At 39.7% G+C, this 114,778-nt stretch overlaps 3 protein-coding genes across 8 annotated transcripts; 1 reads left to right on the top strand and 2 right to left on the bottom strand.

Moving 5' to 3' along the window:
- The first annotated feature begins 4,900 nt into the window (after positions 1-4,900).
- LOC110152043 (survival motor neuron protein) lies at positions 4,901-32,904 on the top strand. 3 transcript variants are annotated; one of them, XM_020915560.2, is made up of 9 exons: positions 4,901-5,040; positions 16,936-17,007; positions 18,422-18,541; positions 19,392-19,589; positions 19,741-19,896; positions 21,261-21,365; positions 22,373-22,483; positions 27,602-27,652; positions 32,560-32,904. In XM_020915560.2, the coding sequence occupies exons 1-8, from the start codon at positions 4,948-4,950 to the stop codon at positions 27,647-27,649; spliced, it is 903 nt and encodes a 300-aa protein (XP_020771219.2). In that variant the 5' UTR covers positions 4,901-4,947; the 3' UTR covers positions 27,650-27,652; positions 32,560-32,904. The 3 variants fall into 3 exon arrangements, with proteins under 3 accessions (XP_020771219.2, XP_020771209.2, XP_070332896.1); XM_020915550.2 differs by having other exon boundaries at positions 32,544-32,904; XM_070476795.1 differs by lacking the exon at positions 27,602-27,652.
- Positions 32,905-36,248: 3,344 nt separating this feature from the next.
- Positions 36,249-74,337, bottom strand: NAIP (NLR family apoptosis inhibitory protein). The gene is made up of 14 exons (XM_070476792.1): positions 73,767-74,337; positions 71,597-71,696; positions 67,454-67,535; positions 64,923-64,974; positions 62,152-62,271; positions 59,853-59,952; positions 54,508-54,589; positions 53,036-53,093; positions 50,671-52,779; positions 44,178-44,339; positions 42,938-43,090; positions 42,266-42,352; positions 40,212-40,376; positions 36,249-38,234 (listed from the first exon to the last, which is right to left on the bottom strand). Exons 1-14 carry the CDS (start codon positions 74,335-74,337, stop codon positions 37,861-37,863), a joined length of 4,215 nt encoding a protein of 1,404 aa, XP_070332893.1. The 3' UTR covers positions 36,249-37,860.
- LOC110152022 (general transcription factor IIH subunit 2) lies at positions 74,241-114,501 on the bottom strand. Of its 4 annotated transcripts, none has more exons than XM_070476794.1 (17): positions 114,350-114,500; positions 111,478-111,540; positions 110,768-110,845; positions 110,389-110,425; positions 110,085-110,171; positions 109,371-109,421; positions 108,996-109,050; positions 102,520-102,625; positions 100,945-101,035; positions 100,669-100,756; positions 100,057-100,164; positions 99,431-99,494; positions 97,448-97,551; positions 96,786-96,888; positions 94,415-94,454; positions 92,831-92,942; positions 74,241-74,340 (listed from the first exon to the last, which is right to left on the bottom strand). In XM_070476794.1, the coding sequence occupies exons 2-17, from the start codon at positions 111,531-111,533 to the stop codon at positions 74,312-74,314; spliced, it is 1,209 nt and encodes a 402-aa protein (XP_070332895.1). In that variant the 5' UTR covers positions 111,534-111,540; positions 114,350-114,500; the 3' UTR covers positions 74,241-74,311. The 4 variants fall into 4 exon arrangements, with proteins under 4 accessions (XP_070332895.1, XP_020771165.1, XP_020771173.2 ...); XM_020915506.2 differs by lacking the exon at positions 74,241-74,340 and adding an exon at positions 77,014-83,186 and having other exon boundaries at positions 114,350-114,501; XM_020915514.2 differs by lacking the exon at positions 74,241-74,340 and adding an exon at positions 83,164-83,249 and having other exon boundaries at positions 114,350-114,501.
- Positions 114,502-114,778: the final 277 nt, after the last annotated feature.

The following is a 114,778-nucleotide window of genomic DNA, read 5'->3' as shown; positions in this document are numbered from 1 at the left end:
GTCCTGACATGTTAAAAATTTTTACTGTGAACTTGAATGCCTTTGTTTAGGATGGGAAGTAGGTGGAGTGAGTGGGGGTGCAGAGATAGAGGGATAGTCTTGAGTTAACTGATTACAGTACCCAGCATCTGTTATTGCTTACTTCTCTTTAACTCATCTCCTTTACCTGCCTGACCCCCAAAATGTATTTGAGTTTTCAGTCCTTGCATAGTTTCTTATTTCTGTCTTAAAATCTCCCCTATCCCAAAGGTTACTTTATAAAAAGTCACCTAGAATGTATTTTGGTATATGATGTGAGGGAAATCAATCCAAACTTTACATATTGGATGAGTGATTATATCTGTCCTTTATGAATTATGCTACTATCTGTCCTTAATATCATTCAAATATTCTTCCAAAACATCCTTTGCAATTTTCAACTTTCTGCTGCTTTAATAGTAAGCATTCTTGTACACAAATCACTGACACATCTCTGATATCCTGATCTATCCTTCAGATAGACTCTGAAGATAAGGTAAAGGTGAGGAACTAATTGGTTTTGGTCTTTTGTTTATTGGCTGTTCCACATGACAATACCGATATATATTACCCTAAGTCCAATATCACTGCAGATGGTGATTGCAGCCATGAAATTAAAAGACGCTTACTCCTTGGAAGGAAAGTTATGGCCAACCTAGACAGCATATTAAAAAGCAGAGACATTACTTTGTCAACAAAGGTCCATCTAGTCAAGGCTATGGTTTTTCCAATGGTCATGTATGGATGTGAGAGTTGGACTATAAAGAAAGCTGAGTGCCAAAGAATTGATGCTTTTGAACTGTGGTGTTGGAGAAGACTCTTGAGAGTCCCTTGGGCTGCAAGGAGATCCAACCAGTCCATCCTAAAGGAGATCAGTCCTGGTTGTTCATTGGAAGGACTGATGCTGAAGCTGAAACTCCAATACTTTGGCCACCTGATTCGAAGAGTTGACTCATTGGAAAAGACCCTGATGCTGGGGAAAATTGAGGGCAGGAGGAGAAGGGGATGACAGAGGATGAGAAGGCTGGATGGCATCACCGACTCAATGGACATGGGTTTGAGTGGACTCCGGGAGTTGGTGATGGACAGGGAGGCCTGGTGTGCTGTGGTTCATGGGGTCACAAAGAGTCAGACATGACTGAGCAACTGAACTGAACTGAAGTGGAAACTTGTTCACTAATCATTTGAGTCACTTACTTGATCATGGCAAGTTCCAAGATTCATTGAATGTAGGTTTTTGGTGTGAAAATTCCATATGCACAAAGACTGGTTCCATTTCATGAAGCTAAATTTTTTTCTTATAAGATTTATTTTCTAAACATGTATGAAAAGTTCTACATTATTGTTGGTCAGATTACAGAACAATCTGCCTTGAAGCCAGTATACAGTTTTCAAGATCATCAGAGACACTGTTCTTTTAGTTCTTCAAAGAAAATGGTTTGACTTGTTTTACTTCTTGTTATGTAAGATTTAAAAGTATATACATATACATCAACTTATTTGTGCAGCAATTAATCAATCTATGAAGCCATGATTTACTGTTAATGTTAACCCACACCGTCTGTTGGCATTTCACGATAACTTGAAAACAGCTCCAGTGACAAAGGGAAGGCAACTGTAGGCAAAAGAGCTGTTGCTGGGAAAGAGTTGTTTCTTTCAACAGCTGCCTTTGGACTGCTGTCACTTTCCTCACCAACTAGATCAGATGCTAAGAAATGGCCCAGCAGTCCCTCTTCAGTTCCTTTTCGCTTTCTGCCATAAGGGTGGTGTCATCTGCATATCTGAGGTTATTGATACTCCTCTTGGCAATCTTGATTCCAGCTTGTGCTTCATCCAGCCTGTCATTTCACATGATATAAGTTAAATAAGTTAAATAAGCAGGGTGACAATATACAGCCTTGATGTACTCCTTTTCCCAATTTGCAACCAGTCCATTGTTCCATGTTTGTTTCTAAGTGTTCCTTCTTGATGCGCATACAGATTTCTCAGGAGGCAGGTAAGGTGGTCTGGTATTCCCATCTCTTTAAGAATTTTCCACAGTTTGTGTTGATGAACAGAGTCAAAGGCTTTGGCATAGTCAATAAAGCGGATGTTTTTCTGGAACTCTCTTGCTTTTTCGATGATCCAATGGGTGTTGACAATTTGATCTCTGGTTCCTCTGCCTTTTCTAAATCCAGCTTGAACATCTGGAGGTCTACTTAATGAAATTCTTTCTCATGCAAGCGCAATTTATACATCTATGAATAACCTTCCTCTAGTAGACTAGCCTACTGACAGAAGTGCCAGAGCTGGTTTGGGTTCCCACAATTCATTGATTTACCAAACACTTTTTAGGCATCACTTATTCTGAACTGGCCTCATGAGGAGAACAAAAATAAAATATGAAGACACTTGCTCACAGGGGCTGCTAGCAGGAAAAACAGTTATGAAAATAAAGTTCTGTGTGTACAGGGCAGCACCACCAGGACTAGCTGGTAAGAGGGTCCTGTGGCCTCAGAGGACGAAGCTGTTCCTGCAGTAGGGGCTACACATCCAGCCATGTGTGTGGGGCCCTGCCAGGTGTCAGGCGTGGCACTCAGACTGGGGACCCTCCGTGACTGTGATGTTAAATTTAGTGTTTCCATCAGTTCAGTTCAGTTCAGTCGCTCAGTCGTGTCCGACTCTTTGCGACCCCATGAATCGCAGCACGCCAGGCCTCCCTGTCCATCGCCAGTGTTTCCGTTAAGGGCCTTCAAGTCTGATGAAATGGTTTCCTTTGGAAATCCACTACCCCATGTTTTGAGTGCTTTGTCTACTATGTGGAATAACTTTGTAAAATCCACATAGTGATTCAAATCTGGATGTCACCATGAAGGAAAAAGAACGTGTTTTCTCTGATAAAAATTGTGGTGGGTTCATTTTTATTGAGGAGCCAAGTAAGGAGAAATTTACTTCTTTACTTTCTGGTAAGTAGAAATACTTTTTCAACAAAGAAACTTGCCATTAAATACTAATTAAGCTAATTCCTCCTTGAAAACATGCTAAGTGAAGAAAGGCACAAAAGATCACATATGATCCCAGAGCAAGGAAATCTAGATAGTAGGTTAGTGGTTATGAGGGACTGGAAAAAGGAGAGAATGTGGAGTGACTTTACTGGATACAAGGTTTCTTTTGCGGTGGTGATTAAAACATTTTGCACTTTAGTGGTGGAGATGCACAGTCTTGTGACTACACTAAAACCCGCTGAATTGTAGCCTTAAATAATGAACAGGCTCCATTGCCACAATTAGAGAAAGACCATGCAGCAAGGAAGACCCAGCACAGCCAAAAACCAACAAAGTTTTTAAATGATGATTATTATAGAATGTAAAATCTATCTTTAAAAACTTAAATAAAAAGAAACCTGGTTACAAACTGTTTAAACTTCTGCATCATATTGCCATTGTGAGAAGTATGACTGAAGAAGTCTAAGTGAGCAGTTACATCTACAGAAGCCAAAGGGAGCCCTCAAATTTCCTTTTTTTTTAAAAATTTAATTACAATAGAAACGTGGAAGCCATTTAGCAAGTCTAAATGCTCAATAAGGAATACTGGAAAAGTATAGGGTAAGCTTCTACAGAGAACTAAAAACCTGCTTGACCCATGTAAACACAAAAATTTAAAAAAAAAAAAGTACAATTCATATTTTTAAGTTCAAAAAGTCACGAGAAGATTTGGGAGAAGAAATATTAAACGCTATGGCTGCGCCGTGTTAAAGGACTGCTGGATTACAGACAGCTGTGTAAATGCTCTGTGCCTCAGTTTCCTCATATTTAAATGGGAACGCCTTGCCATTCGAAGTCGCTTCAGCCATGTCTGACTCTGTGCGACCCCATGGACTGTAGCCTGCCAGGCTCCTCGGTCTATAGGATTCTCCAGGCAAGAATATGGGAGTGGGCTGCCATTTCCTTCTCCATTAAATGGTAATGCTGCTGCTGCTAAGTCACATCAGTCATGTCCGACTCTGTGCGACCCCACAGACGGCAGCCCACCAGGTTCCCGTCCCTGGGATTCTCCAGGCAAGAACACTGGAGTGGGTGCCATTTCCTTCTCCAGTGCATGAAAGTGAAAAGTGAAAGTGAAGTGGCTCAGCCGTGTCCGACTCTTTGTGACCCCATGGACTGTAGCCTACCGGGCTCCTCTGTCCACGGGATTTCACAGGCAAGTTGCCACTGGAGTGGGTTGCATTGCCTTCACCAATTAAATGGTAATAACAGCCCCTAATTCAAAAGATTGTTGTGAACATAAGTACATAAAGGGGCTTCGACGTGGCGCTAGTGGTAAAGAACCTGCCTGCTAATGGAGGAAACCAAGAGATGTGGGTTCCATCCCTGGCTTGTGAAGATCCCTTGGAGGAGGGCGTGGCAACCCACTCCAGTATTCCTGCCTGGAGAATCCCCATTGACAGAGGAGTCTGGTGGACTACAGTCCATAGGGTCACACAGAGTCGGACACGACTGAAGCAACTTAGCACAAGTACATGAAGCTCTTAAAAGCACTTTAAAAAAACATGGCAGCTATATTATTATCGGTTAACAATGGACTGATTTTTACTTCTTGCTTACCCATATTTTATAAGTGACCTGCAACGAACATTGTTTTTCTAAGAGGATTTATTGTGGGTCGAAACATTCTACAAGCAGACGCAAAAGTGAAATCAATGAACTTAAAGGATACAGAAATTAGCCTCCAACTAATAAAAATAAATGGGGAAAAAAAAAAAGATACAGAGACGGCACACCGACGCGCCCGACGGTAGGGGGCGCCCGCGAGCGAAGAGCACACGGCGCCTCCTCGCGCGGCCGGCAGCCCCCAGGCCGCCATGCTCTTCCGGTCCCAGAGGCCGGGCGGCGGAAGTCGTCACTCGCCGAGGGACGGAGCCCACGCTGCGCACCCGGCAGCAGGCTAGCCATGGCGATGGGCGGCGGAGGAGGCGGCGGCGGCAGTGGCAGCGGCTTCCCAGAGCCGGAGGACTCGGTACTGTTCCGGCGCGGCACTGGCGAGGTGAGGTTGAGGCCCCGCTGTCGCCGACCAGCCCCCGCGCTCCTTTCCCGGCCAGTCCGCTCACTGCGTCCGCATATTTCTACTTCTTTCCCCACTTGGGAGCCTCAGCCTCAAGCTCCTTCTTCGCCCAGTTTGGGCTCCTTCATGACTTTGAGCGCTGCCGCTACTTGATTGTACCCTGGCTGTCCACCCTCTAGCTTTGAGAAGGGGTGGGATGTACGTAGGGACAGGCCAGGGGGAAGCATGAAAACTAGAAGTTTATTGAAGTGATCCAGTTGTTAGCCGTGAATAGCAAAATCACTTGCATTCTGGATATATTTTGAAATCGGAGGCAACAGGTTGTGCACGTGGATACAATAATAGAGGCTTGAGAGAGAAAAGTGAAGGATAACTCCAAGACTGTTCTGAAGAACTGAAAAGATTAAGTTGCCTTTTACTAAGATGGGGAAGACTACAGGTAGAGCAGGTTTATAAGGGGGTAAGATTAGAACTCATTCTTTTAAAAAATTTTTTTTTAACTTTTGTATTGGGGTATAGCCGATTAACAATGTTGTCGTAGTTTAGAACTTCTTGAATGACATGTGATTGGAGTGAGTTCAAGAGTCAGAGAGGAAATTCAAGGCAATACATAAGCAAATATTTCAAGTTTTATTGTGGGTACTGGAAGATAGAGAAATCAGATGGAGAGGGAGTGAGATAAAGAGGATTCTTAATTGGTTTTTTATTTTGAAGATGGGAACAATGTTTCAGCATGTTTGTGGGCTGATAGGAAAGATCCAATAAGGACGATATAATTGATGTTGCAGAAGAAAGAAGAGGATTGTGGCAGCAATATTCTAGAGTAGGTAGGAGGGAATGGATTTGGCCTTTGTTAGAAATATTGACAGTTCAGTTATATGGGTACAGATCTGTGTGGATGGGCAGATATAGTGGCAGGAGATTATGAAAATTCTGTTTTGATTGTTGCTATTCTCTCAGTAAAAGAAGCAAGTCATCAGTAGTGAGGAGGGAGCAGGGGTCAGGTGTTGGAGGTTTGGGAAGAGAGAAGGTGGGAAGTGAGCCTCTAAGAGAGTGGGTGAGTGTTGGATTAAGTGTAGTGGAATTGTTGCTAGGCAATATTCAAGGCCTGCTTCAGATTTGTGGTTATGAGTTTAAAGGAGACTAGATAGCATGATTGTGTCTTTCATTAGCTAAATTCAAATCCAGGTATGCGAGGGCAGACAAAGTCAATGAATAGTAGAAATTAATAGGGTTATAGTTTTAACCTAGTATGAAGTGAGGAGGCCAGTGCAGAGAGTTACCTTCTTGACTGATGGTGACTTTAAGTTGGCTAAGAAAGAAAGTGAGGACATTAGGATGGTGAGAGACCATTTAAAAAGTAGTAAGATGACAGTTTTACCAGGCCCAGTGAGGTGAGATGATTGTCATCATCACCCTACTAGGAGTAAGTTGTAGAGCCTGGCAGGTGGTAGCTGGAGAGTAGGACTCTTAGTTGAGTTTATGGAGAGGTTGTAGTTAATGATTATATTAAAGACCATAGAAGTGGGTAGCTGAGACTGGGCACTCTAAAAGGTCATTGGTAGCGAGGCATTTAAAGAACTAACAAGGATAGGATATTGGAAGGATCATGTACATGGGTTTTTAAGTAACCAAAACTTATGACAGGAGTAGTGTTGGAGAGAGTACTGGGATATAAACCTCAGGGAATGAAGCAGGGTGACCCAGGAGGCTGTAGGTGATTGCTGTGAGCAGGGATAGTGGACAGTAAGTAGAGTTTGGTGACAGTTTTCAAACCTGGGAGTTTTAGGGAGGAAGAATCATCTGGAAGTGGAGGTGAGGAACAAGGAAGATTCCTTGCCCATCTCTGGCACACTGATTTGAGAGATATGGAGAAGACATTTCATTTTGAAATGCCTGTAGGGACAGAGATGGGCTACTGTTGATGACTGAGGAACAAGTATAAAGGCAGTCCTGAGGGTCTGTTCTCTGTGCTATTGCTGGGTAACAAGTCACCCAAAACTTAGTGGCTTGGAGCAATAGTCATTATTTCTCATAATTTCTGTGGGGCAGGAGCCTGTGAAGGTCTTAGTGGGCGGTTCTCCTTCAGACCTTTCATGTGTTTGCATGCACATAGGTGTCGGAGCTACAGTAGCTGGTGACTGAGCCGCTAGGGACCGACAAGCCATCTCTTTTCTTCATGTTGTCCCAGCCTCTCCATGTATTACCAGTGTGTGGAAGGATTTGAATTTCTTATACCCCTTTGTAATTCTTCCCTTTCATCCCTCCTCATGTCCCGTCCGCAGACAACTGCTAATCCACTTTTTGTCACCCTTGTTTAGTCTGCATTTTCCAGAATTTTACATGGAATTTTTTTTTAATATGGCATCTTTTATTCAGCATAATTTGCATTTCATCCATTTATGTATCAGTTATTCATTCCTTTTCATTGCTGTAGGATCCTGTTGCATAAATGTGCTACAGTTTATTCATTCGCTTGTTCATGAATATTTGGGTTGCTTTCAGTTTGCGACTTAAAAATAGAAACACCATAAATATTAGTGTAAAAGACTTTGTATGAGCATATGTTTTTATTTCTCTTTGGTGAATGCCTGGGTCATAGAGTATATATATTTTAATTCTTTTTTTTTTTTTTTCTTTTGGCTCAGCTCCGAGGCTTTTGGGATCTTAGTTCACCGACCAGGGAATGAACCCAGGCCCTTAGCAGTAACAGCAGGAGTCCTAACTACTGTTTATTAAATTGTTTAGCTTTTATTCTTCAGGAACCCCATTTACTCATATGCTAAATATTTTTTGCCAGTTACCACTTTATTTTCCTTTCTTTCTTCTTTCCTTTCTTTTCATCTGTTCCTTGGTACCCGTTAGATTTTTCAGTCAAGTATCTTCTTCTTTGGGTTCCTTGTAGTCAATATTAGTTTTTCTTCTTTTTCTTTCTTGATTTTGTTTAACTTCTGATTTGACTCCTTATTGCCTTCGTTTCTCATCTGAGTTTTAAGAAATTTTGATTGTGTTTTTTTTCCATATTGCAAATGCTTGTTTGACAATTTGATTTCATATGGATATTGCATTTTCTGTTTGTGATTGTTAGTTGAGAATTTTTATCACCTAAAATATTTCTTATAATTGCTTTGTATTGGTTATCCTGGTGGTTCATTTTGAAATTTCTTGTAACAGTTGAAATGTGATGAATTTGGGCTGCTGTGTATTTGTGTCTTTTAAGCGCCCACTTCTAATGATGGAGTGGAGTATGACTTTCTTTTATTTAGTAGTACCTTTTGTATTGGCAGAATTGACATATCATCTGCTTCAAGGAACATCTCCCATTCCAAGGGCAGCATAACCTAAGACAAGTCAATTACTTGTTTGTGGTTACTCTCCTTATCTGCAGAATGATTTAATGATATTTAAAAAAAAGTATATTTATTTATATTTGGCTGTGCTGGGTCTTCCATGCTGCTCTGGCTTTAGTTGCAGAGAGCGGGGGCTACTCATTGCAGTGGCTTGTTGCGGAATACAGGCTCCAAGGCATGAGGGCTTTAGTAGTTGCAGCTCGCAAACTCTAGAACATGGGCTCAATAGTTGCGACACACAGGCTTAGTTGCTCTTGAGGCATGTGGGATCTTCCCCAATCAGCGATCGAACCCATGTCTCCTGCATTGGCAGGCAGATTCTTTACCACTGAGGCCACTGGAAAAGCCCGACTTAATGATTTTTTTTCCTTTATTTTTTAAAAATTTTTTTCCATTTATTTTTATTAGTTGGAGGCTAATTACTTTACAATATTGTAGTGGTTTTTGCCATGCATTGACATGAATCAGCCATGGATTTACATGTATTCCCCGTCCCGAGCTCCCCTCCCGCCTCCCCCGACTTAATGATTTTTAAGTACTTTTTATCATAGAGCAAGATTAATAGTTTTATACCAGAACCTATTCCTCTGTGTATAGTGGATATTAACAAGAAAATGAGACATTCATTTTACAACCGAATGAGTTTTATGTCCACCCTCTTTGGAGCTCACCAGTTGACTAATATTGTACAATATCCAACACGCTAATTGATGGTGTTCTGTAACCTGTCTCCCCTTCACCAACACTGTGTATTCAAACTTACCTCCAACTCCTCTATAGCATGGAAATTATTCTAGTTGGACTTGTTGCCTCACTGACCTGTCAGAGTGTTTATTTTTATTTTTGAAAGTGAAGTGAAAGTAAAAGTCACTCAGTCATGTCCTACTCTTTGCAACCCCTTGGAATTCTCCAGGTCAGAATGCTGAAGTCGGTAGCCTTTCCCTTCTCCAGGGGATCTTCCCAACCCAGGAATCAAACCGAGGCCTCCCACATTGCAGGCAGATTCTTTACCAGCTGAGCCACGAGAGTTTTTAATTGTGGTTTATTTATTTATTTTAATTGTGGTTTTAAAAAAAAGACTATTGTCATCTTAATTACTTTTAAGCATACACTTCAGTGTGTTTGTGTGTGCTCACTCAGTTGTGTCCGACTCTTTGCGACCCCATGGACTTTTCCAGGCAGGAATACTGCAGAGGGTTGCCATTTCCTACTCCAGGGGATCTTCCCAGCCTGGGGATGGAACATGTGTCTCTTGCGTCTCCCACATTGGCAGGGATATTCATTACCTCTGCGCCACCTGAGAAGCCTGTACATTTACAGTAGTGTCAAATATATTCATGTTGTAGTGCAATAGATCTCCAAAACTTTTTAATCTTGCAGAACTGAAACTCTACCCATTAAACACTCATTTATTACCTCCTCCTCTTTTAAACCCTGAGGTAACTGCCATTCAGCTTTCTGTTTCTATGACTTTGACTTCTTAGGTCCTTCATATGAGTGGAATCATACAGTCAGTGTGTTTATTTTTGCTTCCATGCTTTTTTTGACTCGTGGTTGTCCTTAGAGTGCTTGGTAGTTTCTTTTCTATCTATCTAAATCCTTTTAGTTTTTATTTCCTAGCCTTTTCCCCCCATGATCATCCACCATATGTTACTTTCCTCTTTTTAACTGAGGTGTAATTGACATACAACATTATATGAATTTTAGTTGTACTGTGTAATTATTTCAAATGTATACATATTTCAGAATGACCACAATAAGTCTAGTTAATATCTGTTACCATCAGTTCAGTTCAGTTGCTCAGTTGTGTCCGATTCTTTGTGACACCATGGACTGCAGCACGCCAGGCCTTCCTGTCCATCACCAACTCCCAGAGCTTACTCAAACTCATGTTCATCGAGTCGGTGATGCCATCCAACCATCTCATCCTCTGTTGTCCCCTCCTCCTCCCACCACCTTCAGTCTTTCCCAGCTTCAGGATCTTTTCCAATGAGTCAGTTCTTCACATCAGGTGGCCAAAATATTGGAGTTTTAGCTTTAGCATCAGACCTTCCAGTGAATATTCAGGACTGATATCCTTTAGGATTGACTGGTTGGATCTCCTTGCAGTCCAAGGGACTCTCAAGAGTCTTCTCCAACACCACAGTTCAAAAGTATCAATTCTTCAGCGCTCAGCTTTCTTTATAGTCCAACTCTCACATCCATACATGACCACTGGAAAAACCATAGCTTTGACTAGATGGACCTTTGTTGGCAAAGTAATGTCTCTGCTTTTTAATATGCTATTTAGGTTGGTCATAGCTCTTCTTCCAAGGAGCAAATCTCTCTTAATTTTATGGCTGCATTCACCATCTGCAGTGATTTTGGAGCACAGAAAAATAAAGTCTTTCACTGTTTCCACTGTTTCCCCATCTATTTGCCATGAAGTGATGGGACTGGATGTCATGATCTTAGTTTTCTGAATGTTGAGTTTTAAGCTAACTTTTTCACTCTCCTCTTTCACTTTCATCAAGAGGCTTTTTAGTTCTTCGCTTTCTGCCATAAGTGTGGTGTCATCTGTGTATCTGAGGTTACTGATATTTCTCCCAGCAATCTTGAGTCCAGCTTGTGCTTCATCCAGCCTGGCATTTCACATGATGTACTCTGCATATAGGTTAAATAAGCAGGGTGATAATATACAGCTTTGATGTACTCATTTGCTTATTTGGAACCAGGCTGTTGTTTCATGTCCTGTTCTAACTGTTGCTTCTTGATCTGCATACAGGTTTCTCAGGAGGCAGGTCAGGTGGTCTGGTATTCCCATCTCTTGAAGAATTTTCCAGTTTGTTGTGATCCACACAGTCAAAAGGCTTTGACATAGTCAATAAAGCAGAAGTAGATGTTTTTCTGAAACTCTCTTGCTTCTTTGATGATCCAACAGATGTTGACAATTTGATCTCTGGTTTCCCTGTCTTTTCCAAATCCAGCGTGAACATCTGGAAGTTCACGGTTCATGTACTGTGGAAACCTGGCTTGGAGAATTTTGAGCATTACTTTGCTAGCGTGTGAGATGAGTGCAATTGTGTGGTAGTTTGAGGATTCTTTGGCATTGCCTTTCTTTGGGATTGGAATGAAAACTGACCTTTTCCAGTCCTGTGGCCGCTGCTGAGTTTTCCAAATTTGCTGGCATATTGAGTGCAGCATTTTCACAGCATCATCTTTAGGATTTGAAATAGCTCAACTGGAATTCCATCACCTCCACTAGCTTTGTTCATAGGGATGCTTCCTAAGGCCCACTTGACTTCGTATTCCAGGATGTCTGGCTCTAGGTGAGTGATCACACCATCATGATTATCTGGGTCATGAAGATCTTTTTTTGAACAGTTCTGTGTATTCTTGCCACCTCTTCTTAATATCTTCTGCTTCTGTTAGGTCCATACCATTTCTGTACTTTATTGAGCCCATCTTTGCATGAAATGTTCCTTTGGTATCTGTAATTTTCTTGAAGAGATCTCTAGTCTTTCCCATTCAATTGTTCTGGGGAAGGCTTTCTTACCTCCTTACTGTTCTTTGGAACTCTGCATTCAAATGGGTATATCTTTCCTTACATCTGTCACCATGCATGGTTACAATTGTTTTTTTCCTGGTGTTGAGATTTTTAATCTTTGTATTTTGAAATATGTGGTACAGTGTTATTAACTGTAGTCACCATGCTGCATGTTACACCCCCATGACTGACTGACTTTATAACTGGAGGTTGGTACATTTTGACTCCCTGTGCCCATTTCAACCCCTCACCCAACTCCTCCACCCTTGTCCCTGGAAACTGCCGGTCTGTTCCTTGATTCTGTGAGGTTGGGCTTTTTGTTGTTTGGTTGTTTTGTTTTTGTTTCTAAATTCCACATAACAGTAAGATCACATGGTATACATCTGTCTTACTCATTTCACTTAGTGTAATGCCCTCAAGGATCATTCATGTAGTCTCCAAATGACAAGATTTCATTCTTTCTTATGGCTAAATAATATTCTATTGTATATGAACAGGTATCCCCTGCTTTTTTAAGTTGACTTTCTGCCACTTTGCTTTCATAAAAGACCTACATTAATACCTGTTTTCATCAACTGAAGGAAATCCACAGAGGATTTTCACTTTTATGAAAAAAAAAGTGAAACACTCAGTGTTTTGTTTTGCAGCAAGGCGTGCTAGAGGCCGCCTGCAGCCCAGGCCGTGAGCGTGGCGCCACCAGGCCCCTTCCCCAGGAGCCACACTCAGCATCAAGGCAGCGCAGCTTTGAACTGTGCCTGTGAGCATCTGTGCTTTATCCTCATTGTTTTCTTTTAATCCATTAGCAAGTTATATTCTAACATAATTGATTCTTTGCATTATTCTATCTCCATTTATAAAAGATTTCATAGGAACACTCTCAGGTTTTTCAGATAGTGGGGAAAACCTATATACATTTTCTTTTTTCATTCTCCCATTGTTGGACACTTAGGTTATTTCCATTTCTTGTCTTTTGTAAATAATAATGCAGTGAATGTGGGGAGTACATATATCTTTTCAAGTTAGTGTTTTTGTTTTCTGTGGATAAATTCCTTTAGTGGAATTTGCTGGATCATATGGTAGTTCTGTTTTTTGAGGAACCTTCATACTATTTTCTGAAGTGGCTGTGCCAGTTTACATTCCCACCAGCAGTGTACTGCTGTCCTTTATGTCTCCATCCTCATCAACACTTGTTACCTTTTTTTTAATGTGAATATATTTTATTTTATTTTCTCAAATTTATTTTTAATCGGAGGATAATTGCTTTACAATGTTGTGTTGGTTTCTGCTGTACAACAAAGTGAATCAGCCACAAGCACACGTATGTCCCTCCCTTTAGGCCTCCTTCCCGCCCCTTACTGCCTTTTTGGTAATAGCCATTCTAGCAGGTGTCAGGTGATGTGTCACTGTGGTTTTGATTTGCACCTGTCTATCACCAACTCCCGGAGTTTACTCAGACCCATGTCTATCGAGTCGGTGATGCGATCCAGCCATCTCATCCTCTGCCGTCCCCTTCTCTTCCTGCCCCCAATCCCTCCCAGCATCAGGGTCTTTTCCAATGAGTCAGCTGTTCCATGAGGTGGCCAAAGTATTGGAGTTGCAGCTTCAGCATCAGTCCTTCCAATGAACACCCAGGACTGATCTCCTTTAGGATGGACTGGTTGGATCTCCGTGCAGTCCAAGGGACTCTCAAGAGTCTTCTCCAACACCACAGTTCAAAAGCATCAGTTCTTTGGCACTCAGCTTTCTTCACAGTCCAACTCTCACATCCATACATGACCACTGGAAAAACCATAGCCTTGACTAGATGGACCTTTGTTGGCAAAGTAATGTCTCTGCTTTTTAATATGCTGTCTAGGTTGGTCATAGCTTTTCTTCCAAGGAGCAAGCGTCTTTTAATTTCATGGCTGCAGTCATCATCCGCAGTGATTTTGGAGCCCCAAAAATAAAGTCTTTCACTGTTTCCACTGTTTTCCCATCTATTTCCCATGAAGTGATGGGACTAGATGCCATGATCTTAGTTTTCTGAATGTTGAGCTTTAAGCCAGCGTTTTCACTCTCCTCTTTCACTTTCATCAAGAGGCTTTTTAGTTCTTCCTCACTTTCTGCCAGAAGGGTGGTGTCATCTGCATATCTGAGGTTAGATATTTCTCCCGGCAACCTTGATTCCAGCTTGTGCTTCTTCCAGCCCAGCGTTTCTCATGATGTACTCTGCATATAAGTTAAATAAGCAGGCCTGGTGTGCTGTGATTCATGGGGTCGCAAAGAGTCGGACATGACTGAGCAACTGAACTGAACTGAACTGAATGATTGGTGATGTTGAGCATCTTTCCATGTACCTATTGGCCTTCTGTATGTCTTTGGATGTACCCATTCCTGCATACGTTATTATAAGTGATACCTAAAATAATGTAAACACTGAAGTGAGTCCCCTGTAGGTAGCATATAGATGTTTGGGTTTTTTTTAATCCGTTCAACTAGTCTGTCTTTTGATTGGAGAATTTAGTTCATTTACATTTTAAGTAATTGTTGTTGCATAGGTTACTTACTGCTGTTGTGTGAAACTTCTTCTGGAGGTCTCATAGTTCTTCTGTTTCCTTCTTTCCTCTCCCTTTGTGGTTCGATCATTTTATCTGATGGTATGTTTAGATGTTTTTCTCTTTATCTTTTGAATATTTCCTATAAATTTTTGATTTTTGCTTTGTGGTTACCACGAGTCTTACATATAATAACTTATATTTACAATCATTTATTTTAAGTTGATACTGAGTTGAGTTTGAACTCATTCTGGAGCTCTGCATTTTTATTCCCCTCCACATTGTGCCTTCGATGTCACCTTTTACATTAAGCTTCATTCTGAGAGTACAGTCAGCTTGAGCCAGACAGAGAGGGGGCTGAAAATGTTGCATCCGGCAGCCTCTGAGCATCTCCATAGATCCCTGATATGCACCAAACTAGAAGCCTTCTCCTCAAGCCTAATTTTCTGGACAAGCAAATAGGCCTGTTTCACAGAAAGACTGAGGTGTGTTCAGTCTGGTATGGGTGCCATCCCTGGGGGCGGTAGCCCGCCAAGGACCATTTCTTTGACTGTTGGTCCTGTGGGACCCAAGAACACGAGCCCACCCGGGGCTGCAACCGTAGAAAGCAGTGCCACAGACGTCGATGATGAGGACGTCAGACGTGCGTCCGTCGCCCGTGGGAGACAGCTGGTGCTGTGGAGAGCAGCAGAGGGCAAGGATGGCCCATAGCATAAAGACGGCACTGCTCGCCTCTGGTCTCACTGTCCTAGCTGGTCGCCAGATGGATGATGAATTAAGTGCCTGGGCTTGCCAGGCGGGGCTCTCAGTAAAGAACCGGCCTGCCAGTGCAGGAGAAGTACGTCTTGGGTTCCGTCTCTGGGTCAGGAAGATCCCCTGAGGAGGGCATGGCAATCCACTCCAGTGTTCTTGCCTGGAGAATCCCCTGGTCAGAGGAGCCAGGCGGGCCACGTCCATAGGGTTACTCAGAGTGGGACAGGACTGAAGCAGCTTTGCCGGCGTGTGTATCCTGCAGGCCGTCACCTTAGATAAGCAAGTGAACCTCTTACAGGAAGGCTGGGCGCCTCTCGGTCAGCTGCTTCCGCACTGGTATTATGGGGGAGGAGGGGTTCCAAGCATGGGAACCCTTTCAGAGCCATTCCTCAGTTCTGTTCCTTTGTGTGACTTGTAGACAAACATCCCCTTGTTTTATTGTTGTTGTTTTTTAATAGTAACCCATTGTATTTTTAATTAATTACTCTTTAATAAATTAAACTTTATTTGGGTCTCATTGCTGCACCAGGGCTTTCTCTAGTATGCACTCCGGTTGTGGAGCAGGCCTTCGGGTGCACAGGTTTCTGTAGCTGTGGTTCCTGGGCTCTGGCGCGCAAGCTCAGTACTTGTGGCACACGGGCTTAGTTGCCCCGAGGCCTGTCGGGTCTTCCCGGAGCAGGGATTGAACCCATGTCCCCTGCATTGGCAGGTGGGTTCTTGCCCACCATACCACCAGGGACGTCCCCCTTTGTTTTTTAAGTTAGACGTTTTGGTGACTCATCTGTCAGTTACTGGTCTTAAAACTTGGGGTACCTAATTTGGGGTTTAGACCTTTTCCTCCTCAGGAAGAAGATGCAAGTTTTGCATTTCCTCCTGATTGTGGGTCGCCACGCCAGGAATGGATTTTCTGGCAAAATTCTTTCTCAGCCTCTCCTTCCCACTTTTTGATTAAAATGCTTATTGTTTGACTTCACATTTTAATATTTTACTATATTTGTTTTATATCATTCTTTTGTTTTGTGTGACAATATGTCTTACATCCCTGATTAAACCATCTCTCAGAACATGATTTCATGTACCTCTCAGTGAAAAGTGCTTAGTATATGGTGGGTACTCAAAATATTTCTTTTTGGATTGGAGTAAATTTAAATAAAAAGAAATAGCTTAATTATTTTAGGTATTTTGTCGATTACTTAATATCACTGCCTTTTAAAATTAATTGATAAATCACTATTAATGGGTTATATATTTAAACATTTTGAGAATTCTTTTTTTGGACAATCTAGACACATTGTAAGGTCAAGAGGAAACATACTCTTTGGGACACAGAGCCAGCGGCCGGAACAGCCTCCCCATGGCCTGGGTGCAGCTGGGCTGATGGCCAGGTGTTTTCCCATTCTGCCAAACTGACCCCGCACCTGCTCTTTGAGAAGACTAAACACGGGTTACCCCTGAACAGATCCACTTACGGTTGGTGGATAGGAATTACACTGTATTTACTTCATGGCACTCCTAGAACATGTACTTGTGTCTGGCTTTGGGGGTAATGTCACATAATCTCTAAGCATATAGGCTTCTTGTGATTTATTTAGGTTATAAAATACCTCTTTTTAGTATAACATTATGTCTGGATTAAGATAACTCTTGTTCCTCAGATACATTTTTGGTGAAACACAACCAAACGTGAATTATTTTTATTCTTTACCTTTCCCAGAGTGATGATTCTGACATTTGGGATGATACAGCATTGATAAAAGCATATGATAAAGCTGTGGCTTCATTTAAGGTATGAAATGTTTGTTTATTCTTTTCCTTATTTCCTCATGTATACTCATTTGGGAAGAAATTGATAACATACACTAAAATGTTACAGTGCATATTATTCAGTTCTAATTTTGAAGATTAAAAGATAATATAAATTAATTACCTTCCTTCAGAAGTTGGTAACCTGACTGTATGTCATCTCTTTAACAGAGGCAATTTAAGTAGTTTTCAAACATTATTTTGAATATGTTTATGCTATATCAAACTATTGAGGTCTTCTATTTCAGATTAGTGGAAGGACAGTCTGAATTATACTTTTAAAATATTTAACAAGCCCTTATTGAAATAATATTGATGATAAATAGCCATAGTGCAGTAATGAATACTTGCAGGGTATTTATAGTGTTCCTGGCACTGTTCCACGTGGTTTACATACATTAAATTAATTTACTCCTCCCCAAATCCTATGAGGTATCAATAGAATCCTATTACGTATCACCTAATGGTGATAAATGTCAAGGAATACACAGTTCATTTGCAGGGTAAAGCCTGTTTTTTGCAACCCAAACAAGACTTCTACACGGTTGTCCAATCTGATCGTTTTCTGTGCTGTCTGAGGTGCTGAGTCTCATTGAGCACCATGCCTGGCCCATCAGTAGTCTGGGCACAGAGCATACAGTCCTACAGAGCACCAGGGGTAGAGTCTGCCTCCTTTCCTAGTCAGTCCTGCAGCGTGAGGGAAAGAGGAGATCCGCATGTCATCCTTGATGCTGAACTCTAATAAATGTATCAGTGTCATGCTTTTCAACATACATTTAGACTAGAAATATACCAATCAGAGTTACCAAGAGAGTGCTGTGAAATGCAGAACAAAATAGGGCTGAATGTGAGGTGGGTTGGTGATATTAAAGGGGGCAGTAGACTGAGAAAAAGAACTGATGTGGGCAAAGAACTGATGTGGCGTAAGTCAGAAATACTGAACTAAGGAGAAAAGCCAGAACTAGATAATAGTTTTGGACGTTTGTTTGCATAGTAAGTAAAATTGAAGCAATAGGAATAGATGATCCTAAGCAGGTCAAGATGGCAGTTCTTATTGGGAATGCCCAAGTTTAGAACTTGACGAGAGAAGGAATAAAAGTCATTAGGGCTCTGCATTGCTATGTCATCAAAACTGCCGTGACTATCAAGAAGAAAAATGATTGGCAGAGGATAGTATTATGGAAAGGCTGTGAGTGAGGAGACTTGCTTGAAAGGGTCCTTAGAGCTGGTGAGCAGTATATGATATCTTCAAGAGCATTTTCTGTAGCCTGTGGGATGGTGACAGCCTCTCTGAGGTGGTAGGGCCCGGAGACCAGTTTATAGTGGCTGAGTTACATCATGACTTTTTGATAATATATCACTCTGTAACACATACATTTCTATTCACATTTTCATAGCACGCTCTGAAGAATGGTGACATTTCTGAAGCCTCAGAAAAACCCAGAGGCACACCTAAAAGAAAATCTGCTAAGAAGAATAAAAGCCAAAGAAAGAACACCACAACTCCTTCACAGCAGGTTATTTTAAAACCATAAGATTTAACTTCTAAGCATTTCTTGTTACTGTCCTTATTAAATAGTGTAAAATATCTTTAATTAAATGATTAGTACAGTGTTTTCCATTGACATGTAACCATAACATTTCTGAAGCACCTCAACTTTTTGTTTAGGAACATGCATGTTAGTAAAAGCATAAGGAATTAGGAGGAAAGGACACATGCTAAATTCAGGACAGTGTCCACTATATGTTGGGGTGGTGGGGAGGAAGGTGGTGCTGCCTGGGAGGGGTACCTGAGGGCTCACCCTCAATGGATGGTGTTTGACTTTCCTAGAACTGAGAGGGGTGTCCTCCTCTTCCTTCAGACTCCTAAAGCTGTTAATACCCAGGGACTAAATATTCTGGGCAGAGTCACTTCTGTTTAAAACAGTCAGCCTAGAAGGTAATTATTTTGGTGTCTCACTAGTTGCTTCAGTGTCCTCTTTCCCAAGGGGGAAAGAGCTGACGTGTGAGGAGAACTTGCCACGTGCTGGGCCAGGATACTGGGCACGTGACATGCTTCCCGTCCTCCCTGTTCTTCACAGCACATGTGTGAGGCAGATCATAGTACAGCCGCGTAACAGAGGAAAACACGGCTCAGTGATTAAGAAACTTGTCCGTGATTATATAAATGGCGGAATTATGTGGTATTTCTATTAGAATTCAAATTTCTGTGTTTTGGGCCCCAAATCTTTTTCTCTGTAACATTCTGCCTCCCAGAACAGTTAACTGGAGACTCCCATTCCCCTCCCCCAACTCCACCCCACTCAAACAAGATTACAGTTTACTTTTTTGTAAGAAATGTGTTTGTGTCTTTCATTTCTCTTACAGTGGAAAGTTGGTGACAAATGTTGTGCCATTTGGTCAGAAGACGGATGCATTTACCCAGCTACTATCGCTTCAATTGATTTTATGAGAGAAACCTGTGTTGTGGTTTACACTGGATACGGAAATAGAGAGGAGCAAAATCTGTCTGCTCTACTTCCCCCGACCTCTGAAGTAGCTAATACACAGCAAAATGCTCAGGAGGTAAGGATAAAAAAAATTAGAGCTCGTAGAAGTAGAGGCTAGAGGAAAAACTAAATAGTATAACTGATTGTCAGTTTGATCCACTGAAGCTTTAAATTTTTCTCAGTGATGCCTTTATAACAAAAATATGTATATTTCTTTCTCTTAAAAGAATGAAAATGAAAGTCAAATTTCAACAGATGAAAGTGAGAACTCCTCCAGGTCTCCTCCAAATAAACCAAATAATATTAGGTCGAGAGCTGCTCCATGGAACTCTTTTCTGCCTCCACCACCCCATATGCCAGGATCAGGCCTGGGACCAGGAAAGGTAAACTTCTATCCAGAAGAGGTTTCCCAGGACATGGACCTTCAGCCCCTGCATTAAGTGAATTGTAGCTTTTCTCATTAAACTGTTGGGGTGTTTTGTGGGTTTTTTTTTGGCTGTGGTATGCAGCTCACAGGATCTTAATTCCCTGACCAGGGGTTGGACCTGGGCCACCTGGACCACCAGCGCATTCCCTCTTGAAACTTTTGTAGCTTTCTACAGATGTTGTAAATAGATACTGGAATTCTCTGAAAAGGAAATAAGATAGAAATGCCTTTCCCAGCAATTTTTATTGAGTATTAGGTGTTGGAGTAATAATTTAGCAAACTTAAGTTTGAAAATATCTTATCATCAGCTGGATGTTGTGCTGTAGTTCCCTGTGACAGTTGTATAAGGTGTATAAAAATTGGAAGAGAACCCAATATTTACATCTGGTACAGGTGAAATCCAAAGAAGCTCCCAGATTGTTTTGTAGAGTAAAATGTAAAGACTGTTTTTATTTATGGTTTTTTTGGTTATCAGTAACATGAAAAAGGTTTTTACCTTTGGTTATGTCATGGAATCCATATCCCTTTCCAGTTGTCATGTTAAAACATTGATTTCTTCAAGCAATGGTAATAACTAAATATTTTTTTTAAATCAAGCATGACATTAAAACTTTTAGAGTTTCCTGTTGAGAGCTCCTTATTGAAATTTGTGTTATATTACATTTTTCAGAATGATCAGATCTTAATTTATATATATAAAATGTTTTGTTGGTCTCAGGGGCTGATTTCCTTGTTAAGGAAGAGGCTTATAGTTTATAATATGTATTTTTATAATACATACTCTTAAGTTAGCATATGTAACTAAACGGACATCTAATAGATTATACAGTTTATTATGCAGTTTATGAAATCTTATATGATTGAAATGCCTTGCTGAATATTTGATCTCTTGTTTACTAGGTAATGAAAAATTTTCCTTACTTTGCTTTTTTTTCCTGACTGTCTATATAGAAAGGAAATGAGAAAAAGCTAAATTTGTGAGTGTAGGGACGTCCGTGTCAGTCCAGCAGTTAAGAGTCTGTGTTTCCAACGCAGAGAGTGAGCGTTAGATCTCTTGTCAGGGAACTGAGATTGTACGCGCCGAACAGCGTGCCCCCCCCCCCCTTCTCCCCGCCGCAAAAAAGTCTCTATGATGTCAGCATTTGGTATGTGGGATTCCGTCTAACCTTTTTGATATGAATAATATAGATGTTATTTTGGGTAGCTATTTTGAATCTTTGGACGTTGGGGTTTGTTTTTTTGTTTTTTTGGTTTTTTTTTTTTTTGCTTTTTACATTTTAAAACTGGTAAATAAATCTTGCTTTGAAATACTCTTTATAGTCAGGTCTAAAATTCAGTGGCCCGCCGCCACCACCACCACCGCCGCCGCCACCACCACCGCATTTCCTGTCACACTGGCTGCCTCCATTTCCTTCTGGACCACCAGTAAGTGCAGAAGAGTTCGGATTAAACTTTACTTTCATACAGAGTTTGGGATTTAGCCAGAACACAGGTAGTTTGGAAATGTCATTGTATACCATCCCTGTGGCCAGGTTCTGATGGGTAAAAGTTCAGGCTAAACCTTCGGGTTTTTCTTTTTAATGACCTTCTGCTTCGCAGACTCAGTCCTCTTAGGCCCCAGCTCTGAGTCCTGTTGTGCGTGCTTCCTTCCTGGCAGAAGTGTCTCATTCTAAGGGAGGTAGCTCCTATCTAGAAGGATTTAATGACACCATGCTTAGGGATCAGTGTTTTACCTTTCAAGGCATGTAGACTGTGGATATCTAATGGTAGACTTTTAAATATCAATAATAGGTAAAATACAAAGACAGTTGTTTTGGCAGACTGTATTGGTGTGGGGGCAGTGTAGATGTTCTCGCCAGAACCTTTACTTGAAATGCTATGTGGATGTTTTTTGAGGAAAGTCATAGAAGTATCTATCCTTGATTTTTTACCTATCGATTCATAATGGAATAGATAAATAGGTCTAATGAATGCAAAATGTTTAAATATTTTATGGGACCTGTTGTCTTTTGGTTCTTGTTCAGTTTAATTTTATTGGTCTTTTGTTGTTATTCATTACTGGTTAGCTTTCTCCAAATCCCACATTTTTTTTTAACTCCTAAAAACCTCTCACCACCTTAGATAAGATCAGCCTAACAAATCTGAAAAATTAACTGTGAAAAGTGAAAGTGATGTCACTCAGTCGTGTCCGTCTCTTTGCGATCCCACGGACTGTAGCCCACCAGGCTCCTCCGTCCGTGGGATTCCCAGGCGCATGTACTGAAGTGGGGTCTCATTTCCTTCTCCACCAGATTTTTTTAAAAAATGTAACCAAGAGATGACGTGGGGTGTCAGGAAAGATACAGCTAATGTTCAGCATTCTGTACATAAAATAGATTTCCGTACTTTGTGTTTTTGTCTACTGACTTTAAAGTGTATCTTTGTGTTTCCAGCTGATTCCGCCACCACCTCCCATATGTCCAGATTCTCTGGATGATGCTGATGCTTTGGGAAGTATGTTAATCTCTTGGTACATGAGTGGTTATCATACTGGTTATTACATGGTAAGTGATCACTCAGTACCTTCCCTGACAGTCACTTTGTGGTTTTGTGACTTTGCTTGCTTGTGACTAAAAAGTGGTTTGTTATGTTAGGTAGATTCTTAGAGCTAAAAACTATAGGCATACCTCCGTGAAGCAAGACATATGACTCTTCTGGTTTCCTAGTACATATAAAAATTACATTTACATTGTAATATTTACATTGTACTGTATTCTAGAATGTATGTAATAGCACGATGTCTTAAAAACAGTGTACAGACTTTAATTTTAAAGTACATTATTGCTAAAAAATGCTAACTGCTATCTGACAACACAGTTGCCACAAAACCTTCAGTTTGTTTGAACAGTATAGCTATTTAAAGCTGCAGGGAGCAAAGGTTTGATCCCTGGTTGGTGAACTAAGATTCTGCATGCAACAAGGTGCAGCCACACACAGAAAAATAGCGAAATTTGCTTTTCTTATTCATCAGTCCTTTGGGGACCAGTTTCACTAAACTTAGTGACCTTTTACTTCAACTGTATTCTAACTTCCCTAGTTAGTTATCACATCATTTCCTTCTGCCCTTTAAAGACAGACTTCTTTAAAAAGTTACCTCTAGTTGTCCTCTTTACTTCCTCACCTCCCAGTGTCTCTTCAGGCCTATCGGGGAGACGTCTGTCTTCCCCACTGTATGCAGATTTTCACCTCCGTGGTCAGTTCTCTGCTTTATCTCTCTTTCCTGTCAGCAACATTTTAATATATTTGACTGCACTTTTTTCTGCAGCCTTCAGTAACATGATGTGGTCTACTAGTCCTAAGTCTTCCTTCTTGGCAGCTCCTTCCAGACTCCTTAGACAGCCCCATGTGAGATTCCTCATGCCCAAATTATAGCCCCCTTCTCTAACTATAAACTCACTAGGTGACCTCATCTACTCCAGGACTTAAAATGCCATGTTTGTACTGTTAAATTCTCAGATGTCTAGTTCTGAACTATCCAGCTGGCTGTTTCCCCCACCACCTGGCTGGCTGTTAGGGGCACCGCAGACACATCTCACCAGAACCAGACGACTAGAGTCATCTCCAAACCTCTGTTCCCATGGCCCCTGACACCTCAGGAAGCAGTGACGTTGGTGCATTAGCAGCATTGCTCTCTCAAGCCACGGGCGTGGAATTAGCATTATTGATTCCTCACTTTCCTTCACTTTCTTCAACCAATTTGTAAGAAAATTCTATTGATCATTTCCATACAGATCTTGAATCAATGCACTTTGCTTTCACTGCCCTGCTGTTACACCCATTCAGGATACTATCATCTCCTTTAACTGAGACATAAAAAATCACTATTTTATTTATTATTTAAAATGTTTATGTACTGCTTTGGCTGCACAGGGTCTTAGTTGTGGCACTCAGGATCTCCGATCTTTGTTGTGGCGTGTGCGATCTAGTTCCCTGACCAGGGATTGAACCCAGACACCCTGCACTGGGAGTGCCGAGTCAGCCACTAGACCACCAGGGAAGTCCCATAATTCACTCTTTTAAAGGGTACAATTAATTGGTTTTTAAATTGTATTCAAAAGGTACAACCACTGTCATTACCCAATTCCAGGGTATTTTTATCTCGCATTTTAAACAAGCCATACCTGGTAATAGTCACTGATAATATCCTCTGCACCCACCTCCTGGCACCTGCTAATCTGCTCTCTCAGGATTTGCTTATTCTGAACATTTCATATAAATGAAATCCTACAATATATGGCTTTTTGTCCCTGCCTTCTTTCACTTAACCTCTGTTTCTTAATGTTCCTCTGTGTTTTAGCGTGTAGTAATACTTCGTTTAACTGCTGAATGATATTCCACTGTATAGATGTTACCACATGTTACCACCCATTCATCAGTTGATGGGCATTTTGGGTTGTCTCCTCTTTGGCTACAGTGAATAATTCTGTTCTCTACATTTGTGTACAAATTTTGTATGGACACAGTGGTTTCCCGTTTTGGGTGGTATATATGTAGAAATAGAATTGCTGGCTCAAAAGGTCGCTCTAGTGGAACCATTGTACTGTTTTCTAAGTGACTGCATCATCCTGTGTAACTTCAAGCAGTGTGTGAGGGGTCCTGTTTCTCCACATCCTCACCAATATGTATTGTTGTCTTCTTGTTGGATCATAGCCATTCTGGTGGGTGTGAAGTGATACTTTATTATGGTTTTTATTTCCCTATTGACTAATGACATTGAGCATCTTTTCATGTGCTTATTGGTCATTTATATATATCTTTTTGGAGAACTGCCCACATCCTTTACCTGTCTTTTTTGTTGATAAGTTGTAATAGCTCTTTATATATTCTGGATAAGACAACATCTCTCACCTAACTGCACCAGATCCCAAGTATTCTTTTTGCTTATGAAATCTCAGGTCCCATTCTGCCAAATCCATTCTGCATACAGCAGCTGGAGTGCTATTTTAAAATGTAAAGTATATCATTTCTTTCTCTTTAAGACCCTCTGATAGCTTACAGTCACAGGTTAAAATCCAAAACCCTTGTTGCGGTTTGCAAAGTTTGATGCACTGTATCTTGTCAGGTTCTTTACCCACAGTTTATTCCATGCTCTTCTTACTCACCATAGTCCTGCAGCCCTGGCCTCTTTTCTTGCTCATGTCCAGGTTTATACCTTCTTCTGGACCTTTGCACTCATTATTCTTTAGTTTGGAAAGCTGTTACCCTATATTTTACTTGTCTGACTTGTTATTCAGATCTCAACTGAAATTCCATCTTGCCTAGAAATATTTAAGCTAGAAGAGATCCACCCTTACTGTCTATTGTATCACCCCACTTAGAGTCTCTGTGTGGCAGTAAGCGCTTCTGGTATGATTTTCATTACCTGTTTAACTGTCTCCCTCCAGTAGAATGTAAGCTTCATGGGAGCAGGGACCTTGTCTGTCTTGTAACCCTTGGATCTCTAGAATCTGGAATAGTGTCTGGTTCAGAGTAAGTTCATCGTTTGCTAAATATTAAACATTAGTAAGTTTTTTCTCTGGTAATTAGATAACTTTTTATATATAAAGTTTCTGGCAGATTAGTTCCATATGATATCTGGAAGTACCATTATTGGGTAAAAAGTATAAACTTCATTTAAAAAAGTTTTAATAACTTTTGATACTGTTGACTGACTTTTCACAATTCTTTTCATGTGTGTTGCCACCAGTACAACTTGAAAATGTCTGTTTTATCACAGTCTTAAAATAGTTATACACTGTATTGCTTGCATCTTTTATAACTGTTAAGAGCAATTAAAAATATGAATGTTCTGGGACTTCTGTGTTCTGGGACTTCCACACCCCCAATTCAGGGGCCCAGGTTTGATCCCTGGTCAGGGAACTAAATCCCACACACAACAATTAAAAGTTCACATGTCACAACTGAGATCCCTCATGCCACAAAGAAGACCCAGTACAGCCAAATAAATAAGCATATTTTTTTAAAAATAGCAATGTTCTAACGTGTTAGAATATATTTGATTTGAAGGATGACACAGATGAAAATTAGAGTTGATGAAATGCATACAGTGAGTTAACTGTGCTCAAATATTCATATTTCACGTACTTGATTGAACTGTTGTTAAAACCTAGCAGATTTTCAGTAGACTTTGTTGTTGCTTGTTTATAAATACTTTAAAAAGTCTGTATTTATTTGGCTCTGTTGGGTCTTAGTTGCAGCATGCAAGGTCTTTGGTTGCGGTGCCCGGACTCTCCAGGTTGTGGTGTGTAGGCCCAGTAACTGCAGCCCGCCCCTCCACAGCCTGTAGGCTTCAGTAGCTGCAGCTCGCAGGCTTCGTTGCTCCTCACCATGGGAGATCTTAGTTTCCAGACCAGGGATTGAACCTGCATCCCTGTATTGCAAGGTGAATTCTTAACAACTAGACCACCAGGGAAGTCCCCAGCAGACTGAACACTGGTCCTGATCCACAAACTGCAGCTGTTTCTGTTTCTTTCACAGTTAAGCGACAGTGTCTGGGAAGGTAACCTTGTCTGATATATTTGCCACAAATTCAGTAGTAAGCTAGAATTAGCTTGTTGCAGAGAAAATGATCTTTACTTTTAGAGGCATTACTTGTATATCTGTATAAATTAAAATATAAATATAGGTTCATATTCAGAAACAAAGAAATTCACATTTCCTGGGTCTTACATTTTTTTCTCTTGGAAATTCTTACCATTAAAAAGAAGCTACTTTTCATTGTCATGTTTTCCAGTGGCTTACATGTGTTTTAGAGACTGTTGCCTTCAGCTTGCAATTCTTAACTGTTGCTCCACAGAAGCATACATGTTTGACAGCTTTTCCATTGCTGACCTGTTCCCATAAGAGCAACAGAGGGTTTGGGTCTAGCTCTTAACCTATACCTTTTTCTTTTTCTAGAAATCCTAACAGAATGCAAATAAATAAGGGTAATACTATTAAAATAACATAGGCTCTAACTTTGGTGCTTATTACTAACAAATCACTTTAAAATACATCTTATGGCCTCAAAGATAGAGATTAGTAGTGAAATAGAAAGTGTATATGTGTAGGGGAAGGTAGAAGTTCACTGAAGCCAGAAGACAGGAGTAGGACTCTGCTAGGTGAGACCAGGAAAAATAGTAAATATTTCAGTCTTAACTTGTAAAATGTTTCTGTCTAGTGCCAAAATATTTTAATGGTTTTAATAAATGAGTATGACACATTGTATGTATATTTTAGACTTCGTGACATCTTGAGACATCTTTAGACTTAGTGAAAGGAGATTGTTTACTTTAAAGCACATTTGAGAGACTTCCCCAGAGGTCCTATGGTTAAGACTTCTCCTTCCAATGCAGGGGGTGCAGGTTTGATCCTTGGTGGGGGAGCTAAGTTTCCATATGCCTAGGGGCCAAAAAAACAAAACAAAAACAGAAGCAATATTGTAACAATTTCAATAAAGTCTTTAAAAATGGTCCACATCAAAAAAAAAAAAACCTTTAAAAAACACATTTGAAGGCTATAAGCTTATTTTCTGATGATATTTTATTAAAGAGAATTAGTGAAATATCTTATGTGAAACAGAATGTTTACTTCTATATAAAATGTATATTCTGTTCTTCTAAATTCCTTTATTTTCCTTACAGGGTTTCAAACAAAGTAAAAAAGAAGGAAGGCACTCACATTTCAATTAAGGAGTAAGTCTGCCATCATTTTAAAAGAGAATCTTACTTTTATATGAATTTTATAGTTTGTGAAAAATATATGTTTGAAAATTAAAATGTTGAAAAGTAAAAAAGTTAATGTAAAACAAGAGTAAAGACATTTTGATGCAGAACTGTTTGATAAAAGGTAGCTCTGTACCCCCTCTAGAACCCTCATGATGTCCCAGCATCTTCTCAGCAGACCTTGTCGGTTGGCGGTGTGGAAAGGGAAACACGCCTATACAATAAAGAGATTCTTAAGGGGCTTGCCTGGCGGCCCAGCGGCTCGGAGTCCGCCTCCCAGTGCAGGGGTGTGGGTTCAGCCCCTGGGCAGCTGACTGATCTCGCACGCCACAGGGCAGCTCAGCCCTGAGACACAGTGTGGCCAAAAATAAGTAAAGACATTTTTTTAAAAATTCTTTTTTAAAGAGAGGTCCTTAGAATCAGAGACGAAACTTTGTATTACTGTAGACAATCAGACTTGCTTTTTGATTTGTGATACAGTATAGGATCAGTTTAGTTCAGTTGCTCAGTAGTGTCTGACCCTTTGTGACCCATGTACTGCAGCACACCAGGTTTCCCTGTCCATCACCAACTCCCGGAGCCTACTCAAACTCATGTTGGATGGCGGTGACACCATCCAACCATCTCATCCTCTGTCGCCCCCTTCTCCTCCTGCCTTCAATCTTTCCCAGCATCAGAGTCTTTTCCAGTGAGTCAGTTCTTGGCATCATGTGGCCAGAGTATTAGTGCTTCAGCATCAGTCCTTCTAGTGAATATTCAGGATTGATTTCCTTCAGGATTGACTGGTTTGATCTCCTTGCAGTCTTGAGAGTCCAGGACTCTCAAGAGTCTTCTCCAACACCATAGTTCAAAAGCATCAGTTCTTCAGCACTCGCCTTCTGCTTCTGTTAGGTCCATACTGTTTCTGTCTTTTATTGTACCCATCTTTGCATGAAATGTTCCCTTGGTATCTCTGATTTTCTTGAAGAGATCTCTAGTTTTTCCCATTCTGTTGTTTTCCTGTTTCTTTGCATTGATCACTTAAGAAGGCTTTCTTATCTCTCCTTGCTATTCTTTGGAACTCTGCATTCAGATGGGTATATCTTTTCTTTTCTCCTTTGCCTTTCACTTCTCTTTTCTCATCTGTTTATAGGGTGTCGTGAGACAACCGTTTTGCCTTTATTTTACACTTTTGGTCCATATTCATCTATATTTTGATGTTTGTCATCTGTATTTTGTGAGAGTGTGTGTGTGTATCCCCACTTAACATCACATTTTTAATGTTTTGATACATTCTTTCTGTTAGATTGTTTGTATGTTACGTCACTGTTCCTTTAGTTCCGTAACCTTTGGTGTCTTGATAACGTTAGTAAATATGTTCTTTTACATAGTGCTTGGTTCTCCTCTGTCTTAACCTTAAGGTAGCTTTCTGTGCTGTGACTCTTAGTAAAGATTATGGGCATTATGCTTCTTGGTGGATATTTCTGTGTTACCTTGAAAAGCAAATTTCAAAAACCATCTTTTCCAAATCGATGCATTCCAGGGTGGGTATTTTTAAAATAATATAAATCCTCACACTTAACTGTATAGTTGCCTGTATTTCATTCTTCAATTAAAGTTGTTTTTATTCAATTAAAGTTCTTTAGCTAAGTGCTAAGTCTAAAAAGGTGAACAGAAAGATTAGGCAAGGAGTGAATTGGGTTGAAGTGTTCCAGTCAGAGAACATATAAACTGGAGCATTAGGATAGCGTGTTTCAAGGCCTAAGTTAGCCCAGGTGATGCCACTGTCTCAAATGCTACTCAGCTTTCTTACACGTTCTCCATCTGTGTTAGTTCCCCTCTTCTGTTTTCTGCTTATTTCTGTTACATAGCTTTTCACTGTATAGTATCTTGATTCAATGTATTTGTTTTTCCTCCATCATTAGAGATAAGGCACTAGACCCCATTCTCCATCATGTCTTCAGTATCTAGCAGTGTTTTGAAGTCTAGGATGGGCTTAGAGCATAGACTGGATGGAATGTCAAAGAAGAGAGAAAGTAGTAAATGGAAGTGAGATTTTGGAGTTTTTTCAGGTCAGATCTTTTACCCATCATGAAAGGTTAGGCATCAGTTGTGTTTCTTTCATTTTTTTTCTTGGCTGTGCTGGGTTTATTGCTGCATGCAGGCTTTCTAGCTGCGGCAAGCAGGGCCACTCTTCACTGCCATGTGCAGACTTCTCGTTGCGGCGACTTACCTTGTTGGGATGTATGGGCCCTAGAGCATACAGGCTCAGTACTTGTGGCCCACGGGCTTAGTTGATCTGCAGCACATGGAGTCTTTCCAGACCAGGGATCAAACCCGTATTCCCCGAATTGGAAGGCGGACTCTTCTGTGACTTTGTCTGGGCTGCATCGGGCCTTAGCGGTGTGTGGGCTCGGTTGTGGCGCCGTGTGGGCTTAGAACGTGGGGTCTGAGTTCCCTGACCAGGGATGGAACTCACGTCCCCTGTGTTGGAAGGCTGATTCTTAACCACTGGACCACCAGGGAAATCCTCATTTTAATAATTTTGAACTTATTCTCTCTGTTGATTTTGTTCTCTTTGCTTTTATGGACAGAAAAATGAAAAGGTCTGAATTTTCAACTGTGATCAAAAAAAGCTTACGGAAAGAAAAAGATTACAGGGATGGTGTCTCTAGACTTCCGTTAACACTTCTTGAAACATAATCTGATATTTTGGACAACAGAATAAAAATACTGAAGGATGGTGTAATAGTGATGTTTATTTCACTGCTAATGATTTATGTCATCATCCTTTTCAGTGATTCCATCCTTTCATGCTCTTATTTTTAGTCTTTTTTTTTTTTTTCATTTATTTTTATTAGTTGGAGGCTAATTACTTCACAACATTTCAGTGGGTTTTGTCATACATTGACATGAATCAGCCATGGAGTTACATGTATTCCCCATCCCGATCCCCCCTCCCACCTCCCTCTCCACCCGATTCCTCTGGGTCTTCCCAGTGCACCAGGCCCGAGCACTTGTCTCATGCATCCCACCTGGGCTGGTGATCTGTTTCACTATAGATAATATACATGCTGTTCTTTGAAAACATCCCACCCTCGCCTTCTCCCACAGAGTCCAAAAGTCTGTTCTGTACATCTGTGTCTCTTTTTCTGTTTTGCATATAGAGTTATCATTACCATCTTTCTAAAGTCCATATATATGTGTTAGTATACTGTAATGTTCTTTATCTTTCTGGCTTACTTCACTCTGTATAATGGGCTCCAGTTTCATCCATCTTATTAGAACTGATTCAAATGAATTCTTTTTAACGGCTGAGTAATATTCCATGGTATATATGTACCACAGCTTCCTTATCCATTCGTCTTTTTTTTTTTTTAAGCACAGCTCAAGGTCATTGGTTAATGTGTTATCTGTTGCTCCATAACAAATGATCCTAAAACTTAGCACCTTGAAACAGCAGATATTTATCTCTAGTTTCTATGGGTCAGAAATGCAAGAGGCAACTGAGGTGGGTGGTTCTCCTAAGACTGCAAGTCATCAGGCTCAAGGCAATAATCATCTCAGGGTTCTACTGGCGCTGGAGTGTCTGCTTCAAGCCCACCTGCATGGTTGTTGTCAGGAGGCTCTCTTGCTCTTTGGGGCTCTCCGTAGGCAGCCTGAGGGTCCTCACAAGCAGATAGTAGTCAGCTTCTCCAGAGTGAGTGATCCAGCACAGAGTGAGCAGCACCCCGTACACTTTATGACTTAATCTCTAAATCACACACCATCACTTTCACCTTTTTCTGTCCTTTTGAAGAAGTGCAGCCCACAGCCAACGGGAGGGGATTAGACAAGGGCAGGTATCTGGGGACTCTCTTGAAGGCTGGCTACCACAGTGAATTAAATCCTGAGATGAAGACTAACAGAATGTTTCAAGTAAGGGATAATAAAATCACTAAGATTCTATATTGCAGATTTATGAAAGAGTCTAATAGAGTTACAGCTTAACTGCAAGATAGTTTTTTTTTTAATAAATTAAATTTTTTATTTATTTTTTAATTTTTATTTTATTTTTTTAATCTTTGTTCTTTGGCAGATTGCTCAGAGTGAGTCCTGAATCCTTATAAATAGTTAGAACTGCTTGAATAAGAAACTCAAAAATGGGAATTCCCTGGTGGTCCAGTGATGAGGTGATTTGGTGCTTTCACTGCTGTGTTTGGGTTTAGTCCCTAATCAGGGAACTAAGACAAGACTCAGCCAATAAAAAAAGAAAGAAAAACAAACACAAAAATTAAAATTGGACTCAGATGATATATTCAGGATTGATTTCCACTCTCTGCTTTTCATAGAAGTTTTAAAAAATGTCTTCCTATCTGGTTATTTATTAAAATGGATATTTCAGGACCCATAAATTTTTCTCTGAAAATTTAGTTGCTTCTGTAGAATTCTTATTTTCTAGATATTCCAGATTTCAAAATTGTTTTTAATTCTAGAAATTTTTAATAAATTTTAATTTTAGGTAGTTAGGTTTAATTTCTAGTTTTATTGTTAGTGTAATTATAGAATGTCATTTGTGTTGGTCTAATTACTATTCTTTTTAACACAGAAGTTTGATCATTATTTTTAATATGTCTTAAGTTCTGTTAGGACAAATCAAATACCAGTGGTCCTTAAGAATTTTATTAAAGAATACTCTTGTCTATTTATTCCTTCAAATGAATCTCACAGTTTTTCTAAATACCTCACTATCCCATAAAGATCAAAATTAGTATTACATTGTCTTTTACATTAGCACATTTTTATTCTAGCTTTATTTACCTTGATGAAGTGTTGCTGTTTTCTCTCTTCTTCATGATTTTATATGAAAATAGGTTTTGTTTAGATTCATGATTGTATTTAGGTTTCTTATCTTTCAGATTCAGATGCAGCTCTCTCCCAAGGAGATGGTATTTTGATGTGCCCTGGTTGCAGTGAACAAATGTTTCATCATTTTCTTCATGCACACTTGGATGGGTGCATGTCATCTGCATTTCCCCTTGTTGCATGTGATTCATGCTTAAACAAACATATTTTAAGGGAGTAATCAGTTTGAATAACTGAACAACGGAAATATGATTAAAAGAAACTCAAAGTCACATACAGTGCAGAAAGTAAATCTGTCAAAATTGCAACTGAGCCCATTTGTATATTGTAACTTTCTTAGTAAGTATGTTAAGGTTTTTATTAATGCCTTTAAAAATAAATAACTTTTTAAAAAAAAACTTGTTTATCTGAATGCTTTTCTTTGGAGTACATATGGTAGGTTGGAGCCTATGGAAAGATGTAAACAGAACTACTCAGGCTTTTTTGGGTAAAGGATAGTATTGTAAAGATACAACCAGTTGTAGAGCAATGTTGCTGATAACCCAAGGTTAGGGCAGGAAGCCTGTCTGAAGCGGGATGTCAGAGGACTGGGCCTGGCTGCTTGGGAACTAAGCCTGTGTTCTGTGCTTGGAAATCATACTGTCATTCTCCTGCAGCACTTTTCTTGTCTGTCTGCCTCCTCCACACCTTCCTCACTTACACTGCCTAACATGATTGCCCAAGCCGTTCTCTTCATCACCACCTTGCAGTTCCATCTACCATCCATTTGACTGTATCTATGTGAGTCTCTGTTCCAATTCTCTAGAGGTAGAACATAATACTGGTTTAGTTCAGTCTAAAGCATTGGTGTCCATAGCCTGAGATTCTCCCTAGTCCATTTAGCTGCAGGAGATGTTAATATGATAAGTGCTATTTCTTTTTTTTTTTTTTTTTAAGTGCTATTTCTTTTAGAGGTTTTGCTTGAGCAAACTACATGTGCCTAGCATATTAGTATTTATTGAATAAGTGAATATTCAAGTGATTGATAAGTTTTACAGAATTTTTTGTACAGGGTAAGTAGAGTTTCATCATTTTTCATGACTAGCAGCTAATATATTGCCTAAAATGTGCCAGGTTAAATTTAGTTATGAAGGTAGCTTATTTGCTTTCTAAGAGTTTTGGATGTTACCTTCCTTAATACCTAATATGGTTGGAGAGTATTTGTAGGTTCAGGAAAGTCATTAATTTCAGCAAATAGTTATTTGACTTTGTGTGAGGCAATCTTCTGCGTGCTTGGGAGCAACACAGATGAATGTTCCTGCTTACAGTTGTGGGAACTAGCTAGTAAACAAGTGACATTTATAGGGCAGTGAGAGGGTAACAAGCAGGAGGATCAGGGGTCTCCAAATGGAGGAGATAGGCTGCAAGTGTCAGACATTTTTATTTCTCTTAGCAGCAGGACACAAACTAGTGATATTTTTTTTCCTTCTCTATACAAATGTATAGAAAAATAAACTTGTGGAAAATTCTGAAAGAGATGGGAATACCAGACCACCTGATCTACCTCTTGAGAAACCTGTATGCAGGTCAGGGAGCAACAGTTAGAACTGGACATGGAACAACAGACTGGTTCCAAATAGGAAAAGGAGTACATCAAGGCTGTATATTGTCACCCTGCTTATTTAACTTATATGCAGAGTACATCATGAGAAACGCTGGGCTGGAAGCAGCACAAGCTGGAATCAAGATTGCCAGGAGAAATATCAATAACCTCAGATATGCAGATGACACCACCCTTATGGCAGAAAGTGAAGAGGAACTAAAAAGCCTCTTGATGAAAGTGAAAGATGAGAGTGAAAAAGTTGACTTAAAGCTCAACATTCAGAAAACTAAGATCATGGCATCTGGTCCCATCACTTCATGGGAAATAGATGGGGAAACAGCGTCAGACTTTATTTTGGGGGGCTCCAAAATCACTGCAGATGGTGATTGTAGCCATGAAATTAAAAGACGCTTACTCCTTGGAAGGAAAGCAGATACTTTGTCAACAAAGGTCCGTCTAGTTAAAAGCTATGGTATTTCCAGTGGTCATGTATGGATGTGAGAGCTGGACTGAAGAAAGCTGAGCGCCAAAGAACTGATGCTTTTGAACTGTGGTGTTGGAGAAGACTCTTGAGAGTCCCTTGGACTGCAAGGAGATCCAACCAGTCCATCCTAAAGGAGATCAGTCCTGGGTGTTCATTGGAAGGACTGATGCTGAAGCTGAATCAATACTTTGGCCACCTGATGCAAAGAGTTGACTCACTGGAAAAGACTCTGATGCTGGGAGGGATTGGGGGCAGGAGGAGAAGGGGACGACAGAGGATGAGATGGCTGGATGGCATCACCGACTCAATGGACATGAGTTTGAGTAAACTCTGGGAGTTGGTGATGGACAGGGAGGCCTGGCGTGCTGGGATTCATGGGGTCGCAAAGAGACAGGACTGAGCAACTGAACTGAACTGAACTGATACAAATTTAAGAGGAGGTTTCTCTTAAAATACTGTGTTGCCATTAATGACACCTGGTTTCACTTGAAGTTAACTATTCTCAAACCTTGAGTTAACCAATGCATTTTTCTTATGGAAATGTTTGTCTTAACCTATGTTAATGTGCTAGGCATTTACCCCAGACTGTCTTCAAGTTGGTTTGCCTAATGGCTCAGAACCTGCTTTACAAACCAGTATGTTATACTCAGATATTGTTGCCCTAATTTATGTAAACGAAACTATTTGTATGGTAATCTGCCCTTCTACAAGATTCAAGTCAATCGTTCTGTGGCCTGGGATGAATCATCTGGTGCCAAGATTATCCAAAATGCATCTTATGGATGAGGGGCCTGGTGCCATTCTGAGTTTTAAGACATTCCTTTCTTCCATTAACAGACTGCTAGTGGTTATATAACATCCAGCTGAAGACTAGCAGGGGGGTACTCTTTCTGCCCCCTTCTGATGCCTATGTCAGAAGCTTTCTCTATCTCCTTTATACTCTAATAAAACTTTATTACACAAAAGCTCTGAGCGATCAAGCCTCTTCTCTGGCCCTGGATTGAATGCTCCGAAGGCCAAGAACCCCGGCGTCTTTTCGTTCAGCAACAACCTTTCAGTAGCACATAGTGATTCATGTCATAGAGAAAAGGGAAATAGGAAAGGGAGTTGGGCAGATGGGGATTGGAAGCAGGGACACTTTTTTTAAAAAAAAAAAGAACAGGGAACTCCTAACTGAGGTGACATTTGAATAGAGATCCAAAGAAAATGAGAGCCATTCACGTATGTAGAGAACGAACTTCCCAAGCAAAGAAAATGACAGGTGCAGAGGCCCTAAGACAAGAGTGTTTACCATGTTCAGGGGACAGCAAAGAAACCAGCTTGGCTGGAGTGGAAGTAAAGAGAGATGAAAGAAATGGAAGTAAGAGAGAGGTAGCCAGGGGTCAGGTCATATGTAGACCATTGCAACGTCTTCAACATTTCTTGGAGCTAGGAATTCATTGGAAACTTATTGAACCAAAGGTATTGTGTGATCAGATGCATAAGAAGAGGCTTCTGGGTGAGTTCCTTGGTGGTCCAGTGGTCAGGACTCTGCACTTCCATTATAGGAACACAGGCTTGATGCCTGGTTGGGGAACTAAGATCCCATACGCGGAGTGGTGTGGCAAGAAAAGCTTCTGACTGCTTTGTTGAAAACAGACCAGAAGTTTCTAGAAAAAGGCTGAGTAGGACTTGGATCTGAGTGTATTTTCATTTTTAATAGTACATGTACATGGTGCAGAATTTAGATGATTATATGTAAAATAAAGTAAACCTCCCTACCCTGTCCACTATCCTGCCCCTCTTCCTGAAATGCATCATTAATACCAGTTTCTTGTGTATTTAGGAAGTTTTTCTATGATAGTATGAACCTGAAAGTACATACATGCTCTCAATCTTAAATTTAACTAGGTTCTGTTTCCTTCAGATCAGAACTATGAAATGTAATACTTGTACCACTTGCGACGTTATCACCTTCATGTCCAAATCCAGCCTTCACCGCCTGCGCTGCAGTGATGGGTCTGGACCTCGTCACTCCCCTGCCTCGTCAGCAGGCACAGCGAGGAGCTCTGTCCGTAGCGGGCGCTGGTGAGACAGGAGGGGCGGGGTCTCCGAGCCCCGTGTCCCGCTCCAGCAGGGACCTGGAGCTCACCGTCTACACCCTCGTGCAGGACCTGGCTTCAGCAGTGCCTAGGGCCAGCAGCACTTAGCACCCCCACATGGAGGGCTTCCTCTGGCACCCCCAAAGTTACCACTGTTACAGTTTTTCTTGTATGTTCTTGCAGAAATTCTTAATGCATCTAGAAACATGAGAGTACATTTTTTAAACAAATAGAATCATACCATATATACAGTCCCTATGTTTTGTGGTAAAAATAAAAATTAGTATAAAAGAATGGTTGATTTCCAACTTACACTAGCATTATGAATTCGGAATGGCCTTCTAGCCATTCAGAAAACTCCGCTGATTAACGAATAGTGAAATTTTGGACACAGGCACAGATGTAGACATTGACATCAGATGTAATACCTTGAACAATATAAAGTCACTGACAAAATATGTTCTTCAGCAAAGCGGACACATAAGATTTTAAGGCCATTATAAATGTATACCTTGGATTCTCAAACATCTAAGAAAAACATTGATACTCAGTGTTCTAAAAAATGCAGAGTTAGCTAATTTCCAATAATGCCGAACTCTATTCTAAACTTCCTGCTTCTACAATAAGCACTGAATCAAAGGCCTCTAGAATACGAGCATTTGCCCTAAATCCTATTTCTTCTGCAGTAGATAAAAGGAAGGTATACATAAACTGTACCACACTAAATTAAATGTACAAAAACAGATGCTACAAGGATTATGGAATATCTCTTGTCTCACCTATGTATGAAACTGATGCAGTCCTTAAATTATCCATTTTGTAATAACTTGAATACTCCTTTCATATTGTGGCTTTACGATGGATACACCATTCTCCCCAGCCCTCCTCGTGGCTTTGTTACCGTTTACCGTAGTTAGCCTGAAAGCCCTATATGACCTGAGTAATGGAGAGTTGGATGTGTAAATTTGATTAAAGGTCTGATTTTTGATTGGGGAGGATCATTTAGGGACTTCAGTCACTGGTAATACTGTTTCTTAAAGCTCAGTAATGGGTAAGCAGGCTGTTTGGGGTTTTTTGTATTACACGCTTTAGGCATTTTATTCTTTGTATGCAGCATTTAATAAGTTTTTGGATAATTAACATTATCCAAAATTTTATCCAACAGTTTTTAGAATTATTGACAAAAATTTTCTTGATTTAGTAGATTTTAGCTAATATGTTCCTGAATGATTGGAGAGAATGGCAGTATCCATTTCCAGTAAAGGGTGAAATGTTTAGACTGAGGGTGCTTTTTTATTGTGGCAGTAAGTAGTGTGATGTCTTCTGCATCCAGGAGCCAACTTAACATGCTAAGTTTCATGAGGCTTGGCAGCCTTAACACACATTGACTCAAAGACTTGACTGTTGTGGCCTGAACTTTGATACATTCTTTGAAATGCCTGGAAATAATTAACTCTTGCAAGTTGGGCAGGTTGTCCAGTGTTTGAAAGAAGTTTCTGTATCCTTCCTCTGTAATCTTGTGGTTGGCTGAAAAGTTAAGATGCTTGAGTTTCTGGAAACCTCCATTGATTGCTACCTTGGCTATAAATATAAAAGCAAAATATTTATGAGAACAGAATCATAGGGACTTCAATTTTAATACTGATAGGCTAGATTATTTGAACCCACCTCTTCTCCCACCATCACTTAAAATAGAAAATGCCCAATTTTAATAAAAACATATAAATTTAATAATAAATACATTAGGTTTACTTCTAATTAAAAGTATTAAAGATTAATAAATTACATTTTAAAAAACAAACTATATTTTCACAAGAGACACACTTTAAATGTAAGAACATAAAGTAAAAGTGATACATCTAAATAAAAAATATGGCAAAAGAATGAACAACTAAAATTAGAAAATATTTTGAACTGAATGAAAATGAAAATATGACACTAAAACGTGAGAGAGAGCTAAAGCCAAAGTTAGTGCTCTAACTATCCACCTCAGGACATTAGGATATTAAAAGGAGCAAAAGAAGAAAGAATGAATTTAGAACAAAAATAAAAAGCAAATTATATCCAAAGAAAGTACCAGGGGATAATAGAGATAAAAGCAGAGATAAATGAAAAATGTGTAGGGAAAAAGGCACAGGAGAACATACTGTGTAGGATTCCGTGACATATTTTCAAAACAGGTAAAATTAATCTATGGTGAAAGCAAGCGGCACAGTGGTCGCCTCTGAGAAGGAGGGGGATGCAGCGTCAGAAGGGACTCAAAGGAGGCCTCTGTAATGTAAAATCTATGCTGTAATCTAACGAGTAGTGATTACCCCAGTATAAGCGACAAGACTGAAGTGTGTTCACTTGAAAATCCATTAAGTTGTATACTTACGATTTTGTACTTTTCTTTATGTGTATTAATTTTCAATTTAAAACAAAGTATATGCTGGGCTGGATGAAGTCAAGCTGGACTCAAGATTGCTGGGAGAAATATCAATAACCTCAGATATGCAGATGACACCACTCTTATGGCAGAAAGTGAAGAAGCACTAAAGAGCCTCTTGAAAGTGAAAGAGGAGAGTGAAAAAGTTGGCTTAAAACTCAACATTCAGAAAACTAAGATCATGGCATCTGGTCCCATCACTTCATGGCAAATAGATGGGGCAACAGTGGAAACAGTGAAAGACTTTATTTTGCGGGGCTCCAAAATCACTGCAGATGGTGATTGCAGCCATGAAATTAAAAGACGCTTGCACTTTGGAAGAAAAGTAATGACCAACATAGACAGCATATTAAAAAGTAGAGACATTACTTTGCCAACAAAGGTCCATCTAGTCAAAGCTATGGTTTTTCCAGTAATCATGTATGGTTGTGAGAACTGGACTATAAAGAAAGCTGAGTGCTGAAGAATTGATGTTTTTGAACTGTGGGTGTTGGAGAAGACTCTTGAAAGTCCCTTGGACTGCAAGGAGATCCAACCAGTCCATCCTAAAGGAGATCAGTCCTGAATATTCAGTGGAAGGACTGATGCTGAAGCTGAAACTCCAATACTTTGGCCACCTGATGCGAAGAACTGACTCATTAGAAAAGACCCTGATGTTGGAAAGGATTGAAGGCAGGAGGAGAAGGGGACGACAGAGGATGAGATGGCTGGATGGCATTACCAATTCGATGGACATGAGTCTGAGTAAACTCTGGGAGTTGGCGATGGACAGGGAGGCCTGGCGTGCTGCAGTTCATGGGGTCTCAAAGAGTCGGACGTGACTGAGCTGACTGATGAAAAGCAGTATGTGGAGGGTGTGTGGCCAGCTGTCTGAGACACTGCGGGTTAAGAGTGGACTTGAAGGTTTATACAGTCTCAAATAGGAGGCTATCTTTTCTCCCAAATCTGGCCAGAATGAACCAAAACTCCACAGAACATTAGAGGGAACATTATGATGGAGAAAATGAGGAAGTGGGAAATGGGTTGAATATTTTTAGAGAGGAAAATGTTTTTAAAGATATTTTGCGGCAGAAACTTTGAGTAGTACCACTGGCTTTCATGTGAGCTGAGTTTATCTGAGGGTAGCTCACCAATTTCCACCACGCTGTCATCATCCAAAGTCTGGAAAAACTGGAGAACTTGGAGACACTGAAGATGCTGACACTGCTGGACAATCAGTTTGGCCATTTGATGAATCCCATCCCCAGTGGGAAGGATCAGTTCTTCCAGGTTATTTAAAGAACCTAAAGCATAGGCTAATCAGAAGAGACAGAAAAAAAAAAAAACAACTATGTTCTGTGTTCCCAAATAATTGTAATCCAAAGCCTCAAAATCCTGTACATTCTAGGAGGTTCCATGTAGCAGAGGGGCTGGAGAAAGGGGTCCGCCTACACCTTAATCTTCATTGCTGCCTCTAGACAACCAATCCATCCTTCCCCAATCAGCTTCCTGCCCTGAAGTCCAGAAGTTCAGAATGGACTTCACATCCCCATTTCCTTTTTTTAAACCACTGGACCATCAGAGAATTCCCATCTGTTTCCTCTTTCAGACCAAAGCTTCTACTGGACTGGACTCTTTCTATTAATACTAGCTCCTCAATGCTTTTAGCCCCCTTCCTTTCTGTGATGCTGTCATCCTCAGTGATTTCTAGCACTAACCTCACAATCTACCACTCTCATAACTTGCCTTTTCACTTTGATCCCTCCTGAGCATGATACAGTTTAGATCACTTGATCCCCAGAAAGCTCTATACTTCTGCGGCCTCATACCTGGACATGTTTTGAACACTTTCTAGCATAAAACAATGTAGCAGGCTTTTCCTTTCACTGTCCCATTTCTTACATCAGCCATTTCTCCAAAGACCCTGGTTCCTTTTAGGGAGGCCAGTATTTAGAAGTCAAGATCTGGGTAGTTGGTATGCTCATTACTACTAGGGTACTTTTGAGTCCCTCTGTTGACCAAGCTGAGAGATGTATATACACGTATGTATAGTGAGATATACATATATGCCCATGTCTACCTATATAGGTTGAAAACCACGAGTCCACAGCAGTATTTCCAATTCTGATTTAACAGCTCAAAGTTCCTTCTAGTCTCCCCTTTCAACATTTGTGGGCGTCCCCGGTGGCTCAGACGGTAAAGAATCCGCCTGCCATGCAGGAGACCCCGGCTCTATCCCTGGAGAAGGAAATGGCCACCCCCTCGGCCCCTGATCCAGCCTCTGCTGCTCCAGGCCCCATCCCCTTCCCCTACACACAGCTGCCTCCAACAGATGGACAAAGGAAAAGCAAGAGATCCGGGTGCTCCGTAAGTGTGCTGAAGTTTGACAGCACTGCTGCTGTATGCTTCCCATCTCCACTGACTATCCTTACATTTTCCTGTGTTAAAAATAAGACAGCAAGCTCCACGTCACCAAACCATGACTCTGACTACAGTTCTGGCTCCCCCAGAAATGGAACCCTATCAGCATCTGCCATCCCCATCGCCTAAAGGAAAGTAAACTTGCGATGACCGAGGAGCATTTTTGCCTACTTTGATCACTTGTCACTGCTCCCTTCTGCCTACTAAAGCCTTTCATTTTGTACAGCTCCCCAGAGCTCCCCTCTGTCTGCTAGAGTGAAGGCTGTCTGATTCAGAAACATTTTTGTTTAAAAAAATCCTCAATTTTTTGAAATATGTTTATCTTCTAAGGCCTGTTAGAAATTTTTCCAGAGCATACATTGTTATTATAATCATAAAAAAAATAAGCTGAAAAGGTAGTTTCTATAGTTATCATTTTGTTAAGTCTAGGTTTTCACATAGAGTGTTCATAACCTTAAAAGGTAGTTTTTCCTATATTCTGGAAAACTTTGAAACAACAGGCATTTAACTTGTTTGGGATGGGTACCTGGCAATGAAATTGCATAGTGCTATAACAAAAAATTAAGTATTCTAAGAAATGAATTGCTTTAAGAACATTGCTTTGAAAGACATCAAGTGAAATCAAGGCATTTGGAGGGTAAAAGTTGAGCAGCACTATCCCTCCCTCCTAATGACCAAGGCCAGCCAAAACATATTGTAATTTATTATAGCTAATGCAAAACAGAAGGATTTTGTGGAGGGAAAGAATCAAGAATAAGTAAAAGGCACTGTGTTATAAACATACCAAATTTTTCAGCTGTTTCCTTATCTGGAATATATTGGAGCCCAAGGTTTAATATCTTCAGAGAAATAAAATTTGGCAAAACAATGACTATAAAAGGGAAAATTAAAATTTAGTTATGTCAGCTACATTTCTTATACCAAAAAGTAATGTATTTATAAAGAGTATAAAGGTGCTTCCCTAGCAGCTCAGTTGGTAAAGAACCCGCCTGCAATGTGGGAAATCTGGGTTATATCTCTAGGTTGAAAAGATCCCCGGAAGGAGGGCATGGCAACCTGCTCCAGTATTCTTGCCTGGAGAATCCCCATGGACAGAGGAGCTTGGCAGGCTGCAGCCCATGGAGTCACAAAGAGTTGGACATGACTGAGCGACTAAGCATAGCAAAGAGTATTTCAAAAGTGATAGAAATTACTATAATTCAGATTGAATTAATTAGTATGACAAGTAGATAACACAAATCTTTACTCAAGAAACAGTTCTCATAACTCGAAATGTTTAAACATCTATTTATTAAGGAAACAAATATACCTTGTTTGAAAATTCATTTACGATCAGATATCTATTGCAATGATTTTGTTCTCTGCCATCAAATGCGTGTTTTAAAATTTGACTATTAAAAAATGATTCTGTCCACAAAAGCATCTTAAACCAAAATTTTACAATTACAGCTCTTACCAAATGGGTTGGCTTCAAAACATCGTCCAGAAAACTTAATTTCTTTAAGTTTCTTGCGGGAAGCAAGTGCAGTCACAAGAGATTCAAAATCTGAAAATCTATTACATTCCAGATGGAAAATTTGAAGGTTTGGAGAATTCTGAACTAATCTGACTGTCAGATAAAATATCAGATTTCAGAAATCAGAGACTGAAAAGTTCTATCTGAATTAACCATATAAAATTAATAAAATTAATTTATTAATTTGTTTCAGCAATAATGAATCGAAATAAGGCATCATGATGTAATGACTTGGGCTGAGGTTCAGGTTCTGTAACTAACTGATGTGCTATGTGAACTGTTGTTACTGACCCTCTCTGGGGATCCATTTTCTCCTCCATATAATAATGGCATTGACTCAGCTTTAATATCCTAATAACCTAATGTCTCTAGTTTGCACGTGACGTTTACACTATAAAAACACTGTGCAAGGAAACACAAAGTCAGTGACAACTCTGAAGCAAACCCTAAATTTGATGAAAAAATTGCTGAGAAATATAAGAAAACTACTACTTCCAGCCTTAGCTACAAGGTTTTTTGCATGCAACTCTGCATGTCAGTTCACTAGAGATTTGTCTTCCTTCACTCAGTCTCCAGTGTTTAGTCTTTGTTAAACTAAGGAACTGATGATGCCTACGTCACCTTGCTAAATGACATTTAAGAAAGATGGCTGTACAGGTTGTTCATTAACCAAGAGAACAGGCTGGAGAGAAACAGGGAAGTGCTTCTGATTACCACTAATCAGCAGGTTTCCTTGCAATGTAATAGCAACCTGAAAACAGAATAAGAGAACTCTACAAACTACTTTTGGAGAGGCAGTACACTGCTGTTTAAGAGCTCAGACTTAAGAGTTAGAATTCCTGTGTTTGAATTGCAAATTTACCATTTCCTTTTCTGGGTGACCTCAGAAAGCAAATTAATTAATTTCTCTAACTCCATTTCCTATCTAAAATGATTACTTTACCTTGTAGAATGCGTATGAAGGTTAAATGAGTTAAAATTTATTAAGTGCTAGAATAATTCACAGCATGTAGTAAAGGCTCAATTACAAATAGCTCTCTGCTTTTTTAATAACAGTAAGTGCTGTTCCCACAATTTACCTTGGTTATAGATTACACCCTCAGATCTTTAACTCTTAATTATTGGCCAAGTAGCTTTTCCAAATGATGTAAAAGCAAGTAAATCAAAGTGCCACACTTACCTAATTTGGAAGGACTGCATGTAGATGAAATTTGGATCAGTAATTTCTCCATATGGTGGAGATTTAGGAATTCTTCAGAAATGACTGAAAAAACATCTTGTTGCAGATTCACAGACAGTTCCTTCAGGCACAAGAATTTGTCCAAACTAAGAAAGAGGTGATCTAGAAAGCAGCACACAGTTTCCCATTATTAATTTAGAGTTCCAAACGGAAATTTTCAAACTGTCATTTTGATTCATCAAGCTATTTTCATATTTTCAAATGAAAACTTTCACATACACATTCTTTTTTAGAAAGCACATATATGAAAATAATGCTTTTTGTGGCATTTACTAGTATGTTGACTAAAAAAATATATGCACAACCTAAAAGTATGAGAATTATTTTATTCAGTGGACATTCTTAGGACTTCAAGTCTGGGAGGCAACATCTCAAGTAAGCCTAAGAAAATTGCTCCAAGGAGATTAGGGGGAAGCAGTTTTGCAACAAACGGCAAAAGATTACTGTCAATAAAAGAAAACCAGATGTCTCAAGGAATTTAGCGCTTTTCTATGCATAGGAAGATGCAAGAGTCTGGGCTCACTGAAATCATTCCTTTGATTATGCACCTCAGCTGTCTGGGGCCAGGATCCTGTTTTCCCATCCTGAGTTTGCTCAAGCTGCACCTTTGGGGTGGCTGCAGTCTAATGACTGCTGCTGCTAAGTCGCTTCAGTCATGTCCTACTCTGTGTGACCCCATAGACGGCAGCCCACCAGGCTCCCCCGTCCCTGGGATTCTCCAGGCAAGAACACTGGAGTGGGTTGCCATTTCCTTCTCCAATGCTTGAAAGTGAAAAGTGAAAGTGAAGTCTCTCAGTCGTGTCCGACTCTTAGTGACCCCATGGACTGCAGCCCACCAGGGCTCCTCCGTCTGGAGTGGGGTGCCATCGCCTTCTCCACTAATGACTGCTAGATGATAGGTATTCTTTGTTTCCTTCCTGAGTTTCCTCAGGGCTCACCCTCATGGGTGTAATTGCAATTGCTGATGACTACAACATCCTTTGTTACTGATATGGCAGGCAATATTTTATTTCTCATCTACCATATAAAAGTCTTGTACTATGCTCTGGATTCAGAAAAATGAGACATTTCAATGAATGGGGCTCAGACAACTGAATTCTCCATGCAAAAGAAGTTGGACCACCGCCATATACAAAATTAGCTCAAAATGAAGCAACGACCTAAATTCAACAACCATATAATGCTTTAGAAGAAAAGATGACTTTGGATTTGACAGTGGATTCTTGGATATGCTACCAAGACCATTAGCACAAAAGAAAAATAGACAAATTGGACTTAGCTGGAATTTCAAACTTTACGAATTGAAGGACATTACCAAGACAGTGAAAAGGGAAATCTACAGGAGAAAATATTTTATAAACCACATGCCAATAAAAATTATGTGTAATTACACTGTGATTATATAATATATATAATTATATATTCATATAATGAATATATTCTTTCCCAAAGAAAGGCAATGCCAAAGAATGCTCAAACAACTGCACAATTACACTCATCTAACACTCTAGTAAAGTAATGCTCAAAATTCTCCAAGCCAGGCTTCAATAGTACATGAACCGTGAACTTCCAGATGTTCAAGTTGGATTTAGAAACAGCAGAGGAACAAGAGATTAAATTGCCAACATCCGCTGGATTATCAAAAAAGCGAGAGAGTTCCAGGAAAACATCTATTTCTGCTTTAATGACTATGTGCATTTGACTGTGCACAGTCTGCATTTGACTGTGTGGATCACAACAAACTGTGGGAAACTCTTAAAGAGATGGGAATACCAGACCACTTGACCTGCCTCTTGAGAAATCTGTATGCAGGTCAGGAAGTAACAGTTAGAAGTGGACATGGAACAACAGACTGATTCCAAATTGGGCAAGGAGTACATCAAGGCTGTATAGTGTCACCCTGCTTATTTAACTTATATACAGAATACATCATGAGAAACGCTGGGCTGGAGGAAGCAAAAGCTGGAATCAAGATTGCCAGGAGAAATATCAATAACCTCAGATATGCAGATGACACCACCCTTATGGCAGAAAGCGAAGAAGAACTAAAGAGCCTCTTGACGAAAGTGAAAGAGGAGAGTGAAAAAGTTGGCTTAAAATTCAACATTCAGAAAACGAAGATCATGGCATTCGGTCCCGTCACTTCATGGGAAATAGTTGGGGAAACAGTGGAAACAGTGAAAGACTTTATTTTTTGGGCTCCAAAATCACTGCAGATGGTGAGTTCAGCCATGAAATTAAAAGAGGCTTGCTCCTTGGAAGAAAAGTTATGACCAACGTAGATAGCATATTAAAAAGCAGAGACATTACTTCGCCAACAAAGTTCTGTCTAGTCAGTTCAGTTCAGTCACTCAGTCGTGTCCGACTCTTTGCGAACCTATGAACTGCGGCACTCCAGGCCTCCCTGTCCATCGCCAACTCCCGGAGTTTTCTCAAACTCAAGTCCATTGAGTCGGTGATGCCATCCAGCCATCTCATCCTCTATCGTCCCCTTCTCCTCCTCTGGCATGCTGCAGTCCATGGGGTTGCAGGTGCGCACAAGGTTTGTTCGGGCCCTCTGGGTGTTTATGGCACAATGGGGTTTGAGTCTAAACGCGATTTCGCCCCTCCCACCCTCTTGCTGGGGCTTCTCCTTTGCTCTTGGACGTGGGGTATCTCCTCAGAGCTGCTCCAGCGGCTCCACACATCTGCTGCGCAGCTGCACCTCCAGTGACTATCATCTTGCTGGGGCTTCTCTAGCTGTCTAGTCAAGGCTATGGTTTTGCCAGTAGTCATGTATGGTTGTGAGAGTTGGACTATAAAGAAAGCTGAGTGCCGAAGAACTGATGTTTTTGAACTGTGGTGTTGGAAGACTCCTGTGAGTCCTGAAAGATTGTTGCTGAATCATGCAAAGACGCCAGGATTCTTGGCCTCCGGAGGAGAAGAATTCAATCCTGGGCCAGAGACGAGGCTTGATTGCTCAGAGCTTTTTTTTTTTTAATTTGCTCAGAGCTTTTGTGTAATAAAGTTTTATTAAAGTATAAAGGAGATAGAGAAAGCTTCTGACACAGACATCAGAAGGGGGTAGAAAGAGTACCCCCTTGCTAGTGTTAGCAATGGAGTTATATACTCTCTAATGAATCCAAAGAATGTCTGGAGGTTGTAAAGACCTCACCAGACCTACTCCCGTAATTTACATTTTAAGATAACAGAATTAGCCAGAAGGTTTAATCCAGAGACTGTCCTCAGGCAGGATACATCATTGTTATATAATCCTAAAGAATGTAGAGGACAGAAAAAAAAGTTTGTCCTTTCTTCCTCCTTGAGAATTCCAGACCCCTCTCTCCTTGGGGACCCCTAGACTTTTTATCAACCTACCTATGAAATGACTCTCTCAGTCCCTTGGACTCCAAGGAGATCCAACCAGTTCATCCTAAAGGATATCTGTCCTGAATATTCATTGGAAGGACTGATGCTAAAGCTGAAACTCCAATATTTTGGCCACCTGATGCAAAGAACTGACTCATTGGAAAAGACCCTGATGCTGGGAAAGATTGAAGGCGGGAGAAGAAGGGGACAACAGAGGATGAGATTGTTGGATGGCATCACCGACTCAATGGACATGAGTTTGAGTAAACTCCGGGAGTTGGTGATGGACAGGGAGGCCTGGAGTACTGCACTCCATGGGGTCGCAAAGAGTCGGACACGACTGAGTGACCGAACTGAACTGATATATTCATAACACATTATGAATATACAATTATACAATGAACTTATATAACTCCAATAAAAAGACAACACAATTTTTTAAATGGGCAAAGGAACAAGCAACCCAATCTGAAAACGGGCAGGAGACCTCAAGAGACATTTCTTCAAAGAAGACATACAGATAGCCAACAAGCACATAAGGTGCTCAAAATCACTAATCATTAGAGAAATGCGAATCAAAGCTATAATGAGGTATCACCTCACAGTGGTCAGAATGACTAACATCAAAAAGTCTACAAACAGAAAAAAACAAAACAGAAAATGTCTACAGACAATAAATGCTGGAGAGGATGTAGAGAAAAGGGAACCCTCCTACACTGTTGATGGGAATGTAAATTGGTACAGCCACTAGGGAGAACAGTCTGGAGGTTCCCTAAAAAACTAAAAACAGAGCTACAATCCAGCAATCCCACTCTTGGCCACACATCTAGAGAAAACTCTTAATTTGAAAAGATACATATACCCCAATATCCATAGCAGCACTATTTATAATAACCATGACATGGAAGCAACCTAAATGTCCATCAATGATGACTAGATAAAGAAGATGTGATACACATACAATGAGATATTACTCAGCCATAAAAAAGAATGAAATAACGCTATTTGCAGCTACACAGATGGACCTAGAGATTATCATATTAAGTGACAAAAGTCAGAAAAATGAATATATGATACCATTTATATGTGGGCTCTAAAAAAGTAATACAAATGAACTTATTTACAAAACTGAAATAGACTCACTGACATAGAAAATAAATTTATGGTTACCAAGGTGGAAAGAGGAAGGAGGGAGGAATAAATTAGGAGTTTAAGATTAATAGATATACACTATGTATAAAATAAGCACCTACAGTATAGCACAGGGAACTATATTCAATATCTTGTAATGATCTATAGTGGAAAAAAATTTTAAATATACATACATATGTGTATATACACACATATAACCTGAATCACTTTGCTGTATACCAGAAACTAACACAACATAGTAAATAAACCACACTTCCATTTTTTTAAATGGACAAAACAATTTAATAGACTCTCTTCAAAAAATATATACCAACAGCCAATAAGCACCTGAAAAGATGCTCAATAGCATTTTAGTCATTAGGAAAATGAAAATCAAAACCACAATAAGATATAATTTCACACCTACTAGCTCGGATGTCTCTGATTAAAAAAAAAAAAAAAAGCTTGGAGGATGTGAAGAAACTGGAACCCTGGTACATTCTTTGTAGGGATGCAAAATGCTGCAGCCAGTGTGGAAAACAGTTTGGAGATTCCTTGAATATTAAAATAGAATTACTATCATTAATATGATCCAATAACTTCACTTCTAGGTATAAACCAGAAAGAACTGAAAGCAGGGTGTTAAGGTAACACTTGTGCATCCATGTTCATAGCAGCGTTAGCCAGAATGAACAGTGCAGGTGTCCATCAACCGACGAACTGATTAACAGAGCATGATATATTTGTTGTTTAGTCACTAGGCCGTGTCCGACTCTTTGTGACCCCATGGACCGTAGCCCACCAGGCTCCTTTGTCCATGGGATTTCCCGGGCAAGAACACTGGAGTGGGTGGCCATTTTCTTCTCCCGGGGATCTTCTCAACCCAGGGACTGAACCCGTGTCTCTAACATTGACTGGTGGGTTCTTTGCCACTGAGCCACCAGGAAAGCCACTGTATATATACATACAATGCAATATTACTCTCGCTATAAAAGTAGTGAAGTTCTGACACATGCTACAACATGGGTGAACCCCAAAAACATTATGCTAAATGAAAGGAGACAGACACACAAGGACAAAATATTGTATGGATTCATTTAGATGAAGTAGAATAGACAAATTCATAGAGACCTCAGTGGCTGGGAAGAGGAAGGAGTTATTTAATAGGTGCAAAGTTTGGGATGATGAAAAGGTTGTGGAAGTGAATAGTGACGATGGTTCACAGCACACTAATTCTACTTAAAGCCACTAAACTGTATATTGAAAAATGTGTTTTATCATAATAAAAATATTTGAAAAAAATGAACAAAATTTCTCTAACTTTGAAGATAAATATCAACACATAGATCCAAAAAATGTTCAGTGTCCCTCAAGTAAGATATAAAGCAAAGCACTTCGAGGCATTTAACAAACTGCTGAAAATCAAACTCACAGTAGCAACAATCAGAAAATGAAAAATTAGTGTCATTTACAAGAGTATCAAAAATGCAAGTACCTAGGAATAAATTTAAAGAAAGATGATACAGTCTACACCAAAAACTCTAAAACACTGCTTAGCCAAGTGAAAGGAGACAAAAATAACTGGGAGGCATTACTTCCCACTTGCTTATTTCCCAGAGTACAAGCCCTTTCTTCCACGAAGCAGGTGAGGTGAGAGTAGTTCTCAAGCATTATTTACATACAGATAATTATTTTACTAATAACTAGTCATTTGTTTACTAAGAGCCTTCATTTGTCATTTTATTATTTATATCAGAGTTTGAAAGTCATTCTACTATTTGGAGGCTTTTCACTAATTCATATTACTGAGAGAAATAAATTAGTAAAATTTAAATTGTCCAATCAGCAAGGATTTACAGTCTCATGCTTTCAAAAGTTTTTATCCATTTACAACTAAGAGTGAAAAGATGAAAGTACATAGCCTAATAGTCATCTAAAATAGGTTCCCGCTTACCTTGTCGATGGGTTGTCTCTGAGACGTCAAGAGATTCTAGGGAAGTCAGAGTGAGAAGCAGTTCCTGCTCTGCTGCGCTCAGCTCGCACTGGCTTACGCAGCACTTTGTGAAAGAGGCCTTGTGCTGCTCCAGAGCTGGGCGGATGTTTCCAATAAAACCCCTGCTGTGGTTCAAGTGGAGTTCAATGTGCTGCGCAGCTGAGAAAACCTCTGTTAGGAACCTTAGCATCTCCTGATCCACAGCATTGGTATTAATCACATGAACTTCCAGAAGGGGAATCTTGTACTGCTTTGAAGGAAGGTTCCAATAGCCAGTGCTCGTGGCTGGTGGTGCATTGAGCCGAATGTTCTGAAAATGTTTAATGTTTTCCTGTTTTTCAACTAAACTCTGCTTCCATTCACTCTCAAGTTCAAAGGCAGAAGCATAGTCCTGATCTATAGTTGGTGCCTGTGACTTGTCGAAAATTCTTTCCATAGGCAAATCTGTTACGAACGACGACCTATTTCCACTTATGGAGACCTGGATGCTCCTCAACAATAACAGGCTTTCTGGGTGGTCAAAAAAATACTGTAACTTAAGCACATCCAAACACAGGGTTCTCCCATGAAGGAATTGCAAAATGAAAGGAGAACATGCAGCAACAGTGTTGCTTTGATACGCAATTTTCACAGCCAGAGCTAGCAAATGTTTTGAAGCCAGTGAAAGGTAATTTTGTGGAGAAAATTGCCACACCAACCTGAAACACTGCATCACCTCAGAAATTTCTGGATGATGCTTCAGGTAGGCATCATTTTCAGATATATTCTCCAGTGTCTCTTTATTATCCACCAAAAGAAGCAAATGGGATACAATTTTTGGCCCTGCCTTTGTTGAAGGATGGCAGGAGACACAGTTCAGAAAATTGGCATAGGGACAGATAGCCATCAAGGCTGAGTTGATTTGTTTCAAATAATGAAGTCCCAAATCTTGGTCTTCTTGCCTATCTGAATCCAGGAGTTCGGTCAGCCTCATTCCAGCAAGGAATTCTTGAAATGCAGGATTTAAAAACTGATAGATTGGCCTCAGTCTCTGGGCTGTAAATTTGCTCATCAGGTACATGGCTAGATCTTCCTCTTCACCAATCCCTGCTTCTCTGAGGTCCTCATCACTAAACTCAAAGCAAGATGCAAAAAAGCCTTTCAAGGCTAGTTCACCGCAGGAGGACAGAGTTGCTTTGAGTAGGTCAGCTGCAGTTTTGTGCTTTAAGAAAAGGCATTCCATATAGGACTTGAAAACAGCCACACTATCAAAGGATCGATGAAAACGATTCTGAAGCCAACTAGCACAGACCGCTGACACAAACAAGGGCGTTTTCTGAACTGCCTGCCAAGTTTGACTCATTCCGAAGTCAACCATCAACTTTCGCAGACGGGTCAAATTGCCTGGAAAGAGCTTCTGTAGTACAGAAATTGTATTATAGAAAGGAAACGCCTTAATCTCTATGATTGTGTCTAGGTATCGGCGGATGTTCTTGGCCCTATTTGTATGGACAGTGATCAACAAGCAGGTCCTTGACAAATGTTTTTTTTGAATCATCCTTGCTATGACTTGGGGGACTGAGCACATTTCTTTGTAGTCATCCAAAAGGAATAACACCTGGTTCTTTAACTGCTGGATGATGTTCCTTAGGCCCATTTCAGTAACAGATGCATTTGTCTCTAAGAGTTGGTCATGAATGACACTGGCCAGCCCCTGCTCTGGTCTGGTAGAGCCAAGAGAGAGATAGAAGACCAGCCGGAACCTGTTTAACAAGGGGCAGCATCCCGATGCCCACAGAAGAGCTATTTTCTTCAGGAGGATGGTCTTTCCACTCCCAGCTTCACCCTCCACACTCATGACAGAGTTCAAGTTAGCAAAGACTTCAGGCAACACCACAGGCTCTTGCACAGGATTGGTGATGGATTTTAAAGCAAAGGACAGATCACAATCCAGCCACTGGTCCGTGGCTAGACAGGAAGAGATCTCAAGCAAAGACATGTGGCAGAAAGGAGCACTGGTATAGACTTTTCTCAGGCGCTCACTCAGGCTCTCTGCCTCCTGAAACCACTGGGCTTCACCCTGGGCCACCTCTGTGGAGAAAAGCAAGGAGGCACAGTTACAAACAGGTATTCCTATTACCCCTGCATGCGGGACTTCCCGGGCAGCCTAGTGGTTGAGCCTTCACACTTCCACTGCAGGGGCACGGGTGCAGTCCCAGGGTGGGGAGCTAATATCCCACACGCTGTGTAGTTTGGCCATAAATAAATAAATGATAAAATAAAATCCTCTATATACAAAGATATGTACACATTCATATAATCCCATGTGCTACCTCCGAATCCTTACCTGGCACTACAGAACCAACTGCTGTTGACTCTTCAAGATGGCTTTCGCTTGTAGTTCCCTTTGAAAAGAAAATTCTCTATTAAATTAACATCTGTATAAGAGGGTGGGGCCTCAACTTACAATCAGAAACCAGACATTTTCTAAACACAAGCCACCCTCAAGTGTTTATGCCAGTTGCAGGGAGGAGTGCTACAAATATGAAATAATAAGTGATCTGCAAACACATGCAAGCGTATGCTTCTGTATGCTACCCAAACAGCACATTCCTTGGGTGACATGAGCAGTGATTACTGACCAGATGATTAGAGTCACAGTGTCAAGAGCAAGATGGACCCTCCAGAAACCATTCAGTATAGCTTCTGATCTCAGTTATTAAAAGCATTTTAAATATTACATACCTGGGATGTAGGGAAATTAAGTTTCTTCTTTTAAAAATAAGTTCTTTAAGGAAGGTGGAGGGAGATGATCAAAATTGGTGGAAGGGATTAAGAGATACAAACTTGCAGTTGTAAGTCACAGAGATGGAATTACAACAAGGGGAAAATAGTCAATATTACTATAATAACTTTGATGCAGACAGTAACTAGACTTGTGGTAGTAATCATTTTGTAATATCCAGTAATATCTAATACTATGTAGTATACCTGGAACTAATATTGTAAGTCACACATACATCAATAAAATAAAAACAGCTATTTCTATACCCCCAAAAGTTTTCCTTCAATTTCATTTTTAGTTCACAAATGTAAAAGATGAGTCAAATGAATGGCAAATTACTCTGTTTTCTTTTTCACGGGGTGACAATATACTTAACATACAGCCTCAAATAAGGGGTGTGTGTGTGTGTGTGTATGTGTGTGTGTTAAATTGGTAGTGGCTAATATCCCAAAGAAATATATATAATTTCATAGTTTAAAGGGGTCAACCTGTTAATCTGACCATTAATTAATAGTCAGATTGGTTGGTCATTTGCTTTTGTAAAAGAAACATATCTTCCCAACTTTGAGAAAAGCCAACTAGCAAGTTAGATTTACTGCCCTCCAAGCAAAGGTCACTGATGGGGTCAGGTAGCCTGGCTGCTAATCAACTCTTAGGTCCATAGTGTGGGCACCAAAGTAGAAGGGACTGACTCTACAGATGCTTGACAGATATTGGCAGAATTTATTGACTGATTTATTTATGATGAATCTTCCCTGTAGCTCAGATGGTAAAGAATCTGCCTGCAATGCAGGAGACCTGGATTCAATCTCTGGGTCGGGAAGATGCTCTGGAGAAGGGAATGGCAATCTGTATTCTTGCCTCGAGAAACCCATAGACAGAGGAGCCTGGCAGGCTACAGTTCGTGGGGTCACAAAGCATCGGACATGACTGAGTGACTGACACTACTTATTTATGATGAGCAGCTCCTGCTCAAAACTGTTCTTAATCACATGATCACACACTCTGAAAATAAACAAGGTGGCATTCAATACCGTTAACTCAGAAAGTTCATCATGGCTCTGAAGGTCTGGAATCACTTCTGCAGAGGACTTCACACTCTGGAGAAACTGACAACTAAACACACAAGTTACAAGTTATAAAGCTAGTTGCATGCAATTAAACCTTTGCTTCAGGTTTTCAAAAACACTGCCAGAGTTTTAGTGGCAAAGATTAGGTATAAAATTAACATTTCCTGTGAGTCTGTCAGTATCTTTATCAAGCAAGGCATGTAGACTGTGGCTCTTGGGAGCAGAGATGTAAATGGCTCATAAAGTAATGGTGCGGATAACCAGCCAATTTGGTGGAATGGGCGCATATTTAACACTCATCCATGAAACCAACTAAAATGAACCTAATGGAAAGAAAATAGTGACAATAAGTCCATCTATGGATTTTGGGACAAAGACAACAAAAAGGACATGAGCAGGAAAAAAAATGGTGAAACACATGTAAACATCTGGAGTTGACTGTAATGTGCCGGTGTTGTTTTTTTTAAATTTTAACAAATGTACCAGGGTAATGTAAGACGTTAGTACTAGAGGAAACTGAGTATGGGAATACAGGAACACTGTATTATCTTTTCACCTTTTCTCTAAATCTAAAAATACCTCCAAATAAAGTTTATTTCAGGAAAAAAAAAACTCCATCAATATGAAGACTAAAGAATGGCCCTAAAAACAATTTGCTAGACATCATGAAATTGGAACATACAATACTTTCTAAATTCAGTTATGATGTTTGCCTGAAGAACCAAGGAAGAAAATTCTACAGAGCTCTATTCACAATCATTAATTTGGATAAATGAGAACTATAAATGTGAGTAGATAAATGACAAAACTAGAAACAACTCTGTCAGCTTATTTTTATGCTGCTGAATTATAGGAAAGCAGGAGATAAAGCAAGAGGACACATCATTTTTATTTTCCTAGATGAATGACTTGGAGATGAGCCCAGGAATAGAAGGGCAGCTATAGAAAAAGCTAGTAGGACTTTAAATGCTTCTGTCCAAGGTCACTCTGCAGATAAACCCATCAAGGGAAAGGACTCTGAAGGAAGGTAAAATACAGACTTTTCTGTACAAATAAAGCCAACGAATTTAGCTGCCAGCAGACTAGTACTACAAGAAATGTTAAAGGAAGTTCTTCTTAAGTTTCTTCTTAAAAGGAAAATCATAACAGATGGAAACTTGGTTCTACCCAAAGGAATGAAGTGTTCCAGGAATGGTAACTCATTGGGTAAATATGAAATATGCTTTCTCTCTTTCTAAAAATGTATTTAAAAGATAACTGTTCACAACAAAGATATAACACTAGATTGTGAGATTTAGAACACATGTGAAGTAGAATGTGTGGTAGCAACAGCACAGAGACGAGGGAGGGGAAAACAGAAGTACACTGTTACTTGGGTTCATGCATTATATGTCAGTTGTTATAAAGTTATTTGAAGATGACTGTGATTTGTCAGAAGAAGGCAATGGCACCCCACTCCAGTACTCTTGCCTGGGAAATCCCATGGACGGAGGAGCCTGGTAAGCTACAGTCCACGGGGTCGCTAAGAGTCGGACACGACTGAGCGACTTCACTTTCACTCTTCACTTTCATGCACTGGAGAAGAAAATGGCAACCCACTCCAGTATTCTTGCCTGGAGAAACCCAGGGATGGGAGCCTGGTGGGCTGCCGTCTATGGGATCGCACAGAGTCGGACACGACTGACGTGACTTAGCAGCAGTGATTTGTCAAACGTGCATTATGTAGATTACAGAGCAGGCACTAGAAAGACAAAGCTGAACAGCTAAAAAGCCAACTTCAGAGATAAAATGGAAAATAGCAAAATACTCAAACGCAAGTCAGGAAGAGAAGAGACAAACCAGAGACGGATAAATAGAAAACAAAGAGCAAAAGAGTAGATTTAAATCCAACGATATCAATGAGTCTATTAAATGTAAATGTTCTAAACACTCCCATTACGAAGCAGATTTTGGGGAATCTCTTGGTGCTCCAGTGGTTAGGACGCCTTGCTCTCACTGTCAGGGCCCTGGTCAGGGAATTAAGATCCGACAAGCTGTAAGGCACAGCCAAAAATCTCAAACAAACAACAATAACAACAAAACAAGAAAGCAGGTATTGTCAGACTGCCAAAAAAGCAAGACGCACCTATGCTGTCCACAAGAAGCTCACTTTAAAGTTGCAGGTTAAAAGTAAAATTATTTTGGGAATTCCTTGGTGGTCCAGTGGTTAGGACTCCATTCTCTCTGGGTTTGATCCCTGGTCTGGTAACTAAGATCCCTCACGTTGTACTCCACAGCCAAAAAAAGAAAAAAAAAAAAGATTTCAAAAAAGATAGTATCATGCAAAAACTAAAAGCTGGAGTGGCTACAGTATATTAACATCAGATAAAGACACAAGAACAAGGAGTAGCAAGAGAGATAAAGAGGGACATTTCATATATTTTCTGAATAAGAAAGAAGAAAGGACAAAGAATAGACAAGATATGTTTCTGAAGAAAAAGAGCAAGGAAACTATGTGGAAAAATATGAAAATATGTTCAACATTATTAGTAAATAGATTGACAAAAATTGGGGCAATATAAGTTAGTGAGGGAGCAGACAGAATGGAAACATCTATACCAGTAAGAATATAAATCAGTACAGCCACTTTGGAAAAAGTTTTGCAAAATCTAGTAAAGTTGAATGTGCACATCTTATCACTTTGCAACTCCATGGCTAGTTATGTATCCTAGAGAAATATGAGCACTGGGAATTATGTCCAAGAAGGTTCATAGAGGCATTATTTGAATTGCAACATTCTGAAAACAACCCAGATGTTGAATCTAGAATAGAAGGATAAATTTTATATTCATAAAAATATTAAAAATATATATATATATACTAAAGCAATGAGAACAGGTAACTTGCAACTCTTACATAATTATGAATGAGTCTCAAAAATTCTATGGAGTAAAACAAGTCAATCATCACAGAAGAACCATGCAGTATGCTTCCATTTATTTGAATTTATAGAACAGGCAAAGTTAAGTATGCTTAATGATACATATGTAGCTGGTGAAACCATTCTGAGTAGAAGGAACAATTATCACGAATTTCAGGGTTGATGGTGGTTTCAAGTCGTGTCTGACTCTTGCAATCCCATGGACAGTGGAGCCTGGCATGCTTTTCCAGGCAAGAATACTGGAATGGGTTGCCTTTTCCTTCTCCAGGGGATCTTCCCAGCACTGGGATCCAACCTGGGTCTCCTGCATTGCAGGCAGAACTGAGCCAACAGGGAAAACCTTCTGAATTGGAGGGACAAGGATATAATCAGAACTGGGAAAGTAGGCACACACTAGCCTTCTAAGGAGTTGATAATATTCAATTTCTTAACTTTAGTGGTAGGTTCATTGGTTTCTTTAATTTTCCTTTAAGTCATACATGCTTATTTAAGGGCATCCTAGTTTGCAATTTTAAAAGAGAGGCAAAAGATTGAAGCTTCACTCAGCAGACCAAAAAACAAAAACAATAACAAAACAAACAAAAAAGGCAGAGGAGAAATAAAAAGCTTCACAAAAAAGGAAATGACAGAGTTGAGAAAAGGTCCTAAATACAATCAAGACTGTATCCTAGTTTATTTTTCCAAAAATTAAGAAGACTATCTCCACTGTTTAACAATTTACTAAATACTAAAACCAAACAAAAAAAAAATGCAGCTACTTCTGTGAAAATACCTTCAAAACTATATCTCTTGATAATCTTAGAATTAGATAGAAGCATTTAAGACCTATTTGTATTAATATTTATTTCTAGAAGAGCATTTACTAATTACAAAGTGAAAACAACAAAATGTCCTCTTACAGTTGAACATTTTTGAAGAGTCTGGTGAGTGAAAAATAAGCCCTCCAAAATGTTAAAGAGCTACAGAAAAGAAATATTTAAAATTAGCCATTTCTTCATGAAATTTTAGAACACTGGAAACAAAGAGAAAATCCTAAATGCTTCCAGAATGGGAAGAAGTAATAAAAAGATTAAGAATCAGAAAGACATGGAACTTCAACAGCAATACTGGAAGTTATTAGAAAATGCAGCAATGTCTCTATAATTTGGAATTAAAATGATTTCCAACCTGGAATTTCATACCTAGTTAAACTACCAAACAAGTATGAGAATATATATATAAATATTTATTCAGATATATGCATTAAGCGGAAGCTATAAACACGCATTTCTTATGCAGTCTTTCCCAGGGATCTGTGGGGGGGTATTTCAAAGTGAGTGAATAAGCCGAGAAAAGGATGACAACAGATCCAGGAAACACAGGAGAGAGGCGATAGGAATCCCTAGGATGACTTGAAGAACAATCCTAGGATCCCAGGGTAACTTCAGGACAAAGAGTTCATATTGAAGCAGGTCAGAGACTTCATGACAGCCTCTTTAAGAAAATGAAAACAGTGGGCTATATTACAAGTCTGAATGATTGGAGAGGAGATTTAAACATTTGGGAGAATTTGAAGATGAACTGGTGCTAAATACGTTTTAAAAACTAAGCAAATGGCTATATTTTTTGAAAAGGAAAATAACAGGTATTGGTGAGGAGATGGAGAAACTGAAATACATACATACATATATATATATATACACATGTACAGTTACATATATCTCACTCATGAAAAAGAATGAAGTATTGATACATGCTACAACATGAATGAACCTCAAAACACTGTGCTAAGTAAAGTCAGATGCAAAAGATATTATATGCTTCCATTTACATAAAATATCCAAGAGAATAAATCTATAGCAACAGAAAGCTAACTCGCAGCTCTCAGGAAATAGGGTGTACTGGGGAGACAAGGAATGACTGCTTCATGGGTAAAGAGTTCTCTTTCGAATAACGAAATGTTTTGGAATTAGTGGAGGTGATTGCACAGCACTGCTCATGTACTAAATGCTACTGGATTGTGCACTTTTAAAAGAGTTTATGTGTGAATTTAAAAAAAAAAAAAAGTAAGCAAACATACTGATAAAACAATTATCACTCCCTCCAGAAACTGGAAGTTGTACAGGGAGAGAAAATAAATTATTTACTACAAGGCTCCGCCTTTATGAAGTCATGATAAAATAGACATTAATGTGAAAATAATGACTGAACCAAAACTGTACTGTAACTATTGAGAGAGGAAGGCTAGATGGGAAGGGGGTTGTGAAAGCAATGGAATGAAAGAAAGGAAGACTCATCCTTCATTGTAAGAATGAGACATGTGGGCAAAGACTTAATCAGAATATAAAATGAGGGGAAGATTGCTAAAATACATCCAGATTCGTAGATACTAAGCATTCATTCCACTTACTTGGGAAAAAATTTGGCGTGTTCTTCTAATGGGTCATCACCTTCCTCCCACTCATGCAAATACCCTCTACAGGAAAAACACTGGACAATGTCCGATTTACCTAGAAGTAAGGAAACTCGATCAGTGCCACAGGCCAATGTATTTGTCAAGTGACACAGATAATAACCATATTAGCAAAACCGAGCTTACACTTTCTATCAGATTTTGTGACAAAGTCACAACTTTGTGTCACCAGTGAGGAAATATTCTAACTAGGGCTCTTCTTGCACCAGTGGGGTCATGAGCACTGAATGTTTCTATGTACCATGCACACTGATCAAACCCTGTCCCGTCCCCTCTTCAGGCAATGAGGCAAGAGATTTGCAAATCAGAATGTGGAGTTGAAGCTCCATGAAGGAGGAGAATTTTGCCTGTTTTGCTCCCCAGTGAATTTCATGGACCTAGAACAGTGATTAGCACTTATTATGCACTTAATAAGTTATCTGTTCAATGAATAAATCAGAAAGAATATATTTGGAGCTCAGAAAAAATATATATGAGCAAATATAGCCACTCTCATGTAAGTAAGATTGTGAAGAATCAGACACCTCTTACTATAGGTTTATTCCACTAGAAATAGGATCAAGTCTTCAAGTGAGATTCTATTTTTTGGAAGGAAATTAGCATTTGGATCTACCAAAGCACTGAACTAGAAACATCCTAGTTTCTAAGAGGGCTTCTGTGGTAGCTCAGGTGGTAAAGAATACGCCTGCAATGCATTAGACCCTGGTTCGATTCCTGAGTCGGGAAGATCCACTGGAGATGGGACAGGCTACCCACTCCAGTAGTCCTGGGTTTTCCTGGTGGCTCAACTGGGAATCCGCTCAGTAAATAATCCACCTGCAATGTGGGAGACCAGGGTTCGATTCCTGGGTTGAGAAGATCCCCTGGAAAAGGGAACAGCTACCCACTCTAGTAAGATGATGGAACATTCCTCATCTTCCTTCTCCTCTTGGACTCCTGCAGTCATTATAAAGCCAGAGCATAGGAAAATCTCCCTTTGTGTCTGTACAGAAACAGGAGGTCCTAGAGCTTGCGAGATCCCAAAAGGGTGAAATGACTAGGACTTGTGGGTGAGGAGGAGATTCAAAAGGAAGAGGGTGAGGACACTACTAGAGAGAAGGCCCTTGAGCACGGCTGCCAAGGGGAGGAGAGAACAGAGGGAGCAAGAAGAAAGGGTGGAACCCTAACTTTCCAGTTACTCTAAGTTAACTTTCCAGTTAACTCTAAGACACTGAGGCATTAAGATTTTTTGTACCAATGGAACACGACTGTTAGTTCAAGTGAACACTACACTCCCCCACTCTGCTCCACTCTGTGATATTCATGACTTGACCCCACAGCAGAAGTTCCCCTATGGACCTTCACTGTAATTGAGCATGTGCATTTGGTGTGGAGAAGGTCAGCAAGGTCCCCAGAAAGGACACAATATCATTTCACCTTTCTACACCTCAGGCAGAGGTGAAGTTGAGGGGAACCCCCGCTTTCTTTGCACATGACAAAGTGGAACTCCTGATGGCAGATTCTCCATGCTTAGGAATTATAAAGAGGAATTTCCTTACTTTGTCTTCCAAGGAGAGTGTGGCAAAAACCCCTCTATCCAGGGGAATTCTCTGCTGGTCCAGTGGGTAAGACCACGTGCTCCCAATGCAGAGGGCCTGGTCAGGGACCTAGGTCCCACATGCCTCAACTGAAGAACTCCTGTGCTACTGCTAAAGATACCGCATGCCGCCATGAAGACCCAAGATCCCACAGTCAAATACATATGCATTTTTTTAAAAGACCACTATCCACACTCCTAGTTATCTCTCAATCTTCCATAGTAACAGAAACTTCAATTTTCAGCTAGGCACACTGTTACCTGGAAGAAAAAAAATTGAACGTCCCAGCTCCTCTGATATGTAGGTATGGATACCTGACTACTGAGCTGATTCAACAGCGAGGGACACAGTCATGCGACAGTTTCCAGAGGGGTGGGGTAGAGAGTAAAGTGTACCCAGGCCTGATCATTACCCCAACGGGATCCTTGTATTTGTTGTTAGCCCAGACCTTAAGTTTTCAAGATTGGGGCTTTACTACCTAAAGGAGGTGTGGAGAACCGGGAGAGGATTTATGATACAGAAAGGAAAAAGCATACGTGAGGAATAATGAGAAGAAGCAGGGATTGTTGAGCCTAGTTAAATACAAGCCCAGGATCATGAAGGGCATGTGGGGTTTCAGTGGGCACAAGGCAAGAGCGTGGGGCAAACTGCTGACTCACCTGTGTAGAAAAGACCTGCTTTGACCAGACCTGCTGCTCCCACTGGGGACGACGGGCTCCAGTATTTGAAAGACTGCAGTCGGAGTTCTTCATTACCAAAGATGCTGCCATTGCAACAGCCTTGAATAAAAGGCATACGGTGAGACTAGCAAGTTGTGATATTACTACTATCAGTGTTTGCACTATCCTTTTGTGTTTAAAGATAGAACAGTATATTCGAGTTTGTTTCAATGCAATTGAAGGAGGGGGTTAGAAAAGGAGAAACAAAACCAGACTGACTACGTGTTAAATTGTTGAAACAGAATGGTGGATACATGGTGGGAATTTGCTATGGTCTTATTTCTGTATACATTCATTTTTTTATAATAAAATATTTTCAAATTATCTCTTCATTGTATAGCATCAGAATAAAGCAAGAGGAAGCCAGAGGAGCTTCTCTTCCTCCCCAAGTTAGTATCAAAACTTGAGAAAGGCAAATCTTGCTTGAAGCCCCCTAAAAAGGAGGCAGATTTATTTCTTGCCCTTTGGGTGTCAGCTCTACGGGGGTGGTCTCCATTAGACTTTCCACATTGGTCCTACAGTTTGGTTCCTGTCTTCTGCACTCCTTGAGGATTTGAAAACCAACTTATGTGTATTAAATATGGAAACAAAAGTAGATACTGCAAAATTCCTTAAGATGAAACCTTGTTTCAGTATAACGTTTGATCCCAGGACTCCGGCTTTCTCTTCCTTTTTAATTGGAGTATGACTTAATGTACTGGGGAAACCTCAGTCTTCTCCTCCAGTGTGTCTCTTTTACTATCACACTACTGTCACACTCACAATACCTCTGATACTTTCCCCACTGAGCAATTCTCTGCACCACCAGCGGGGTGTCCTACAATTTACTCGGACACTATCTACTTAGTAGTACCAGATCCTACAGATTAAAGGCTCAATCCCATAAGACAGCTCCCACTCCACTTCATTCGACAGAGTGGCTCACAGAACCCAGGGAAACACTTATATTTGTTTAGCAAAGGACATGATCAAGGGTACAGATGAGCTGGGGGCTTTCTAGGTGGTGCTACTAGTAAAGAACCCGCCTGTCAATGCAGGAGACATAAGAGATGCAGGTTTGATCCCTGGATTAGGAAGATCCCCTAGAAGAGGGCATGGCAAACTACTCCAGTATTCTTGCCTGGAGAATCTCACGGACAGAGGAGCCTGGTGGACTACAGCCCAGAGTGTGGCAAAGAGTCAGACATGACTGAAGCGACTTGGCACGCACACACGCACAGATGAACTGGCTCACAGACTGAGATCTGGGAGCTTCCTTCCCCATGGAGTTGGGATGTGTTACATTTACAGTGTGGTTGTGTTCACACACCCAAAGGCTCCTGGATCCACAAACTATTGGGATTTTTATGGAGGTCTCCTCACATAGGCATGATCAATCATTAATTCAATTTATATCCCCTCTCCGCGCTCTGAAGAAAAGAGAGTAGGGCCGAAAATTCCAAGCTTCTAATCATAACATGTTCTTTCCAGTGACCAACCCCCAACCAAGAGCCCACCCAGAGTCACCACATCAGAAGCCAAAAGTGCTCTTAGTGCTCCTATCACTTAGGGGTTTGCAAGGGTTTTAGGAGCCCAGTATCAGGCACAGTGTCAAAGATCAAATGTTAGAACAAGAGATGCTTCTCATGATCTTATCACTCAGGAAATTACATGGGTTTTAGAAGCTCTGTGAAAAAGTTGGCTTAAAACTCAACATTCAGAAAACTAAGATCATGGCATCCAGTCCCATCACTTCATGCAAATAGATGGGGAAACAGTGAGAGACTTTATTTTTCTGTGCTCCAAAATCACTGCAGATGGTGACTGCAGCCATGAAATTAAAAGACGCTTGCTCCTTGGAAGGAAAGTCATGACCAACCTAGACAGCATATTAAAAAGCAGAGACATTACTTTGCCAACAAAGGTTTGTCTAGTCAAAGCTATGACTTTTCCAGTAGTCATGTATGGATGTGAGGGTTGGACTATAAAGAAAGCTGAGCGCTGAAGAATTGATGCTTTTCAACTGTGGTGTTGGAGAAGACTCTTGAGAGTCCCTTGAACTGCAAGGAGATCAAACTAGTCCATCCTAAAGGAAATCAGTCCTGAATATTCATTGGAAGGACTGATGCTGAAGCTGAAACTCCAATACTTTTGGCCACCTGATGCGAAGAACTGACTCATTGGAAAAGACCCTGATGCTGGGAAAGATTGAAGGCGGGAGAAGGGGAAGACAGAGGATGAGATGGTTGGATGGCATCACTGACTCAATGGATATGAGTTTGAGTAAACTCCAGGAGTTGGTGATGGACAGGGAAGCCTGGCATGCTGCAATCCATGGAGTCACAAAGAGTTGGACACGACTGAGCGACTGAACTGAACTGAACTGAGGAGCTCTGTGCCAGGAACTGGGGGCAGAGATCAACATTTATTTTCTATTACTTCACATTTAATTTCTTAATAGACACTGATCCATTTAAGAATGTTTTCAAAACCATTTTATCCAGAAACCTTAACTGTTTTAAGGGAAATTCAATTAAGGACCCAGCCCTGATATATTTCCCTATGTTCATTTATGTTAAAAAATTAAGTCACCCCAGGAGACCAAAAAACTCTAATGAAATGGTTTTTTTAAAATTACCATGGCACCACAAAATGAGGAGGAAGATGGAAAGGCTAGGGGAAAAAAGCAAAATAAACAAGCAAAGCTTTTCTGAATAAGTCTGAGCCTTTACCTGATGCCACAGATGAATCTCTCTTGACCCAGGAATTCAGAAAATGTTCTCCCTGAAGAAAATGAAAACTCAAGCTATTATATAAACTACTGTACATAAAATAAATAAGCCACAAGTATCTAACATACACATCCAATAATCTATACTGAATATATCCAATAAAAATTCTATATATATTGGATACATTCACTATATGAAGTGAAGTGAAGTCGCTCAGTCGTGTCCGACTCGTTGCGACCCCCATGGACTGTAGCCCACCAGGCTCCTCAGTCCATGGGATTTTCCAGGCAAGAATACTGGAGTGGGCTGCCTTTTCCTTCTCCAGGGGATCTCCCCAACCCAGGGATCTAACCTGGGTCTCCTGCATTGCAGACAGACGCTTCACCATCTGAGCCACATGGGAATTCCCATTCACTATATATATCTATATATTACATATAGAGGTATGATATAACTATATATCAGGGGACATATCCAATATTCTACAGTGACTATAAATGGAGTATAACCTTTAAAAATTGTGAATCATTGTGTTGTATAATATTTTAGTTTGAGGCATACATCGACTATACCTCAATTTAAAAAAATTCAAGTTACTGATTTGAAGTATATTGTTATCTATGAGCAAAAATTAAAAGAACTCCCTCCTCCACCCACTGCCTGTAAATTAAGAGTTTCACTGAATTGAATGGTAGAGTTGTTAGAGGATTATTCCTCTAATTATTATTTATATTAATATTGACATTTTTTACAGTGTTATGGGAAAAGAAAACCTGTGGATGTTTATACTCGACAAGAAGCCTTTTCTGGGTCAGTTTTTCCAGAGATCCAACTCAAAAGCTAAGTTACAATAAGGTATCACAGAGGTCCTTTGACTAATGAGGAAGGTATGAGATATAGGAAGGAAACTGGATTCAGAGGGAAGGTTAAGTGTTGAGTAACTGATTCTTCTCTGAAAACTGCACCCAGATTTCTCTCTGAAGAAACACTTCTGCCCCTGCAGGGTTCTCATCTGAGTCATGTTAGCCAATAAATCCAGCCCTCCGCACTTTTTTTCTTTTTTGGTATAAGCCTGTGTAAGATGGGTTTTCCCAACACCTGCCACTAGGGAAGTCATACTGATAGAGCATAGGGTAACCATCTCTGAGGCTTACTGTGGGTAGCGTCCTGTGGTCTGAATGTCTCGTGAGGACGCTCAGAGTGGGGCGCCCTAGGGAAGCCGGAGGAGCTGACCTCAGTCCAAGAGGAGAGAACCACCAGGAAGGCAGACCATTCTAAGGACTCTAGTTGACCAAAAGAACATATTTTTCTTCCCCCTGCCCAGTGAGAGGTAGGGAATGGAATAAAGGAAGAAGAAGGAGAGGCCATGACAAAAGAGGGATGTACTCGCCTCATTCTAATTAATTTATAAAAAATTTTTTATAAATTACCATGATGCCAAATAGATAACTAATGAGAACCTACTGTAGAGCTCAGGGAACTCCACTCAATGTTCCATGGTGCCCTAAATGGGAAGGAAATACAAAAAAGAGGGGGTATATGTACAGCGCTTCCCACGTGGCACTAGTGGTAAAGAACCCACCTGCCAGTGCAGGAGATATTAGAGACGTGGGTTCGATCCCTGGCTCGGCAATATCCCCTGGAGTAGGAAATGGCAACCCACTCCAGTATTCTCGCCTGGAGAATCCCATGGACAGAGGAGCCTGGTGGGCTACAGTCCATGGGGTCGCAAGGAGTTGTACATGGCTAAGCAACTTCGCTCCCAGCATATGTATATATGTATATATATATATATATATATACACACACATGTATGTATGTATACATGTATATGTATGTATATGTGTATACATGCATATATGTATGTGTATACATGTATATATGCATGTGTGTATACATGTATATGTATACATGTATATGTATGTATATATGTATACATGTATATATGCATATATGCATGTGTGTATACATGTATATATGCATGTGTGTATACATGTATATATGCATGTGTGTATACATATATATATATACATGTATATATGCATATGTGTATACATGTATATATGTATATGTATGTATATGTATATCTGTATATGTGTGTGTATGTATGTATGTATACATGTGTGTATATATGCATGCATGCATGTATATATGTATGTATGTGTGTATATATACAGCATATGTATACATGTACACATGTGTATATGTATATATGTGTGTGCATGTATACATGTATGTATATGTATGTATATCTGTATGTGTGTATGCATGTATATATGTGTGTATATATATGTATATCTGTATATCTACAGCATATGTATACATGTATATATGTATATGTGTGTATATGTATATGTAGATATGTATATCTGTATATATACAGCATATGTATACATGTATATATGTATGTATGTAGATATGTATATATGTACACATACAGCTGACTCACTTTGCTGCACAGCAGAAATCAACACAACACTGTAAAGCACGTACCATCCAATAAAAATTAACTAAGAAGAATAATAAATTACCGTGACGTCAACAAATCCCTTGTAGCTTTGAATATACTGGGTAATTTCCTCTAAGGATTTCTTACTTTGAAGAAATTCACATCTATAATTAACAAACAAACAAAATTAAAGTTTGCCCTGATACTGTGATAGAGATATCCTGTATCTTTATAACTGCAGTGACACAAAATACATTCGTTAAAACTTATTGCATTGTGTACTTTAAATTGCTCAATTCTTTTTTACTTTGATAAACTGTAAAAAAAGTTACCCCAAAATTTATGACAGTTATCTTTATTATCATATAATTACTATTTCCATTAATGATAACATGTATAATAATGCAAAACTAAATCTTCAGATTATCTTTCATCCTAAAACAAAACATAATATAATCAAAGAGATGGATTTATAACAATATTTAGATTGGAGGTGTTTTTGTTAAGCTAAACTACAGTGACAAACTAGTTCCTAGGCTTACATGAAAAACTACTTAGGTGGTAAAGCTAACAAATGATAATAAATTTCATCTATTGAAAAACATATATACTACTCCTTAGAAATATACAGTGGAAATTAATTGATAGAATTTTTTAAAAAGAGCATATTGAATACACTTAAAAAACACATTCCTTTCCACAGAACAGAAGCAATTTTAAGTTAACTTTTTAAAAATCTCTCTCTTACAAATTTAAGCTTCCTTTCTAGTGACATTAGAGTAACAAGAGGGCTGAGAGTCAAGAGGCTAGAGTGTCAGTTCCACTTCTGCCACTCACGAGGAGGAGATAAACCTTTTTATTCTTTCTGTCACACCACCTCCCCTGCCCAAAGCAGTCAATCTCACCACTGTTCTTTCGAAAAGACGTGAGGAAGTGAACTCCATTAGAAGAGTCATACATTGCTCTGGGACCAGCGCTCTGGGCCGCTGAGTCCCCAGGTTTTAGGTGTACAGATCCTTCCAAGGAGGGCTCCAAGTCCCCACACAACTCAAATCCATACACAACCCAAATCTGCACACAATCCACATAGCACATGAGGGGTGGGGCCTCCCCACATGCTTACAGTGGGTTGAGAAGGAGCTCAATACACAGTGCTTCTTTTAAAAACACAATAAAAATCATTTTATTTATTTACAATGATTTAGTACACTGAGTGGGCTTTCCTGGTGGCTCAGACGGTAAAGAATCTGCCTGCGATGTGGGAGACCGGGGTTCGATCCCTGGGTTGGGAAGCTCCACCGGCGAAGGGAATGGCAACCCGCTCCAGTATTCTGGCCTGGGAAATCCCATGGACAGTGGAGCCTGGCGGGCTACAGTTGATGGAGTCGAAAAGAGTCGGGCAGGACTGAGAGATAACACACACGCAGTGCACTGAGTACTACATTCTAAATTGCAGGAACATACTCAGACATCGTGTCCACAGTTTGTAAAAGCAGCAACAAAGCAAAAAGTGATGCCCAGGGACCTCCTGATGGTCCAGTGGTTAGGACTCCACCTCGCAATGCAGGAGACGCAGGTTCCGGCCCCGCTCGGGGAACTGAGATCTCATGCTGCGGAGCAACAAAGCCCAAGCACCTCAGCTACCGACTGAGCCCACGCACCAAAACGAGCGAGCCCACGGGCAAAGGAAAGACCCCGAACGGCGTGATGAAGATAACATGTGCCACAACTAAGATCCGAAGCAGCCAATGCATAAATACCTATTTTTAAAATGATGCCCAGTTAAGGTTAGCGAACAATCAACAAGAAATTGGAGGAGTCTTATTAGTTCTAATTCCAGCTCTGAAATACACTGGCTGACCATATACTCGTGATGACAAACAGGTGAAAGGTGAAATGGTCATATAATACATGGTAGTTTTTACAAGGCATTTGCCCCATATACTTTGTTTACAATCCTTACAACAACCAACCAGCTATGGACTATCATTTGTCTTGACACACGAGATGCGGAGGTTCAGTAACACGGCTAGGGTCTGGGTGTCAGGAAGCAGCGCTGGGCACCTCCGAGCCTCTGCGCTCTGCCCTCCCCTTGGCAGCAGCAAACCTGAGCTCCCTCCCGACCTGGGGCTGAGCCCGGGGCTCACATCTTGCCCCGGCGCTCTGACCTTTCCCTAGGCTGTGCATCAGGGAAGGTGTGTGAGGGCCGCCTGACACAGCATGTGCTCTGGCTGGTTGCTAGACCATCGCCTGCGGGTGTGTGTGAATGGTGCTGCTGGGTGCATCCAGCCCGGGGACACTAAACACTGTGGCCCTAAGGATAAGTGAAGCACTGGCTGAGGCCAGAGCTGAGACAGGTGCCCAAGAGCCAGGCTTGATGGTCACTCGGTACATACCCAGGCGGTGCACTGCCAACACCAAGTATGACTGGCTGGGTGTCTGTTTTTGATTGGTCAACGGACCAGAATGACGCTCAAAGTATTTAACTATCTGGGGGAGCTCCCTGGTGGTCCAGTGGTTAAGATTCTCTATTTTCACCGCAGAGGATGTGGGTTTGATTCCTGATTGGGGAACTAAGATCCCAGAAGCCGTGAAGCACGGCCAAAAAGTAATCAATATTTAACCATATGGCTTCATGCATCCCTATAACTGTTTCATCTGCTTGTCAAGAAGAGCTCCCCTTCCTTCCTCTTTCCTCTCCATCTCTCTCTCCCCCAATCCCTTCTCTTCTCTGTTCTCTTCCTCCCTCCCACCCCCTCACTGTCTTTACAACTTTAAAAGAAATACATTTGTTTCCCAGAATTTAAACAAGATAGAGGTGAACAAAGTAAAATGTGAAAATCCCTCTCCACCTCATCTCCTGAAAACCCAAACCTTAATATACCGATTGTTTGATTTGTATATTTTAACTTTTTCCTCCATATATTTCAAACAAGTCCATACACCACACATTCATATTGCTTTTCTCCTTACTGAACAGATCAGACATCCTTCCATTTTTGTGAGCATGGCTGTCTATGTGAAAGGTGACATGTAACCCTAAACAGCAGCCCAGGTTTTTTGTGGTTGACCTAAGATCTAACCAGCAACCTCTTTGCATGTGGTAGATACATGACCAGTATGTTAAATAAAATGAGCCAAAGCCCACTGCAGATCCAATTATTAGATTACAGGAAATACAGGAAGTAGAGAAACATGTTAAATGACACCAGAAAAACATTCAGCCAAACCCAGGGCTGGAAGTTTTACAGGACGGACTACACGGCTCCTTTCATGAGAAAGTGACAAGAAAAAGTCAGGGAGGAGGAAATCTGTAAACTAAAAATCTTGAGACATCAACCAAATGTAACTTATGGACCCTGTTTGCATCCTAATTCAAATCAGTAAAGAGAGTAAACAGTAAAGAGAGAGGGGATGTGGACATTTGAACACTGCCTCAGATATTTTATGTGATTGAGGAATTACTGCTAATCCTCTTTAGGAGGCAGAATCATACTATGGTTATGTTTTTAAAAAATATTCTTGCATTTTAGAGTTATATGCTAAAATATCAACAAGTGACATTATATAATATCTGGGATTTGCTTTAAAATAATCTAGTTATTTTTATTTCTGGGGAAAGGTATGTGAGAAGTGAATGAAATATGATTTGGCCATGTGTTGATAAGTGGTCTCTATACTTGCATATGAAATTTTCCAGAATGAAAGTTTTAAAAATTTTAAAGGAATGAATTCATATTTGGTAGATACAATCATGTAGAAAAATACTAGTAAATGTAACATTAGAAATAATTTTAAAAACATGTCATTTTTTAAGCAGAGAACTCAACACCACTGTAATAATCAAAACTCTTACTGAGTTTTTGAAATACAATATTTACATTTGGTATATATTGAGCAGTACATGAAACCATTCGTAATGAGGTTTTAAACAACTTTACATCATCCCAATATAAATTATCCATATTTATTAAGGCAAAACTTCTACTTGGCAAATCATATCTTAGTATTTTGGATAATAAAACAATATTAAGAAACTATTTCAAAATTATATAAATAAAAAACTTCACAATGTCATCAGGGATTTCTTGCTTGAATAAATTCTGGAGCATTCTTATTTAGGAAGGAGAAAGGTCAAAACTGAAAGTTCTGCTCTGGGAAGGTGATGCTTTAGTTTTGCTTTGTCTTAAAAAAAATTACAAGCAAAAAATATTTATCTACTTACTTAGGGAACCACTTGGCATGTTCCTTCCAGGGATCATCATCGTCTTCCCAATTTCCTAAACATCCACCACAGGAAAAGCACTGGACAATGTCACGTTTACCTACATATGAAGCAAGACACTTAGATTGCCTGGCAACAGCACCATGGGATCGTCCAGAAGGGGTGTCTCTGCAAGCTGACTGCCCTGGGCATGGATGAGACGTGCTCCATCACGTCTGCTCATTCACACTCTCATCTGGTTGAATCCCCATCCACAGTCCCACTGCCCTCAGTGAGCATTTTTGAAGCCTGAACCTCACCTCTCAGCAGTGGCCATACCTCACACACAGAACTCCAAGCTGTTGAACTCAACATGCCCACCGAAGCAGTGGGAAAGCAGAGGAACCCTATACTCATGAAGTAAAGAACAGAAGACCTAAGCCGTAGCTTTGCTATGAAATTTCTGTGGAAACTTGGGCATATTTTTTTCTACTTCTGAGGTGTATGTCAACAAGTATATTTTTCTTTTTTGACAACTGTTTTTAGGGGAATTACAAAAGGATCAGCTTTCAAAACTAAGAAGAAAACCAACTGCAGTTTAGGCATTTTGAGATATAAATGGTACACAAACTGGTAGGCAAATTAAAGTCAAACTACAGACTCCAACCATTGTGAACATAACAGAAAGATGTCGTTTCTCTGCATTTTCTCTGCTTCAATCTCTTGGTCAATTAGGACATTAACTATAACATCTTGAAGAAATAAGTGATAAGTGCACTGTGACATCTGGGGAATCCTATACAGAAATCTTTGTCTCTGTCCATGGGATTCTCCAGGCAAGAGTACTGGAGTGGGCTGCCATTTCCTTCTCCAGGGGATCTCCCTGACCCAGCGGTGGAATCTGGGTCTCCCGAACTGCAGGCGGACTCTTTACCGCTGAGCCAGCAGGGAAGCATGTACTGTGTGTCGAGCACTGTGCAGTGTACCCAAGATGGAATTTAAATATTCTGTTTCTTTTTTTAAATTTTATTTTATATTGCAGTACAGTCGCTCCCCTGATAGCTCAGATGGTAAAGAATCCGCCTGCAATGCAGGAGACCTGGGTTTGATCCCTGGGTTGGGAAGAGCCCCGGGAGGAGGGCTTGGCAACCCACTCCAGTATTCTTGCCTGGAGAATCCCATGGACAGAGGAGCCTGGCGGGCTACAGTCCACGGGGTCACAGAGAGTCAGACACAACTGAGCGACTCAGCACAGCACATCGTTGATTAGCAAAGGGACTCAGCCACACACATATGTACGTATTCATTCTCTCCAAACCCCCCTCCCATCTAGGCTGTCACAGAACACTGAGCAGAGTTCCCTGTACTATACAGTAGGTCTCTGTTGGCTATTCTTAGGCACATTTCATAAGCTCTTTGGGCCTCAGTGACATTGGCTGAGAAAGGCAGGAAAAGGACAAGTTTGTTGGATTAGTGCAAGTGCTTAACCCGTGCCTGGTGGGGGTGGTGGGCCTAGCATCAAGTAGGTACTCAGTAAATGACAGCCGTATGTATTAATCAGGACTCTCACTCATATCTGTCATGACAAATATGGCGTGGCTAGGACAACTCAAACAATGGACAATTTATTCAGCATTCTTGCCTGGAGAATTCCATGGACAGAGGAGACTGGTGGGCCCCTGTCCACAGGGTCACAAAGAGGTAGATATGACTCAGTGACTGAGCACACACACACTTTTCTGAAATGCAACTTGACCTATATGTTATAATTAAACTTAAGGTCAAACACACACCAACACCCTCCAATACTGCAACAATTAAAAGAACAACCATTTAAGAATTTAAAAGAAGCATTTAAAAGAATCAGAGAACAACCATTTAAGAGCAGTAAAAGGAGGATGGGTAAGAAGGAGACTAGGGTCAGGCTGACCTCACAGTTTATTTTCAGGGCCTTAGAAAACCAGTCAAGTATTATCTAATGTTCAAAGTTTTAGAAAAAGTCACTTTCTTATTTTGCATATATTTTTGGTAAACTGACATGCTGTATTAAAGCTAAAGTAAAATTACTGGAGTTGAATCTTGAGGAAATAGATGTACCTAGTATATAGCATGTTGACCAACAGAGCAAAATATTGCAACTGAACCTAAACTTAATTCCAGTGAAATATTTCAGAAAATGATTTAAAATTACCTGTAAAGACAAAGCCAGCAGCCGAGAGCTCCCTTGGGGCCGTCCCTTGGGCATAAAATGGCCAGTTCTTGAAGGATTCAAGTCTGGCCTTCTCTTCTTGGTACCTTGCTTTGTCGTCCGTCCTCAACATGTTCTCTGGATTCTGAACTCTTACATCATACTTGGCAATGTTGCCAACATCTTTACCCAGAAGGAACTCACAGTCTGGATGGAATTTCCTGTGGTGTCCCATGGGGGGACTCTGGAGGCTAGTACCAAAGAGGATTAAGCTACAGCAGAAGCACTGAACGCTAGATTTTGTGCCAGTGAAATAAAACCCAGCTTCTGCCATCTCCTGGGGCGTCCATGAGCTGAAGGTGTCATACGTCACAAAAGTCTTTAACCTTTTTGCTTCACTACGCATTTGTGAATTAAAGCCTTTTTGCATTTTTTCTCTGTCTTTGTGCTCTTGTTCTTCTATCTCCTTTACGTATTGAAGGGCATTTATACCTAGAAAAGCAGACATCTCTGGGAGCAAAGCATAATCAAACTGAGAAATTCTCTCCTCAGGGGCTTTCTCCTGGGCGGCCATTTTCTGAAAAGGGATAAAAGAGGTTCGTCACTTGGTTTACTAGTTCTGAGATTTGTTTAAACCCTTTTTCTTTCTTTCTTTTTTTGTTTTTTTTTTTGCTGGCTATACCATATTTTTTAATTGGAGGATGATTGCTTTACAATGTTGTGTTAGCTTCTGATGTACAACAACAGACTGCAGCTCACCAGGCTCCTCTGTCCATGGGATTCTCCAGGCAAGAACACTGGAGTGAATTGCCATTTCCTTCTCCAGGGGATCTTCCTGACCCAGGGATCAAACCTGGGTCTCCTGCATGGCAGGCAGATTCTTTACCATCTAAGCCACCAGGGAAGCCCACACAAGATGTGAATATATCCCCTCCCTCTAGAGCTTCCCTTCCACGCCCCCCGCCCATCCCATCCCTCTAGGTCATTACGGAGCACCCAGCTGCGCGCCCCGCGCTCCAAGGCAGCTTCTGAATAGCTACCTGCTTTACACATGTATGTCATATGTGTGCATATATGTCAATGCTGCTCTTAGTTCGTCCACCCTCTCCTTCCTCTGCTGTGTTTCAACCCTTTACTCTTGTTTTTTCTTCTAATTACATTGCTCTTCTGCTTATAATTTACTCTAATTCAGAGAAAATATGCTAGTAGGTCTGTAACAGCGGACCTTTATCCTGCCTTCAACACTAAGGTCACCTATGGATTCCAAGTAGCTGGAGGCTCCCTTATAGCATCACTTAAGACAAAAGGATAGATTAGGGGAAATCTGTATCATCACATAACAAGTTCAAAGACACATGCTTGCATTCTCAACATTTCAGGAATCAACAAAGTATTTAATGCCTACAGGTGGAGTTGGATAGTTCCAGTGACCAACTTTGCTGTGTGCCCCGCCTTAATCAGGCTCAGCTGCTTTGGAATTTTGCCCATCTACCCACATTTCTGCAGAAATTGCAGCTCACTGAAGATCTTGTTTAAGCCCAAGCGTGCCCTTCATCTGGCAGTACTCAGTGTAAAGAACTCCTTTGTCTCAAAGATGTAAGTCCACTTCAGCAGCGGTTCCTCAAGAAGCTCTCATCAGTCCACAAGGTTACTGGGCTTTTGACTGAAGAGCGTCTTCATTTCAGTTTCTGTCTTCATGCGCTCTCCCCGTAGAATTCCTTTAGCAGTTAGCAGGTAAGGGTCACGTTCAGGCCAAAAGAAGTATAATAGCCAGGACATGGAAGCAACCCAGATGCCCATCAGCAGACGAATGGATGAGGAAGCTGTGGTACATATACACCATGGAATATTACTCAGCCATTAAAAAGAATTCATTTGAATCAGTTCTAATGAGATGGATGAAACTGGAGCCCATTATACAGAGCGAAGTAAGCCAGAAAGATAAAGACCATTACAGTATACTAACACATATATATGGACTTTAGAAAGATGGTAATGATAACCCTACATGCAAAACAGAAAAAGAGACTCAGATGTATAGAACGGACTTTTGGACTCTGTGGGAGAAGGCGAGGGTGGGATGTTTCGAAAGAACAGCATCAAAACATGTGTATTATCTAGGGTGAAACAGATCACCAGCCCGGGTTGGATGCATGAGACAAGTGCTCGGGCCTGGTGCACTGGGAAGACCCAGAGGGAGCGGGTAGAGAGGGAGGTGGGAGGGGGGATCGGGATGGGGAATACATGTAAATCCATGGCTAATAAGAAGTATCTGCTCAACTCTCCCTTTGGTTTCAAGTTCCTTCCCTTTACAGAAGAAACCAGCCAAAGCCTGGTGGACTTGGCAGCCTAGGGCTCTTCCTTAGTACTTTCTTAGTACTTTCATTTTTGCCAAAGCAGCCCAGACCATGAAAAGGGGGAGAAGGTTACCTGACACTGGGCTGGCTGTTGAGGCCTGCCTCGTTTTCCTTGCTGTTTTTGACGGAATTCTCCTCTCTGAATTTCTGTTTTAACCTATTTAAATGCTTCCGCTGGCTCTGGGTCTACCACCTTTAAATTCCATTGCTGGGGGTGGCGGGGAGGAGAGGGGATAGATTAAGAATTGGGGATTAATGGATACATGCTGTGCTGTGTTGTGTTTAGTCACTCAGTCGTGTCTGACTCTCTGTGACCCCATGGACAGCAGTCCACCAGGTTCCTCTTTCCATGGGATTCTCCAGGCATGAATACTGGAGAGGGTTGCCATGCCCCCCTCCAGGGGATCTTCCTGACCCAGGGATCAAACCCAGGTCTCCAGCATTGCAGATTAATTCTTTACTGTCTTGAGCCACCAGCAAAGCCCAAGAATACAGGAGTGGGTAACCTATCCCTTCGCCAGGGGATCTTTCCAACCCAGGAATGGAACCAAGGTCTTATGCATTGCAGGCAGATTCTTTACCAGCTGAGCTATTAGGAAGGCCCATAAATCAACTATACTTCAATTTTTAAAAATAGCAAAAAAAAAATCTATTGGTATGTTTTCCCCCCATGAATAATTACAGTTCTAGAGTGAATTGAAATCAGGATGCCTTCATCAGCCAACCTGGCATCAGTGGTTCTAGGTAGTTCTCCCACTTTTTTTTCTCCTAAACAAAGCCTGAGCCAGCATTTAAATAATCAAGTCAAAAATTGTTCCCATAATCCCATTCACAGTGCCAACTTCAGCAAGTACACAGGGTCAGATAATAGAAAACACTCACAAGCCTCTACATAGTATACTTACTTTAGACTTTAATAAAGTTAAAAGATATGATACAAAAATAAAAACAAAAGACAGGCAAACATCAGCGTGGTCTCAGACTCCAGGCCCAGCTTCTAGGAACCTTTCTCCATTATACAGCCCATGCTTCATTTTAGGTAATGAACCACCTAGATACTTGCTAGGTACCTTTGCCTCAGGGAAACCACTCTCTCAGCTAAGGAGGGATATTCTATGCTGCTTCGGTCACGCAGCCCAAAGTAGGACACCTGACTTGTCTCAAACAAGCTGGAATGGGCTGCCCCAGCCTCTGAGAGTCTAGCACAGGGCTACATTCACCGCTGGCTTCCCTGGAGATAAATAAGCACAGGGTGGCAACAAACTAACTGGAGTCACTCCTGCATGTCTACAAAGTTCGAGGGTCAGTTTTGCTAGTCCCGGGGCCTTTCTGGGGAGATCGCCAAGGCCCTCTCCAGGTTTCATGCTCTTTAACTGCAGTGCTATGAGTACCAGTGCTGCTGCTGTGTCGTGGAAAGATTTAAGTCCCCATCTGTGACTCCAGGGCCTGCCGTTTTGCCTCCAAAGAGAGAAACAAGAGTACGAGAAATAAGAGGCTCATAAGTGGAAAAGTACTTTTGCCAGAGATGGTAATTTACTTACCTGGAAGTTTATCCAGAGTCCCAGCTGAATGGAAGGAGAATGTAGAAAATAAATACAACTATTCTCTTTGTCCTTTTAATGGGAAGCAGCAAGAACACATTTGAGGAACTAACACCCAGAACAAGTTGCAATTTCCTGAGAAATCACAAGTAACTTCTCTAGGGTACTGAGTCAGCAGGGTTAGTCAGGACTCCAAAGCCTTACAAAACCAAGTCCCACAACAGAAGTATTTTATTCTAAATAATTTAAGACTGGTTAATGTTTCCGCTGCTAGTACATACCTGTCTGTATTTCTTTGGTGTTAGTTTCCATCTTTCCTGTATCTTTTTAGGGTTTTCTCTTTATCCATGGGTTATAAAATCTCAAAGTTATTGTGTCTTGGTGTGGGTCTTTCTCCATTTAGTGAACTCAGCGGACTTGTTTCAAGCTGAATGTGTGGGCCTCCCACCAGTCCCAGGAAATTGTCTTCTATAATTTCTTTGTTAATTTCCTACTGCCTACTATTCTATTTTCACTCTTTCTGGTATTCCCATTATTCAGATGGGAATTTATCACCAAAGTTCCTTTTTTTTTTTGCTCATATATTCTCTCCGTCCTTTGGCTGTACTCTCTTCACTATCTTCCAACTTTCCAATAGTAATTCTAAATTCAGCAATTATACTTTCAATTTCCCACAGCCCTTCTTTGTTGTCTCTTTCACGAGATCTAATTTTCTCAGCCAACATAATTTTTTAAAATCTCTCCTGCAATACTGTCAAACAACAAAACTACAATGAGCTTGTTGCTCTTTGTCAAGGGAAAAGGATCCATGGACGGGAGGAGCACATGTCTCAGGGCAAGGGAGTGCTGCTCCAAAGGGAAGGCCGGGGGTTCGGGGGGCGGAGAGTAAAGGTAGGTTTAGAGGGAAGAGGCGTGATTGGTCAGGAGGCCAGGGATTCATTAAAGGGTAGCATGTCCTGGTTTTCTAGGGTCAGGTAAACTAGGTAAAGCTGAGTTGGGGGTATTGTGATTGGTGTATACTAGGTTTCATTGACAGGTGTTTCCTTTAAGCGCTGGCTGACCTGGATTTAGATTTGTGACTTGCGCCAGGCCACTGAGGTCATTCCCATTTTGTGGGTCTGATATACAAATTATCTTTACCAGTACTAATCCAAATAGAGTTCATCTGTCTCCTGAATGATCTGTTTCCTCCAAGGCTAATTACTATTTACCTTTATGTTGAGATTTTTCACATTACCAGCTTTCCTCAAATGTGTACAGATCCATGGTTTTCAATTCATGTTTGAAAGTTAGGCGATTGCAAAGCTGACTGATCAAAATTCTGGTTAAAGAGTCTGATCAAAAGCCATGTGAGTGTGATCTGAACTTTACGGAGGAAGATTGGGGAGCTAAGACTTGCTCAGGAGAAGCCCTCAACTTCAGAGAAACACCTCAGAAAATGATTTCAAGTCAGTTGTAAATTCAGAGATAGCAGCTGAAAACTCATCTGAGGAACATAAAAAGACCAATTTTTGAAGGATTCTTTGTTTGGGGATGCCCAGGACTCACAGTAGCTCCTCTAAGTCAGTTTATTCCATTTTTTTTTAGAAGAGAAGAATCCACTAACGCTTTGCCTCAGCAATAACACCTGCATAGTAAACAGTCTGACGGTGGGGCAGAAGGAGCTGGCAGTCTCTCAGATATTTTCAGTTAGTCCCTTGGTTTTCCTGCCCACCTTCTTAGCTGGCATTCTGGGCCACCTGCGGCTCCAGGGCCCTGTACAAGGTACGCAGTCTCCCAGGTGTTACATGTGTATTCAGGCTGCGGGCTCTGTCCGTCTGCTTCGTTGGTCACTACTCTTCTATTTGAGTTTCCATCTTCCAAAAGTTTGTTAAAATATTCTGGGTGCTGAGGGTCCCCTCCTGCTTTCTTAATTTTTCTGGGTTTATAGTTTCAAAAATCATTTCATGATATTATGCATAATAACTAAAATTTGTTTAGCACCTACTACTTGCCAGGCACAGTTCTAAGCACCTTAGATATGTCCATTTAATCCCTTTAACAGTCCAAATCAAATAGCTATTTTTATTATCTCCACTTTACAGATGAGGAAACCCAGGCATATAGGGGTTTTGATTAATCAGTCTGGAAATGGAGTTTACACTTCTAACCACTGGGCCATAAAGCCTACATATTAATAAAAGGCAAAAACAGGTGTCCCTCTCCATTTTGGTAGTTCAGCCAGTTGCTGAGTTAGAGAGGCAAACTGTTACCAGCCCCATTGGCACATGAACTCTTCTGGCCAGGCCCTGGTTCCACAAGGCCATCTACTTAGCCTAGAAGCAATCATTGTTAATAGCGGACTCCTCCGAACTTTCGTATTAACACAAATAATATTACAATGACAGTGTTTTTCTGGTACATCCAGCTGCTTCAGGACCAACAATTCTTTCTACAGGAAGTTCAAAGGTCAGAGGGAACTCTCTACATTGTGACCCTTCTGCTGATAAAATTCTGCCCCATCAACCTGCTTCTCACCTATAATGTTTATATACACCAATGCACACTACATTTATTTTAGCTCCTTGTAGATTTTGTTACCCTTATGAATTTAATTTTTTTTTTTTACTATTTTCTAAATGTTTATTGATAATATATAGGACTCCTGGTCTACTTTTAACATCTGATTGTAAATATTCTTGAATTTTCTAAGTAGATATTTGTATTATCTGAATATTATGATAGTTTTGTCTTTAGCATAATGTTGCTTAATAACAGTGACAATAGATATCTTATTCTTGACTTCAGCAGGAATTCTAAAGTTTGAAGATATCTAGTAGATACCCTTTATCAGTTGAAAGAGCTTCTCTTCTACTCCTAGTGACAGGAAAAACATCTGCACAGTCTTAACTGGAAAAAGATATACATACCACCTCTACATAGCAGAAAGGGGGGAAAACCTCCAAAGAAAGAAAATGTGGGTAGCCAAAAAACAGACACAAATGTCCACTACACAATCTGAAAAGAGAATCTGACGTTTTGAGTTTTAAAATAATACTATTTTCAATGCCTTTTTTTAACCAAAACATGCATACACACCTAGAGAGAAGTATCATTTAGCCATTTTAGGGCACAGGCATGTATCTCATCATGGCTTTAATGACTTAATTGGCTATTCATATACTTCCTTTGGTAAGGTGATCAAATCTCTTGCCCATTTCTTAATTACTTTTTGGTTGTGTCAGGTCTTCCTTGCTGCTCGTGGGCTTTCCCTAGTTGCAGAGAGTGGGGGCTATTCTCTAGTTGCGGCATGCAGGCTCCTTAATTGTGGCTTAAGAGCTGGTTTCTCTCATTGAGGAGCATGGGCTCTAGGTGCACAGGCTTCAGGAGTTGTGGCACGTGAGCTCAGTTGCTCAGTGGCATACGGGATCTTCCTGGACCAGGGATTGAACCTGAGTCTCCTCCACTGGCAGACGGATTCTCATCCACTGTACCACCAGGGAAGTCCTTGCCCATTTTTAAGCTGGGTTGTTTAGGAGGAGGATTCTGCGGTGGTGCTTGACAGTACTGCTGTCCTCATGGTAGAATGAGCTCGCCAAGGCAGCTGCCACCAGCATCTCTGTCCCCAGGGAGTGACTGGAGATGTGAGCATGCACAGCCACACCTGTGAGGGAAAGCCAGTGACATCAAGGCTGGCTGTAATCTGTGGAACATCTTGTCACATGGGGATAGGCACAAAACTGAATTTTTCTACCAAGCATCTGGGCACTTGTTTCTAGCCATGGTCCCTGGGTTTTGGCTGAATGAAAGTGGTCAGTGTTGGTGGAAAATTGATAGACCACATGGAACAGGGTCATGCCAACTTTCCAGATGACATTTAAGCAGTCACCTGGATCTGAGTAAGAAGGCTTAGCTTGTGGAGTTCCTCACTGTTGATTTACATGTTTGGTGAGATTTCCACAGCAAGCAGTCTCCTTCAGCAGATCTGACACTAAAGGGCATGGCCTCTGGGTTGAAATGTTTTAAGTTTTAGTACTATTTTCAATGCCTTTTTTTAACCAAAACATGCATACACACCTAAGGAGCTGTATCATTAGCCACCATTTTAGGGCATAGGTATGTATCTCATTGTGGTTTTAACTTAATGACTTAATTGGCTATTCATGTATTTCTTTCTTTACGGCCTCTGGACCTTGACGATCTTGCCATTCTCTACCTGCTCTCAAGGCGTGCATCAGTAAGAAGCCAGGTAGGCAGCTGGGCACCCTGTCAGCACTCTCTTCTTGTGTGGGGGCCTGAACAAGAATCCCGTGTCTGTGCAAATGCGTACAGACATTACTGGCAGGCCTGTGGTCCTGTCACAAGAGGGGGAATCTGTCCTTGTGCGTGCTGCTAGTCTGACAGCTTGTGCCTCAGGGTGTTTCACTTCTGTACAGGAGGTCATGGCAAAGAATGAGCCAAGTTGGGAAAGCTGTGCATTCCAGATGAGAGGATAAAAGATTCCATGACAAGAAATAGCAAATATTCTTGAAGCTGGTTGAACACCAGAAAGAGTATGCAACAATCAAGAAAGGAGGTCTAACAAAGCCTGCAGGTGCTAATGCCAGATTTTATGTCATTGCATTGGGGACCTTGGTCATTGCAGCATATATTGAGGACCCTTAGACATCATTTCATGATTTCTATACTGTCTTTCAATTTAAAAAAACCTGGGACATGTGCAGTCAGAAAAAACAGTAAAAATAAGATAAATTGGTCATTTATTGAACGCAAGAATTGTTTATATATTTTTAGACACGAGTCTTCTGTTATATGTTTGCACTGCAAACATGTTCTCCCTGTCTATGAACTCTTTTTGTTTTCTTAATGGAGTATTCCAAAGCAGATGTTTTAAATTTTGATGAAGTCTGACTTTAATTTTCTCCTTTTAAGATAGATGCTTTTTGTGTCCTAAGAAATCATCACCTACTCTTAAGATTGTGATGATGTTCTAAAAATTAACATTTGTGTGGTTTTAAAAAATTAGATGTCAACATTTAAAACTTAAGGAATTCACTTAAAAGTCCAGTTTTTCAGTTTCTATTTAAATATTAAAATATACAGCCTGAGGGAAACTACATTTTCAGAAATAAAAAATAGGTTGGAGCTGAGTAATAGTTACCTCCTTTGAAAAAACTTTTTTCTTGTGGACTAGGTTAACAGATGCCCATGTATAAAATTCAAAAGGAACAAAAGGGTGTACTGAGACTGAATCTCTCCACCCCTGCTCCAAGCATCCAGAGGCTGCCTCCTGCAGATGGAACCGGTACTTTTCAGGTGCTTACCACTTTGCATTAACCTGGCTCCTTTTCAAGTATTTGCATAACCTGCCCGGTCTCCTCAGGTATTTGAATTTGCACCAGAGCCCATGTCACAGCCTCTCTTCTGCACTCCCACGCACTTGGCAAATCATCAGCACTGTCACATGGAGCTCTTTACAGGTCTGCCTCTTAGGCTGGGAGGGTCACAGGGCCGCAAGGTCAGGGTTTGTTTCCTCTTCTTGGTGTCTATATCCAGACACAAAGGGTCTCATCAGACAGACAGCAGATGTACAAGGTTTGCTGAGTGAACTAATGGGTAAATGAACAAATTGTGTATTACTTCCTGTGCCCTGGCCTGAGGTGTGACTCAAGTAACAATTTATAGTCAGGTGAAATCAAGAATTTATATCCCATAAGGACTCCATCTATGTCCCCAGCCCACCGTGTAACAGGTCTCCACAGAACAGAATTGGAAGACAAGGGAAGAAAACAATGACTCTCCTATTTTTACAGAACTGGACCCAGAAGGGGGATCAGGACACTCTGAGGCTATTTCTCAGAAGCATGACGATCTCCTATGCTCTTTTCTTCCTTACTATAGGCCCTGGGGACTCATGGTTCTTGCCCTTTCTCCTAAACTCTCATCCACTACAGACAGGGGAATTCTACTGCCCCACTTCCCAAGGGCTGGTTGTACCGCCCTTTCTTTTCGCCATTCATGAAGGCACTTCATGTTATAAGTGTGCTGATCGTTACAGAGGTATAGACAGCTGAACACAGAGAGGACCACAAATGAGGAATTTCGCAGATTGAGAACTCTTACAAAATGTTTACAGTTCCTCTTCCCTACTGCCATTCTGAGCAACAGTGAAGTGAAAGTCACTCAGTCGGGTCCGACTCTTTGTGACCCCACGGACTATACAGTCCATGGAATTCTCCAGGCCAGAATACTGGAGTGGGTTGCCATGTCCTCCTCCAGGGAATCTTCCCAACCCAGGGATTGAACCCAGGTCTCCCGCATTGTGGGCGGATTCTTTACCAGCTGCGCCACAAGGGAAGCCCAAGAATATTGGAGTGGGTAGCCTATCCCTGGATCTTCCAGATCCAGGAATCGAACCGGGGTCTCCTGCATTGTAGGTGGATTCTTTACCAACAGAGCTATCAGGGAAGCCACCTCTGGGAAGCAGAATCCCTGTTTTCCCCTCACTGTTTCAACATAAGTGAGTGTTTCAATTGTGACAGGCACTCAGATATATAGTGGGTCAACTTGTGCTCCTCAAATACGAGCCTTAACATGCTTTTAATCTAACTCCTTATCTTCTTCAGCCTCCACATAGTGCTGCCATCTTCACCTTGTAGTTACTCTAGGGCAAACAAGGTCACAACAAAATAGAAACAGTGCACATACTGTCACATATAGTTGGAACGTATTGTTTACACTATGACCCAAATAAATGAAAAAGCAATTTTACTACAGTTCATCTTCAACCTCCAGCTCCATACCCACGGCTTTATTTGATGAACACGACTGCTTTCAGGTCCTTAACTAATAACTAACATTAGTTACTTTACTTTCATTTGTCTCACCACAGCTTCCCAGGATTCCACAAATTTTATTATTTTTGAATACTAAACTATATAAAAATATTTTAAAATAAGTCTTACTCTCACCCATTGTTCCTACGTATTCTTCCAATGTTTCCTTTTATTTATTTTTAAACTTTATTTCTTTGGCTGCATGGTGTAGCTTGTGAGATCTTAGTTCCCCAACCAGGGATCGAATCTGTGCCTGCTGCACTGGAAGTACAGAGTCCTAACCACTGGGCTGGCAGGGAATTTCCTTATTTTTTTTTTTAAAGCTTTATTTATTTTTTGGCCATCGTGGGTCTTGGTCACTGTGCATAGGCTTTCTCTAACCGTCTCCTGTTGAGGAGCACAGGCTCTGGGCCTCTGGGCTTCAGTAGCTGCAGCTCCCAGGCTTTGGAGTGCAGGCTCAGTCCTTGTGATGCACGGGCTCAGCTGCTCCAAGGCATGTGGGATCTTCCCGGACCAGGGATCCAACAGGTGTCCCTTATGTTCCAAGACTGATTCTTAACCATTACACCACCAGGGAGGCCCCCAAATTCCCTCATTTAAAAAAAACAAAACAGCTTTCGTGACATATACTTCACATACCATACAACTTAACCTATTCAAAGTGTGTGATTCAGTGGTTTTAGTACTTTCACAGAGTTGAACAATCATCACCACAGTCAATCTTACAACATTTTCATCAGTCCAAAGACAAACTCCATACTCATTAATACTCACTCTTGCCCCCAGCTGTCTGTAGTATTCCCCTGTGATCTTTATTTCTGTGAGGTCCAAAGTGATGTTTCCTCTTTCACTCTTGATTTCAGTAATTTGAGTCCTCTTTTTTCTCTTGGTCAGCTTAGCAAAATATTTGTCAACTGGTTGGGCTAACTTTTGGTTTCACTGATTTCCTCTATTGCTTTCCACTGCTTCTTTTTGCAAATACAAATATATATTTTTATTTTTCTTTCTTCCTTACATAGCAGGTAGCATATTATATATCCTGAACACTCATATATTCTGAAGAGTATACTTTTGGTAGAAGGAAAATGATCCTCAACAGATCTGAGATATAAGAGTAAATCACGAGCCAAGAAAGTGGTAAATATGTGATCAAATCATAATAAACACTAACTGGTTAAAACAAATGTAAATGTCTACTGAAACACCAAAAGAAATATACAATGGTAATAATATATAAGGAAGGAAGGAGGTAAATGAGGGTAAATATATTATCTGTGGGGAGGGCAAAGGTACAACTTAACTTCAGGTCTGACGTTATGTAGGAGTACTGGAAGCAGTGCTTCCTCAGATTCTCTTGGCCACCTCCTCCTTTCCAAGGTGCTACTTGCCTCCACCTCTGCACTGCTGCTGCCTTTGCCTAGCTTCCTGAGCTGGCTGGAGTCCAAACTGAAGTCCACCAAGCCTATCTGACTCCACAGAATTGGGTGCAGTGCCATACCACTGACTTCTTTCAGTTCAGTTCAGTTCAGTTGCTCAGTTGTGTCCAACTTGTTGTGACCCCGTGGACTGCAGCACGCCAGGTTTCCTTGTCCATCACCAACTCCGGGAGCTTGCTCAAACTCATGTTTATTGAGTTAGTGATGCCATCCAACCATCTCATCCTCTGTCGTCCACTTCTCCTCTTGCCTTCAATCCTTCCCAGCATGAGGGTCTTTTCAAATGAATCAGTTCTTTGCATCAGGTTGCCGAAGTATTGGAGCTTCAGCTTCAGCATCAGCCCTTCCAATGAATGCTCAGGACTGATTTCCTTTAGGATGGACTAGTTGGATCTCCTTGCAGTCCAAGGGACTCTCAAGAGTCTTCTCCAGCACCACAGTTCAAAAGCATCAATTCTTCAGCGCTCAACTTTCTTTATGGTCCAACTGTCACATCCATACATGACTACTGGAAAAATCTTAGCTTTAACTATATGGACCTCTGTCAGCAAAGCAATGTCTCTGCTTTTTAATATGCTGTGTAGGTTGGTCATAGCTTTTCTTCCAAGAAGCAAGCCTCTTTTAATTTCATGGCTGCAATCACCATCTGCAGTGATTTTGAAGCCCACAAATATAAAGTTTGTCACTCTTTCCACTGTTTCCCCATCTACTGCTGTGAAGTGATGGGACTGGATGCCATGATCTTTGTTTTTTGAATGCTGAGTTTTAAGCCAGCTTTTTCACTCTCCTCTTTCACTTTCATCAGGAGGCTCTTTAGTTCCTCTTCGCTTTCTGCCAGAAGGGTGGTGTCATCTGCATATCTGAGGTTATTGATATTTCTCCTGGCAATCTTGATTCCAGCTTGTGTTTTATCCAGCCCAGCGTTTCTCATTATGTACTCTACATATAAGTTAAATAAGCAGGGTGACAATATACAGTCTTGACGTACTCCTTTCCCAATTTGGAGTCAGTCTGTCATTCCATGTTCAGTTCTAAGTGTTGCTTCCTGACCTGTATACAGATTTCTCAGGAGGCAGGTCAGGTGGTCAGGTATTCCCATCTCTTTAAGAATTTTCCACAGTTTGTTGTGATCCACACAGTAAAAGGCTTTGGTGCAGTCAATGAAGCAGAAGTAGATGTTTTTCTGGAATTCTCTTGCTTTTTCTATGATCAAACAGATGTTGGCAATTTGATCTCTGGTTCCTCTGCCTTTTCTAAATCCAGTTTGAACATCTGGAAGTTCTCAGTTAACGTACTGTTGAAGACTAGCTTGGAGAATTTTGAGCATTATTTTACTACTGTGTGAGATGAATGCAACTGTGCAGTAGTTTGAACATTCTTTGGCATTGCCTTTCTTTGGGATTGGAAAGAAAACTGACCTTTTCCAGTCCTGTGGCCACTGCTGAGTTTTCCAAATATGCTGGCATATTGAGTGCAGCACTTTCACAGCATCATCTTTCAGGATTTGAAATAGTTCAATTGGAATTCCATCACTTCCCCTAGCTTTGTTTGCAGTGATGCTTCCAAAGGCTCACTTGACTTTGCATACAAGGATGTCTTGCTCTAAGTGAGTGATCACACCATCGTGATTATCTGGGTTGTGAAGATCTTTTTTGTACAGTTCTTCTGTGTATTCTTGGCATCTCTTCTTAATCTTCTGCTTCTGTTAGGTCCACACCATTTTTTCCTCTTTCGATCCCATCTTTGCATGAAATGTTCCCTTGGTATCTCTAATTTTCTTGAAGAGATCTCTAGTCTTTCCCATTCTATTATTTTCTTCTATTTCTTCACACGGATCACTTAGGAAGGCTTTCTTTTCTCTCCTTGCTATTCTTTGGAACTCTGCATTTTGATGGATATATCTTTTCTTTTCTCTTTTGCCTTTCACTTCTCTTTTTTTTCTCAGCTATTTGTAATGCCTCCTCAGACAACCATTTTGCCTTTTTCCATTTCTTTTTCTTGGGGATGATTTTGATCACAGCCTCCTGTACAATGTCACGAACCTTGTTCCATAGTTCTTCAGGCACTCTATCAGATCTAATCCCTTGAAACTATTTGTCACTTCCACTGTATAATTGTAAGGGATTTGATTTAGATCATACCTGAATGGTCTAGTGGTTTTCCTACTTTCTTCAATTTAAGTCTGAATTTTGCAATAAGGAGTTCATGATCTGAGCCTCAGTCAGTTCTTGGTCTTTTTTTTTTTTTTTTTTGCTGACTCTGTAGAGCTTCTCCATCTTTGGCTGCAAAGAATAGAATCAATCTGATTTCAGTATTGACTATCTGGTGATGTCTATGTGTAGAGTCATCTCTTGTGTTGTTGGAAGAGGGTGTTTGCTATGACCAGCGAGTTCTCTTGGCAAAACTCTGTTACCCTTTGTTCTGCTTCATTTTGTACTCCAAGGCCAAATGTGCCTGTTATTCCAGGTATCTCTTGACTTCCTACCTTTGCATTCCATTCCACTATGATGAAAAGGACAACTTTTTTTGGTGTCAGTTCTAAAAGGTCTTATAGGTCTTAAGAGAACCATTCAACTTCTGCTTCTTTGGCATTAGTGGTTGAGGCATAGTCTTGGATTACTGTGATATTGAATGGTTTGCCTTGTAAACAAACAGAGATCATTCTGCTGTTTTTGAGATTGCACCCAAGTACTGCATTTCAGACTCTTTTGTTGACTATAAGGGCTACTCCATTTCTTCTAAGGGATTCTTGCCCACAGTAGTAGATGTAATGGTCATCTGAATTAAATTTGCCCCTTCCAGTCCATTTTAGTTTGCTGATTCCTAAAATGTCAATGTTCACTCTTGCCATCACCTGTTTGACCACTTCCAATTTACCTTGATTCATGGGCCTAACATTCCAGGTTCCTATGCAACACTGCTCTTTATAGCATCAGACTTTACTTGCATCACCAGTCGCATTCACAACTGGGTGGTGTTTTTGCTTTGCCTCAGCCTCTTCATTCTTTCCTGAGCTATTTCTCCACTCTTCTCCAGTAGCATACTAGGCACCTATTGACCTGGGGAGTTCATCTTTCAGTATCATTTCTTTTTGCCTTTTCATACTGTTCATGGGGTTCTCAAGGCAAGGATACTGAAGTGGTTTGCCATTCCCTTCTCCAGTGGACCATGCTTTTTCAGAACTCTCCACTATGACCTGTCCTTCTTGAGTGGCCCTACACAGCATGGCTCATCATTTCACTGAGTTAGACAAGGCTGTGATCCATGTGATCAGTTTGCTTAGTTTTCTGATTGTGGTTTTCATTCTGTCTGCCCTCTGAAGGATAAGGATAAGAGGCTTATGGAAGCTTCCTGATGAGAGGGCCTGGCTGTGGGGAAATCTGAGTCTTGCTCTGATGGGTAGGGCCATGCTCAGTTCAGTTTAGTTCAGTTGTTCAGTCATGTCTAACTCTTTGCGACCCCATGGACTGCAGCATGTCAGGCTTCCCTGTCTATTACCAACTCCTGGAGGTTGCTCAAACTTATGTCCATCGAGTTGGTGATTCTATCTAGCCATCTCATCCTCTGTCATCCACTTGTCCTCCTGTCTTCAATCATGCTCAGTAAATCTTTAATTTTCTGTTGATGGGTGGGGCTGACTGACTTCCTTAGCAATTACCAAAGGATAAAGAATCTGCCTGCAATGTGGCATACCTAGGATCGATCCCTGGGTTGGGGAAATCCCCTGGAGTAGGAAATGGCAACCCAGTTTAGTATTCTTACCTGGAGAATCCCCATGGACAGAGAAGCCTGGCGGGCTGCAGTCTATGGGGTTGCAAAGAGTCTATGCGACGGAATGACTAAGCACAAAGGACCAGATGACACTGCACTGGCTGGCCAATGGGAAATGGGAGAAGTCAGGAAACTGCATTACTCTTCCTTCCTCCCTTCGATGGAATGCACAGAGGGGCAGCTCCTCCTTATAAATCAATCTTCTGGAGACGACCCAAACTCTTAAGTGAACACACTTGCTGGGAGACCTTATGATTTTTCACAGTTCATCATCCAGTCTGGCCACCATGATAAACACATTGTTTTTCCTTGTCTCACTTTCCCTTTTTCTCCTTATCTTTGTATCCCTGATCCACACCCCCCAAATAAAGTAGCAACACTTTCACCTTTGCTGGACATTCTGCTTTCTAGAGGACCCAACTTAAGGATTTATGTGTACCATAATTTCTAGGATAACCACTAAAAGAATAAAAATAAAGTATACAATTTGCAAACTAGTTGAGGAAAACACAGAATGGTGGGAAACAAGCAATCCAAAAAAAGGCAAAAAAAAGAAGAAAAAAATGAAGATAGAATAACTGAAGCAAATAGCACGAAGTAGGATGGTAGATTTAAACCAAAATATATCAGATACAGCTGGTGATGATATCAACACCATCAAAAATCAAATAAATAGCTTATTATTTGTGAAGAAAGTATGTGACTCAAGAATACATCCGTTGCAGTCAGGCAAAGTGAGTAAAATACTCTTGAATTAATATTTAACTATAGATAATTTCTGTTCATTAAAATATCCAGCAAATGACAAAAGGTTGAGTATTAACCAGTATGGTGTTTTACAGAAGAACTAAAAATTTAGAAAAAATTTATATTACACAATGTAGTAAGCATTTATTAAAAAGCTAATGAGATAAAAATACTGCATGAAAAGTAAAATTTTTTTTTCTTGATTTATGCATTTATCTACTCATGTCATTTATTCAAAATTCAACATTTACTGAATTTTGTACATTGGACACCATTTTAGATGGATCTAACAGACGGAAATCTCTCTCATGAAGAGAGATTACATTTTAGTTGCAGAATCAGAAAATAAACCAATATATATATTGATATATTATGTAAAAAATGTAAAAGTAAGTGAAATGTGAAAAAATAAAGTATAAAAAAACCCCCTAAAATGTGAAAGAAAATAAGTAAAGCAAATTAGGGTGGTAGAGAATGTCAGAGTGGTTTAGATAGATGCTGAGAGAGCTGGTGACATTTGAGCACAGAGAGATCTGAATAATATGAGAGAATCCTGTGAAATTTTTTTTTTCTTTTTTAAATCTTTCATGCAAAGGTGAGAGCACATGTGAAGTCCCTGGAATAGGAACGTGCCTGGTGAGTTAGAGGTCATTGTGCCTCATCTTCCCTGGTAGCTCAGATGGTAAAGCGTCTGCCTACAATGTGGGAGACCGGGGTTCAATCCCTAGGTCGGGAAGATCCCCTGGAGAAGGAAATGGCAACCCACTCCAGAATTCTTGCTTGGAAAATCCCATGGACTGAGGATCCTGGTAGGCTACAGTGCATGGGGTCGTGAAGAGTCGGACACGACTGAGCGATTTCACTCACTCATTCTTATCAGTAGGCATATTAAATATAAATGGATTGAATGCCTCAGTTAAAAGATAAAAGACTGTCAGGCATAATAAAAAAGAATATGAAGCAAAATGTATGCATTCGAAAGTATTTAAAATAAGTCTAATTTTCATAATTAATTTTAAGTCTCAAGGAGTTTTCTAATCAAACAACAGAACTCAGAAAGACATACTGCTCACAAAGGTCTCTAATGTTGAATAGTTTCCTTCATTTTTATAGTATATTATGATGTTCCATAAGGGAACTTAAGGCCAGAACTAACAGTGTTATCAGATCATCACTTTTATTTTTACAATCTTAAACAAGCTAGGGTTTTCTCTATAATTTTGGGACTGGAAATTCCTCCTTAAGCCTAACTAAAATACTCACCTTAACCTTGTCAATTATACTAATAAAACGCAAAAGAGATAAAGAGATAAGAGATAAAGAAGAGGCCCAAAAGACACTCAATATCCCTTTTATACAGAGTAGTGTGGGTGTGTATTAAGGTATTTCCAAGTAACTTTTCAAAAGGTGCCTACTCATAGCCTTTCTTTTAATTCAAGTAGAGAGAGAGGATACTCTGATTATGTTAAAGGCATCTCCTTCAAGCCACTGATACCTCTTGTGGACAGAGCAGAAGGAAGGAAGACGGCAGTTACCTGGTTACCTACAGCCGAAATCTGTTTGCTTGTAAAGAACCATTTGGGTCTAGGCAGAGAGTATGACTCTTGGGAGAAAGATCTGTACTTATATCTAATTATGTCTATTAGTAAGTGTGTGCACACATGTGCTGTTAAAAATGCATATTTCTTCTATTAGCCTACAAGGGAAAATAATCTGAAAAATAACATATATGTGTATGTACGTATAACTGGAAAAAAAAAAAAAGCATATTCCTGGGCTCCCCCCAAGACTTATTGAAAAGACTCTTCAGGATGGGATTACACTGTATTTACTGATAATATTCTTCACTAAGACTTATTATTTATAAAATCATGAATATCATAATGAAACTCAATCTAGAGTGACCAAAGTTTGTAAATGTAAAATAAACTTACTTTTGCTATGGAAACTTGATTCACTCTCAAAAAGATACACCCTAAAAAGAGTTCTGCCTTTCTGCCTACAGCAGTACACCTTCACCGAGCCTGCAACACAGACCTCATCACACATTCTCACCTACATTTTTCTGATGACCCAGAGTAGGAAAGTTGAGGAGGATTAAGTTAAATAGTCCTTGGGTATGAACCTGAGTGAGGCTAACAAGGATAGTTCATTAACCTGAACTATACGGTAAATCAAATAACAAACCACCAGAATGGTGGCATTAGATATGCTCCATTAGTAATTACTTAACCAATCATTACAGAGGACGCTTTAAAGCAACAGGCTTCTGAAACCAGATTTTCCTTTCAAACTGTTCTTCATATTTTAACTGGAGTTTCTACTAAAGAATCATTTTATTTACAGCCACAAATTTCTTTTTAACACAGTCAATGTGCATTACATGCTGGGATCAAATACCTGAAGGAACTGGAATCTTATGAATACAGCCAGGACAACAATGGAGAGAGTCATGAACAAAAACATCACAGTCCACACAGAACACATTCTGGCACACACTGCAAACATAGACCTGCAATAAAAAGAAGAAAACCTGAATTTAAAAAGTAGTTTCCAAAAGTTAAGTACAGCATAGCTGGAAGACTTGCAAGTTGCTTTGCTCTTTCATATACCTATCACTTTTTCCCCACTCACCTACCTGCTTTATTAGTTCTAATGTACTATATATTCTCAAATCTATGGAAATTAATTCTTTCCAAAAAATTATTCCTTAGAAATAAGGGAATAATTTTGTTTCTGAGTCCTTAAAGTCCCTTGAATTATAGGATACTCTCGATTTACTTCATTTTAAGTAATTATTTGGGGAAGACACATGAGCTTGAAATTAGTGCTTCGATAGGTTACTGGAGTGATTCAATTAAAAAGAGAAGCACAAAAGTTTTAACAGAAATTTGTTATACCTAGGGAATTATAAAAGTTTTATTCCTCTTTTAATTAAACCACTAAACAATAAGGCAAAAGACATATATATAAAATATATAAATTATTTTATTCTTATTGTCATATTTACATAATAAATAATAAAAATAAAATAAAGAACAATAATATTCAATCAATATTATATACATAAATACGAGTGCCTTGGGTGAAATTTCCAGGGCAACATCATACACAGATTAAAAAATCATCAAATCTCAAAACAGCACAGAAGTAATGATACTGTATTCTTAAAAACTATCAAATGAGTCAAAAAGTAATTCTAGTGAGAATGCAGCTAATGAAGCCAGAGAGGCCTGTAAAGCTTCATAAATTTTTTTTTTTAATGGTTTTCTTTTGGCCATGCCTCACAGCTTATGGGAATCTCAGTTCCCTGAGCAGGGACTGAAGGTGGGCCAGGGCAATGAGAGCACTGACTACCAACCACCAGACCACCAGAGAATTCCAAATAAAACTGTCTTATGAAATGTTGAGAGTAAAATGAAACAAGCAATCCTTTCTACTAGTATTTTATATAGTTTATATAGTTTTAAATATGGATATTTAACTAAAATAAAACTAAACAGTGACCTCTCTTACTTGCAACTTTATATAAGTTGATATGTTCAAATTGGCCCCTGTTAACATTTTAAAAAAATATTTTCTCAGTGTCTCAATGGGGAGAATATCCTTAAGATCTGTGGCCACCATAAATGGTAACTTCAAAATGAGTTATGAGAGCCTAAAGTAAAATAAAGTAAAAAGTAAAAAATGAGAGCCTAAAGTTAAAAAAAAAAAGAGAGAGAAAACTTTTAGTACTTCCAAACTAAATGCAGTTTAGCTTGCAAACTGAAGACAATGTACTAAAATATCTTTATAGCAAAATTAGAATGCAGAATTGCAAAACAACTGTTTGTAATACCTCCCATTTAATCTCCACTGACTGCTATATTTCTGAGGAATAACGTGATATGAGCTTGGTCTTCAACAATCTATTGAAAACTTATAATACCATTTCCTCAATATTTATTGTACAATACTTAATATTTACAAAGCACATGAACTTACATGTTGGTCTTTCAATTCCCCCTGACAGGCATAACAAAACCTGAAAAAGAAAGTTAAAGAATCATTTTGTTAAGAATTTACTCATTAAAATAGCTCAGGAAAATCTCAATAACAAGAATTCTCTAATTAGTAAGTATAGTTGGCTCTTGAACATGAAGCAGTTTAGGGGTGTCAACCCCCAAGGTTAAAAATCTGAGTGTAACTTTACAGTTGGCTGTCTGGCCTTCTGACCCTCCACATCTGGAGTTTCACGTTAGAGGATTCAACAGTTATGGAACACATAGTACTATAGTATGTATTTACGGAAAAAACCTGACAAGTGGACCCTTGCATTTCAAATCCATGTTGTTCAAGGGTCAACTGTAATTATCTTTAGGCATGACTTTTAGGAGAAATAATTAAGAATACCAGTAATTTAAGAAAATTCCACACTATAACCCAAGGTTATCTGACAGCTTAAAATTTTCCTTAAACTAATTTTATTTTCATCAAGGTTAAATATGAGTATGCTTTCTCAACTGCGATTCTAGAGAAAACAATTTTCATGACTATTTTTCAACTTTCCCCAAAACAGCAGACAGCTGAAATAAGTCCAGATGAACAGAGAGGTTAATTTATGGCAAAAATGGATGCCTAAGGGCTTAATTTTCAAGGAATGGTTTAAAGAATTAAAAGTTCTCTAACTTAAAAAAGAGCAGTTCCCTCCCTACCCACCCCCCACTTCATTTACAGAGTAAATCCTTTTAAAAATTTTAACTGTTTGACAGTTACCCATGCTCACAGTTCTTGATCTTTTCATAGGCATTGGCTATGAACTTTGCAGTATGCAAGATGAGATCTTAAGTCTCTTTCAACCATCTTGAACCAATACAATATAGTACACACATAGCAAATCCCATTCTCAATTCTTTCTATGTAGCTGAATCATTCCGGATGAAACAATGTTAAATATTTAGTTTATCATCACTGTATAGACATATTCAGCTGAGCCATGCCATACAACTTTTCCTCTCTGTAAAATAATTTTTCCTGGAGTTAAGAACTATGTTATTCATAAGCTTAGTTGTCTAATTACCACTAACTCAGCCCCAACCATTCCCTGAGAAGCCTAAATACCCTATTGTTATGTTTGGCTATATCAAGAATTCTATAGTTTCCATCTTCTGGTGACATCTCTCCTGGAGCATTCTGACCTGTTCCAAACTGGACTGACTGTTCTCCGTGTCTGACAAATAAATGTCATTCTGGGACTTCATCTTCTAAGTCTGCTTTAGCCACTTTTCAATTAGATAAATATTCCTATTCTCTTTCATTCATTCTCATTCTCAATTCCTTTATCTCTTCCACAGCTTCCCAAGAAAGTCTCTTTTTGAGACCTTACAAGTCTGAAAATACCGCTATTCTACCTGTATTTTTTTTGGTCACACCATGCAGCATGTAGGAACTTAGTTCCCTGACCAGAGATCAAACCCATGCTCCCTGCACTAGAAGCATGGAGTGTTAACCACTGGACTGCCAAGGAAGTCCCTACTCGACCTGCATTTAAACAAAAGCTTGGCCGGGTATACGATTTAGTTGGCAATAATTTTCACTCCAAATTTTGAAGGAGATTGCTCCGTGTCAGCATCCAGTGTTGCTCACGAGATGTCAAGTAATGTTTTTTTTTTTTTTTTTGCTGCACCACACAGCATGTGGGATCTTAGTTCCCTGACCAGAGATCAATCCTGCACCCCACTCAGTGGAAGCGTGGAGTCTTAACTTCAAGACCATCAGTGAAGTCCCAGAAGCCAAACAATTTTAATTCCAGGCCATGTGACCCCATTCTCCCTCTATAGAAATGTTGAGGGCTAATATTTTGCTGCAGCGTACTCTGAAATGTCACAGTGAAACATGTTAGTACAAGTCTGTTTGCCTTCAATATGTCAAGCACTTGACAGTTCCTTTCAATCCAGAAAATTCTCTTCTTCAATAGTAGAAAATACCCTTGAATATTTCTTTCCTATCTTATATCTTTTCTTTATTTCTTACATTATTTTGATATTAGGCTCCCTGGATAAATCTTCCAGTTTTATACGACAGAAATCAACAAATGCTACAAATCAGGGCTTTTTTTTTCTTTCTGGAGAGCTGATTTACCAACATACCACCACTCCTGCTACATATAGATGGGTTCAGGGAAAGAGATTTCTGGCGATCCAGATCTGTTTAATGAATCATTTTAGTCATAAACAAGGCATTCTACATCTCATTTTCTATATTAGCAATAATCTTGCCCAAGTGAATGACACTTTTTTATGTAGTGTTAATTACAACATATTTGAATATAACTTTACCACTTGAAACAGGTATAAATTGATCAAAACTCATATACCTTTCTCCATTATGTTCTTCCAGAGATATTTCTTGAAAAGCATCCAAAGGAAATAAATGATGGTAAGACCGTGCTAAGTGGGGAGCAGACACCAAAGTAAGACCTAACATACAAAGCAGAAAGACATATTTAGTAACCCAAACCTCACAAAGATGATGGTTGAAATGTCAAATGATATAACTTAGGCTAAATATTTTCAAGTTTGTTTTTTTCTAGGATTGCAGTTATTCCATTTCTTCATTTATCAGTGGCCATAAAAGGAGACTCCAAGATGGAGTCTTAGCTCTGTCACTAAGTATGTGATCGCTCTTGGCCCATTTGCTTACTTGTAAATGAAATAAAATTCTACAAATCTATTATTTTAATTCTTCATTCTCCTCATATGTATTTACTTCATGAAGAGCTGCAAAAATGTCAACTAGATCTACTGCACTGCCTTTAAGAACATAGTTTTTCTGGAAAGAGAATCAGGAACCATCCAGAATGCCATGTTTATTCTTAAAAATGAAGTTCCAGGCACACAATGGAAAAAACAGCCTATGTCTCTTTTAACAGATCAAATCCAGAAAGATAAACAGAGCTTAATATTTATATTTAATAGCAATATAGGTAAGAAGTTACCCAAGATTAATTTACTAGATAATGAACTGTTGGTTTCTTACCACAGATTTTACATTCAACAGGAAGCTCACAGTACTTTGCCCGACACTGCGGGCAGAAATAGCCTCCCAATGTAAGTCCTGGCTCAGTGTTGCTATCCAGATGCCTGTTGGGGGGTGGGAGGAGAGGAAGCATTACCTTTTAAAAAGTGATATATAAAGATGTGAGCAGCTGCAGCAAAAGAAGGGATGCCACTGTGATTTTAAAACCTTTAAGTTGTTTCATAGCTCACTTACGCTCTGTTCGCTTTTGTCTTTTTTTTCCTGTGTTTTGTTTTGAATAACTTCTATTAATGTCTTTGAATTCACTCCTCTTCTTTAGTGACTAATCTGCCATTAATCTTTGTGGCTCAGCTGGTAAAGAACCTGCCTGAAATGCACAAGCCCTGAGTTCAATCCCTGGGTTGGGAAGATACCCTGGAGAGGGGAAAGGCTACCCACTCCAGTATTCTGGCCTGGAGAATTTCACGGACTGTATAGGCCATGGAGTCACAAAGAGTTGGACACGACTGAGCGACTTTTACTTCCCTTCACTTCACTACTGTTAATCCTAATCCAGTGTATTTTTCACCTAAGACACTATATTGTTCATCTCTAGAAATGTGATTGGGGTCTTTATTCTATCCTCCCTATCTCTTATCAAATTCATGTACTCCTTAATTTTCCTGAGCACATAAAATACATTTATAATAATTTAAACACCTTGCCTACTAGTTCTATAAACTGTTATTTCCGGATATGTTTCTGTTCTAAGATTTTTCTTCTTGTTATGGGTCATACCTTCTTACTTCTTTGCATGACTCGTAATTTTTTTTTAAAACTTTTAATTTTATATCATAGAAGATTAACAATGTTGTGACAGATTCAACTGGACAGCCAAGAGACTCAGCCATGGCTACTTATATGTATCCATTTTCCCCTAAACTCCCCTCCCATCCAGGCTGTCACATAACACTGAGCAGACCTCCTTGTGCTATATACAGTAGGTCCTTGTAGGTTATCCATTCTAAACATAGCAGTGTGTACACGTTGATCCCAAACCTCCTATCTCCTCTCCATCCTTTCCCCTGGCAACCATGAGTTCATTCTCTAAGTTTATGAGGCATGACTGGTAATTTTTGATTGGCAGCCAGATACTGTGAATTTTGCTCTGCTTTCGGTGATGGATTTTTTTTTTTTTTTTGTATTGATTTAAATATGTTGTGTTTTCCCCAAAATATACTTAAGCAAATAGTTTGATGACAAAACTTCCTTTTAAGTTTGCTGGCTGTCCAGAACAGCTGCTAGTCTAGGGTAAATTCAGTTTCATTACTGTGGACTCCATTCAATGCCTGTGACATTAAGAGGCCTTTCCTCACTGACTGGTGGGAATAAGCCATCCTCTGCCCACGTGAGCTCTAGGGATTGTTCTGCTGCTCCACTCCAGTGCTTCTTTCTCTGGCCTCCAGGAGTTTCCTGATAGGAATATACACATCAACACTCAGCTAATGATTCAAGGTGGTTGATATTTCTCCCGGCAATCTTGATTCCAGCTTGCAATTCATTCAGTCCAGCATTTCGCATGATGTACTATGCATATCAGTTAAATAAGCAGGATGACAATATACAGCCTTGACATACTCTTTTTTCAATTTTGAACCAATCTGTTGTTTCATGTCTGGTTGTAACTGTTGCTTCTTGACCTGAATACAGATTTCTCAGGAGGCAGGTAAGGTGATATGGTATTCCCATCTCTTTGAGAATTTCCCAGTTTGCTAGATGATCGGTAGCATACTACAGACTTCTCTCTACCTTGTTGTTTTAGCTAGTAATATTAGCTAATATTACAGGAGTATATGTAATTTTCTCTCCTTTTTACAGCTACATAAAAAGTAATTGTCTACAAAAGTCATTACATTTCAAGCCTGTCTTTTTAATTCATAACTTACAGGAAGGAATTAACAATATAAAAATATTATCATAAACAGTTTTAAGGTTTTTACTTACGCCATGCTGAAAGAGGGTTTTGCATCTTGGTCAGACAGAGAAGCAATGGTATGCTGAGGAAATCCTTTATGGAAGAAAATATATTACTTTTTCTCCCCCAAGGAAATAGAAAAATTCTAGTAATAGAAACCTAAAAATGTTCCTACCAGAAAGCTCACAAAGTTGTGCAAAAGTTCTCTTTCCTGTCTTTTATACATTTATTAGAGCATGGTCAAACTGACAGCAATTTCTGGTTAGAAGAAAAATTAATAGTGGAGGAAAACAGGAGATGTGGAGGACCATATGTCTATATATACAGTCTCAGATTCTAAAGTTTCATATGCATATTCTCTAACTTAACAACACTAATACATAACACATACTACACTTTAAAAAGAAAATGTAATTTTTAAATAATTTTTAAAAAAAATTTTTAAGAAATGTAATTTTTAAATAACTTTAAAAAAATTTTAAAGAAATTTTTAAATTTCTGACACAACAGAGGAGTTCATTACATAGTCTACTTTCACTTTATATAAGAACATACTTCTATGTTTAAAATTTTGGAATGTCCAAACCTATGTAGTTTATTTTTTTCATATATATTTTTAATTAATGTAATTAAATAACACAAAATAAACACTTACCCATACGAATAAGTGAGCATTCAGAATTTGAGCTAGCAGGAGGAGGACTAACATGATGTGTTAACAATTCTTTGTAATGGCTTTCATCTAAAATAACATGATACGTGCCTAGAAAGACAAGAAAAAAAGAAAAGAAACATGAGCTTTCCAGACATAAGAATGATCTATAATTTCTATATACTTCTGTAAATGTTTTACCATCTAAAAATGCTCATTTTCAAAATAAATGATTATGTGAAATTACCATTTTTCAAAAAATGTATTTAACATCTTTAAACTGACTTCTCTGAGAATAACTGTAATTTTCAATTTAATTAAAGCCAACTAACAAGATTTTCACTAAGTATTACATAAAGGAAAATTTCTAGGTTTCCAGTAGTTATAATGGTTCCTCTAAACACTGACATAACTACTAAAAATTTCTTGCATTTTGGGATGATAAGTTATAGAACTTGGTGATATATTTAATATGACTACCCACATTTTGGACTTTGGGACACAAACTAATTTAAATTTAGCTGCTTAAAAAAAACAATAAAAGTATTCTAACTAATAAATTGTTACTTTTTACATAATAATTATGAGTAAGTATTAAAGATTCTAGATATGTACCACCAGTTTCACGAGCAAGCGCAGTGCATACTCGAACCTCTGCAGACAATCCAATAATAGACACTCTGATTTTAGCCGCCTTTAGGGTCTTCGTAAAATCCAAGTAAATGGAGAGTTTTGAGGGAAGAAAAAAATGAATAATTAATATGCTTGATAGATAGAATGTTCTGAAAACTAGTAATAAATTCAGAGAATTCTAGTAATAAATTTAGAGAGTCTAAAAATTCTCTTTAGAGCTGTAACTGGCTTCGATTATGAAGAAATTATTGGTTCTACCTTGATTAAATCATAGATGTTAGAGGGATCACAGGTTGTGAGGCTGCTAAAGATGATTAGGACTTCTCTACTTGTATGTCCGGGCATATGTCTGAAAAAAGAAAAAAAACCATTCCAGTTAGGTATAATAAATTACATTAATTAAAAAAAACTTAAGACTAGTACACGTACAAAAAATAAGTACACATGGTTTATACACTTAGACTACAGAACAACCCCATCTGTTTCAACATTACAAAGGAATGAATTTTGAGTATATTCTAAAAACCTTAACACCAGTTTTTCTAAAATTAGCTACACACAAAAATAATTCACTGATTCATTTCCTCATTCAATAAATATTTATTGAATACTCTTTCAAGTTCTAAGAATAAAGTGATAAACAAGAGCAATGAGGTTCCTGGCATCATGCAGCTTACATTCTAATAGGTTTGTTTCATACAAAGTCTAAGTTGTACATTGGAAAGTATGACAATACCATATGGATCAACATTAAGATACATATGTGTGGCCTGAAAATAGTAACATACTTCTTTTTTAAACACTACAATTTAACCTCATGGTGATTGTCATAATACTCATAAACATTAATGACTGTGTACCATTTAGGTGGCACATTGGTAAAGAATTCACCTGCCAAGCAGGAGATTCAAGAGACAGGGGTTTGATCCCTGGGTTGGGAAGATTCCCTGGAGTAGGAAATAACAACCCACTCAGTATTCTTGCCTGAACTGTTCCATGGATAGGGGAGCCTGGTGGGCTACAGTCCACGGAGTTGCAAAGAGTTGGACATGACTGAGCACCACCACCACCACCACCATTTAATTAAATGACGGCTTACAGGATTTTAAGGTATGATGAACTGTTCTCCTCTAAACTAAACAGAGATAGCTACGCTTTTTGGTGCAATGTTATCGATTATTTGTAGCTTTTTCCTGCTTTAATTCTCATTGTTGGGCTCAGTTTTCACTATGGATACTGCTATTGTATCTACCTTCATTGTCTGTGTTACCTCCTCAACTACTTCAAAACTTAAAAAAAGCCTCTTATTTAAAGGAATAAAAATCTGAGTTAGGATAGACTATCTAAGGATAAAATATATAAGCTTTAACTATACTGAATACTTTCTTTGGGGTTTTAGCTATATTCTACATAGTTAAAACTGCTAGAAAAGTGCTATTATTAATTTACAGATGTATTACAAAATAAGTTAATAAAAACCAGTATACAACATACTCAGTTATTATACCATATTAACTTCCACATATAATCAATTTTCAATAAAAAATTTTTTCACAGTATTTCTTTTGCACGAGTAATACTGCTATAGCTTTAATTGTAAGCTTTAATTGTATTTTTCCAAAATCTTTAAGGATATACCTCAGCAACTAAACTGTAAAATCAAAATTATTAACCAACATTATAGTATACACTATAAATAATGTTACATATTTCTCTTAATAACAATTTCATTATAGGTAGGTTTATGGAGATGCATATTAACATTATCATTTCAACTTAACTCATTCAAAACATGTTGAAATAAATTGTAAATAATAAGTGTAAAATACTAACTTTAGAGTCTGCATAGCCATGCTTAAGGAGTTATAAAGAGATGGTTCTCCATGGCAAGTCATATCTACAGCTTTCTTCAAAGATGTTATATGTTTCCGTGGGTTTCCTAAAATATAAATGAAAAATCTTTTAATAAAAATGTATATATACACTATGGAAATTTATCTTTCTCCAAAATTTACATATTTATGATGTTAAACAGAATCCCTTTGATTTACATTTTTAGCAAGATGCACTTTTATCAGAAATGTTATAAAGTCTCACTCATATTGAAAAGCCCAAATACAAATAATCTTTTTGTCTATTAGCAACACATTTTAATAATATTAATCTAGAATGCAAAACTTTTTACTCTTCATATTTCCTATTTCATCATTTTTAATACTAACATATGTTCACATTTAACAGCTCTGAAATCATGATGCATCTTACAACCACTGGCAGCTGGGCAGCTGCTGGTGGCACTGCCTGCTCACATGAACACTATTGTTATCCTGCCGCTCCAACTGCAACAGGTGCACTGTTTGTGCTGTTCATATTAACTTCTATTTAAAGTGTTTGTTTTTTTTAAGTTTATACAAAAGGTTATATTTTTATGTAGAAAGGCGTGGAACAGAACAGTAGTGCACAAATCTGTTACTAGTGGAAGCAAAAACTCATTGATGGAAGAAGGCCTACAATTCCATGTTTTTCTTCAGAGGGAGAAAACAGCCACCTTCTAAGACCTAAGAAAGGAGGATTTCCACAGATAAAACTGTGTTATGCTGTCATTGAAATAACCTCTGAAGAGACTGTCTAGTTCATGCTAAGCAATATAAATGAAGAGAAGAGACACCACCAAAAATTCAGACCTGTCAAACAACCAAGACACTGGTATGAACAATTCACATGTCATTTGACACTGTGTCAAAGGTCAACTGCTAGAGTGTTTCCTTCTTGAGGGCTCATAAAATAAAGGTATCTTACAAACAATAAAATCTGAGACTCAATAAAATATGGTATTCTTTGGACCTTTCCTCTTATTTCATCACTGTTTTCATATTACTTAACAATAATGAAAACATCGACTTTATCATATAGCAAATTATCTTTATACCACTGAACATTTAAATTAGTTTCAACTTGTCACTATTATACATACTGATGCAAACAGAATATTTGTAGAGTGACACTTTTTCTTCTTTCATAACATTTCCTAAGCATACTCCAAGGAACATTTTTTTTTCCTTTGGCTGTGCCTCAAGGCTTCAGTTCAGTTCAGTTCAGTTGCTCAGTAGTGTCCGACTCTTTGCAACCCCATGAATCGCAGCACGCCAGGTGTCCCTGTCCATCACCAACTCCCGGAGTCCACCCAAAGCCATGTCCATAGAGTCGGTGATGCCATCCAGCCATCACATCCTCTGTCATCCCCTTCTCCTCCTGCCCCCAATCCCTCCCAGCATCAGGGTCTTTTCCAATGAGTCAACTCTTCACATGAGGTGGCCAAAGTATTGGAGTTGCAGCTTCAGCATCAGTCCTTCCAATGAACACCCAGGACTGATCTCCTCTAGGATGGACTGGTTGGATCTCCTTGAAGTCCAAGGGACTCTCAAGAGTCTTCTCCAACACTACAGTTTAAAAGCATCAATTTTTCGGTGCTCAGCTTTCTTCACAGCCCAACTCTCACATCCATACATGACCACTGGAAGGCTTAAGCCATTGTAACTCCCTGACCAGGAACTGAAACCAGGACCTTGGAAGCCAGAGTGCAGGGTCCTAACAACAGGATCACCAGGTAATCGTTTTATGGAACATTTTTATGGCTCTTTTCCAGAAAACGTTGAACAAATTAACCAGACTATCAGCAATAAAACTATCAGTTTCTCCAGGGTTCAGCAAGCCATATATTGCTTTTGAAACTTCATTGTGCTCATTTAAAACATGGAAAATGTTGTTGAGTGTGCCTTTTTTGAATACTCAGTTCAGTTCAGTTGCTCTGCTGTGTCCGACTCTGCGACCCCAAGGACAGAAGCATGCCTCGCCTCCCTGTCCATCACCAACTCCCATTGAGTCGGTGATGCCATCCAACCATCTCATCCTCTGTCGTCCCCTTCTACTCCCGCCTTCAATCTTTCCTAGCATCAGGATCTTTTCCATTGAGTCAGTTCTTTGAATCAGGTGGCCAAAGTATTGGAATTTCAGCTTCAGCATCAGTCCTTCCACTGAATATTCAGGACTTATTTCCTTTAGGATGGACTGGCTGGATCTCCTTGCAGTCCAAGGAACTCTCAAGTCTTCTTCAACACCACAGTTCAAAAGCATCAATTCTTCGGTGCTCAGCTCTCTTTATAGTCAAACTCTCACATCCATACATGACTACTGGAAAACCCATAGCCTTGACTAGATGAATCTCTGTTGGCAAAGTAATGTCTCGGCTTTTTAATATGCTGTCTAGGTTGGTCATGACTTTCCTTCCAAGGAGCAAGCATCTTTAAATTTCATGGCTGCAGTCACCATCTGCAGTGATTTTGGGGCCCCCAAAAATAAAGTCTGCCATTGTTTCCACTGGAGAAGGCAATGGTAACCCACTCCAGTACTCTTGCCTAAAAAATCCCATGGATGGAGGAGCCTGGAAGGCTGCAGTCCATGGGGACACGAAGAGTCAGACACGACTGAACGACTTGACTTTCATGCACTGGAGAAGGAAATGGCAACTCCAGTGTTCTTGCCTGGAGAATGCCAGAGATGGAGGAGCCTTGTAGGCTGCCATCTATGGGGTCGCACAGAGTCGGACGTGACTGAAGTGCCTTAGCAGCAGCAGCATTGTTTACACTGTTTCCCCATCTATTTGCCATGAAGTGATGGGACCGGATGCCACGATCTTAGTTTTCTGAATGTTGAGCTTTAAGCCAACTTTTTCACTCTCCTCTTTCACTTTCATCGAGAGGCTCTTTAGTTCTTCTTCACTTTCTGCCATAGGGTGGTATCATCTGCATATCTGAGGTTATTGATATTTCTCCTAGCAGTCTTGATTCCAGCTTCTGCTTCATCCAGCCCAGCATTTCTCATGATGTACTCTGCATGTAAGTTAAATAAGCAGGGTGACAATATATAGCCTTGATATACTCCTTTTGCTATTTAGAAACAGTCTGTTGCTCCATGTCCACTTCCTGACCTGCATACAGATTTCTCAAAACGCAGGTCAGGTGCTCAGGTATTCTCAGCTCTGTCAGAATTTTCCACCGTTTATTGTGATTCACACAGTCAAAGGCTTTGGCATAGTCAATAAAGCAGAAATAGATGTTTTTCTAGAAATCTCTTGCTTTTTCGATGATCCAGCAAATGTTGGCAATTTGACCTCTCGCTCCTCTGCCTTTTATAAAACCAGCTGAACATCCTGAAGTGCACGGTTCACGTATTGCTGAAGTCTGGCTTGAAGAATTTTGAGCATTACTTTAGTAGCATGTGAGATGAGTGCAATTGTGTGGCAGTTTGAGCATTCTTTGGCATTGCCATTCTTTGGGATTGGAATGAAAACTGACCTTTCCCAGTCCTGTGGTCACTGCTGAGTTTTCCAAATATGCTGGCATATTGAGTGTAGCATTTTCACAGCATCATTTTTAGGATCTGAAATAGTTCAACTAGAATTCTATCACCCCCATTAGCTTTGTAGCAATGCTTCCTAAAGCCCACTTGACTCTGCATTCCAGGATGTCTGGCTCCAAGTGAGTGATCACACCATCTTGATTATTTGGGTCATGGAGATCTTTTTTGTATAGTTCTTCTGTGTATTCTTGCCACCTCTTCTTAATATCTTCTGCTTCTGTTAGGTCCATACCATTTCTGTCCTTTATCGAACCCATCTTTGCATGAAATGTTCCCTTGGTATCTCTAATTTTCTTGAAGAGATCCCTAGTCTTTTCCATTCTATTGTTTTCCTCTATTTCTTTGCATTGATTGCTGAGGAAGGCTTTCTTATTTCTCCTTGCTATTCTTTGGAATCCTGCATTCAAATGGGTATATCTTTCCTTTTTTCCTTAGCCTTTCCTTCTCTTCTTTTACAGCTATTTGTAAGGCCTCCTCAGACAACCACTGCTTTTTGCATTTCTTCTTCTTGGGGATGGTCTTGATCCCTGCCTCCTGTACAACGTCACGAACCTCCGTCCATAGTTCATTAAGCACTCTATCAGATCTAGTCTCTTAAATCTATATCTCACTTCCACTGTATAATCATAAGGGATTTGATTTAGGTTATACCTGAATGGTCTAGTGGTTTTCCCTACTTTTTTAAATTTAAGTCTGATTCTGGCAATAAGGCGTTCATGATCTGAGCCACAGTCAGCTCCTGGTCTTGTTTCTTGCTGACCGTATAGAGCGTGTCCATCTTTGGCTACAAAGAATATAATCAATCTGATTTCGGTGTTGACCATCTGGTGATATCCATGTGTAGAATCTTCTCTTGTGTTGTTGGAAGAGGGTGTTTGCTATGACCAGTGCGTTCTCTTGGCAAAACTCTATTAGCCTTTGCCCTGCTTCATTCTCTACTCCAAGGCCAAATTTGCCTGTTACTCCAGGTGGTTCTTGACTTCCTACTTTTGCATTCCAGTCCCTTATAATGAGAAGGACATCTTTTTTGGGTGTTAGTTCTAGAAGGTCTTGTAGGTCGTCATAGAACCGTTGAACTTCAGCTTCTTCAGCATTACTGGTCAGGGCATAGACTTGGATTCAAAATTAGTATTTTGAATACTAGTTTGTTTAAATTTTCTTTTTTAACAGTTGTTTAATTCCTTTTTATGCTGGTATGAATTATTTTTTTTTTTGCCCATTCATTCATTTGGAACTTCTTGGTGTTCTTGTTTACTTGAGTAAGTATTAAAATATTAACTATTTGCCACAGTTAATATACTCTGGACCGTTGAACAGTAAGTATTTGAACTATATACATCTACTTATATGCAGATTTTTTTTCACTAAGTACATACTTCAGTACCACATGCTGTGCAGATGGTTGAATTCTCAGATGTGGAACCAAGGAAACAGAGGACCAACTATATTAAAGTTATAAGCAGATTTTCAACTATACAGAGGGTCAGCACTCCTAATGCTCAACTTGTTCAGCTATATATATCAAGTATTTATTCTTAGAATCATAAATTTTAGAAATGAAAAGTACCTAAGTCCAAATCCTTCATTTCATAACTGATAAACAAATCTACATAAGTTAAATGATTTGCTGAAAGACATATGGCTACCCAATGGCAGGACCAGTAGTCAAACCTTGATCGTATGGCTCTCTATTTACTTTTCTTTCTACCACACCATACAAAAAACTTTTTAATCTCCTATTGTGTTGTGAGTCTAGTAAAAAAGCATATTTACATTACTCTCAGTGTGGTTTATAGCAGTGATTTTGTTCAGGAAAGAGAGGGTATTCTCAAGAGGCCCACAAGAATCTCCAGAGGGTTTTTCATCTCTGTACATATTGCCTCTCAGGCACCCAGAGAATACTATTATTAACCTAGGGGGAGGGAACACACAGGAGGGTTGCCCTACATCCTTTCCTTAGGGGAACCATCCTTCCCTCACTGTATACTAACCCAGCTTACACGACGTGGTACAGGTGGAACTTATCCTGCTTCTATCCTACTTGAAGCAGAGACGTGGAATCCAGGCCTACCAACAAAATACTTCATTCTCTTAGTCACTTGACTGCTCATGGATGGGCAGATCTTAACCAGGGTCAGTAAGAACACTCCTTGGAGCTTGTGCTGAGACTACAAACTAGGAGGGTCATGCAGACTTGATAGACATCTTACTTAGGGACTTCCCTGGTGGTCCAGTAGTTGAGTCTGGCTTGCCACACAGAGGACAAGGGTTCCATCCCTGGCCTGGAAAGATCCCACATGCCTCCAGGCAACTAAGCCCTGTGTGCCACAACTACTGAAGCCTCATGCCCTAGGGCTCTTGTTCCACAAGAGAAGCCACCAAAAGGAGAAGCCCACACTGCAACTAGGAAGTAGCCCCTGCGCGCCACAACTGGAGAAAGCCTCTGCACAGCAGTGAAGACCCCGCAGAGCCAAAAATAAAGAAATAGTTTTTTAAAAAAGATTAAGTGGCTCTTGTGAATGTTTAAACTATTTTATCCTAATACTTTCATGACTGAATAAACATTTACATTCATTGTAATAGTATTCATCACTGTGCAGAACTCAATTTAAAACAGTTCATTTTAGGGACTTCTCTGACGGTCCAGTAATTAAGACTGCATTTCCACTGCAGGGGGCACAAGTTTGATACCTGGTCAGGGAACTAAAATCTTAAAAAAAAAAAAGGCCATTTTAGAGACAGAGAGTTTAAAAAAGGTTTTTAAAGTGTTTTACGAAGACAGCCTGCAGGAAGGTTTCGTTTTGCTTATTAGGCAACCTCATGAACACAGTTACAAGGTTAGATAAATAAATCAAAGTCCTTGAGTGCGAGAAAGGTAATTTTATGCATACCTGAGAGTTCAGTCAGTTTTTCAGCTCTTTTACTCTTTGTTACAATTATTCCAATCTCAAAATAAAAACAAAAATGATTATTAACTTAAATTACTTCTTCTTGATAAGAATGTATGTAACTAAAATAAATGACTAGTTAAAAAATGAATAAGTAACATGTGAAATACTTTTGATGTAAATTTAGCTATGGGTTCACTGTATATTGTTTAACTTCTAGAGTTATCTTGCTTTTCATTGCCAAGTGTCACAGTAACTTGTATACAATCTGAATAACTTAATAAGTGATAGAATATATGTCCAATGTTTTAAAAAATACATTATATTTGGCAATAATATCAGGATGCTAATTCCGAATTATATCATTTATCTACATACCTGACTAATAGGATTTTGATCAAAATATTCCTCTACAAAGTATTCCAACAACTGTTTAAAGAAAACAAAAAGAAAAAAGTAGGTAACAGCAAAATAGCAACACAGAGAACAGGTTTGGTGAAATCTATTTATCAAGCATTATTTCTTATGATTTTTAAGCTTACAAATTTTTTAAAATATTAAGTAGTAAAATTAATAAATAATACATTTTAAAATATTAAATATAAAAATTAAAATATTAAATAAAATTGAATTTGAAATGGTAAGTGATGAGACAGGTTTAACCTCAGCCTTAAAAGATGGAACCATTCGGACACGTAAGACAGAAACAATCTAAACAAGAAAAAGATCCAAAAAAGATAAACAGGAAAATGAACAAAACTGAAGATGGGTTTGAATAAGTTAGGAATAATCTGAATGTATTTATAAGCTGAGGAGATTAATACAAGTAAGTCAAAGGAGAATGAAGATTCAATAAAGAAAAGGAAAAACTGACGAAGCAAGAGCCTAACATGGAGTGGAATTTAAGATCATAAATAATTAGCGATTTTGGTATACGATTTTGGTAAGCAATCCAGAATAGCACTTCTACTTAGCTATAGTTTGCATTACCTCAAAAAAAAAAAAAAAAAGAATGCATTCTTTAAAAACATTTCTTTTAGAATTCAGCATCCTTCCTCACATGTAATACAAATCAGAATAATTTTAGTATACCTTTAATGTACATGTCAGTCTATTTGGCTTTAAATCTTGGTCTTCCATTGTTCTTGATCCATCTACTACCACATATAGATGGCGCATCTACCAAAAATAAAATCCCCCAAATAAACAAAACAAATAAATAAGAACAATTTTCAAATATATTTTTGACCAACAAGTTAAAAACGGCCCTTAGCATTTACATATTCTACACGTATATTTTTAATATATTCCTTTAAAAAGTTTATTCTATTTGAGCCAGAATGTTTGTGTAACTCAAACTAGTTCTGTACCAGTAAAGGGAAAAAGAATAACATACCATTCCAAGTCGAACTTGTCCATGGTGCTCAAATACCCTGTTAAAATTATGCAAAGGTTTTAAGGAAATAGCATATACTACATGAAAGATCATTACAACTAATGTCATTACAATTACTTTTCAACTAAAGTGCACGTTTCTAGGGAAGTAAATCATTAACTTATGGGATGCATATAATTATGTACATTTTAGATAAACCCTGAAGATGAATTTCCCTGATGAGGCATTAGGTTGTTGAGTCTACCCCCTATTTAAAAGGGTGTAAGTCAGGTTCTCTGAAACACAGCTCAAATGAAGTACTGAGGAGTAGGCAGAGGCGGACAAAAAGTCTTAAAGGAGTATATTTTACCTCTGTAACACACACAGAAAGGTTACATACCTTTTTCTCTTTGCTTTGAAAAGAATGTCTTCAATTGTAGCTTTAAGTGATCCTGATTCATCTTCTTTAAGAATCTCCCTATAGGAAACATTTAATTGTTTGAAAAGATAAGCTAAAATTTTATTAACCCAACAGCAACGAAAACATGTCCACACAAAGATCTGCACCTGAATATTCACAGCTACATTATTCATAACAGCCAAACATTATAAACAATCTAAATGTTCATCAAATGGAGGAAGGATGGATAAAAAATATGGCATAAACATATAACAGAATACCATTCAGCAGTAAAAAGGAATGAATTACTTATACATGCTACAATAAGGTTGAACTTAAAAACAGCATGTTCAGTTAAAGAAGTCAGACAAAACTGACCACGTATTATATGATTACATTTACATGAATTGTCCAGAAAGGGCTAATCTAAAAAGACGGAAAGTACATAGATTAATGGTTGCCTAGGACTAGAGGTGGAAATGGAATTAATTGTATATGGACATGAGGGATATTACTGGAATGGTAAAAATGTTCTAAAACTGGTTTATGTTGATGTTTGCACAGCCCTGAAGATTTCTAAAAATCACTGAATTATACATAAGAAACAGGTGAATTTTAACATGTGTAAAATATACTTTGAAAGTGTTGTGGGAAAGAAAAAAACCTAAAACAACGTCTAAAAGGGAAGAGAGTAATAATGCCCTACTTACCATGTTCTCTCATAGCCTCCTTCCCATCGCTTAGTTCTTTCAGGCTCTTCATCCATTTTGTACCTTACATATTGTAAAAAAGTCATTATACTATGAATTTATTAAAGATGATAGTTACCAGATGTATATAATTAAATTTGAAAAATAAAGAGAGGGAAATAAACATACAAAGTAAAAAAAACTCGGACTGCAAAGTCATATTATTCTTTGCAATTTATTCAATAATTGTAGTTGAATGCAATCACTCATTAGTTTAAATCCTCGTGGAACTTTTTCATACCCCCAAGAAAGAATGCAAATATTTATGCTCAAATTTGGCACCAATATAAATAAGCTTCTCTTTACAATTAATAAAAAATAAAAATGCATTAAGGATGTGTCACAGGACAGAACTACAGAATTATGAGAAGTAGGTACAGGTATAGATGAAACAATGTTAGCTACAACTGCTGCTTCTTATCACTGAGTGATAGATACATGGTGATTCATTTACTACCTCTCCACCTTTGTGTCTGTGTGAATTTTCTCATCATCAAGCTTAATAAAATTTATTATTATTCATAAATGATAAATGCTTATGGTTCATAATTTTTAAAAATCTATTTATTTAAAAATTTTTGGTCACTCCCCATGGCACATGGGACCTTAGTTATCCCACCAGGAATCAAACCTGCACCCCCTGCATTGGAAGGCAAAGTCTTAACCACTGGACAGCCAGGATAATTTTTTAAAACAATACAATGGCAAACCTACACTATAACCTCAACTATTAAAAGAAAATGGAACTATTTAGTAATTTAATAAATAGGACAAATGGTTTTGAGTGGATGTTAGGGTTAAGGATGATTGGGTTTTTGTTTATTTTTTTCTGTATTTTCATCTTTTCAATATGAAAGTGTATTTTTTTAATAATCAGGGACAAAATTGGTGTTGGGAGGCATCTATTAACCCTTTGTTGCTGTTTAGTCACTAAGTCACATTGGACTCTGCATTCCCAAGGACTGTAGCCTGCCAGGCTACTCTGTTCATGGGATTTCCCAGGCAAGAATGCTGAAATGGGTTGCTATTTCCTTCTCCAGAGGATTTTCCCCACCAAGGGATGGAACCCATACCTCTTGCATTGGCAGGCAGGTTCTTTATTATTGAGCCACCTAGGAAGCCACTCTATTAACTATAACCAAGTAATAAACACCCATCACATTCACACCTCCGCCCTCCCCAATGGAATCTCCCTCTCCATCTTACATTCTCACTTTCAATTTCCTTCTTTCACAAATGAAGGATCAAAGGAATCCTAAGTGCCAAGACATTAAGGACAGAACAAATCCCATCACTGGCAGGGGAAAAGATTAATTTTTGTGATAAGGACAATAACCAAGACCCATTCTCCATTTGGCCTTCCCTGGTGGCTCAGACTGTAAAATAGCAGGAGATCCATGCTCAATCCCTTGGTTGGGAAGATCCCATGGAGAAGCAAATGACTACCCACTCCAGCATTCTTGCCTGGAGAATTCCATGGACAGGGGAGCCTGGCAGATTACAGTCCATGAGGTCACAAAGAGTCGGACATGACTGAGCAACTAACATTTTCACTTTCACACTACTCTCCATTTATTTCATTGTTCTATAGTAAAATATACTTTAAAAATCCAAATAAATGTAGACTTTTATAAATTAACTTCTGGAATTAAAATCTATTGATAAATTGAAAACTGCCTCTATGGCATCACTGCTTTCTCGGCACCTGCTACAATCAGATATTGTTTACTAAACTTCTGTGGATTCAATTGTTTCAGGATCAAGTGTTCCACTTTAGTATCCTGAAATAACAAGAAATGACTTAATTTTGTCATCTGTACTTTTTCAACACACTTATGTTGGTGCCTTATAGGCTTAATGATGACTGTAGTAACACAGCATGCAGCGACTAAACTGAACATTTTGATCTTCCATGGAGGTGTGTTTGTATTTATCGTGAATATAAAAAATCAAAAGCTTAAATTCTTAAAGATGTGGTTACTGCCGCTCATCACATCAATATTTAAAGTATTTTATTTTTAGTTTATAACTTTTAATTCCTTGAAAGTTCAGAAACAACGTGAGAACCAATGAGCAGAAGCTGCAATAAGGAACATCTCTGGCTCTCTGCATACAAGAATTTCTTAATTTGAACTGACTGCAATGGGAAATTACAGGGATAGGACAAAGGTAATAAGATCTTCATAACCGCAGATGTTCAAAGGGAAGCTGGATATTTACAATGCATGCAGTAAATAGAGAAGGGATTTATGCAGCCTGGAGAAAGATGTACTTGGTAACCTCTTCAGCAGCATCTTCAACTACCTATGACTGAATAGTCCACCTTCTTGCAAAGCCACTCCCCTCAGAAGCCTGGTGGTGTGATTCCTTCACATGAGCTCAGAATGCTATAAACAATGAGATTTGCACCAAACATCGAAATTTATGAAGCTTTCCCTCACACCTAGCCCTGCCAAGCGCTTTGAGAAAGGCAAGGGTGATAACAGTTCTGCTTTTCAGGTGTGGACCTCAAGGCTCAGAGGCTGGTAACTATTGAGGCCACACAGATGATCACAAGCTAGAACCCAGAGCCACAAGTACCAAACTTGCGCCCTGCCATAGGGAAAGAGAGTCACTCTCCAAACTGCTGCCCTAGATAGATGCTTCTATGCGGCTTCATAGACGGAAATTCTCCTCCTCCTTCTCCACACGCTCCCACACACCCTTCTTCCCCACGAAGAAGTTCGGGGTCATTCAGTCTCCGCTCCCAGCCGCGAAAGCCCCTCCCGCTGCCTTGCTTCCCAGGCGGCGAGTCCCCGCCTCAGCGCCAGGAAAACCTCTACCACTTACTTACCTGTCCTGCCGAGCTCTGCTCTGCCGGAAGTTCAGCTCAATCCGCTCTAAGTGCTCCGCCGAAGTCCTTCCGCCGCGCGCGGTAGAGACGCGCAAACGTTCCGGCTGCTGGGAGTGGCGCTTGCTGGAGCCGGGCGCTCACTGGCCGGGCAACCTTGTACTGACTTTGGGTTCGGGAAGGGCCTCCTGCGCCCTTCCCGCTCTTCACGAAGAGGCGGGGAGAGTGGTGGCCATTCGCTGTTGGAAAATCGGAGGCCTGGTAGCCGTCCAACAGGATCTGAGGACTGGATGACCACAGCGGCAGTCTCAGCTGAGCCAACTTGCAGTACAGCGGTTTTCCGGAACTTCTCTGCTGCCCGCGCTAAAAGCCACACATTTTTTTTTCCATTTATTTTTATTAGTTGGAGGCTAATTACTTTACAACATTGCA

The sequence above is a fragment of the Odocoileus virginianus genome, chromosome 14, assembly GCF_023699985.2.
Source record: "Odocoileus virginianus isolate 20LAN1187 ecotype Illinois chromosome 14, Ovbor_1.2, whole genome shotgun sequence".
Taxonomy (NCBI): Eukaryota; Metazoa; Chordata; class Mammalia; order Artiodactyla; family Cervidae; genus Odocoileus; species Odocoileus virginianus.
The sequence above is the reverse complement of the archived record's forward strand: the minus strand, read 5'-3'. Positions and strand labels throughout refer to the sequence as shown.

Bases quoted from the DNA above. Each gene is read 5' to 3' on its own strand.
- LOC110152043 (XM_020915560.2), top strand. From the start codon at position 4,948: ATGGCGATGGGCGGCGGAGGAGGCGGCGGCGGCAGTGGCAGCGGCTTC. The intron at 5,041-16,935 runs GTGAGGTTGAGG...TACCTTTCCCAG, and splicing joins TCCGGCGCGGCACTGGCGAG to AGTGATGATTCTGACATTTG. The intron at 22,484-27,601 runs GTAAGTGATCAC...TTTTCCTTACAG, and splicing joins ATCATACTGGTTATTACATG to GGTTTCAAACAAAGTAAAAA.
- NAIP (XM_070476792.1), bottom strand. From the start codon at position 74,337: ATGGCCGCCCAGGAGAAAGCCCCTGAGGAGAGAATTTCTCAGTTTGAT. The intron at 44,340-50,670 runs GTAAGCGGGAAC...GCTGCTTTCTAG, and splicing joins AGAGACAACCCATCGACAAG to ATCACCTCTTTCTTAGTTTG. The intron at 40,377-42,265 runs GTATGTTTATAA...TCTTCTGATTAG, and splicing joins GGAAACAGCTGAAAAATTTG to CCTATGCTTTAGGTTCTTTA.
- LOC110152022 (XM_020915506.2), bottom strand. From the start codon at position 111,533: ATGGATGAAGAGCCTGAAAGAACTAAGCGATGGGAAGGAGGCTATGAG. The intron at 110,172-110,388 runs GTATGTTATTCT...TATTTTTGGTAG, and splicing joins GACAAGTTCGACTTGGAATG to ATGCGCCATCTATATGTGGT. The intron at 101,036-102,519 runs GTTAGTATTTTA...TTCTTTTTTCAG, and splicing joins ATGGCTATGCAGACTCTAAA to ACATATGCCCGGACATACAA.